Genomic DNA, 138,501 nt, shown 5'->3' with positions numbered 1-138,501 from the left:
TACTGACTGCGCTCGACGCTGCTTAACTGCGGTGATCGGACGAGAACCGGTGTATTCAGCGTGATATGGCCGTTGCTGAGAGTGCTAGTTAATAATTTCAATTTAATTAAACTTCTACTTTATAAAAAGATAACAAAAAGAAGATATGTTTGCTTTTTTCATATCTGGTGGAATTTAAAAGAGGAAACAAAAAGGAAAAAGCCAACGGCACGCAGTGTTCCCAAGTACTGACTGCGCTCGACGCTGCTTAACTTCGGTGATCGGACGAGAACCGGTTTTTTCAGCGTGATATGGCCGTTGCCGAGAGTGCTAGTTAATAATTCGAATTTAAAGTAAGTGAGACAAATTAACCTTCATCTTTTTAAAACAATAACAAAAAGAAAATATGTTTGCTTTTTTCATATCTGTTGGAATTTAAATGAGAAAAAAAAGGAAAAAGCCAACGGCACGCAGTGTTTCCAAGTACTGACTGCGCTCGACGCTGCTTAACTTCGTTGGTCGGACGAGAACCGGTGTTTTCAGCGTGATATGGCCGTTGCCCAGACTGCTAGTTAATAATTTGAGATTAATTAACCTTCATCTTTGTAAAACAATATCAAAAAGAAGATATGTTTGCTTTTTTATATCTGGTGGAATTTAAAAGAGGAAATAAAAGTGAAAAAGCCCACGTCACGCAGTGTTTCCAAGTACTGACTGCGCTCGACGCTGCTTAACTTGGTTGTTCGGAGGAGAACCGGTGTTTTCAGCGTGATATGGCCGTTGCCGAGAGTGCTAGATAATAATTCGAATTTAAATTAAGTGAGACAAATTAACCTTCATCTTTTTAAAACAATAACAAAAAGAAGATATGTATGCTTTTTTCATATCTGGTGGAATTTAAAAGAGGAAACAAAAAGGAAAAAGCCAACCTCACGCAGTGTTCCTAAGTGGACTCCCTCCCAAGTACTAACTGCGCTCGACGCTGCTTAACTTCGGTTATCGGACGAGAACCGGTGTAGTCAGCGTGATATGGCTGTTGCCGAGAGTGCTAGTTAATAATTTGAATCTAATTAACCTTCATCTTTATAAAACAATAACAAAAAGAAGATATGTTTGCTTTTTTCATATCTGGTGGAATTTAAAAGAGGAAACAAAAAGGAAAAATATTAAACTTTTTCGAAGCCATAGTGTAAGTTAATAATTAAATTTTTGTTAAAAGAAGAGAAAACTTATGGCAATTAAATACAAGTATTTTATTAGGTGTAGAATGCCTAATTAAAATACATTAAGATGAGAGCTTTCGGCTCGAGAGCCTTCATCAGTCATACTAAAATCTAAAACGCGTGACACATAACAAGGTAACCTCGGTTTTTAAAAAATCATATCACGCCCTCTTTTGAACAAGATGCCTGTCGTCTATGACTCCCCAATATTTTGCTAATAAAATATTGGGGAGTCATAGACGACAGGCATCTTGTTCAAAAGAGGGCGTGATATGATTTTTTAAAAACCGAGGTTACTTTGTTATGTGTCACGCGTTTTAGATTATAGTATGACTGATGAAGGCTCTCGAGCCGAAAGCTCTCATCTTAATGTATTTTAATTAGGCATTCTACACCTAATAAAATACTTGTATTTAATTGCCATAAGTTTTCTCTTCTTTTAACAAAAATTTAAAAAGGAAAAAGCCAACGGCACGCAGTGTTCCCAAGTACTGACTGCGCTCGACGCAGCTTAACTTCGGTGATCGGACGAGAACCGGTGTTTTCAGCGTGATATCACCGTTGCCGAGAGTGCTAGTCAATAATTCGAATTTAAAGTAAGTGAGACAAATTAACCTTCATCTTTTTAAAACAATAACAAAAAGTAAATATGTTTGCTTTTTTCATATCTATTGGAATTGAAAAGACAACAAAAAAGTGAAAAAGCTAACGGCATGCAGTGTTCCTAAGTGGCCTCCCTCCCAAGTACTGACTGCGCTCGACGCTGCTTATCTTCAGTGATCGGACGAGAACCGGTGTTTTCAGCGTGATATGGCCGTTGCCGAGAGTGCTAGTTAATAATTCGAATTTAAATTAAGTAAGACAAATTAACCTTCATCATTTTAGAACAACAACAAAATGAAAATATATTTGCTTTTTTCATATCTGTTGGAATTTAAATGAGAAAAAAAAGTGAAAAAGCTAACGGTACGCAGTGTTCCTAAGTGGTCTCCCTCCCAAGTACTGACTGCGCTCGACGCTGCTTAACTGCGGTGATCGGACGAGAACCGGTGTAATCAGCGTGATATGGCCGTTGCTGAGAGTGCTAGTTAATAATTTCAATTTAATTAAACTTCTACTTTATAAAAAGATAACAAAAAGAAGATATGTTTGCTTTTTTCATATCTGGTGGAATTTAAAAGAGGAAACAAAAAGGAAAAAGCCAACGGCACGCAGTGTTCCCAAGTACTGACTGCGCTCGACGCTGCTTAACTTCGGTGATCGGACGAGAACCGGTTTTTTCAGCGTGATATGGCCGTTGCCGAGAGTGCTAGTTAATAATTCGAATTTAAAGTAAGTGAGACAAATTAACCTTCATCTTTTTAAAACAATAACAAAAAGAAAATATGTTTGCTTTTTTCATATCTGTTGGAATTTAAATGAGAAAAAAAAAGGAAAAAGCCAACGGCACGCAGTGTTTCCAAGTACTGACTGCGCTCGACGCTGCTTAACTTCGTTGGTCGGACGAGAACCGGTGTTTTCAGCGTGATATGGCCGTTGCCCAGACTGCTAGTTAATAATTTGAGATTAATTAACCTTCATCTTTGTAAAACAATATCAAAAAGAAGATATGTTTGCTTTTTTATATCTGGTGGAATTTAAAAGAGGAAATAAAAGTGAAAAAGCCCACGTCACGCAGTGTTTCCAAGTACTGACTGCGCTCGACGCTGCTTAACTTGGTTGTTCGGAGGAGAACCGGTGTTTTCAGCGTGATATGGCCGTTGCCGAGAGTGCTAGATAATAATTCGAATTTAAATTAAGTGAGACAAATTAACCTTCATCTTTTTAAAACAATAACAAAAAGAAGATATGTATGCTTTTTTCATATCTGGTGGAATTTAAAAGAGGAAACAAAAAGGAAAAAGCCAACCTCACGCAGTGTTCCTAAGTGGACTCCCTCCCAAGTACTAACTGCGCTCGACGCTGCTTAACTTCGGTTATCGGACGAGAACCGGTGTAGTCAGCGTGATATGGCTGTTGCCGAGAGTGCTAGTTAATAATTTGAATCTAATTAACCTTCATCTTTATAAAACAATAACAAAAAGAAGATATGTTTGCTTTTTTCATATCTGGTGGAATTTAAAAGAGGAAACAAAAAGGAAAAATATTAAACTTTTTCGAAGCCATAGTGTAAGTTAATAATTAAATTTTTGTTAAAAGAAGAGAAAACTTATGGCAATTAAATACAAGTATTTTATTAGGTGTAGAATGCCTAATTAAAATACATTAAGATGAGAGCTTTCGGCTCGAGAGCCTTCATCAGTCATACTAAAATCTAAAACGCGTGACACATAACAAGGTAACCTCGGTTTTTAAAAAATCATATCACGCCCTCTTTTGAACAAGATGCCTGTCGTCTATGACTCCCCAATATTTTGCTAATAAAATATTGGGGAGTCATAGACGACAGGCATCTTGTTCAAAAGAGGGCGTGATATGATTTTTTAAAAACCGAGGTTACTTTGTTATGTGTCACGCGTTTTAGATTTTAGTATGACTGATGAAGGCTCTCGAGCCGAAAGCTCTCATCTTAATGTATTTTAATTAGGCATTCTACACCTAATAAAATACTTGTATTTAATTGCCATAAGTTTTCTCTTCTTTTAACAAAAATTTAAAAAGGAAAAAGCCAACGGCACGCAGTGTTCCCAAGTACTGACTGCGCTCGACGCAGCTTAACTTCGGTGATCGGACGAGAACCGGTGTTTTCAGCGTGATATCACCGTTGCCGAGAGTGCTAGTCAATAATTCGAATTTAAAGTAAGTGAGACAAATTAACCTTCATCTTTTTAAAACAATAACAAAAAGTAAATATGTTTGCTTTTTTCATATCTATTGGAATTTAAAAGACAAAAAAAAGTGAAAAAGCTAACGGCAAGCAGTGTTCCTAAGTGGTCTCCCTCCCAAGTACTGACTGCGCTCGACGCTGCTTAACTGCGGTGATCGGACGAGAACCGGTGTATTCAGCGTGATATGGCCGTTGCTGAGAGTGCTAGTTAATAATTTCAATTTAATTAAACTTCTACTTTATAAAAAGATAACAAAAAGAAGATATGTATGCTTTTTTCATATCTGGTGGAATTTAAAAGAGGAAACAAAAAGGAAAAAGCCAACGGCACGCATTGTTCCTAAGTGGTCTCCCTCCCAAGTACTGACTGCGCTCGACGCTGCTTAACTTCAGTTATCGGACGAGAACCGGTGTAGGCAGCGTGATATGGCTGTTGCCGAGAGTGCTAGTTAATAATTTGAATCTAATTAACCTTCACCTTTATAAAACAATAACAAAAAGAAGATATGTTTGCTTTTTTCATATCTGGTGGAATTTAAAAGAGGAAACAAAATGTAACGTAAAAAGTCAGAGTTTTTCCACAATACCTGACGAACATTTAGTTTTTGGGCTTCCGTGGCGCAATGGTTAGCGCGTTCAGCTGTTAACCGAAAGGTTGGTGGTTCGAGCCCACCCGGGAGAGGTGTTGTGGGGTCTCAAATGTAACGTAAAAAGTCAGAGTTTTTCCACAATACCTGACGAAAATTTAATTTTTGGGCTTCCGTGGCGCATTTTTTAGCGCGTTCAGCTGTTAACCGAAAGTCTGGTGGTTCGAGCCCACCCGGGAGAGGTGTTGTGGGGTCTCTGATGTAGCGTGAAAAGTCATAATTTTTCCACAATACCTGACAACCATTTAATTTTTGAGCTTCCGTGGCTCAATGCTTAGAGCGTTCGGCTGTTATCTAATAGGTTGGTGGTTCGAGCCCACCCGGGAGCGGTGTTATGTGTTCTCAAATGTAACGTAAAAAGCCAAAGTTTTTCCAAAATACCTGACGACCATTTATTGTTTGGGCTTCCGTGGCGCAATGGTTAGCGCGTTCGGCTGTTAACCGAAAGGTTGGTGGTTCGAGCCCACCCGGGAGCGGTTATATGGGATCTCAAATGTAACGTAAAAAGTCAGAGTTTTTCCACAATAGCTAACGAACATTTAAATTTTGGGCTTCCGTCGCGCAATGGTTAGCGCGTTCAGCTGTTAACCGAAAGGTTGGTGGTTCGAGCCCACCCGGGAGCGGTGTTGCGAAGTGTCAAATGTAACGTAAAAAGGCAAAGTTTTTCCACAATACCTGACGAACATTTATTTTTTGGGCTTCCGTGGCGCAATGGATAGCGCGTTCGGCTGTTAACCGAAAGGTTGGTGGTTCGAGCCCACACGGGAGCGGTGTTGCGAAGTGTCAAATGTAACGTAAAAAGTCAGAGTTTTTCCACAATACCTGACGAACATTTAATTTTCAGGCTTCCGTGGCGCAATGGTTAGCGCGTTCAGCTGTTAATCGAAAGGTTGGTGGTTCGAACCCACCCGGAAGCGGTGTTGTGGGGTCTCAAATGTAACGTAAAAAGTCAGAGTTTTTCCACAATACCTGACGAACATTTAATTTTTGGGCTTCCGTGGCGCATTTTTTAGCGCGTTCAGCTGTTAACCGAAAGTCTGGTGGTTCGAGCCCACCCGGGAGAGGTGTTGTGGGGTCTCTGATGTAGCGTGAAAAGTCATAATTTTTCCACAATACCTGACAACCATTTATTGTTTGGGCTTCCGTGGCGCAATGGTTAGCGCGTTCAGCTGTTAACCGAAAGGTTGGTGGTTCGAGCCCACCCGGGAGCGGTGTTATTTGATTTCAAATGTAACGTAAAAAGTAAGAGTTTTTCCACAATACCTGACGAACATTAAATTTTTGGGCTTCCGTGGCGCAATGGTTAGCGCGCAGCGCGTTCAGCTGTTAACCGAAAGGTTGGTGGTTCGAGCCCACCCGCGAGAGGTGTTGTGGGGTCTCTGATGTAGCGTGAAAAGTCATAACTTTTCCACAATACCTGACAACCATTTAATTTCTGAGCTACCGTGGCGCAATGGTTAGCGCGTTCGGCTGTTAACCAATAGGTTGGTGGTTCGAGTCCACCCGGGAGCGGTGTTATGGGATCTCAAATGTAACGTAAAAAGTCAGAGTTTTTCCACAATACCTGACGAACACTTAATTTTTGGGCTTCCGTTGCGCAATGGTTAGCGCGTTCAGCTGTTAACCGAAAGGTTGGTGGTTCGAGCCCACCCTGGAGCGGTGTTATGGGATTTCAAATGTAACGTAAAAAGTCAGAGTTTTTCCACAATACCTGACGAACATTAAATTTTTGGGCTTCCGTGGCGCAATGGTTAGCGCGCAGCGCGTTCAGCTGTTAACCGAAAGGTTGGTGGTTCGAGCCCACCCGCGAGAGGTGTTGTGGGGTCTCTGATGTAGCGTGAAAAGTCATAACTTTTCCACAATACCTGACAACCATTTAATTTCTGAGCTACCGTGGCTCAATGGTTAGCGCGTTCGGCTGTTAACCAATAGGTTGGTGGTTCTAGTCCATCCGGGAGCGGTGTTATGGGATCTCAAATGTAACGTAAAAAGTCAGAGTTTTTCCACAATACCTGACGAACATTAAATTTTTGGGCTTCCGTGGCGCAATGGTTAGCGCGTTCGGCTGTTAACCGAAAGGTTGGTGGTTCGAGCCCACCCGGGAGCGGTGTTGTGGGGTCTCAAATGTAACGTAAAAAGTCAGAGTTTTTCCACAATACCTGACGAACATTTAATTTTTAGGCTTCCATGGCGCAATGTTTAGCGCGTTCAGCTGTTAACCGAAAGGTTGGTGGTTCGAGCCCACCCGGAAGCGGTGTTGTGGGGTCTCAAATGTAACGTAAAAAGTCAGAGTTTTTCCACAATACCTGACGAACATTAAATTTTTGGGCTTCCGTGGCGCAATGGTTAGCGCGCAGCGCGTTCAGCTGTTAACCGAAAGGTTGGTGGTTCGAGCCCACCCGCGAGAGGTGTTGTGGGGTCTCTGATGTAGCGTGAAAAGTCATAACTTTTACACAATACCTGACAACCATTTAATTTCTGAGCATCCGTGGCTCAATGGTTAGCGCGTTCGGCTGTTAACCAATAGGTTGGTGGTTCGAGCCCACCCGGGAGCGGTGTTATGGGATCTCAAATGTAACGTAAAAAGTCAGAGTTTTTCCACAATACCTGACGAACATTAAATTGTTGGGCTTCCGTGGCGCAATGGTTAGCGCGTTCGGCTGTTAACCGAAAGGTTGGTGGTTCGAGCCCACCCGGGAGCGGTGTTGTGGGGTCTCAAATGTAACGTAAAAAGTCAGAGTTTTTCCACAATACCTGACGAACATTTAATTTTTAGGCTTCCGTGGCGCAATGGTTAGCGCGTTCAGCTGTTAACCGAAAGGTTGGTGGTTCGAGCCCACCCGGGAGCGGTGTTATGGGATCTCAAATGTAACGTAAAAAGTCAGAGTTTTTCCACAATACCTGACAACCATTCAATTTCTGAGCTTCCGTGGCTCAATGGTTAGCGCGTTCGGCTGTTAACCAATAGGTTGGTGGTTTGAGCCCACCCGGAAGCGGTGTTGTGGGGTCTCAAATGTAACGTAAAAAGTCAGAGTTTTTCCACAATACCTGACGAACATTAATTTTTTGGGCTTCCGTGGCGCAATGGTTAGCGCGCAGCGCGTTCAGCTGTTAACCGAAAGGTTGGTGGTTCGAGCCCACCCGCGAGAGGTGTTGTGGGGTCTCTGATGTAGCGTAAAAAGTCATAACTTTTCCACAATACCTGACAACCATTTAATTTCTGAGCTACCGTGGCTCAATGGTTAGCTCGTTCGGCTGTTAACCAATAGGTTGGTGGTTCGAGTCCACCCGCGAGAGGTGTTGTGGGGTCTCTGATGTAGCGTGAAAAGTCATAACTTTTCCACAATACCTGACAACCATTTAATTTCTGAGCTACCGTGGCTCAATGGTTAGCGCGTTCGGCTGTTAACCAATAGGTTGGTGGTTATAGTCCATCCGGGAGCGGTGTTATGGGATCTCAAATGTAACGTAAAAAGTCAGAGTTTTTCCACAATACCTGACGAACCTTAAATTTTTGGGCTTCCGTGGCGCAATGGTTAGCGCGCAGCGCGTTCAGCTGTTAACCGAAAGGTTGGTGGTTCGAGCCCACCCGCGAGAGGTGTTGTGGGGTCTCTGATGTAGCGTGAAAAGTCATAACTTTTCCACAATACCTGACAACCATTTAATTTCTGAGCTACCGTGGCTCAATGGTTAGCGCGTTCGGCTGTTAACCAATAGGTTGGTGGTTCGAGTCCACCCGGGAGCGGTGTTATGGGATCTCAAATGTAACGTAAAAAGTCAGAGTTTTTCCACAATACCTGACGAACATTAAATTTTTGGGCTTCCGTGGCGCAATGGTTAGCGCGTTCGGCTGTTAACCGAAAGGTTGGTGGTTCGAGTCCACCCGGGAGCGGTGTTGTGGGGTCTCAAATGTAACGTAAAAAGTCAGAGTTTTTCCACAATACCTGACGAACCTTAAATTTTTGGGCTTCCGTGGCGCAATGGTTAGCGCGCAGCGCGTTCAGCTGTTAACCGAAAGGTTGGTGGTTCGAGCCCACCCGCGAGAGGTGTTGTGGGGTCTCTGATGTAGCGTGAAAAGTCATAACTTTTCCACAATACCTGACAACCATTTAATTTCTGAGCTACCGTGGCTCAATGGTTAGCGCGTTCGGCTGTTAACCAATAGGTTGGTGGTTCGAGTCCACCCGGGAGCGGTGTTATGGGATCTCAAATGTAACGTAAAAAGTCAGAGTTTTTCCACAATACCTGACGAACATTAAATTTTTGGGCTTCCGTGGCGCAATGGTTAGCGCGTTCGGCTGTTAACCGAAAGGTTGGTGGTTCGAGTCCACCCGGGAGCGGTGTTGTGGGGTCTCAAATGTAACGTAAAAAGTCAGAGTTTTTCCACAATACCTGACGAACATTTAATTTTTAGGCTTCCATGGCGCAATGTTTAGCGCGTTCAGCTGTTAACCGATAGGTTGGTGGTTCGAGCCCACCCGGAAGCGGTGTTGCGGGGTCTCAAATGTAACGTAAAAAGTCAGAGTTTTTCCACAATACCTGACGAACATTAAATTTTTGGGCTTCCGTGGCTCAATGGTTAGCGCGTTCGGCTGTTAACCAATAGGTTGGTGGTTCGAGCCCACCCGGGAGCGGTGTTGTGGGGTCTCAAATGTAACGTAAAAAGTCAGAGTTTTTCCACAATACCTGACGAACATTTAATTTTTAGGCTTCCGTGGCGCAATGGTTAGCGCGTTCAGCTGTTAACCGAAGGGTTGGTGGTTCGAGCCCACCCGGAAGCGGTGTTGTGGGGTCTCAAATGTAACGTAAAAAGTCAGAGTTTTTCCACAATACCTGACGAACATTTAATTTTCAGGCTTCCGTGGCGCAATGGTTAGCGCGTTCAGCTGTTAACCGAAAGGTTGGTGGTTCGAGCCCACACGGAAGCGGTGTTATGGGATTTCAAATGTAACGTAAAAAGTCAGAGTTTTTCCACAATACCTGACGAACATTTAATTTTCAGGCTTCCGTGGCGCAATGGTTAGCGCGTTCAGCTGTTAACCGAAAGGTTGGTGGTTCGAGCCCACCCGGAAGCGGTGTTGTGGGGTCTCAAATGTAACGTAAAAAGGCAAAGTTTTTCCACAATACCTGACGAACATTTATTTTTTGGGCTTCCGTGGCGCAATGGATAGCGCGTTCGGCTCTTAACCGAAAGGTTGGTGGTTCGAGCCCACACGGGAGCGGTGTTATGGGATCTCAAATGTAACGTAAAAAGTCAGAGTTTTTCCACAATACCTGACGAACATTTAATTTTCAGGCTTCCGTGGCGCAATGGTTAGCGCGTTCAGCTGTTAACCGAAAGGTTGGTGGTTCGAGCCCACCCGGAAGCGGTGTTGTGGAGTCTCAGATGTAGCGTGAAAAGTCATAACTTTTCCACAATACCTGACAACCATTCAATTTCTGAGTTTCCGTGGCTCAATGTTTAGCGCGTTAGGCTGTTAACAAATAGGTTGGTGGTTCGAGCCCACCCGGGAGCGGTGTTATGGGATCTCAAATGTAACGTAAAAAGTCAGAGTTTTTCCACAATACCTGACGAACATTAAATTGTTGGGCTTCCGTGGCGCAATGGTTAGCGCGTTCGGCTGTTAACCGAAAGGTTGGTGGTTCGAGCCCACCCGGGAGCGGTGTTGTTGGGTCTCAAATGTAACGTAAAAAGTCAGAGTTTTTCCACAATACCTGACGAACATTTAATTTTTAGGCTTCCGTGGCGCAATGGTTAGCGCGTTCAGCTGTTAACCGAAAGGTTGGTGGTTCGAGCCCACCCGGGAGAGGTGTTGTGGGGTCTCTGATGTAGCGTGAAAAGTCATAACTTTTCCACAATACCTGACAACCATTTAGTTTCTGAGCTTCCGTGGCTCAATGGTTAGCGCGTTCGGCTGTTAACCAATAGGTTGGTGGTTCGAGCCCTCCCGGGAGTGGTGTTATGGGATCTCAAATGTAACGTAAAAAGTCAGAGTTTTTCCACAATACCTGACAAACATTAAATTGTTGGGCTTCCGTGGCGCAATGGTTAGCGCGTTCGGCTGTTAACCGAAAGGTTGGTGGTTCGAGCCCACCCGGGAGCGGTGTTGTGAAGTCTCGAATGTAACGTAAAAAGGCAAAGTTTTTCCACAATACCTGACGAACATTTACTTTTTGGGCTTCCGTGGCGCAATGGTTAGCGCGTTCGGCTGTTAACTGAAAGGTTGGTGGTTCGAGCCCACCCGGGAGCGGTGTTATGGGATCTCAAATGTAACATAAAATGTCAGAGTTTTTCCACAATACCTAACGAACATTTAATTTCTGGGCTTCCGTGGCGCAATGGTTAGCGCGTTCAGCTGTTAACCGAAAGGTTGGTGGTTCGAGCCCACCCGGAAGTGGTGTTGTGGGGTCTCAAATGTAACGTAAAAAGTCAGAGTTTTTCCACAATACCTGACGAACATTAAATTTTTGGGCTTCCGTGGCGCAATGGTTAGCGCGCAGCGCGTTCAGCTGTTAACCGAAAGGTTGGTGGTTCGAGCCCACCCGCGAGAGGTGTTGTGGGGTCTCTGATGTAGCGTGAAAAGTCATAACTTTTCCACAATACCTGACAACCATTTAATTTCTGAGCATCCGTGGCGCAATGGTTAGCGCGTTCAGCTGTTAACCGAAAGGTTGGTGGTTCGAGCCCACCCGGGAGCGGTGTTGTGGGGTCTCAAATGTAACGTAAAAAGTCAGAGTTTTTCCACAATACCTGACGAACATTTAATTTTCAGGCTTCCGTGGCGCAATGGTTAGCGCGTTCAGCTGTTAACCGAAAGGTTGGTGGTTCGAGCCCACACGGGAGCGGTGTTGTGAGGTCTCAAATGTAACGTAAAAAGTCAGAGTTTTCCCACAATACCTGACGAACATTTAATTTTTAGGCTTCCGTGGCGCAATGGTTAGCGCGTTCAGCTGTTAACCGAAAGGTTGGTGGTTCGAGCCGACCCGGAAGCGGTGTTGTGGGGTCTCAAATGTAACGTAAAAAGTCAGAGTTTTTCCACAATACCTGACGAACATTAAATTTTTGGGCTTCCGTGGCGCAATGGTTAGCGCGCAGCGCGTTCAGCTGTTAACCGAAAGGTTGGTGGTTCGAGCCCACCCGCGAGAGGTGTTGTGGGGTCTCTGATGTAGCGTGAAAAGTCATAACTTTTCCACAATACCTGACAACCATTTAATTTCTGAGCATCCGTGGCTCAATGGTTAGCGCGTTCGGCTGTTAACCAATAGGTTGGTGGTTCGAGCCCACCCGGGAGCGGTGTTGTGGGGTCTCAAATGTAACGTAAAAAGTCAGAGTTTTTCCACAATACCTGACGAACATTTAATTTTTAGGCTTCCGTGGCGCAATGGTTAGCGCGTTCAGCTGTTAACCGAAGGGTTGGTGGTTCGAGCCCACCCGGAAGCGGTGTTGTGGGGTCTCAAATGTAACGTAAAAAGTCAGAGTTTTTCCACAATACCTGACGAACATTTAATTTTCAGGCTTCCGTGGCGCAATGGTTAGCGCGTTCAGCTGTTAACCGAAAGGTTGGTGGTTCGAGCCCACACGGAAGCGGTGTTATGGGATTTCAAATGTAACGTAAAAAGTCAGAGTTTTTCCACAATACCTGACGAACATTTAATTTTCAGGCTTCCGTGGCGCAATGGTTAGCGCGTTCAGCTGTTAACCGAAAGGTTGGTGGTTCGAGCCCACCCGGAAGCGGTGTTGTGGGGTCTCAAATGTAACGTAAAAAGGCAAAGTTTTTCCACAATACCTGACGAACATTTATTTTTTGGGCTTCCGTGGCGCAATGGATAGCGCGTTCGGCTCTTAACCGAAAGGTTGGTGGTTCGAGCCCACACGGGAGCGGTGTTATGGGATCTCAAATGTAACGTAAAAAGTCAGAGTTTTTCCACAATACCTGACGAACATTTAATTTTCAGGCTTCCGTGGCGCAATGGTTAGCGCGTTCAGCTGTTAACCGAAAGGTTGGTGGTTCGAGCCCACCCGGAAGCGGTGTTGTGGAGTCTCAGATGTAGCGTGAAAAGTCATAACTTTTCCACAATACCTGACAACCATTCAATTTCTGAGTTTCCGTGGCTCAATGTTTAGCGCGTTAGGCTGTTAACAAATAGGTTGGTGGTTCGAGCCCACCCGGGAGCGGTGTTATGGGATCTCAAATGTAACGTAAAAAGTCAGAGTTTTTCCACAATACCTGACGAACATTAAATTTTTGGGCTTCCGTGGCGCAATGGTTAGCGCGTTCGGCTGTTAACCGAAAGGTTGGTGGTTCGAGTCCACCCGGGAGCGGTGTTGTGGGGTCTCAAATGTAACGTAAAAAGTCAGAGTTTTTCCACAATACCTGACGAACATTAAATTGTTGGGCTTCCGTGGCGCAATGGTTAGCGCGTTCGGCTGTTAACCGAAAGGTTGGTGGTTCGAGCCCACCCGGGAGCGGTGTTGTTGGGTCTCAAATGTAACGTAAAAAGTCAGAGTTTTTCCACAATACCTGACGAACATTTAATTTTTAGGCTTCCGTGGCGCAATGGTTAGCGCGTTCAGCTGTTAACCGAAAGGTTGGTGGTTCGAGCCCACCCGGGAGAGGTGTTGTGGGGTCTCTGATGTAGCGTGAAAAGTCATTACTTTTCCACAATACCTGACAACCATTTAGTTTCTGAGCTTCCGTGGCTCAATGGTTAGCGCGTTCGGCTGTTAACCAATAGGTTGGTGGTTCGAGCCCTCCCGGGAGTGGTGTTATGGGATCTCAAATGTAACGTAAAAAGTCAGAGTTTTTCCACAATACCTGACAAACATTAAATTGTTGGGCTTCCGTGGCGCAATGGTTAGCGCGTTCGGCTGTTAACCAATAGGTTGGTGGTTCGAGCCAACCCGGGAGCGGTGTTATGGGATCTCAAATGTAACGTAAAAAGTCAGAGTTTTTCCACAATACCTGACGAACATTAAATTGTTGGGCTTCCGTGGCGCAATGGTTAGCGCGTTCGGCTGTTAACCGAAAGGTTGGTGGTTCGAGCCCACCCGGGAGCGGTGTTGTGGGGTCTCAAATGTAACGTAAAAAGTCAGAGTTTTTCCACAATACCTGACGAACATTTAACTTTTAGGCTTCCGTGGCGCAATGGTTAGCGTGTTCAGCTGTTAACCGAAAGGTTGGTGGTTCGAGCCCACCCGGGAGCGGTGTTATGGGATCTCAAATGTAACGTAAAAAGTCAGTTTTTCCACAATACCTGACAACCATTCAATTTCTGAGCTTCCGTGGCTCAATGGTTAGCGCGTTCGGCTGTTAACCAATAGGTTGGTGGTTCGAGCCCACCCGGGAGCGGTGTTGTGAAGTCTCAAATGTAACGTAAAAAGGCAAAGTTTTTCCACAATACCTGACGAACATTTAATTTTCAGGCTTCCGTGGCGCAATGGTTAGCGCGTTCAGCTGTTAACCGAAAGGTTGGTGGTTCGAGCCCACACGGGAGCGGTGTTGTGAGGTCTCAAATGTAACGTAAAAAGTCAGAGTTTTCCCACAATACCTGACGAACATTTAATTTTTAGGCTTCCGTGGCGCAATGGTTAGCGCGTTCAGCTGTTAACCGAAAGGTTGGTGGTTCGAGCCGACCCGGAAGCGGTGTTGTGGGGTCTCAAATGTAACGTAAAAAGTCAGAGTTTTTCCACAATACCTGACGAACATTAAATTTTTGGGCTTCCGTGGCGCAATGGTTAGCGCGCAGCGCGTTCAGCTGTTAACCGAAAGGTTGGTGGTTCGAGCCCACCCGCGAGAGGTGTTGTGGGGTCTCTGATGTAGCGTGAAAAGTCATAACTTTTCCACAATACCTGACAACCATTTAATTTCTGAGCATCCGTGGCTCAATGGTTAGCGCGTTCGGCTGTTAACCAATAGGTTGGTGGTTCGAGCCCACCCGGGAGCGGTGTTGTGGGGTCTCAAATGTAACGTAAAAAGTCAGAGTTTTTCCACAATACCTGACGAACATTTAATTTTTAGGCTTCCGTGGCGCAATGGTTAGCGCGTTCAGCTGTTAACCGAAGGGTTGGTGGTTCGAGCCCACCCGGAAGCGGTGTTGTGGGGTCTCAAATGTAACGTAAAAAGTCAGAGTTTTTCCACAATACCTGACGAACATTTAATTTTCAGGCTTCCGTGGCGCAATGGTTAGCGCGTTCAGCTGTTAACCGAAAGGTTGGTGGTTCGAGCCCACACGGAAGCGGTGTTATGGGATTTCAAATGTAACGTAAAAAGTCAGAGTTTTTCCACAATACCTGACGAACATTTAATTTTCAGGCTTCCGTGGCGCAATGGTTAGCGCGTTCAGCTGTTAACCGAAAGGTTGGTGGTTCGAGCCCACCCGGAAGCGGTGTTGTGGGGTCTCAAATGTAACGTAAAAAGGCAAAGTTTTTCCACAATACCTGACGAACATTTATTTTTTGGGCTTCCGTGGCGCAATGGATAGCGCGTTCGGCTCTTAACCGAAAGGTTGGTGGTTCGAGCCCACACGGGAGCGGTGTTATGGGATCTCAAATGTAACGTAAAAAGTCAGAGTTTTTCCACAATACCTGACGAACATTTAATTTTCAGGCTTCCGTGGCGCAATGGTTAGCGCGTTCAGCTGTTAACCGAAAGGTTGGTGGTTCGAGCCCACCCGGAAGCGGTGTTGTGGAGTCTCAGATGTAGCGTGAAAAGTCATAACTTTTCCACAATACCTGACAACCATTCAATTTCTGAGTTTCCGTGGCTCAATGTTTAGCGCGTTAGGCTGTTAACAAATAGGTTGGTGGTTCGAGCCCACCCGGGAGCGGTGTTATGGGATCTCAAATGTAACGTAAAAAGTCAGAGTTTTTCCACAATACCTGACGAACATTAAATTGTTGGGCTTCCGTGGCGCAATGGTTAGCGCGTTCGGCTGTTAACCGAAAGGTTGGTGGTTCGAGCCCACCCGGGAGCGGTGTTGTTGGGTCTCAAATGTAACGTAAAAAGTCAGAGTTTTTCCACAATACCTGACGAACATTTAATTTTTAGGCTTCCGTGGCGCAATGGTTAGCGCGTTCAGCTGTTAACCGAAAGGTTGGTGGTTCGAGCCCACCCGGGAGAGGTGTTGTGGGGTCTCTGATGTAGCGTGAAAAGTCATAACTTTTCCACAATACCTGACAACCATTTAGTTTCTGAGCTTCCGTGGCTCAATGGTTAGCGCGTTCGGCTGTTAACCAATAGGTTGGTGGTTCGAGCCCTCCCGGGAGTGGTGTTATGGGATCTCAAATGTAACGTAAAAAGTCAGAGTTTTTCCACAATACCTGACAAACATTAAATTGTTGGGCTTCCGTGGCGCAATGGTTAGCGCGTTCGGCTGTTAACCGAAAGGTTGGTGGTTCGAGCCCACCCGGGAGCGGTGTTGTGAAGTCTCGAATGTAACGTAAAAAGGCAAAGTTTTTCCACAATACCTGACGAACATTTACTTTTTGGGCTTCCGTGGCGCAATGGTTAGCGCGTTCGGCTGTTAACTGAAAGGTTGGTGGTTCGAGCCCACCCGGGAGCGGTGTTATGGGATCTCAAATGTAACGTAAAATGTCAGAGTTTTTCCACAATACCTAACGAACATTTAATTTCTGGGCTTCCGTGGCGCAATGGTTAGCGCGTTCAGCTGTTAACCGAAAGGTTGGTGGTTCGAGCCCACCCGGAAGTGGTGTTGTGGGGTCTCAAATGTAACGTAAAAAGTCAGAGTTTTTCCACAATACCTGACGAACATTAAATTTTTGGGCTTCCGTGGCGCAATGGTTAGCGCGCAGCGCGTTCAGCTGTTAACCGAAAGGTTGGTGGTTCGAGCCCACCCGCGAGAGGTGTTGTGGGGTCTCTGATGTAGCGTGAAAAGTCATAACTTTTCCACAATACCTGACAACCATTTAATTTCTGAGCATCCGTGGCGCAATGGTTAGCGCGTTCAGCTGTTAACCGAAAGGTTGGTGGTTCGAGCCCACCCGGGAGCGGTGTTGTGGGGTCTCAAATGTAACGTAAAAAGTCAGAGTTTTTCCACAATACCTGACGAACATTTAATTTTCAGGCTTCCGTGGCGCAATGGTTAGCGCGTTCAGCTGTTAACCGAAAGGTTGGTGGTTCGAGCCCACACGGGAGCGGTGTTGTGAGGTCTCAAATGTAACGTAAAAAGTCAGAGTTTTCCCACAATACCTGACGAACATTTAATTTTTAGGCTTCCGTGGCGCAATGGTTAGCGCGTTCAGCTGTTAACCGAAAGGTTGGTGGTTCGAGCCGACCCGGAAGCGGTGTTGTGGGGTCTCAAATGTAACGTAAAAAGTCAGAGTTTTTCCACAATACCTGACGAACATTAAATTTTTGGGCTTCCGTGGCGCAATGGTTAGCGTGCAGCGCGTTCAGCTGTTAACCGAAAGGTTGGTGGTTCGAGCCCACCCGCGAGAGGTGTTGTGGGGTCTCTGATGTAGCGTGAAAAGTCATAACTTTTCCACAATACCTGACAACCATTTAATTTCTGAGCATCCGTGGCTCAATGGTTAGCGCGTTCGGCTGTTAACCAATAGGTTGGTGGTTCGAGCCCACCCGGGAGCGGTGTTGTGGGGTCTCAAATGTAACGTAAAAAGTCAGAGTTTTTCCACAATACCTGACGAACATTTAATTTTTAGGCTTCCGTGGCGCAATGGTTAGCGCGTTCAGCTGTTAACCGAAGGGTTGGTGGTTCGAGCCCACCCGGAAGCGGTGTTGTGGGGTCTCAAATGTAACGTAAAAAGTCACAGTTTTTCCACAATACCTGACGAACATTTAATTTTCAGGCTTCGTGGCGCAATGGTTAGCGCGTTCAGCTGTTAACCGAAAGGTTGGTGGTTCGAGCCCACACGGAAGCGGTGTTATGGGATTTCAAATGTAACGTAAAAAGTCAGAGTTTTTCCACAATACCTGACGAACATTTAATTTTCAGGCTTCCGTGGCGCAATGGTTAGCGCGTTCAGCTGTTAACCGAAAGGTTGGTGGTTCGAGCCCACCCGGAAGCGGTGTTGTGGGGTCTCAAATGTAACGTAAAAAGGCAAAGTTTTTCCACAATACCTGACGAACATTTATTTTTTGGGCTTCCGTGGCGCAATGGATAGCGCGTTCGGCTCTTAACCGAAAGGTTGGTGGTTCGAGCCCACACGGGAGCGGTGTTATGGGATCTCAAATGTAACGTAAAAAGTCAGAGTTTTTCCACAATACCTGACGAACATTTAATTTTCAGGCTTCCGTGGCGCAATGGTTAGCGCGTTCAGCTGTTAACCGAAAGGTTGGTGGTTCGAGCCCACCCGGAAGCGGTGTTGTGGAGTCTCAGATGTAGCGTGAAAAGTCATAACTTTTCCACAATACCTGACAACCATTCAATTTCTGAGTTTCCGTGGCTCAATGTTTAGCGCGTTAGGCTGTTAACAAATAGGTTGGTGGTTCGAGCCCACCCGGGAGCGGTGTTATGGGATCTCAAATGTAACGTAAAAAGTCAGAGTTTTTCCACAATACCTGACGAACATTAAATTGTTGGGCTTCCGTGGCGCAATGGTTAGCGCGTTCGGCTGTTAACCGAAAGGTTGGTGGTTCGAGCCCACCCGGGAGCGGTGTTGTTGGGTCTCAAATGTAACGTAAAAAGTCAGAGTTTTTCCACAATACCTGACGAACATTTAATTTTTAGGCTTCCGTGGCGCAATGGTTAGCGCGTTCAGCTGTTAACCGAAAGGTTGGTGGTTCGAGCCCACCCGGGAGAGGTGTTGTGGGGTCTCTGATGTAGCGTGAAAAGTCATAACTTTTCCACAATACCTGACAACCATTTAGTTTCTGAGCTTCCGTGGCTCAATGGTTAGCGCGTTCGGCTGTTAACCAATAGGTTGGTGGTTCGAGCCCTCCCGGGAGTGGTGTTATGGGATCTCAAATGTAACGTAAAAAGTCAGAGTTTTTCCACAATACCTGACAAACATTAAATTGTTGGGCTTCCGTGGCGCAATGGTTAGCGCGTTCGGCTGTTAACCGAAAGGTTGGTGGTTCGAGCCCACCCGGGAGCGGTGTTGTGAAGTCTCGAATGTAACGTAAAAAGGCAAAGTTTTTCCACAATACCTGACGAACATTTACTTTTTGGGCTTCCGTGGCGCAATGGTTAGCGCGTTCGGCTGTTAACTGAAAGGTTGGTGGTTCGAGCCCACCCGGGAGCGGTGTTATGGGATCTCAAATGTAACGTAAAATGTCAGAGTTTTTCCACAATACCTAACGAACATTTAATTTCTGGGCTTCCGTGGCGCAATGGTTAGCGCGTTCAGCTGTTAACCGAAAGGTTGGTGGTTCGAGCCCACCCGGAAGTGGTGTTGTGGGGTCTCAAATGTAACGTAAAAAGTCAGAGTTTTTCCACAATACCTGACGAACATTAAATTTTTGGGCTTCCGTGGCGCAATGGTTAGCGCGCAGCGCGTTCAGCTGTTAACCGAAAGGTTGGTGGTTCGAGCCCACCCGCGAGAGGTGTTGTGGGGTCTCTGATGTAGCGTGAAAAGTCATAACTTTTCCACAATACCTGACAACCATTTAATTTCTGAGCATCCGTGGCGCAATGGTTAGCGCGTTCAGCTGTTAACCGAAAGGTTGGTGGTTCGAGCCCACCCGGGAGCGGTGTTGTGGGGTCTCAAATGTAACGTAAAAAGTCAGAGTTTTTCCACAATACCTGACGAACATTTAATTTTCAGGCTTCCGTGGCGCAATGGTTAGCGCGTTCAGCTGTTAACCGAAAGGTTGGTGGTTCGAGCCCACACGGAAGCGGTGTTATGGGATGTCAAATGTAACGTAAAAAGTCAGAGTTTTTCCACAATACCTGACGAACATTTAATTTTCAGGCTTCCGTGGCGCAATGGTTAGCGCGTTCAGCTGTTAACCGAAAGGTTGGTGGTTCGAGCCCACCCGGAAGCGGTGTTGTGGGGTCTCAAATGTAACGTAAAAAGGCAAAGTTTTTCAACAATACCTGACGAACATTTATTTTTTGGGCTTCCGTGGCGCAATGGATAGCGCGTTCGGCTGTTAACCGAAAGGTTGGTGGTTCGAGCCCACACGGGAGCGGTGTTATGGGATCTCAAATGTAACGTAAAAAGTCAGAGTTTTTCCACAATACCTGACGAACATTTAATTTTCAGGCTTCCGTGGCGCAATGGTTAGCGCGTTCAGCTGTTAACCGAAAGGTTGGTGGTTCGAGCCCACCCGCGAGAGGTGTTGTGGGGTCTCTGATGTAGCGTGAAAAGTCATAACTTTTCCACAATACCTGACAACCATTTAATTTCTGAGCTACCGTGGCTCAATGGTTAGCGCGTTCGGCTGTTAACCAATAGGTTGGTGGTTCGAGTCCACCCGGGAGCGGTGTTATGGGATCTCAAATGTAACGTAAAAAGTCAGAGTTTTTCCACAATACCTGACGAACATTAAATTTTTGGGCTTCCGTGGCGCAATGGTTAGCGCGTTCGGCTGTTAACCGAAAGGTTGGTGGTTCGAGCCCACCCGGGAGCGGTGTTGTGGGGTCTCAAATGTAACGTAAAAAGTCAGAGTTTTTCCACAATACCTGACGAACATTTAATTTTTAGGCTTCCATGGCGCAATGTTTAGCGCGTTCAGCTGATAACCGAAAGGTTGGTGGTTCGAGCCCACCCGGAAGCGGTGTTGTGGGGTCTCAAATGTAACGTAAAAAGTCATAGTTTTTCCACAATACCTGACGAACATTAAATTTTTGGGCTTCCGTGGCGCAATGGTTAGCGCGCAGCGCGTTCAGCTGTTAACCGAAAGGTTGGTGGTTCGAGCCCACCCGCGAGAGGTGTTGTGGGGTCTCTGATGTAGCGTGAAAAGTCATAACTTTTCCACAATACCTGACAACCATTTAATTTCTGAGCTACCGTGGCTCAATGGTTAGCGCGTTCGGCTGTTAACCAATAGGTTGGTGGTTCGAGTCCACCCGGGAGCGGTGTTATGGGATCTCAAATGTAACGTAAAAAGTCAGAGTTTTTCCACAATACCTGACGAACATTAAATTTTTGGGCTTCCGTGGCGCAATGGTTAGCGCGTTCGGCTGTTAACTGAAAGGTTGGTGGTTCGAGCCCACCCGGGAGCGGTGTTATGGGATCTCAAATGTAACGTAAAATGTCAGAGTTTTTCCACAATACCTAACGAACATTTAATTTCTGGGCTTCCGTGGCGCAATGGTTAGCGCGTTCAGCTGTTAACCGAAAGGTTGGTGGTTCGAGCCCACCCGGAAGTGGTGTTGTGGGGTCTCAAATGTAACGTAAAAAGTCAGAGTTTTTCCACAATACCTGACGAACATTAAATTTTTGGGCTTCCGTGGCGCAATGGTTAGCGCGCAGCGCGTTCAGCTGTTAACCGAAAGGTTGGTGGTTCGAGCCCACCCGCGAGAGGTGTTGTGGGGTCTCTGATGTAGCGTGAAAAGTCATAACTTTTCCACAATACCTGACAACCATTTAATTTTCAGGCTTCCGTGGCGCAATGGTTAGCGCGTTCAGCTGTTAACCGAAAGGTTGGTGGTTCGAGCCCACACGGAAGCGGTGTTATGGGATGTCAAATGTAACGTAAAAAGTCAGAGTTTTTCCACAATACCTGACGAACATTTAATTTTCAGGCTTCCGTGGCGCAATGGTTAGCGCGTTCAGCTGTTAACCGAAAGGTTGGTGGTTCGAGCCCACCCGGAAGCGGTGTTGTGGGGTCTCAAATGTAACGTAAAAAGGCAAAGTTTTTCAACAATACCTGACGAACATTTATTTTTTGGGCTTCCGTGGCGCAATGGATAGCGCGTTCGGCTGTTAACCGAAAGGTTGGTGGTTCGAGCCCACACGGGAGCGGTGTTATGGGATCTCAAATGTAACGTAAAAAGTCAGAGTTTTTCCACAATACCTGACGAACATTTAATTTTCAGGCTTCCGTGGCGCAATGGTTAGCGCGTTCAGCTGTTAACCGAAAGGTTGGTGGTTCGAGCCCACCCGCGAGAGGTGTTGTGGGGTCTCTGATGTAGCGTGAAAAGTCATAACTTTTCCACAATACCTGACAACCATTTAATTTCTGAGCTACCGTGGCTCAATGGTTAGCGCGTTCGGCTGTTAACCAATAGGTTGGTGGTTCGAGTCCACCCGGGAGCGGTGTTATGGGATCTCAAATGTAACGTAAAAAGTCAGAGTTTTTCCACAATACCTGACGAACATTAAATTTTTGGGCTTCCGTGGCGCAATGGTTAGCACGTTCGGCTGTTAACCGAAAGGTTGGTGGTTCGAGCCCACCCGGGAGCGGTGTTGTGGGGTCTCAAATGTAACGTAAAAAGTCAGAGTTTTTCCACAATACCTGACGAACATTTAATTTTTAGGCTTCCATGGCGCAATGTTTAGCGCGTTCAGCTGATAACCGAAAGGTTGGTGGTTCGAGCCCACCCGGAAGCGGTGTTGTGGGGTCTCAAATGTAACGTAAAAAGTCATAGTTTTTCCACAATACCTGACGAACATTAAATTTTTGGGCTTCCGTGGCGCAATGGTTAGCGCGCAGCGCGTTCAGCTGTTAACCGAAAGGTTGGTGGTTCGAGCCCACCCGCGAGAGGTGTTGTGGGGTCTCTGATGTAGCGTGAAAAGTCATAACTTTTCCACAATACCTGACAACCATTTAATTTCTGAGCTACCGTGGCTCAATGGTTAGCGCGTTCGGCTGTTAACCAATAGGTTGGTGGTTCGAGTCCACCCGGGAGCGGTGTTATGGGATCTCAAATGTAACGTAAAAAGTCAGAGTTTTTCCACAATACCTGACGAACATTAAATTTTTGGGCTTCCGTGGCGCAATGGTTAGCGCGTTCGGCTGTTAACCGAAAGGTTGGTGGTTCGAGCCCACCCGGGAGCGGTGTTGTGGGGTCTCAAATGTAACGTAAAAAGTCAGAGTTTTTCCACAATTTTTAGGCTTCCATGGCGCAATGTTTAGCGCGTTCAGCTGATAACCGAAAGGTTGGTGGTTCGAGCCCACCCGGAAGCGGTGTTGTGGGGTCTCAAATGTAACGTAAAAAGTCATAGTTTTTCCACAATACCTGACGAACATTAAATTTTTGGGCTTCCGTGGCGCAGGTATTGTGGAAAAACTCTGACTTTTTACGTTACATTTGAGACCCCACAACACCGCTCCCGGGTGGATTCGAACCACCAACCTGTCGGTTAACAGCCGAACGCGCTAACCATTGCGCCACGGAAGCCCAACAATTTAATGTTTGTCAGGTATTGTGGAAAAACTCTGACTTTTTACGTTCCATTTGAGATCCCATAACACCGCTCCCGGGTGGGCTCGAACCACCAACCTATTGGTTAACAGCCGAACGCGCTAACCATTGAGCCACGGAAGCTCAGAAAGTAAATGGTTGTCAGGTATTGTGGAAAATTTATGACTTTTCACGCTACATCAGAGACCCCACAACACCTCTCCCGGGTGGGCTCGAACCACCAACCTATTGGTTATCAGCCGAACGCGTTAACCATTGAGCCACGGAAGCTCATAAATTGACTGGTTGTCAGGTATTTTGGAAAAACTCTTGACTTTTTACGTTACATTTGAGATCTCATAACACCGCTTCCGGGTGGGCTCGAACCACCAACCTTTCGGTTAACAGCTGAACGCGCTAACTATTGCGCCACGGAAGCCCAAAATTTAAATGTTCGTTAGCTATTGTGGAAAAACTCTGACTTTTTACGTTACATTTTAGAGCCCATAACACCGCTCCCGGGTGGGCTCGAACCACCAACCTTTCGGTTAACAGCCGAACGCGCTAACCATTGCGCCACGGAAGCCCAAACAATAAATGGTCGTCAGGTATTTTGGAAAAACTTTGGCTTTTTACGTTACATTTGAAAACCCATAACACCGCTCCCGGGTGGGCTTGAACCACCAACCTATTAGATAACAGCCGAACGCTCTAAGCATTGAGTCACGGAAGCTCAGAAATTAAATGGTTGTCAGGTATTGTGGAAAAGTTATGACTTTTCACGCTACATTTGAGATCCCATAACACCGCTTCCGGGTGGGCTCGAACCACCAACCTTTCGGTTAACAGCTGAACGCGCTAACCATTGCGCCACGGAAGCCCAAAAATTAAATGTTCGTTAGGTATTGTGGAAAAACTGACATTTTACGTTACATTTGAGATCCCATAACACCGCTCCCGGGTGGGCTCGAACCACCAACCTTTCAGTTAACAGCCGAACGCGCTAACCATTGCGCCACGGAAGCCCAAAAAGTAAATGTTCGTCAGGTATTGTGGAAAAACTTTGCCTTTTTACGTTACATTCGGGACTTCACAACACCGCTCCCGGGTGGGCTCGAACCACCAACCTTTCGGTTAACAGCTGAACGCGCTAACCATTGCGCCACGGATGCTCAGAAATTAAATGGTTGTCAGGTATTGTGGAAAAGTTATGACTTTTCACGCTACATCAGAGACCCCACAACACCTCTCGCGGGTGGGCTCGAACCACCAACCTTTCGGTTAACAGCTGAACGCGCTGCGCGCTAACCATTGCGCCACGGAAGCCCAAAAATTTAATGTTCGTCAGGTATTGTGGAAAAACTCTGACTTTTTACGTTACATTTGAGACCCCACAACACCGCTCCCGGGTGGGCTCGAACCACCAACCTTTCGGTTAACAGCCGAACGCGCTAACCATTGCGCCACGGAAGCCCAAAAAGAAAATGTTCGTCAGGTATTGTGGAAAAACTCTGACTTTTTACGTTACATTTGAGATCCCATAACACCGCTCCTGGGTGGGCTCGAACCACCAACCTATTGGTTAACAGCCGAACGCGCTAACCATTGAGCCACGGAAGCTCAGAAAGTAAATGGTTGTCAGGTATTGTGGAAAATTTATGACTTTTCACGCTACATCAGAGACCCCACAACACCTCTCCCGGGTGGGCTCGAACCACCAACCTTTCGGTTAACAGCTGAACGCGCTAAAAAATATGCCACGGAAGCCCAAAAATTAAATGTTCGTCAGGTATTGTGGAAAAACTCTGACTTTTTACGTTACATTTGAGACCCCACAACACCGCTTCCGGGTGGGCTCGAACCACCAACCCTTCGGTTAACAGCTGAACGCGCTAACCATTGCGCCACGGAAGCCTAAAAATTAAATGTTCGTCAGGTATTGTGGAAAAACTCTGAATTTTTACGTTACATTTGAGACCCCACAACACCGCTCCCGGGTGGGCTCGAACCACCAACCTTTCGGTTAACAGCCGAACGCGCTAACCATTGCGCCACGGAAGCCCAGCAATTTAATGTTCGTCAGGTATTGTGGAAAAACTCTGACTTTTTACGTTACATTTGAGACCCCACAACACCGCTTCCGGGTGGGCTCGAACCACCAACCTTTCGGTTAACAGCTGAACGCGCTAACCATTGCGCCATGGAAGCCTATAAATTAAATGTTCGTCAGGTATTGTGGAAAAACTCTGACTTTTTACGTTACATTTGAGACCCCACAACACCGCTCCCGGGTGGGCTCGAACCACCAACCTATTGGTTATCAGCCGAACGCGTTAACCATTGAGCCACGGAAGCTCAGAAATTGACTGGTTGTCAGGTATTTTGGAAAAACTCTGACTTTTTACGTTACATTTGAGATCTCATAACACCGCTTCCGGGTGGGCTCGAACCACCAACCTTTCGGTTAACAGCTGAACGCGCTAACTATTGCGCCACGGAAGCCCAAAATTTAAATGTTCGTTAGCTATTGTGGAAAAACTCTGACTTTTTACGTTACATTTGAGAGCCCATAACACCGCTCCCGGGTGGGCTCGAACCACCAACCTTTCGGTTAACAGCCGAAAGCGCTAACCATTGCGCCACGGAAGCCCAAACAATAAATGGTCGTCAGGTATTTTGGAAAAACTTTGGCTTTTTACGTTACATTTGAAAACCCATAACACCGCTCCCGGGTGGGCTCGAACCACCAACCTATTGGTTATCAGCCGAACGCGTTAACCATTGAGCCACGGAAGCTCAGAAATTGACTGGTTGTCAGGTATTTTGGAAAAACTCTGACTTTTTACGTTACATTTGAGATCTCATAACACCGCTTCGGGGTGGGCTCGAACCACCAACCTTTCGGTTAACAGCTGAACGCGCTAACTATTGCGCCACGGAAGCCCAAAATTTCAATGTTCGTTAGCTATTGTGGAAAAACTCTGACTTTTTACGTTACATTTGAGAGCCCATAACACCGCTACCGGGTGGGCTCGAACCACCAACCTTTCGGTTAACAGCCGAACGCGCTAACCATTGCGCCACGGAAGCCCAAACAATAAATGGTCGTCAGGTATTTTGGAAAAACTTTGGCTTTTTACGTTACATTTGAAAACCCATAACACCGCTCCCGGGTGGGCTTGAACCACCAACCTATTAGATAACAGCCGAACGCTCTAAGCATTGAGTCACGGAAGCTCAGAAATTAAATGGTTGTCAGGTATTGTGGAAAAGTTATGACTTTTCACGCTACATTTGAGATCCCATAACACCGCTTCCGGGTGGGCTCGAACCACCAACCTTTCGGTTAACAGCTGAACGCGCTAACCATTGCGCCACGGAAGCCCAAAAATTAAATGTTCGTTAGGTATTGTGGAAAAACTCTGACATTTTACGTTACATTTGAGATCCCATAACACCGCTCCCGGGTGGGCTCGAACCACCAACCTTTCAGTTAACAGCCGAACGCGCTAACCATTGCGCCACGGAAGCCCAAAAAGTAAATGTTCGTCAGGTATTGTGGAAAAACTTTGCCTTTTTACTTTACATTCGGGACTTCACAACACCGCTCCCGGGTGGGCTCGAACCACCAACCTTTCGGTTAACAGCCGAACGCGCTAACCATTGCGCCACGGAAGCCCAAACAATTTAATGTTTGTCAGGTATTGTGGAAAAACTCTGACTTTTTACGTTACATTTGAGATCCCATAACACCGCTCCCGGGTGGGCTCGAACCAACAACCTACTGGTTAACAGCCGAACGCGCTAACCATTGAGCCACGGAAGCTCAGAAATTAAATGGTTGTCAGGTATTGTGGAAAAGTTATGACTTTTCACGCTACATCAGAGACCCCACAACACCTCTACCGGGTGGGCTCGAACCACCAACCTTTCGGTTAACAGCTGAACGCGCTAAAAAATATGCCACGGAAGCCCAAAAATTAAATGTTCGTCAGGAATTGTGGAAAAACTCTGACTTTTTACGTTACATTTGAGACCCCAAAACACCGCTTCCGGGTGGGCTCGAACCACCAACCTTTCGGTTAACAGTGAACGCGCTAACCATTGCGCCACGGATGCTCAGAAATTAAATGGTTGTCAGGTATTGTGGAAAAGTTATGACTTTTCACGCTACATCAGAGACCCCACAACACCTCTCGCGGGTGGGCTCGAACCACCAACCTTTCGGTTAACAGCTGAACGCGCTAACCATTGCGCCATGGAAGCCTATAAATTAAATGTTCGTCAGGTATTGTGGAAAAACTCTGACTTTTTACGTTACATTTGAGACCCCACAACACCGCTCCCGGGTGGGCTCGAACCACCAACCTATTGGTTATCAGCCGAACGCGTTAACCATTGAGCCACGGAAGCTCAGAAATTGACTGGTTGTCAGGTATTTTGGAAAAACTCTGACTTTTTACGTTACATTTGAGATCTCATAACACCGCTTCCGGGTGGCTCGAACCACCAACCTTTCGGTTAACAGCTGAACGCGCTAACTATTGCGCCACGGAAGCCCAAAATTTAAATGTTCGTTAGCTATTGTGGAAAAACTCTGACTTTTTACGTTTCATTTGAGATCCCATAACACCGCTCCCGTGTGGGCTCGAACCACCAACCTTTCAGTTAACAGCCGAACGCGCTATCCATTGCGCCACGGAAGCCCAAAAAATAAATGTTCGTCAGGTATTGTGGAAAAACTTTGCCTTTTTACGTTACATTTGAGACTTCACAACACCGCTCCCGGGTGGGCTCGAACCACCGACCTTTCGGTTAACAGCCGAACGCACTAACCATTGCGCCACGGAAGCCCAAAAATTAAATGTTCGTCAGGTATTGTGGAAAAACTTTGCCTTTTTACGATACATTTGAGACTTCACAACACCGCTCCCGGGTGGGCTCGAACCACCGACCTTTCGGTTAACAGCCGAACGCACTAACCATTGCGCCACGGAAGCCCAAATATTAAATATTCGTCAGGTATTGTGGAAAAACTCTGACTTTTTACGTTACATTTGAGATCCCATAACACTGCTCCCGGGTGGGCTCGAACCACCACTCTATTGGTTAACAGCCGAGCGCGCTAACCATTGAGCCACGGAAGCTCAGAAATTAAATGGTTGTCAGGTATTGTGGAAAAGTTATGACTTTTCACGCTACATCTGAGACCCCACAACACCTCTCCCGGGTGGGCTCGAACCACCAACCTTTCGGTTAACAGCTGAACGCGCTAAAAAATGCGCCACGGAAGCCCAAAAATTAAATGTTCGTCAGGTACTGTGGAAAAACTCTGACTTTTTACGTTACATTTGAGACCCCACAACACCTCTCCCGGGTGGGCTCGAACCACCAACCTTTCGGTTAACAGCTGAACGCGCTAACCATTGCGCCACGGAAGCCCAAAAATTAAATGTTCGTCAGGTATTGTGGAAAAACTCTGACTTTTTACGTTACATTTGAGATCCCATAACACCGCTCCCGGGTGGGCTCGAACCACCAACCTTTCGTTTAACAGCCGAACGCGCTAAAAATTGCGCCACGGAAGCCCAAAAATTAAATGTTCGTCAGGTATTGTGGAAAAACTCTGACTTTTTACGTTACATTTGAGACCCCACAACACCTCTCCCGGGTGGGCTCGAACCACAAACCTTTCGGTTAACAGCTGAACGCGCTAACCATTGCGCCACGGAACCCAAATATTAAATATACGTCAGGTATTGTGGAAAAACTCTGACTTTTTACGTTACATTTGAGATCCCATAACTCCGCTCCAGGGTGGGCTCGAACCACCAACCTATTGGATAACAGCCGAACGCGCTAACCATTGAGCCACGGAAGCTCAGAAATTGAATGGTTGTCAGGTATTGTGGAAAAACTCTGACTTTTTACGTTACATTTGAGATCCCATAACACCGCTCCCGTGTGGGCTCGAACCACCAACCTTTCGGTTAAAAGCCGAACGCGCAATCCATTGCGCCACGGAAGCCCAAAAATAAATGTTCGTTAGGTATTGTGGAAAAACTCTGACTTTTTACGTTACATTCGAGATCCCATAACACCGCTCCCGTGTGGGCTCGAACCACCAACCTTTCGGTTAACAGCCGAACGCGCTATCCATTGCGCCACGGAAGCCCAAAAAATAAGTGTTCGTCAGGTATTGTGGAAAAACTTTGCCTTTTTACGTTACATTTGAGACTTCACAACACCGCTCCCGGGTGGGCTCGAACCACCAACCTAGTGGTTATCAGCCGAACGCGCTAACAATTGAGCCACGGAAGCTCAGAAATTAAATGGTTGTCAGGTATTGTTTAAAAGTTATGACTTTTCACGCTACATCTGAGACCCCACAACACCTCTCCCGGGTGGGCTCGAACCACCAACCTTTCGGTTAACAGCTGAACGCGCTAAAAAATGCGCCACGGAAGCCCAAAAATTAAATGTTCGTCAGGTATTGTGGAAAAACTCTGACTTTTTACGTTACATTTGAGACCCCACAACACCTCTCCCGGGTGGGCTCGAACCACCAACCTTTCGGTTAACAGCTGAACGCGCTAACCATTGCGCCACGGAAGCCCAAAAATTAAATGTTCGTCAGGTATTGTGGAAAAACTCTGACTTTTTACGTTACATTTGAGATCCGATAACACCGCTCCCGGGTGGGCTCGAACCACCAACCTTTCGTTTAACAGCCGAACGCGCTAACCATTGCGCCACGGAAGCCCAAAAATTAAATGTTCGTCAGGTATTGTGGAAAAACTCTGACTTTTTACGTTACATTTGAGACCACACAACACCTCTCCCGGGTGGGCTCGAACCACAAACCTTTCGGTTAACAGCTGAACGCGCTAACCATTGCGCCACGGAACCCAAATATTAAATATTCGTCAGGTATTGTGGAAAAACTCTGACTTTTTACGTTACATTTGAGATCCCATAACTCCGCTCCAGGGTGGGCTCGAACCACCAACCTATTGGATAACAGCCGAACGCGCTAACCATTGAGCCACGGACGCTCAGAAATTGAATGGTTGTCAGGTATTGTGGAAAAACTCTGACTTTTTACGTTACATTTGAGATCCCATAACACCGCTCCCGTGTGGGCTCGAACCACCAACCTTTCGGTTAAAAGCCGAACGCGCAATCCATTGCGCCACGGAAGCCCAAAAAATAAATGTTCGTTAGGTATTGTGGAAAAACTCTGACTTTTTACGTTACATTCGAGATCCCATAACACCGCTCCCGTGTGGGCTCGAACCACCAACCTTTCGGTTAACAGCCGAACGCGCTATCCATTGCGCCACGGAAGCCCAAAAAATAAGTGTTCGTCAGGTATTGTGGAAAAACTTTGCCTTTTTACGTTACATTTGAGACTTCACAACACCGCTCCCGGGTGGGCTCGAACCACCAACCTAGTGGTTAACAGCCGAACGCGCTAACAATTGAGCCACGGAAGCTCAGAAATTAAATGGTTGTCAGGTATTGTTTAAAAGTTATGACTTTTCACGCTACATCTGAGACCCCACAACACCTCTCCCGGGTGGGCTCGAACCACCAACCTTTCGGTTAACAGCTGAACGCGCTAAAAAATGCGCCACGGAAGCCCAAAAATTAAATGTTCGTCAGGTATTGTGGAAAAACTCTGACTTTTTACGTTACATTTGAGACCCCACAACACCTCTCCCGGGTGGGCTCGAACCACCAACCTTTCGGTTAACAGCTGAACGCGCTAACCATTGCGCCACGGAAGCCCAAAAATTAAATGTTCGTCAGGTATTGTGGAAAAACTCTGACTTTTTACGTTACATTTGAGATCCGATAACACCGCTCCCGGGTGGGCTCGAACCACCAACCTTTCGTTTAACAGCCGAACGCGCTAACCATTGCGCCACGGAAGCCCAAAAATTAAATGTTCGTCAGGTATTGTGGAAAAACTCTGACTTTTTACGTTACATTTGAGACCACACAACACCTCTCCCGGGTGGGCTCGAACCACAAACCTTTCGGTTAACAGCTGAACGCGCTAACCATTGCGCCACGGAACCCAAATATTAAATATTCGTCAGGTATTGTGGAAAAACTCTGACTTTTTACGTTACATTTGAGATCCCATAACTCTGCTCCAGGGTGGGCTCGAACCACCAACCTTTTGGATAACAGCCGAACGCGCTAACCATTGAGCCACGGAAGCTCAGAAATTGAATGGTTGTCAGGTATTGTGGAAAAACTCTGACTTTTTACGTTACATTTGAGATCCCATAACACCGCTCCCGTGTGGGCTCGAACCACCAACCTTTCGGTTAAAAGCCGAACGCGCAATCCATTTGCGCCACGGAAGCCCAAAAAATAAGTGTTCGTCAGGTATTGTGGAAAAACTTTGCCTTTTTACGTTACATTTGAGACTTCACAACACCGCTCCCGGGTGGGCTCGAACCACCAACCTAGTGGTTAACAGCCGAACGCGCTAACAATTGAGCCACGGAAGCTCAGAAATTAAATGGTTGTCAGGTATTGTTTAAAAGTTATGACTTTTCACGCTACATCTGAGACCCCACAACACCTCTCCCGGGTGGGCTCGAACCACCAACCTTTCGGTTAACAGCTGAACGCGCTAAAAATGCGCCACGGAAGCCCAAAAATTAAATGTTCGTCAGGTATTGTGGAAAAACTCTGACTTTTTACGTTACATTTGAGACCCCACAACACCTCTCCCGGGTGGGCTCGAACCACCAACCTTTCGGTTAACAGCTGAACGCGCTAACCATTGCGCCACGGAAGCCCAAAAATTAAATGTTCGTCAGGTATTGTGGAAAAACTCTGACTTTTTACGTTACATTTGAGATCCGATAACACCGCTCCCGGGTGGGCTCGAACCACCAACCTTTCGTTTAACAGCCGAACGCGCTAACCATTGCGCCACGGAAGCCCAAAAATTAAATGTTCGTCAGGTATTGTGGAAAAACTCTGACTTTTTACGTTACATTTGAGACCACACAACACCTCTCCCGGGTGGGCTCGAACCACAAACCTTTCGGTTAACAGCTGAACGCGCTAACCATTGCGCCACGGAACCCAAATATTAAATATTCGTCAGGTATTGTGGAAAAACTCTGACTTTTTACGTTACATTTGAGATCCCATAACTCCGCTCCAGGGTGGGCTCGAACCACCAACCTATTGGATAACAGCCGAACGCGCTAACCATTGAGCCACGGAAGCTCAGAAATTGAATGGTTGTCAGGTATTGTGGAAAAACTCTGACTTTTTACGTTACATTTGAGATCCCATAACACCGCTCCCGTGTGGGCTCGAACCACCAACCTTTCGGTTAAAAGCCGAACGCGCAATCCATTGCGCCACGGAAGCCCAAAAAATAAATGTTCGTTAGGTATTGTGGAAAAACTCTGACTTTTTACGTTACATTCGAGATCCCATAACACCGCTCCCGTGTGGGCTCGAACCACCAACCTTTCGGTTAACAGCCGAACGCGCTATCCATTGCGCCACGGAAGCCCAAAAAATAAGTGTTCGTCAGGTATTGTGGAAAAACTTTGCCTTTTTACGTTACATTTGAGACTTCACAACACCGCTCCCGGGTGGGCTCGAACCACCAACCTAGTGGTTAACAGCCGAACGCGCTAACAATTGAGCCACGGAAGCTCAGAAATTAAATGGTTGTCAGGTATTGTTTAAAAGTTATGACTTTTCACGCTACATCTGAGACCCCACAACACCTCTCCCGGGTGGGCTCGAACCACCAACCTTTCGGTTAACAGCTGAACGCGCTAAAAAATGCGCCACGGAAGCCCAAAAATTAAATGTTCGTCAGGTATTGTGGAAAAACTCTGACTTTTTACGTTACATTTGAGACCCCACAACACCTCTCCCGGGTGGGCTCGAACCACCAACCTTTCGGTTAACAGCTGAACGCGCTAACCATTGCGCCACGGAAGCCCAAAAATTAAATGTTCGTCAGGTATTGTGGAAAAACTCTGACTTTTTACGTTACATTTGAGATCCGATAACACCGCTCCCGGGTGGGCTCGAACCACCAACCTTTCGTTTAACAGCCGAACGCGCTAACCATTGCGCCACGGAAGCCCAAAAATTAAATGTTCGTCAGGTATTGTGGAAAAACTCTGACTTTTTACGTTACATTTGAGACCACACAACACCTCTCCCGGGTGGGCTCGAACCACAAACCTTTCGGTTAACAGCTGAACGCGCTAACCATTGCGCCACGGAACCCAAATATTAAATATTCGTCAGGTATTGTGGAAAAACTCTGACTTTTTACGTTACATTTGAGATCCCATAACTCCGCTCCAGGGTGGGCTCGAACCACCAACCTATTGGATAACAGCCGAACGCGCTAACCATTGAGCCACGGAAGCTCAGAAATTGAATGGTTGTCAGGTATTGTGGAAAAACTCTGACTTTTTACGTTACATTTGAGATCCCATAACACCGCTCCCGTGTGGGCTCGAACCACCAACCTTTCGGTTAAAAGCCGAACGCGCAATCCATTGCGCCACGGAAGCCCAAAAAATAAATGTTCGTTAGGTATTGTGGAAAAACTCTGACTTTTTACGTTACATTCGAGATCCCATAACACCGCTCCCGTGTGGGCTCGAACCACCAACCTTTCGGTTAACAGCCGAACGCGCTATCCATTGCGCCACGGAAGCCCAAAAAATAAGTGTTCGTCAGGTATTGTGGAAAAACTTTGCCTTTTTACGTTACATTTGAGACTTCACAACACCGCTCCCGGGTGGGCTCGAACCACCAACCTAGTGGTTAACAGCCGAACGCGCTAACCATTGAGCCACGGAATCTCAGAAATTAATTGGTTGTCAGGTATTGTGGAAAAACTTTGCCTTTTTACGTTACATTTGAGACTTCACAACACCGCTCCCGGGTGGGCTCGAACCACCAACCTAGTGGTTAACAGCCGAACGCGCTAACCATTGAGCCACGGAAGCTCAGAAATTAAATGGTTGTCAGGTATTGTTTAAAAGTTATGACTTTTCACGCTACATCTGAGACCCCACAACACCTCTCCCGGGTGGGCTCGAACCACCAACCTTTCGGTTAACAGCTGAACGCGCTAAAAAATGCGCCACGGAAGCCCAAAAATTAAATGTTCGTCAGGTATTGTGGAAAAACTCTGACTTTTTACGTTACATTTGAGACCCCACAACACCTCTCCCGGGTGGGCTCGAACCACCAACCTTTCGGTTAACAGCTGAACGCGCTAACCATTGCGCCACGGAAGCCCAAAAATTAAATGTTCGTCAGGTATTGTGGAAAAACTCTGACTTTTTACGTTACATTTGAGATCCGATAACACCGCTCCCGGGTGGGCTCGAACCACCAACCTTTCGTTTAACAGCCGAACGCGCTAACCATTGCGCCACGGAAGCCCAAAAATTAAATGTTCGTCAGGTATTGTGGAAAAACTCTGACTTTTTACGTTACATTTGAGACCACACAACACCTCTCCCGGGTGGGCTCGAACCACAAACCTTTCGGTTAACAGCTGAACGCGCTAACCATTGCGCCACGGAACCCAAATATTAAATATTCGTCAGGTATTGTGGAAAAACTCTGACTTTTTACGTTACATTTGATATCCCATAACTCCGCTCCAGGGTGGGCTCGAACCACCAACCTATTGGATAACAGCCGAACGCGCTAACCATTGAGCCACGGAAGCTCAGAAATTGAATGGTTGTCAGGTATTGTGGAAAAACTCTGACTTTTTACGTTACATTTGAGATCCCATAACACCGCTCCCGTGTGGGCTCGAACCACCAACCTTTCGGTTAAAAGCCGAACGCGCAATCCATTGCGCCACGGAAGCCCAAAAAATATATGTTCGTTAGGTATTGTGGAAAAACTCTGACTTTTTACGTTACATTCGAGATCCCATAACACCGCTCCCGTGTGGGCTCGAACCACCAACCTTTCGGTTAACAGCCGAACGCGCTATCCATTGCGCCACGGAAGCCCAAAAAATAAGTGTTCGTCAGGTATTGTGGAAAAACTTTGCCTTTTTACGTTACATTTGAGACTTCACAACACCGCTCCCGGGTGGGCTCGAACCACCAACCTAGTGGTTAACAGCCGAACGCGCTAACCATTGAGCCACGGAATCTCAGAAATTAATTGGTTGTCAGGTATTGTGGAAAAACTTTGCCTTTTTACGTTACATTTGAGACTTCACAACACCGCTCCCGGGTGGGCTCGAACCACCAACCTAGTGGTTAACAGCCGAACGCGCTAACCATTGAGCCACGGAAGCTCAGAAATTAAATGGTTGTCAGGTATTGTTTAAAAGTTATGACTTTTCACGCTACATCTGAGACCCCACAACACCTCTCCCGGGTGGGCTCGAACCACCAACCTTTCGGTTAACAGCTGAACGCGCTAAAAAATGCGCCACGGAAGCCCAAAAATTAAATGTTCGTCAGGTATTGTGGAAAAACTCTGACTTTTTACGTTACATTTGAGACCCCACAACACCTCTCCCGGGTGGGCTCGAACCACCAACCTTTCGGTTAACAGCTGAACGCGCTAACCATTGCGCCACGGAAGCCCAAAAATTAAATGTTCGTCAGGTATTGTGGAAAAACTCTGACTTTTTACGTTACATTTGAGATCCGATAACACCGCTCCCGGGTGGGCTCGAACCACCAACCTTTCGTTTAACAGCCGAACGCGCTAACCATTGCGCCACGGAAGCCCAAAAATTAAATGTTCGTCAGGTATTGTGGAAAAACTCTGACTTTTTACGTTACATTTGAGACCACACAACACCTCTCCCGGGTGGGCTCGAACCACAAACCTTTCGGTTAACAGCTGAACGCGCTAACCATTGCGCCACGGAAGCCCAAATATTAAATGTTCGACAGGTATTGTGGAAAAACTCTGACTTTTTACGTTACATTTGAGATCCCATAACACCGCTCCAGGGTGGGCTCGAACCACCAACCTATTGGATAACAGCCGAACGCGCTAACCATTGAGCCACGGAAGCTCAGAAATTGAATGGTTGTCAGGTATTGTGGAAAAACTCTGACTTTTTACGTTACATTTGAGATCCCAAAACACCGCTCCCGTGTGGGCTCGAACCACCAACCTTTCGGTTAACAGCCGAACGCGCAATCCATTGCGCCACGGAAGCCCAAAAAATAAATGTTCGTTAGGTATTGTGGAAAAACTCTGACTTTTTACGTTACATTTGAGATCCCATAACACCGCTCCCGTGTGGGCTCGAACCACCAACCTTTCGGTTAACAGCCGAACGCGCAATCCATTGCGCTACGGAAGCCCAAAAAATAAATGTTCGTTAGGTATTGTGGAAAAACTCTGACTTTTTACGTTACATTTGAGATCCCATAACACCGCTCCCGTGTGGGCTCGAACCACCAACCTTTCAGTTAACAGCCGAACGCGCTATCCATTGCGCCACGGAAGCCCAAAAATTAAATGTTCGTCAGGTATTGTGGAAAAACTTTGCCTTTTTACGATACATTTGAGACTTCACAACACCGCTCCCGGGTGGGCTCGAACCACCGACCTTTCGGTTAACAGCCGAACGCACTAACCATTGCGCCACGGAAGCCCAAAAATTAAATGTTCGTCAGGTATTGTGGAAAAACTATGACTTTTTACGTTACATTTGAGATCCCATAACACCGCTACCGGGTGGGCTCGAACCACCACTCTATTGGTTAACAGCCGAGCGCGCTAACCATTGAGCCACGGAAGCTCAGAAATTAAATGGTTGTCAGGTATTGTGGAAAAGTTATGACTTTTCACGCTACATCTGAGACCCCACAACACCTCTCCCGGGTGGGCTCGAACCACCAACCTTTCGGTTAACAGCTGAACGCGCTAAAAAATGCGCCACGGAAGCCCAAAAATTAAATGTTCGTCAGGTATTGTGGAAAAACTCTGACTTTTACGTTACATTTGAGACCCCACAACACCTCTCCCGGGTGGGCTCGAACCACCAGCCTTTCGGTTAACAGCTGAACGCGCTAACCATTGCGCCACGGAAGCCCAAAAATTAAATGTTCGTCAGGTATTGTGGAAAAACTCTGACTTTTTACGTTACATTTGAGATCCCATAACACCGCTCCCGGGTGGGCTTGAACCACCAACCTTTCGCTTAACAGCCGAACGCGCTAACCATTGCGCCACGGAAGCCCAAAAATTAAATGTTCGTCAGGTATTGTGGAAAAACTCTGACTTTTTACGTTACATTTGAGACCCCACAACACCTCTCCCGGGTGGGCTCGAACCACAAACCTTTCGGTTAACAGCTGAACGCGCTAACCATTGCGCCACGGAAGCCCAAATATTAAATGTTCGTCAGGTATTGTGGAAAAACTCTGACTTTTTACGTTACATTTGAGATCCCATAACACCGCTCCCGGGTGGGCTCGAACCACCAACCTATTGGTTAACAGCCGAACGCGCTAACCATTGAGCCACGGAAGCTCAGAAATTGAATGGTTGTCAGGTATTGTGGAAAAGTTTTGACTTTTCACGCTACATCTGAGATCCCACAACACCTCTCGCGGGTGGGCTCGAACCACCAACCTTTCGGTTAACAGCTGAACGCGCTAACCATTGCGCCACGGAAGCCCAAAAATTAAATGTTCGTTAGGTATTGTGGAAAAACTCTGACTTTTTACGTTACATTTGAGATCCCATAACACCGCTCCCGTGTGGGCTCGAACCACCAACCTTTCGGTTAACAGCCGAACGCGCAATCCATTGCGCCACGGAAACCCAAAAATTAAATGTTCGTCAGGTATTGTGGAAAAACTCTGACTTTTTACGTTACATTTGAGACTTCACAACACCGCTCCCGGGTGGGCTCGAACCACCAACCTATTGGTTAACAGCCGAGCGCGCTAACCATTGAGCCACGGAAGCTCAGAAATTAAATAGTTGTCAGGTATTGTGGAAATGTTATGACTTTTCACGCTACATATGAGACCCCACAACACCTCTCCCGGGTGGGCTCGAACCACCAACCTTTCGGTTAACAGCTAAACGCGCTAAAAAATGCGCCACGGAAGCCCAAAAATTAAATGTTCGTCAGGTATTGTGGAAAAACTCTGACTTTTTACGTTATATTTGAGATCCCATAACACCGCTCCCGGGTGGGCTCGAACCACCAACCTTTCGGTTAACAGCTGAACGCGCTAACCATTGCGCCACGGAAGCCCAAAAATTAAATGTTCGTCAGGTATTGTGGAAAAACTTTGCCTTTTTACGTTACATTTGAGACTTCACAACACCGCTCCCGGGTGGGCTCGAACCACCAACCTAGTGGTTAACAGCCGAACGCGCTAACCATTGAGCCACGGAAGCTCAGAAATTGAATGGTTGTCAGGTATTGTAGAAAAACTCGGACTTTTTACGTTACATTTGAGATCCCATAACACCGCTCCCGGGTGGGCTCGAACCACCAACCTTTCGGTTAACAGCTGAACGCGCTAACCATTGCGCCACGGAAGCCAAAAATTAAATGTTCGTCAGGTATTGTGGAAAAACTCTGACTTTTTACGTTACATTTGACATCCCATAACACCGCTCCCGGGTGGGCTCGAACCACCAACCTTTCGTTTAACAGCCGAACGCGCTAACCATTGCGCCACGGAAGCCTAAGAAATAAATGTTCGTCAGGTATTGTGGAAAAACTTTGCCTTTTTACGTTACATTTGAGACTTCACAACACCGCTCCCGGGTGGGCTCGAACCACCGACCTTTCGGTTAACAGCCGAACGCACTAACCATTGCGCCACGGAAGCCCAAAAATTAAATGTTCGTCAGGTATTGTGGAAAAACTTTGCCTTTTGACGATACATTTGAGACTTCACAACACCGCTCCCGGGTGGGCTCGAACCACCGACCTTTCGGTTAACAGCCGAACGCACTAACCATTGCGCCACGGAAGCCCAAAAATTAAATGTTCGTCAGGTATTGTGGAAAAACTCTGACTTTTTACGTTACATTTGAGATCCCATAACACCGCTACCGGGTGGGCTCGAACCACCACTCTATTGGTTAACAGCCGAGCGCGCTAACCATTGAGCCACGGAAGCTCAGAAATTAAATGGTTGTCAGGTATTGTGGAAAAGTTATGACTTTTCACGCTACATCTGAGACCCCACAACACCTCTCCCGGGTGGGCTCGAACCACCAACCTTTCGGTTAACAGCTGAACGCGCTAAAAAATGCGCCACGGAAGCCCAAAAATTAAATGTTCGTCAGGTATTGTGGAAAAACTCTGACTTTTACGTTACATTTGAGACCCCACAACACCTCTCCCGGGTAGGCTCGAACCACCAACCTTTCGGTAAACAGCTGAACGCGCTAATCATTGCGCCACGGAAGCCCAAAAATTAAATGTTTGTCAGGTATTGTGGAAAAACTCTGACTTTTTACGTTACATTTGAGATCCCATAACACCGCTCCCGGGTGGGCTTGAACCACCAACCTTTCGCTTAACAGCCGAACGCGCTAACCATTGCGCCACGGAAGCCCAAAAATTAAATGTTCGTCAGGTGTTGTGGAAAAACTCTGACTTTTTACGTTACATTTGAGACCCCACAACACCTCTCCCGGGTGGGCTCGAACCACAAACCTTTCGGTTAACAGCTGAACGCGCTAACCATTGCGCCACGGAAGCCCAAATATTAAATGTTCGTCAGGTATTGTGGAAAAACTCTGACTTTTTACGTTACATTTGAGATCCCATAACATCGCTCCCGGGTGGGCTCGAACCACCAACCTATTGGTTAACAGCCGAACGCGCTAACCATTGAGCCACGGAAGCTCAGAAATTGAATGGTTGTCAGGTATTGTGGAAAAGTTATGACTTTTCACGCTACATCTGAGATCCCACAACACCTCTCGCGGGTGGGCTCGAACCACCAACCTTTCGGTTAACAGCTGAACGCGCTAACCATTGCGCCACGGAAGCCCAAAAATTAAATGTTCGTTAGGTATTGTGGAAAAACTCTGACTTTTTACGTTACATTTGAGATCCCATAACACCGCTCCCGTGTGGGCTCGAACTACCAACCTTTCGGTTAACAGCCGAACGCGCAATCCATTGCGCCACGGAAACCCAAAAATTAAATGTTCGTCAGGTATTGTCGAAAAACTTTGCCTTTTTACGTTACATTTGAGACTTCACAACACCGCTCCCGGGTGGGCTCGAACCACCAACCTATTGGTTAACAGCCGAACGCGCTAACCATTGAGCCACGGAAGCTCAGAAATTGAATGGTTGTCAGGTATTGTAGAAAAACTCTGACTTTTTACGTTACATTTGAGATCCCATAACACCGCTCCCGAGTGGGCTCGAACCACCAACCTTTCGGTTAACAGCTGAACGCGCTAACCATTGCGCCACGGAAGCCCAAAAATTAAATGTTCGTCAGGTATTGTGGAAAAACTTTGCCTTTTTACGTTACATTTGAGACTTCACAACACCGCTTCCGGGTGGGCTCGAACCACCAACCTAGTGGTTAACAGCCGAACGCGCTAACCATTGAGCCACGGAAGCTCAGAAATTGAATGGTTGTCAGGTATTGTAGAAAAACTCGGACTTTTTACGTTACATTTGAGATCCCATAACACCGCTTGTTGAATCCGGCGATCCAAAACAAGCCTGGTCATTTATACTTAAATAATAATTGAATTAATGGTTTTCCCCACTGGGGTTTTCCCAGGACCTTTTTTCCCATAAGCAGAAGTTATGGGTTTTTATGGTCCGAATTTAGCTTAGTTAGGTTAAGTTAAGGTTTACTTATAGTGAATACTTATGTTTGATATGTTTTATATGTAAAGACTTTTAAAGAATAACATTGTACTCTAAACCAAAATAAGAACTGTCGTAGAGCACGGCTTGTAATTGCTAAGAAATACTGTACTGTAAAGGCTATAGTAATGCATTTGAAAGGTTCGACGGATGGTTTTTGTTACTAGTGTGTTAAAAGGCCCTCTGGCTCTGTAAAGTCATAAAACTTAGGAGTGACGAATTTTGGGGAGCGCTCGCTTGGTAACAACAATAAGGGTAAAAACTTGAACTTTGTGTTAAAAACTAGCAGAAGCAAAGCATGAGTAGAACGTATTGGACTCTTGATGGAGAAAGAGCGTTTGTTACCATCGGACAATATAGATCGCAAACCGACTCTGCCGAGAGAGGTTGTAAGAAAAAGACTTAGAAACTTTAGATAAACGGACGTGTTTTGAAGGAAAATTAATGTAAAGATCTGTTGATTTAAGTATGACTTTGATAAGACAATACAGTAATTAAAGAAATTATTGATGATTGCATTTGGAGCTTCTTCGTTATTAAAATAAAGACACACAAATAAGTTGGGGATTTAGATCGGTGTTTCAGTCCGCCGATGTGATATCAGGAATTATCACAAACTCTTATGTTGGGATGGAAGTCGCAACATAAAATGGTGCCGAAACCCGGGACTAATTACGTGCTCGGGACTAGTTACGTGCTCGGGAAAAATTACGTTAATTGGACAATTATGTGAAAATTGGACTTGGTTCGAGAACTTCGAAAATTGTGGTCCCAAGTCAACTCCACGTTGGATGCTTTTTTGCCGCTACCTGACCGAAAGGGAACGTGAACGTGCCGCAAGAAGTCCAGCGGCGGGGAGCTTGGAGCGGGATGAAGGAGTCCCAGCCCAAAGACATCAGAGTCTACAGAAGCTAAAGGAGTGGTCCTTCTCAAGGTTCGAAGGAACTATATGCAGTTTGGAAGCAAGCAACAAACAACCGTTAGACTTCAGGTTGATAAAATTGATTCGCACTTCGCAATGAAGTTGGGTTCGTAGAAAAATACTTATTAAGAGAAAACAAAGGTTTGACACTAAGTTGTCGTAAGATAAAAAGGTGCTCTGGGTTTTTGAGCTAAGATAAAAAGTGCTCTGGGTTTTTGAGCTAAGATAAAAAGTGCTCTGGTTGAGCTTGGTTAAAAAAGTGCTCTGGTTGAGCTTGGTTAAAAAAGTGCTCTGGTTGAGCTTGGTTAAAAAAGTGCTCTGGTTGAGCTTGGTTAAAAAAGTGCTCTGGTTGAGCTTGGTTAAAAAAGTGCTCTGGTTGAGCTTGGTTAAAAAAGTGCTCTGGTTGAGCTTGGTTAAAAAAGTGCTCTGGTTGAGCTTGGTTAAAAAAGTGCTCTGGTTGAGCTTGGTTAAAAAAGTGCTCTGGTTGAGTTTGGTTAAAAAAGTGCTCTGGTTGAGCTTGGTTTAAGTAGTGCTCTGGTTGAGCTTGGTATAAGGGTTTATTACCGATAGGTCGGTCTTGGCTTGTTGTGAAAGAGAGTGTGTATGATGGTGTGGCCACGGTAAAAAATTAGATGCCCCAGAATGGGCGAATTTAGTATCGTTCCAGAAAGAGCGACAAAAAGTAAATACCCTAGCCGGGTATCCCCTCCCACGTCCCAGAACGGGCGTTAAACAAAGTCCATGAAAGGACATAAACAAAGTCCATGAAAGGACATAGACAAAGTCCATGAAAGGACATAAAAAAAAGCTCTTAATTGAGCACGAACCTTTTCCTAAATGGATAAAAGGGTTAGCCAAGATAAAAGAGTTGCACATGGGCATTCTTAAGACCTGATCGGGGCGTACCTAAGAAAAAGGCGACGCTTATTAGTTGGCGATTTCGATAGACTTAGTAGTGCATTCACGACACGAGCGGCGCTGTGAGATTTATTTCGAACGGCGTCGACGAGTGATTAACAGGTGTACAGACCGAAGTTTGGATACTCCCTTGTGGTGGTCCCTTCGCGAGTCCCTGGCTGACTTTGTCCAATCGTTATTGCCGTTAAGTAGGTTGTTTGGTAAAAGGTAAATTACTATTTGTAAAAGGTAATGTTGGTATTTGTAAAAAGTGTAAAAGATATATTTGTGTTGGTTAAAAAGTAACACTTATAAGGTGATTCCATAACATGAGTATTTGGTGAAAAATGGTTAAGTAAATTTGGTACAATAACATTGATACTGGTAAAAGTCGTTGCACTTTAAGTGCTACTAAAATGGTGGTTTAAAGGGAATATTATAAGTTAGTGTCCCTGGTGTGAAGGGATGAACGACGTGGATGGTGGCATTCCTACTTTCTCTTTGGTGCCTCTTTTTTCATGGCGCTTCCTTTTCCCACTTCCTTGACCACCTGACATGGCTCGTTGTAGTAGTTTATTGGGAAATATGCATAAAGGTTCATATAAAGAGTTGTATCTCCCTGAGAAAGGAGAAGAGTTGTATCTCCCTGAGAAAGGAGAAGAGTTTATCTCCCTGAGAAAGGAGAAGAGTTGTATCTCCCTGAGAAAGGAGAAGAGTTGTATCTCCCTGAGAAAGGAGAAGAGTTGTATCTCCCTGAGAAAGGAGAAGAGTTGTATCTCCCTGAGAAAGGAGAAGAGTTTATCTCCCTGAGAAAGGAGAAGAGTTGTATCTCCCTGAGAAAGGAGAAGAGTTGTATCTCCCTGAGAAAGGAGAAGAGTTGTATCTCCCTGAGAAAGGAGAAGAGTTTATCTCCCTGAGAAAGGAGAAGAGTTGTATCTCCCTGAGAAAGGAGAAGAGTTGTATCTCCCTGAGAAAGGAGAAGAGTTGTATCTCCCTGAGAAAGGAGAAGAGTTGTATCTCCCTGAGAAAGGAGAAGAGTTTATCTCCCTGAGAAAGGAGAAGAGTTTATCTCCCTGAGAAAGGAGAAGAGTTTATCTCCCTGAGAAAGGAGAAAATTCAATGGTTTAAATAGAGTTCAAATTAAGGGTTATTTGATTCGATTTAAGAGGTATTTCATTTATTTCATTGCAAAGTAAAAATTTGGTTATAAGTATAACTTGTTCAAATAAGTAAAAGGTTGATACGTTCTGAGACAAAGGTTGATGATTAGTTGGTCTTATGAACGAAACACTGTAAAAAAGTATTAATTTTTGGAAAGATATTTAAGAGTTCTTGCAGTAATGCAGTAGTCAGCTCATAACATTCTTGAGTAAAAGAAAAAGGTGCATCGCCGCCTCAAACAAAGGGGAAGAACACTGCTCGCAGAAGCAACGTTTCAAATTCTACCTCTGGTACTGCAAGTGCTACCACCTGAGAAAACTGCTCAAGGACTAAAATTTGCATGATGTATAAACTGTAGTTTGAATATGTTAATTATGTTGAAAACTGTATAAATAGCTTGGAGTTCTGAATTTTGTAAGAAAAATAACTTTAACTGCTTTAAAAATAATCTTTGATCAAAGGGATCGGTTCCCTTGAAAAATAAAGTGATAAAACTAGTTAGCTTGGATAGGACAGTTGAAAGATTCAGCTGGGTATAATGACTTGCACGTGCACTGTTTAAAAGTTAAAAGTAAAGCAAAATAAAAGAAAAAATAAGAGGGCAATCTTATATTGTCAAAAGACTAAAATAACACAATAAGTTTCTCTTTACACATCCATGCTAAAAATATTTATGGTTGAACTTTGTAACTTAAGGGTAGCGACCGGAGAGTGGGATACTTAGTTCTCCTAACTAAAAACTCCTGCTAAATTTGAGGATAGGCACTATCCCCCAGAACAATAAAATGTTTGTCCCCACGCTTCCGAGAGGCTTTGCCCCAGCATAGGGTGAAGGTTGGTTTCTTCTCATTGTAAAAGAAGGGGAACCAATCTTTGAACAGATGTAGAATAACCTATAAAAGCTGTTTCGCCAAACAAAATAAGTAGAATTACTTTAAATTCAGTAAAATAAATCAAGTAAAATAAATCAATTAAAATTAAATGAATTAAACTAAAATGTAAATTTAAATGTAGTCTCTTCAAGAAATTTAAAATAAGTTAAGAAATAAGTAAATTAAAATAGTAAAGTTGAGTTATTTAAATAGAAAAACATGAGAAATTCAAATGAAGGCGTGTTGAGTCAATTAAAACTAAGTTGTTGGATCGCTTAATTGTAGGAAATACAGAGATGTATTTCGGCGGGGAGTGTTGAATCCGGCGATCCAAAACAAGCCTGGTCATTTATACTTAAATAATAATTGAATTAATGGTTTTCCCCACTGGGGTTTTCCCAGGACCTTTTTTCCCATAAGCAGAAGTTATGGGTTTTTATGGTCCGAATTTAGCTTAGTTAGGTTAAGTTAAGGTTTACTTATAGTGAATACTTATGTTTGATATGTTTTATATGTAAAGACTTTTAAAGAATAACATTGTACTCTAAACCAAAATAAGAACTGTCGTAGAGCACGGCTTGTAATTGCTAAGAAATACTGTACTGTAAAGGCTATAGTAATGCATTTGAAAGGTTCGACGGATGGTTTTTGTTACTAGTGTGTTAAAAGGCCCTCTGGCTCTGTAAAGTCATAAAACTTAGGAGTGACGAATTTTGGGGAGCGCTCGCTTGGTAACAACAATAAGGGTAAAAACTTGAACTTTGTGTTAAAAACTAGCAGAAGCAAAGCATGAGTAGAACGTATTGGACTCTTGATGGAGAAAGAGCGTTTGTTACCATCGGACAATATAGATCGCAAACCGACTCTGCCGAGAGAGGTTGTAAGAAAAAGACTTAGAAACTTTAGATAAACGGACGTGTTTTGAAGGAAAATTAATGTAAAGATCTGTTGATTTAAGTATGACTTTGATAAGACAATACAGTAATTAAAGAAATTATTGATGATTGCATTTGGAGCTTCTTCGTTATTAAAATAAAGACACACAAATAAGTTGGGGATTTAGATCGGTGTTTCAGTCCGCCGATGTGATATCAGGAATTATCACAAACTCTTATGTTGGGATGGAAGTCGCAACACCGCTCCCGGGTGGGCTCGAACCACCAACCTTTCGGTTAACAGCTGAACGCGCTAACCATTGCGCCACGGAAGCCAAAAATTAAATGTTCGTCAGGTATTGTGGAAAAACTCTGACTTTTTACGTTACATTTGACATCCCATAACACCGCTCCCGGGTGGGCTCGAACCACCAACCTTTCGGTTAACAGCTGAACGCGCTAACCATTGCGCCACGGAAGCCCAAAAATTAAATATTCGTCAGGTATTGTGGAAAAACTCTGACTTTTTACGTTACATTTGAGATCCCATAACACCGCTCCCGGGTGGGCTTGAACCACCAACCTTTCGTTTAACAGCCGAACGCGCTAACCACTGAGCCACGGAAGCTCAGAAATTAAATGGTTGTCAGGTATTGTGGAAAAGTTATGACTTTTCACGCTACATCTGAGACCCCACAACACCTCTCGCGGGTGGGCTCGAACCACCAACCTTTCGGTTAACAGCTGAACGCGCTAACCATTGCGCCACGGAAGCCCAAAAATTAAATGTTCGTTAGGTATTGTGGAAAAACTCTGACTTTTTACGTTACATTTGAGATCCCATAACACCGCTCCCGTGTGGGCTCGAACCACCAACCTTTCGGTTAACAGCCGAACGCGCAATCCATTGCGCCACGGAAGCCCAAAAAATAAATGTTCGTCAGGTATTGTGGAAAAACTTTGCCTTTTTACGTTACATTTGAGACTTCACAACACCGCTCCCGGGTGGGCTCGAACCACCAACCTATTGGTTAACAGCCGAACGCGCTAACCATTGAGCCACGGAAGCTCAGAAATTGAATGAGTGTCAGGTATTGTAGAAAAACTCGGACTTTTTACGTTACATTTGAGATCCCATAACACCGCTCCCGGGTGGGCTCGAACCACCAACCTTTCGGTTAACAGCTGAACGCGCTAACCATTGCGCCACGGAAGCCCAAAAATTAAATGTTCGTCAGGTATTGTAAAAACTCTGACTTTTTACGTTACATTTGACATCCCATAACACCGCTCCCGGGTGGGCTTGAACCACCAACCTTTCGTTTAACAGCCGAACACGCGCTAACCATTGCGCCACGGAAGCCCAAAAAATAAATGTTCGTCAGGTATTGTGGAAAAACTTTTCCTTTTTACGTTACATTTGAGACTTCACAACACCGCTCCCGGGTGGGCTCGAACCACCAACCTTTCGGTTAACAGCCGAACGCGCTATCCATTGCGCCACGGAAGCCCAAAAAATAAATGTTCGTCAGGTATTGTGTAAAAACTTTGCCTTTTTACGTTACATTTGAGACTTCACAACACCGCTCCCGGGTGGGCTCGAACCACCAACCTATTGGTTAACAGCCGAACGCGCTAACCATTGAGCCACGGAAGCTCAGAAATTGAATGGTTGTCAGGTATTGTGGAAAAACTTTGCCTTTTTGCGTTACATTTGAGACTACACAACACCGCTCCCGGGTGGGCTCGAACCACCAACCTTTCAGTTAACAGCTGAACGCGCTAACCAATGCGCCACGGAAGCCCAAAAATTAAATGTTCGTCAGGTATTGTGGAAAAACTCTGACTTTTTCCGTTACATTTGACATCCCATAACACCGCTCCCGGGTGGGCTCGAACCACCAACCTTTCGTTTAACAGCCGAACACGCGCTAACCAATGCGCCACGGAAGCCCAAAAATTAAATGTTCGTCAGGTATTGTGGAAAAACTCTGACTTTTTCCGTTACATTTGACATCCCATAACACCGCTCCCGGGTGGGCTCGAACCACCAACCTTTCGTTTAACAGCCGAACACGCGCTAACCATTGCGCCACGGAAGCCCAAAAAATAAATGTTCGTCAGGTATTGTGGAAAAACTTTGCCTTTTTACGTTACATTTGAGACTTCACAACACCGCTCCCGGGTGGGCTCGAACCACCAACCTTTCGGTTAACAGCCGAACGCGCTATCCATTGCGCCACGGAAGCCTAAAAAATAAATGTTCGTTAGGTATTGTGTAAAAACTTTGCCTTTTTACGTTACATTTGAGACTTCACAACACCGCTCCCGGGTGGGCTCGAACCACCAACCTATTGGTTAACAGCCGAACGCGCTAACCATTGAGCCACGGAAGCTCAGAAATTGAATGGTTGTCAGGTATTGTGGAAAAACTTTGCCTTTTTACGTTACATTTGAGACTTCACAACACCGCTCCCGGGTGGGCTCGAACCACCGACCTTTCGGTTAACAGCCGAACGCGCTAACCATTGCGCCACGGAAGCCCAAAAATTAAATGTTCGTCAGGTATTGTGGAAAAACTCTGACTTTTTACGTTACATTTGACATCCCATAACACCGCTCCCGGGTGGGCTCGAACCACCAACCTTTCGTTTAACAGCCGAACACGCGCTAACCATTGCGCCACGGAAGCCCAAAAAATAAATGTTCGTCAGGTATTGTGGAAAAACTATGCCTTTTTACGTTACATTTGAGACTTCACAACACCGCTCCCGGGTGGGCTCGAACCACCGACCTTTCGGTTAACAGCCGAACGCACTAACCATTGCGCCACGGAAGCCCAAAAATTAAATGTTCGTCAGGTATTGTGGAAAAACTCTGACTTTTTACGTTACATTTGAGATCCCATAACACCGCTACCGGGTGGGCTCGAACCACCAATCTATTGGTTAACAGCCGAGCGCGCTAACCATTGAGCCACGGAAGCTCAGAAATTAAATAGTTGTCAGGTATTGTGGAAATGTTATGACTTTTCACGCTACATATGAGACCCCACAACACCTCTCCCGGGTGGGCTCGAACCACCAACCTTTCGGTTAACAGCTAAACGCGCTAAAAAATGCGCCACGGAAGCCCAAAAATTAAATGTTCGTCAGGTATTGTGGAAAAACTCTGACGTTTTACGTTACATTTAAGACCCCACAACACCTCTCCCGGGTGGGCTCGAACCACCAACCTTTCGGTTAACAGCTGAACGCGCTAACCATTGCGCCACGGAAGCCCAAAAATTAAATGTTCGTCAGGTATTGTGGAAAAACTCTGACTTTTTACGTTACATTTGACATCCCATAACACCGCTCCCGGGTGGGCTCGAACCACCAACCTTTCGTTTAACAGCCGAACACGCGCTAACCATTGCGCCACGGAAGCCCAAAAAATAAATGTTCGTCAGGTATTGTGGAAAAACTATGCCTTTTTACGTTACATTTGAGACTTCACAACACCGCTCCCGGGTGGGCTCGAACCACCGACCTTTCGGTTAACAGCCGAACGCACTAACCATTGCGCCACGGAAGCCCAAAAATTAAATGTTCGTCAGGTATTGTGGAAAAACTCTGACTTTTTACGTTACATTTGAGATCCCATAACACCGCTACCGGGTGGGCTCGAACCACCAATCTATTGGTTAACAGCCGAGCGCGCTAACCATTGAGCCACGGAAGCTCAGAAATTAAATAGTTGTCAGGTATTGTGGAAAAGTTATGACTTTTCACGCTACATATGAGACCCCACAACACCTCTCCCGGGTGGGCTCGAACCACCAACCTTTCGGTTAACAGCTAAACGCGCTAAAAAATGCGCCACGGAAGCCCAAAAATTAAATGTTCGTCAGGTATTGTGGAAAAACTCTGACTTTTTACGTTACATTTAAGACCCCACAACACCTCTCCCGGGTGGGCTCGAACCACCAACCTTTCGATTAACAGCTGAACGCGCTAACCATTGCGCCACGGAAGCCCAAAAATTAAATGTTCGTCAGGTATTGTGGAAAAACTCTGACTTTTTACGTTACATTTGAGATCCCATAACACCGCTACCGGGTGGGCTCGAACCACCAACCTATTGGTTAACAGCCGAACGCGCTAATCATTGAGCCACGGAAGCTCAGAAATTAAATGGTTGTCAGGTATTGTGGAAAAGTTATGACTTTTCACGCTACATCTGAGACCCCATAACACCGCTTCCGGGTGGGCTCGAACCACCAATCTATTGGTTAACAGCCGAGCGCGCTAACCATTGAGCCACGGAAGCCCAAAAATTAAATGTTCGTCAGGTATTGTGGAAAAACTCTGACTTTTTACGTTACATTTGAGATCCCATAACACCGCTCCCGGGTGGGCTTGAACCACCAACCTATTGGATAACAGCCGAACGCGCTAACCATTGAGCCACGGAAGCTCAGAAATTGAATGGTTGTCAGGTATTGTGGAAAAACTCTGATTTTTACGTTACATTTGAGATCCCATAACACCGCTCCCGGGTGGGCTCGAACCACCAACCTATTGGATAACAGCCGAACGCGCTAACCATTGGGCCACGGAAGCTCAGAAATTGAATGGTTGTCAGGTATTGTGGAAAAACTCTGACTTTTTACGTTACACTTGAGATCCCATAACACCGCTTCCGGGTGGGCTCGAACCACCAATCTATTGGTTAACAGCCGAGCGCGCTAACCATTGAGCCACGGAAGCTCAGAAATTAAATGGTTGTCAGGTATTGTGGAAACGTTATGACTTTTCACGCTACATATGAGACCCCACAACACCTCTCCCGGGTGGGCTCGAACCACCAACCTTTCGGTTAACAGTTAAACGCGCTAAAAAATGCGCCACGGAAGCTTAAAAATTAAATGTTCGTCAGGTATTGTGGAAAAACTCTGACTTTTTACGTTACATTTGAGACCCCACAACACCTCTCCCGGGTGGGCTCGAACCACCAACCTTTCGGTTAACAGTTGAACGCGCTAACCATTGCGCCACGGAAGCCCAAAAATTAAATGTTCGTCAGGTATTGTGGAAAAACTCTGACTTTTTTCGTTACATTTGAGACAACACAACACCTCTCCCGGGTGGGCTCGAACCACCAACCTTTCGGTTAACAGCTGAACGCGCAAACCATTGCGCCACGGAAGCCCAAAAATTAAATGTTCGTCAGGTATTGTGGAAAAACTCTGACTTTTTACGTTACATTTGAGATCCCATAACACCGCTCCCGGGTGGGCTCGAACCACCAACCTATTGGATAACAGCCGAACGCGCTAACCATTGAGCCACGGAAGCTCAGAAATTGAATGGTTGTCAGGTATTGTGGAAAAACTCTGACTTTCACGTTACACTTGAGACCCCACAACACCTCTCGCGGGTGGGCTCGAACCACCAACCTTTCGGTTAACAGCTGAACGCGCTAAAAAATGCGCCACGGAAGCCCAAAAATTAAATGTTCGTCAGGTATTGTGGAAAAACTCTGACTTTTCACGTTACATTTGAGACCCCACAACACCTCTCCCGGGTGGGCTCGAACCACCAACCTTTCGGTTAACAGCTGAACGCGCTAACCATTGCGCCACGGAAGCCCAAAAATTAAATGTTCGTCAGGTATTGTGGAAAAGATCTGACTTTTTACGTTACATTTGAGATCCCATAACACCGCTCCCGGGTGGGCTCGAACCACCAACCTATTGGACAACAGCCGAACGCGCTAACCATTGAGCCACGGAAGCTCAGAAATTGAATGGTTGTCAGGTATTGTGGAAAAACTCTGACTTTTTACGTTACACTTGAGATCCCATAACACCGCTTCCGGGTGGGCTCGAACCACCAATCTATTGGTTAACAGCCGAGCGCGCTAACCATTGAGCCACAGAAGCTCAGAAATTAAATGGTTGTCAGGTATTGTGGAAAAGTTATGACTTTTCACGCTACATCTGAGACCCCACAACACCTCTCCCGGGTGGGCTCGAACCACCAACCTTTCGGTTAACAGCTAAACGCGCTAAAAAATGCGCCACGGAAGCTTAAAAATTAAATGTTCGTCAGGTATTGTGGAAAAACTCTGACTTTTTACGTTTCATTTGAGACCCCACAACACCTCTCCCGGGTGGGCTCGAACCACCAACCTTTCGGTTAACAGCTGAACGCGCTAACCATTGCGCCACGGACGCCCAAAAATTAAATGTTCGTCAGGTATTGTGGAAAAACTCTGACTTTTTTCGTTACATTTGAGACAACACAACACCTCTCCCGGGTGGGCTCGAACCACCAACCTTTCGGTTAACAGCTGAACGCGCAAACCATTGCGCCACGGAAGCCCAAAAATTAAATGTTCGTCAGGTATTGTGGAAAAACTCTGACTTTTTACGTTACATTTGAGATCCCATAACACCGCTCCCGGGTGGGCTCGAACCACCAACCTATTGGATAACAGCCGAACGCGCTAACCATTGAGCCACGGAAGCTCAGAAATTGAATGGTTGTCAGGTATTGTGGAAAAACTCTGACTTTTCACGTTACACTTGAGACCCCACAACACCTCTCGCGGGTGGGCTCGAACCACCAACCTTTCGGTTAACAGCTGAACGCGCTAAAAAATGCGCCACGGAAGCCCAAAAATTAAATGTTCGTCAGGTATTGTGGAAAAACTCTGACTTTTCACGTTACATTTGAGACCCCACAACACCTCTCCCGGGTGGGCTCGAACCACCAACCTTTCGGTTAACAGCTGAACGCGCTAACCATTGCGCCACGGAATCCCAAAAATTAAACGTTCGTCAGGTATTGTGGAAAAACTCTGACTTTTTACGTTACATTTGAGATCCCATAACACCGCTACCGGGTGGGCTCGAACCACCAACCTATTGGTTAACAGCCGAACGCGCTAACCATTGAGCCACGGAAGCTCAGAAATTAAATGGTTGTCAGGTATTGTGGAAAAGTTATGACTTTTCACGCTACATCTGAGACCCCACAACACCTCTCGCGGGTGGGCTCGAACCACCAACCTTTCGGTTAACAGCTGAACGCGCTAAAAAATGCGCCACGGAAGCCCAAAAATTAAATGTTCGTCAGGTATTGTGGAAAAACTCTGACTTTTTACGTTACATTTGAGACCCCACAACACCTCTCCCGGGTGGGCTCGAACCACCAACCTTTCGGTTAACAGCTGAACGCGCAAACCATTGCGCCACGGAAGCCCAAAAATTAAATGTTCGTCAGGTATTGTGGAAAAACTCTGACTTTTTACGTTACATTTGAGATCCCATAACACCGCTCCCGGGTGGGCTCGAACCACCAACCTATTGGATAACAGCCGAACGCGCTAACCATTGAGCCACGGAAGCTCAGAAATTGAATGGTTGTCAGGTATTGTGGAAAAACTCTGACTTTTCACGTTACACTTGAGACCCCACAACACCTCTCGCGGGTGGGCTCGAACCACCAACCTTTCGGTTAACAGCTGAACGCGCTAAAAAATGCGCCACGGAAGCCCAAAAATTAAATGTTCGTCAGGTATTGTGGAAAAACTCTGACTTTTCACGTTACATTTGAGACCCCACAACACCTCTCCCGGGTGGGCTCGAACCACCAACCTTTCGGTTAACAGCTGAACGCGCTAACCATTGCGCCACGGAAGCCCAAAAATTAAACGTTCGTCAGGTATTGTGGAAAAACTCTGACTTTTTACGTTACATTTGAGATCCCATAACACCGCTCCCGGGTGGGCTCGAACCACCAACCTATTGGATAACCGCCGAACGCGCTAACCATTGAGCCACGGAAGCTCAGAAATTGAATGGTTGTCAGGTATTGTGGAAAAACTCTGACTTTTTACGTTACACTTGAGACCCCACAACACCTCTCGCGGGTGGGCTCGAACCACCAACCTTTCGGTTAACAGCTGAACGCGCTAAAAAATGCGCCACGGAAGCCCAAAAATTAAATGTTTGTCAGGTATTGTGGAAAAACTCTGACTTTTCACGTTACATTTGAGACCCCACAACACCTCTCCCGGGTGGGCTCGAACCACCAACCTTTCGGTTAACAGCTGAACGCGCTAACCATTGCGCCACGGAAGCCCAAAAATTAAACGTTCGTCAGGTATTGTGGAAAAACTCTGACTTTTTACGTTACATTTGAGATCCCATAACACCGCTCCCGGGTGGGCTCGAACCACCAACCTATTGGATAACAGCCGAACGCGCTAACCATTGAGCCACGGAAGCTCAGAAATTGAATGGCTGTCAGGTATTGTGGAAAAACTCTGACTTTTTACGTTACATTTGAGATCCCATAACACCGCTCCCGGGTGGGCTCGAACCACCAACCTATTGGATAACAGCCGAACGCGCTAACCATTGAGCCACGGAAGCTCAGAAATTGAATGGTTGTCAGGTATTGTGGAAAAACTCTGACTTTTTACGTTACACTTGAGACCCCACAACACCTCTCGCGGGTGGGCTCGAACCACCAACCTTTCGGTTAACAGCTGAACGCGCTAAAAAATGCGCCACGGAAGCCCAAAAATTAAATGTTCGTCAGGTATTGTGGAAAAACTCTGACTTTTCACGTTACATTTGAGACCCCACAACACCTCTCCCGGGTGGGCTCGAACCACCAACCTTTCGGTTAACAGCTGAACGCGCTAACCATTGCGCCACGGAAGCCCAAAAATTAAACGTTCGTCAGGTATTGTGGAAAAACTCTGACTTTTTACGTTACATTTGAGATCCCATAACACCGCTGCCGGGTGGGCTCGAACCACCAACCTATTGGATAACAGCCGAACGCGCTAACCATTGAGCCACGGAAGCTCAGAAATTGAATGGTTGTCAGGTATTGTGGAAAAACTCTGACTTTTTACGTTACACTTGAGATCCCATAACACCGCTACCGGGTGGGCTCGAACCACCAACCTATTGGTTAACAGCCGAACGCGCTAACCATTGAGCCACGGAAGCTCAGAAATTAAATGGTTGTCAGGTATTGTGGAAAAGTTATGACTTTTCACGCTACATCTGAGACCCCACAACACCTCTCGCGGGTGGGCTCGAACCACCAACCTTTCGGTTAACAGCTGAACGCGCTAAAAAATGCGCCACGGAAGCCCAAAAATTAAATGTTCGTCAGGTATTGTGGAAAAACTCTGACTTTTTACGTTACATTTGAGATCCCATAACACCGCTCCCGGGTGGGCTCGAACCACCAACCTATTGGATAACAGCCGAACGCGCTAACCATTGAGCCACGGAAGCTCAGAAATTGAATGGTTGTCAGGTATTGTGGAAAAACTCTGACTTTTTACGTTACACTTGAGATCCCATAACACCGCTTCCGGGTGGGCTCGAACAATCAACCTTTCGGTTAACAGCTGAATGCGCTAACCATTGCGCCACGGAAGCCCAAAAATTGAATGTTCGTTAGGTATTGTGGAAAAACTCTGACTTTTTACGTTTACCCAATTAGGAACGTTGTTGTGAAGTTTTATAAGTAACGTAAAAAGTCAAAGCTTTTCCACAATACCTGACGACCATTTAATTTCTGAACTTCCGTGGCTCAATGGTTAGCGCTTTCGGCTGTTAAACGAAAGGTTGGTGCTTGGAGCCCACCCGGGAGCGGTGTTGTGGGGTCTCAGATGTCTCGTAAAAAGTCAGAGTTTTTCCACAATACCTGACGAACATTTAATTTATGGGCTTCCGTTGGGCAATGGTTAGCGCGTTCGGCTGTTAACAGAAAGGTTGGTGGTTCGAGCCCACCCGGGAGCGGTGTTGAGAAATCTCAAATGTAACGTAAAAAGCCAAAGTTTTTCCACAATACCTGACGACTATTTAATTTCCGTGCTTCTGTGGCGCATTTTTTAGCGCGTTCGGCTGTTATCCGAAAGGTTGGTGGCTCAAGCCCACCCGGGAACGTTGGTGTTAGTTTTATAAGTAACGTAAAATGTCAAAGTTTTTCCACAATACCTGACGACCATTTATTTTTTGGGCTTCCTTGGCGCAATGGTTAGCGCATTCAGCTGTTAACCGAAAGGTTTGTGGTTCGAGCCCACCCGGGAGAGGTGTTGTGGGGTCTCAGAAGTAGCGTGAAAAGTCATAACTTTTCCACAATACCTGACAACCATTTAATTTCTGAGCTTCCGTGGCAAATGGTTAGCGTGATCGGCTGTTAACCAATAGGTTGGTGGTTCGAGCCCACCCGGGAACGGTGTTGTGAAGTCTCAAATGTAACGTAAAAAGAAAGGTTTTTCCATAATACCTGACGACCATTTATTTTTTGGGCTTCCGTGGCGCAATGGTTAGCGCATTAAGCTGTTAACCGAAAGGTTGGTGGTTCGAGCCCACCCGGGAGAGGTGTTGTGGGGTCTCAGATGTAGCGTGAAAAGTCATAACGTTTCCACAATACCTGACAAACATTTAATTTCTGAGCTTCCGTGGCTCAATGGTTAGCGCGTTCGGCTGTTAACCAATAGGTTGGTGGTTCGAGCCCACCCGGGAGCGGTGTTATGGGATCTCAAATGTAACGTAAAAAGTCAGAGTTTTGCCACAATACCTGACGAACATTTAATTTTTGGGCTTCCGTGGCGCAATGGTTAGCGCGTTCGGCTGTTAACTAATAGGTTGGTGGTTCGAGCCCACTCTAGAGCGGTGTTATGGGATCTCAAATGTAACGTAAAAACCCAAAGTTTTTTTACAATACCTGACGACCATTTAATTTTTTTGCTTCCGTGGCGCAATGGTTAGCGCGTTAAGCTGTTAACCGAAAGGCTGTTGGTTCGAGCCCACCCGGGAGCGGTGTTGTGAGGTATCAGATGTATCGTAAAAAGTCAGAGTTTTTCCACAATACCTGACGAACATTTAATTTATGGGCTTCCGTTGGGCAATGGTTAGCGCGTTCGGCTGTTAACAGAAAGGTTGGTGGTTCGAGCCCACCCGGGAGCGGTGTTGAGAAATCTCAAATGTAACGTAAAAAGCCAAAGTTTTTCCACAATACCTGACGACTATTTAATTTCCGTGCTTCTGTGGCGCATTTTTTAGCGCTTTCGGCTGTTAACCGAAAGGATGGTGGTTCGAGCCCACCCGGGAGAGGTGTTGTGGGGTCTCTGATGTAGCGTGAAAAGTCATAACTTTTCCACAATACCTGACAACCATTTAATTTCTGAGCTTCCGTGGCTCAATGCTTAGCGCGTTCGGCTGTTATCTAATAGGTTGGTGGTTCGAGCCCACCCGGGAGCGGTGTTATGGGATCTCAAATGTAACGTAAAAAGTCACAGTTTTCCACAATAAATGACAACCATTCAATTTCTGAGCTTCCGTGGCAAATGGTTAGCGCGTTCGGCTGTTAACCAATAGGTTGGTGGTTCGAGCCCACCCGGGAGCGGTGTTGTGAAGCCTCAAATGTAACGTAAAAAGAAAGGTTTTTCCATAATACTTGACGACCATTTATTTTTTGGGCTTCCGTGGCGCAATGGTTAGCGCATTAAGCTGATAACCGAAAGGTTGGTGGTTCGAGCCCACCCGGGAGAGGTGTTGTGGGGTCTCAGATGTAGCGTGAAAAGTCATAACGTTTCCACAATACCTGACAAACATTTAATTTCTGAGCTTCCGTGGCTCAATGGTTAGCGCGTTCGGCTGTTAACCAATAGGTTGGTGGTTCGAGCCCACCCGGGAGCGGTGTTATGGGATCTCAAATGTAACGTAAAAAGTCAGAGTTTTGCCACAATACCTGACGAACATTTAATTTTTGGGCTTCCGTGGCGCAATGGATAGCGCGTTCGGCTGTTAACTAATAGGTTGGTGGTTCGAGCCCACCCTAGAGCGGTGTTATGGGATCTCAAATGTAACGTAAAAACCCAAAGTTTTTTTACAATACCTGACGACCATTTAATTTTTTTGCTTCCGTGGCGCAATGGTTAGCGCGTTAAGCTGTTAACCGAAAGGTTGTTGGTTCGAGCCCACCCGGGAGCGGTGTTGTGAGGTATCAGATGTATCGTAAAAAGTCAGAGTTTTTCCACAATACCTGACGAACATTCAATTTATGGGCTTCCGTTGGGCAATGGTTAGCGCGTTCGGCTGTTAACAGAAAGGTTGGTGGTTCGAGCCCACCCGGGAGCGGTGTTGAGAAATCTCAAATGTAACGTAAAAAGCCAAAGTTTTTCCACAATACCTGACGACTATTTAATTTCCGTGCTTCTGTGGCGCATTTTTTAGCGCTTTCGGCTGTTAACCGAAAGGATGGTGGTTGAGCCCACCCGGGAGAGGTGTTGTGGGGTCTCTGATGTAGCGTGAAAAGTCATAACTTTTCCACAATACCTGACAACCATTTAATTTCTGAGCTTCCGTGGCTCAATGCTTAGCGCGTTCGGCTGTTATCTAATAGGTTGGTGGTTCGAGCCCACCCGGGAGCGGTGTTATGGGATCTCAAATGTAACGTAAAAAGTCACAGTTTTTCCACAATAAATGACAACCATTCAATTTCTGAGCTTCCGTGGCAAATGGTTAGCGCGTTCGGCTGTTAACCAATAGGTTGGTGGTTCGAGCCCACCCTAGAGCGGTGTTATGGGATCTCAAATGTAACGTAAAAACCCAAAGTTTTTTTACAATACCTGACGACCATTTAATTTTTTTGCTTCCGTGGCGCAATGGTTAGCGCGTTAAGCTGTTAACCGAAAGGTTGTTGGTTCAAGCCCACCCGGGAGCGGTGTTTTGAGGTATCAGATGTATCGTAAAAAGTCAGAGTTTTTCCACAATACCTGACGAACATTTAATTTATGGGCTTCCGTTGGGCAATGGTTAGCGCGTTCGGCTGTTAACAGAAAGGTTGGTGGTTCGAGCCCACCCGGGAGCGGTGTTGAGAAATCTCAAATGTAACGTAAAAAGCCAAAGTTTTTCCACAATACCTGACGACTATTTAATTTCCGTGCTTCTGTGGCGCATTTTTTAGCGCTTTCGGCTGTTAACCGAAAGGATGGTGGTTCGAGCCCACCCGGGAGAGGTGTTGTGGGGTCTCTGATGTAGCGTGAAAAGTCATAACTTTTCCACAATACCTGACAACCATTTAATTTCTGAGCTTCCGTGGCTCAATGCTTAGCGCGTTCGGCTGTTATCTAATAGGTTGGTGGTTCGAGCCCACCCGGGAGCGGTGTTATGGGATCTCAAATGTAACGTAAAAAGTCACAGTTTTTCCACAATAAATGACAACCATTCAATTTCTGAGCTTCCGTGGCAAATGGTTAGCGCGTTCGGCTGTTAACCAATAGGTTGGTGGTTCGAGCCCACCCGGGAGCGGTGTTGTGAAGCCTCAAATGTAACGTAAAAAGAAAGGTTTTTCCATAATACTTGACGACCATTTATTTTTTGGGCTTCCGTGGCGCAATGGTTAGCGCATTAAGCTGATAACCGAAAGGTTGGTGGTTCGAGCCCACCCGGGAGAGGTGTTGTGGGGTCTCAGATGTAGCGTGAAAAGTCATAACGTTTCCACAATACCTGACAAACATGTAATTTCTGAGCTTCCGTGGCTCAGTGGTTAGCGCGTTCGGCTGTTAACCAATAGGTTGGTGGTTCGAGCCCACCCGGGAGCGGTGTTATGGGATCTCAAATGTAACGTAGAAAGTCAGAGTTTTGCCACAATACCTGACGAACATTTAATTTTTGGGCTTCCGTGGCGCAATGGTTAGCGCGTTCGGCTGTTAACTAATAGGTTGGTGGTTCGAGCCCACCCTAGAGCGGTGTTATGGGATCTCAAATGTAACGTAAAAACCCAAAGTTTTTTTACAATACCTGACGACCATTTAATTTTTTTGCTTCCGTGGCGCAATGGTTAGCGCGTTAAGCTGTTAACCGAAAGGTTGTTGGTTCGAGCCCACCCGGGAGCGGTGTTGTGAGGTATCAGATGTATCGTAAAAACCCAAAGTTTTTCCACAATACCTGACGAACCTTTAATTTTTGGGCTTCCGTGGGGCAAAGGTTAGCGCGTTCAGCTGTTAACCGAAAGGATGGTGGTTCGAGCCCACCCGGGAGAGGTGTTGTGGGGTCTCTGATGTAGCGTGAAAAGTCATAACTTTTCCACAATACCTGACAACCATTTAAAATCTGAGCTTCCGTGGCTCAATGCTTAGCGCGTTCGGCTGTTATCTAATAGGTTGGTGGTTGGAGCCTACCCGGGAGCGGTGTTATGGGTTCTCAAATGTAACGTAAAAAGCCAAAGTTTTTCCAAAATATCTGACGACCATTTATTGTTTGGGCTTCCGTGGCACAATGGTTAGCGCGTGCGGCTGTTAACCGAAAGGTTGGTGGTTCGAGCCCACCCGGGAGCGGTGTTATGGGATCTCAAATGTAACGTAAAAAGTCACAGTTTTTCCACAATACCTGACAACCATTCAATTTCTGAGCTTCCGTGGCTCAATGCTTAGCGCGTTCGGCTGTTATCTAATAGGTTGGTGGTTCGAGCCCACCCGGGAGCGGTGTTATGGGATCTCAAATGTAACGTAAAAAGTCACAGTTTTTCCACAATAAATGACAACCATTCAATTTCTGAGCTTCCGTGGCAAATGGTTAGCGCGTTCGGCTGTTAACCAATAGGTTGGTGGTTCGAGCCCACCCGGGAGCGGTGTTGTGAAGCCTCAAATGTAACGTAAAAAGAAAGGTTTTTCCATAATACTTGACGACCATTTATTTTTTGGGCTTCCGTGGCGCAATGGTTAGCGCATTAAGCTGTTAACCGAAAGGTTGGTGGTTCGAGCCCACCCGGGAGAGGTGTTGTGGGGTCTCAGATGTAGCGTGAAAAGTCATAACGTTTCCACAATACCTGACAAACATTTAATTTCTGAGCTTCCGTGGCTCAATGGTTAGCGCGTTCGGCTGTTAACCAATAGGTTGGTGGTTCGAGCCCACCCGGGAGCGGTGTTATGGGATCTCAAATGTAACGTAAAAAGTCAGAGTTTTGCCACAATACCTGACGAACATTTAATTTTTGGGCTTCCGTGGCGCAATGGTTAGCGCGTTCGGCTGTTAACTAATAGGTTGGTGGTTCGAGCCCACCCTAGAGCGGTGTTATGGGATCTCAAATGTAACGTAAAAACCCAAAGTTTTTCCACAATACCTGACGAACCTTTAATTTTTGGGCTTCCGTGGGGCAAAGGTTAGCGCGTTCAGCTGTTAACCGAAAGGATGGTGGTTCGAGCCCACCCGGGAGAGGTGTTGTGGTATCTCTGATGTAGCGTGAAAAGTCATAACTTTTCCACAATACCTGACAACCATTTAATTTCTGAGCTTCCGTGGCTCAATGCTTAGCGCGTTCGGCTGTTATCTAATAGGTTGGTGGTTGGAGCCTACCCGGGAGCGGTGTTATGGGTTCTCAAATGTAACGTAAAAAGCCAAAGTTTTTCCAAAATATCTGACGACCATTTATTGTTTGGGCTTCCGTGGCACAATGGTTAGCGCGTGCGGCTGTTAACCGAAAGGTTGGTGGTTCGAGCCCACCCGGGAGCGGTGTTATGGGATCTCAAATGTAACGTAAAAAGTCACAGTTTTTCCACAATACCTGACAACCATTCAATTTCTGAGCTTCCGTGGCTCAATGGTTAGCGCGTTCGGCTGTTAACCAATAGGTCTGTGGTTCGAGCCCACCCGGGAGAGGTGTTGTGGGGTCTCAGAAGTAGCGTGAAAAGTCATAACTTTTCCACAAAACCTGACAACCATTTAATTTCTGAGCTTCCGTGGCAAATGGTTAGCGCGTTCGGCTGTTAACCAATAGGTTGGTGGTTCGAGCCCACCCGGGAGCGGTGTTGTGAAGTCTCAAATGTAACGAAAAAAGAAAGGTTTTTCCATAATACCTGACGACCATTTATTTTTTGGGATTCCGTGGCGCAATGGTTAGCGCATTAAGCTGTTAACCGAAAGGTTGGTGGTTCGAGCCCACCCGGGAGAGGTGTTGTGGGGTCTCAGATGTAGCGTGAAAAGTCATAACGTTTCCACAATACCTGACAAACATTTAATTTCTGAGCTTCCGTGGCTCAATGGTTAGCGCGTTCGGCTGCTAACCAATAGGTTGGTGGTTCAAGCCCACCCGGGAGCGGTGTTATGGGATCTCAAATGTAACGTAAAAAGTCAGAGTTTTGCCACAATACCTGACGAACATTTAATTTTTGGGCTTCCGTGGCGCAATGGTTAGCGCGTTCGGCTGTTTACTAATAGGTTGGTGGTTCGAGCCCACCCTAGAGCGGTGTTATGGGATCTCAAATGTAACGTAAAAACCAAAAGTTTTTCCACAATACCTGACGAACCTTTAATTTTTGGGCTTCCGTGGGGCAAAGGTTAGCGCGTTCAGCTGTTAACCGAAAGGATGGTGGTTCGAGCCCACCCGGGAGAGGTGTTGTGGGGTCTCTGATGTAGCGTGAAAAGTCATAACTTTTCCACAATACCTGACAACCATTTAATTTCTGAGCTTCCGTGGCTCAATGCTTAGCGCGTTCGGCTGTTATCTAATAGGTTGGTGGTTCGAGCCTACCCGGGAGCAGTGTTATGGGTTCTCAAATGTAACGTAAAAAGCCAAAGTTTTTCCAAAATATTTGACGACCATTTATTGTTTGGGCTTCCGTGGCGCAATGGTTAGTGCGTGCGGCTGTTAACCGAAAGGTTGGTGGTTCGAGCCCACCCGGGAGCGGTGTTATGGGATCTCAAATGTAACGTAAAAAGTCAGAGTTTTTCCACAATACCTGACAACCATTCAGTTTCTGAGCTTCCGTGGCTCAATGGTTAGCGCGTTCGGCTGTAAACCAATAGGTTGGTGGTTCGAGCCCACCCGGGAGCGGTGTTGTGGGGTCTCAAATGTAACGTAAAAAGTCAGAGTTTTTCCACAATACCTGACGAACATTTAATTTTTAGGCTTCCGTGGCTCAATGGTTAGCGCGTTCGGCTGTTAACCAATAGGTTGGTGGTTCGAGCCCACCCGGGAGAGGTGTTGTGGGGTCTCAGAAGTAGCGTGAAAAGTCATAACTTTTCCACAATACCTGACAACCATTTAATTTCTGAGCTTCCGTGGCAAATGGTTAGCGCGTTCGGCTGTTAACCAATAGGTTGGTGGTTCGAGCCCACACGGGAGCGGTGTTGTGAAGTCTGAAATGTAACGTAAAAAGAAAGGTTTTTCCATAATACCTGACGACCATTTATTTTTTGGGATTCCGTGGCGCAATGGTTAGCGCATTAAGCTGTTAACCGAAAGGTTGGTGGTTCGAGCCCACCCGGGAGAGGTGTTGTGGGGTCTCAGATGTAGCGTGAAAAGTCATATCGTTTCCCCATAACACCGCTACCGGGTGGGCTCGAACCACCAACCTATTGGCAGGAGCAGATGACAAAGGAGTCTCGGACGCTAGCTTCCATAATGTAGAGGGCAATGGGATCCGCGAACGTCACGGTTATTAACCAAAATAATTACGCCAGTGCCACCTCTCGTAGGAAATAGGAGCTTTATTTTCCAACCAATAGCGTGGCTGCAAAGTCTCGAAAGGAGATCTGGGAAATCGCGTCTGGAGCCTCTCTTTAAAAATACGTATAGTCTGCTTATAATTAGCCTAGGCTTAACGAGTATTAGAGTTATAAAATGGATTTCAACGGCTTTTTAATCTTTTTTAGACTAAAATTGATAATGAAAAGCGCAGCGAGTAACGTTTGTACACTATTAAAAAACTAAAATGTGTTTCAGTGCCAATTTTTTCTAAATTTATTCTTGAATTAAATGATAGCTACAAGAGGTTGGGAAAAGAAATCACTCACGATCTTTTAAAACCCAAAAAGTTAGAGACAGTGATTTCGTTTCCAACCTCAATTAATTCAAAAGAAATACGGAATATTTTGGCCCTAAAACACATTTATTACATTGTGTTTCGGCATCTTTTAAAACCTTTATTTTATCTTTCGAAAACCCGAGCCCTATCATTCCAGTGGGCACAAATTGTTACTTAAGCCTTGGCTTACATGGGTTTCTCTGCTAGTTTGGCCTTAATTTGGCTATTTAGTAGGTTTAAAGTCACAAAATGTAGTCTTATCTTTTATCTTAATACCAACGGTTACAGATGTTTGAATAAAGTAATTATATTGTGTATATTTATGTCGCGATCGGATAAGGCGAACCTCAGTAGCCACTGTTAGTCCGTTATTACAAAAAAAAATTCCCAGCAGACTTTGGTGCCAGATATAATCCACCAAAAGCATCGTCTGCTATAATGTCTGATAGCGCCTCTATGGCAAACGATACCGCTACAGCTGTGACGTACGCGGGTGCCATTGCCCTCTATTAGCGTTTTCCTTTGGGTCCTCGCGGAGCGCTCCCAAGGAGCAATAAAAATGGTAGTAGTAGTTTCCAGCTTTGTTAAAGACTGTTTTTGAAGAATAGGATCTCCTAGTGTTATTCCTCCATGGGAGCGCTCCGCGAGGACCCAAAGAAAAACGCTATATATTGTGGAAGCTAGCGTCCGAGACTCCTTTGTCATCTGCTCCTGCTATTGGTTAACAGCCGAACGCGCTAACCATTGAGCCACGGAAGCTGAGAAATTAAATGGTTGTCAGGTATTGTGGAAAAGTTATGACTTTTCACGCTACATCTGAGACCCCACAACACCTCTCGCGGGTGGGCTCGAACCACCAACCTTTCGGTTAACAGCTGAACGCGCTAAAAAATGCGCCACGGAAGCCCAAAAATTAAATGTTCGTCAGGTATTGTGGAAAAACTCTGACTTTTTACGTTACATTTGAGACCCACAACACCTCTCCCGGGTGGGCTCGAACCACCAACCTTTCGGTTAACAGCTGAACGCGCAAACCATTGCGCCACGGAAGCCCAAAAATTAAATGTTCGTCAGGTATTGTGGAAAAACTCTGACTTTTTACGTTACATTTGAGATCCCATAACACCGCTCCCGGGTGGGCTCGAACCACCAACCTATTGGATAACAGCCGAACGCGCTAACCATTGAGCCACGGAAGCTCAGAAATTGAATGGTTGTCAGGTATTGTGGAAAAACTCTGACTTTTCACGTTACACTTGAGACCCCACAACACCTCTCCCGGGTGGGCTCGAACCACCAACCTTTCGGTTAACAGCTGAACGCGCTAACCATTGCGCCACGGAAGCCCAAAAATTAAACGTTCGTCAGGTATTGTGGAAAAACTCTGACTTTTTACGTTACATTTGAGATCCCATAACACCGCTCCCGGGTGGGCTCGAACCACCAACCTATTGGATAACCGCCGAACGCGCTAACCATTGAGCCACGGAAGCTCAGAAATTGAATGGTTGTCAGGTATTGTGGAAAAACTCTGACTTTTTACGTTACACTTGAGCCCACCCGGGAGAGGTGTTGTGGGGTCTCTGATGTAGCGTGAAAAGTCATAACTTTTCCACAATACCTGACAACCATTTAATTTCTGAGCTTCCGTGGCAAATGGTTAGCGCGTTCGGCTGTTATCTAATAGGTTGGTGGTTCGAGCCCACCCGGGAGCGGTGTTATGGGATCTCAAATGTAACGTAAAAAGTCACAGTTTTTCCACAATAAATGACAACCATTCAATTTCTGAGCTTCCGTGGCAAATGGTTAGCGCGTTCGGCTGTTAACCAATAGGTTGGTGGTTCGAGCCCACCCGGGAGCGGTGTTGTGAAGCCTCAAATGTAACGTAAAAAGAAAGGTTTTTCCATAATACTTGACGACCATTTATTTTTTGGGCTTCCGTGGCGCAATGGTTAGCGCATTAAGCTGTAAACCGAAAGGTTGGTGGTTCGAGCCCACCCGGGAGAGGTGTTGTGGGGTCTCAGATGTAGCGTGAAAAGTCAAAACGTTTCCACAATACCTGACAAACATTTAATTTCTGAGCTTCCGTGGCTCAATGGTTAGCGCGTTCGGCTGTTAACCAATAGGTTGGTGGTTCGAGCCCACCCGGGAGCGGTGTTATGGGATCTCAAATGTAACGTAAAAAGTCAGAGTTTTGCCACAATACCTGACGAACATTTAATTTTTGGGCTTCCGTGGCGCAATGGTTAGCGCGTTCGGCTGTTAACTAATAGGTTGGTGGTTCGAGCCCACCCTAGAGCGGTGTTATGGGATCTCAAATGTAACGTAAAAACCCAAAGTTTTTCCACAATACCTGACGAACCTTTAATTTTTGGGCTTCCGTGGGGCAAAGGTTAGCGCGTTCAGCTGTTAACCGAATGGATGGTGGTTCGAGCCCACCCGGGAGAGGTGTTGTGGGGTCTCTGATGTAGCGTGAAAAGTCATAACTTTTTCACAATACCTGACAACCATTTAATTTCTGAGCTTCCGTGGCTCAATGCTTAGCGCGTTCGGCTGTTATCTAATAAGTTGGTGGTTGGAGCCTACCCGGGAGCGGTGTTATGGGTTCTCAAATGTAACGTAAAAAGCCAAAGTTTTTCCAAAATATCTGACGACCATTTATTGTTTGGGCTTCCGTGGCACAATGGTTAGCGCGTGCGGCTGTTAACCGAAAGGTTGGTGGTTCGAGCCCACCCGGGAGCGGTGTTATGGGATCTCAAATGTAACGTAAAAAGTCACAGTTTTTCCACAATACCTGACAACCATTCAATTTCTGAGCTTCCGTGGCTCAATGCTTAGCGCGTTCGGCTGTTATCTAATAGGTTGGTGGTTCGAGCCCACCCGGGAGCGGTGTTATGGGATCTCAAATGTAACGTAAAAAGTCACAGTTTTTCCACAATAAATGACAACCATTCAATTTCTGAGCTTCCGTGGCAAATGGTTAGCTCGTTCGGCTGTTAACCAATAGGTTGGTGGTTCGAGCCCACCCGGGAGCGGTGTTGTGAAGCCTCAAATGTAACGTAAAAAGAAAGGTTTTTCCATAATACTTGACGACCATTTATTTTTTGGGCTTCCGTGGCGCAATGGTTAGCGCATTAAGCTGTTAACCGAAAGGTTGGTGGTTCGAGCCCACCCGGGAGAGGTGTTGTGGGGTCTCAGATGTAGCGTGAAAAGTCATAACGTTTCCACAATACCTGACAAACATTTAATTTCTGAGCTTCCGTGGCTCAATGGTTAGCGCGTTCGGCTGTTAACCAATAGGTTGGTGGTTCGAGCCCACCCGGGAGCGGTGTTATGGGATCTCAAATGTAACGTAAAAAGTCAGAGTTTTGCCACAATACCTGACGAACATTTAATTTTTGGGCTTCCGTGGGGCAAAGGTTAGCGCGTTCAGCTGTTAACCGAAAGGATGGTGGTTCGAGCCCACCCGGGAGAGGTGTTGTGGGGTCTCTGATGTAGCGTGAAAAGTCATAACTTTTCCACAATACCTGACAACCATTTAATTTCTGAGCTTCCGTGGCTCAATGCTTAGCGCGTTCGGCTGTTATCTAATAGGTTGGTGGTTGGAGCCTACCCGGGAGCGGTGTTATGGGTTCTCAAATGTAACGTAAAAAGCCAAAGTTTTTCCAAAATATCTGACGACCATTTATTGTTTGGGCTTCCTTGGCACAATGGTTAGCGCGTGCGGCTGTTAACCAAAAGGTTGGTGGTTCGAGCCCACCCGGGAGCGGTGTTATGGGATCTCAAATGTAACGTAAAAAGTCACAGTTTTTCCACAATACCTGACAACCATTCAATTTCTGAGCTTCCGTGGCTCAATGGTTAGCGCGTTCGGCTGTTAACCAATAGGTCTGTGGTTCGAGCCCACCCGGGAGAGGTGTTGTGGGGTCTCAGAAGTAGCGTGAAAAGTCATAACTTTTCCACAATACCTGACAACCATTTAATTTCTGAGCTTCCGTGGCAAATGGTTAGCGCGTTCGGCTGTTAACCAATAGGTTGGTGGTTCGAGCCCACACGGGAGCGGTGTTGTGAAGTCTCAAATGTAACGAAAAAAGAAAGGTTTTTCCATAATACCTGACGACCATTTATTTTTTGGGATTCCGTGGCGCAATGGTTAGCGCATTAAGCTGCTAACCGAAAATTGGTGGTTCGAGCCCACCCGGGAGAGGTGTTGTGGGGTCTCAGATGTAGCGTGAAAAGTCATAACGTTTCCACAATACCTGACAAACATTTAATTTCTGAGCTTCCTTGGCTCAATGGTTAGCGCGTTCGGCTGCTAACCAATAGGTTGGTGGTTCAAGCCCACCCGGGAGCGGTGTTATGGGATCTCAAATGTAACGTAAAAAGTCAGAGTTTTGCCACAATACCTGACGAACATTTAATTTTTGGGCTTCCGTGGCGCAATGGTTAGCGCGTTCGGCTGTTAACTAATAGGTTGGTGGTTCGAGCCCACCCTAGAGCGGTGTTATGGGATCTCAAATGTAACGTAAAAACCCAAAGTTTTTCCACAATACCTGACGAACCTTTAATTTTTGGGCTTCCGTGGGGCAAAGGTTAGCGCGTTCAGCTGTTAACCGAATGGATGGTGGTTCGAGCCCACCCGGGAGAGGTGTTGTGGGGTCTCTGATGTAGCGTGAAAAGTCATAACTTTTTCACAATACCTGACAACCATTTAATTTCTGAGCTTCCGTGGCTCAATGCTTAGCGCGTTCGGCTGTTATCTAATAAGTTGGTGGTTGGAGCCTACCCGGGAGCGGTGTTATGGGTTCTCAAATGTAACGTAAAAAGCCAAAGTTTTTCCAAAATATCTGACGACCATTTATTGTTTGGGCTTCCGTGGCACAATGGTTAGCGCGTGCGGCTGTTAACCGAAAGGTTGGTGGTTCGAGCCCACCCGGGAGCGGTGTTATGGGATCTCAAATGTAACGTAAAAAGTCACAGTTTTTCCACAATACCTGACAACCATTCAATTTCTGAGCTTCCGTGGCTCAATGCTTAGCGCGTTCGGCTGTTATCTAATAGGTTGGTGGTTCGAGCCCACCCGGGAGCGGTGTTATGGGATCTCAAATGTAACGTAAAAAGTCACAGTTTTTCCACAATAAATGACAACCATTCAATTTCTGAGCTTCCGTGGCAAATGGTTAGCTCGTTCGGCTGTTAACCAATAGGTTGGTGGTTCGAGCCCACCCGGGAGCGGTGTTGTGAAGCCTCAAATGTAACGTAAAAAGAAAGGTTTTTCCATAATACTTGACGACCATTTATTTTTTGGGCTTCCGTGGCGCAATGGTTAGCGCATTAAGCTGTTAACCGAAAGGTTGGTGGTTCGAGCCCACCCGGGAGAGGTGTTGTGGGGTCTCAGATGTAGCGTGAAAAGTCATAACGTTTCCACAATACCTGACAAACATTTAATTTCTGAGCTTCCGTGGCTCAATGGTTAGCGCGTTCGGCTGTTAACCAATAGGTTGGTGGTTCGAGCCCACCCGGGAGCGGTGTTATGGGATCTCAAATGTAACGTAAAAAGTCAGAGTTTTGCCACAATACCTGACGAACATTTAATTTTTGGGCTTCCGTGGGGCAAAGGTTAGCGCGTTCAGCTGTTAACCGAAAGGATGGTGGTTCGAGCCCACCCGGGAGAGGTGTTGTGGGGTCTCTGATGTAGCGTGAAAAGTCATAACTTTTCCACAATACCTGACAACCATTTAATTTCTGAGCTTCCGTGGCTCAATGCTTAGCGCGTTCGGCTGTTATCTAATAGGTTGGTGGTTGGAGCCTACCCGGGAGCGGTGTTATGGGTTCTCAAATGTAACGTAAAAAGCCAAAGTTTTTCCAAAATATCTGACGACCATTTATTGTTTGGGCTTCCTTGGCACAATGGTTAGCGCGTGCGGCTGTTAACCAAAAGGTTGGTGGTTCGAGCCCACCCGGGAGCGGTGTTATGGGATCTCAAATGTAACGTAAAAAGTCACAGTTTTTCCACAATACCTGACAACCATTCAATTTCTGAGCTTCCGTGGCTCAATGGTTAGCGCGTTCGGCTGTTAACCAATAGGTCTGTGGTTCGAGCCCACCCGGGAGAGGTGTTGTGGGGTCTCAGAAGTAGCGTGAAAAGTCATAACTTTTCCACAATACCTGACAACCATTTAATTTCTGAGCTTCCGTGGCAAATGGTTAGCGCGTTCGGCTGTTAACCAATAGGTTGGTGGTTCGAGCCCACACGGGAGCGGTGTTGTGAAGTCTCAAATGTAACGAAAAAAGAAAGGTTTTTCCATAATACCTGACGACCATTTATTTTTTGGGATTCCGTGGCGCAATGGTTAGCGCATTAAGCTGCTAACCGAAAATTGGTGGTTCGAGCCCACCCGGGAGAGGTGTTGTGGGGTCTCAGATGTAGCGTGAAAAGTCATAACGTTTCCACAATACCTGACAAACATTTAATTTCTGAGCTTCCTTGGCTCAATGGTTAGCGCGTTCGGCTGCTAACCAATAGGTTGGTGGTTCAAGCCCACCCGGGAGCGGTGTTATGGGATCTCAAATGTAACGTAAAAAGTCAGAGTTTTGCCACAATACCTGACGAACATTTAATTTTTGGGCTTCCGTGGCGCAATGGTTAGCGCGTTCGGCTGTTTACTAATAGGTTGGTGGTTCGAGCCCACCCTAGAGCGGTGTTATGGGATCTCAAATGTAACGTAAAAAGTCAGAGTTTTTCCACAATACCTGACGAACATTTAATTTTTAGGCTTCCGTGGCTAAATGGTTAGCGCGTTCGGCTGTTAACCAATAGGTTGGTGGTTCGAGCCCACCCGGGAGAGGTGTTGTGGGGTCTCAGAAGTAGCGTGAAAAGTCATAACTTTTCCACAATACCTGACAACCATTTAATTTTTGAGCTTCCGTGGCAAATGGTTAGCGCGTTCGGCTGTTAACCAATAGGTTGGTGGTTCGAGCCCACACGGGAGCGGTGTTGTGAAGTCTCAAATGTAACGTAAAAAGAAAGGTTTTTCCATAATACCTGACGACCATTTATTTTTTGGGATTCCGTGGCGCAATGGTTAGCGCATTAAGCTGTTAACCGAAAGGTTGGTGGTTCGAGCCCACCCGGGAGAGGTGTTGTGGGGTCTCAGATGTAGCGTGAAAAGTCATAACGTTTCCACAATACCTGACAAACATTTAATTTCTGAGCTTCCGTGGCTCAATGGTTAGCGCGTTCGGCTGTTAACCAATAGGTTGGTGGTTCGAGCCCACCCGGGAGCGGTGTTATGGGATCTCAAATGTAACGTAAAAAGTCAGAGTTTTGCCACAGTACCTGACGAACATTTAATTTTTGGGCTTCCCTGGCGCAATGGTTAGCGAGTTCGGCTGTTAACTAATACGTTGGTGTTTCGAGCCCACCCTAGAGCGGTGTTATGGGATCTCAAATGTAACGTAAAAACCAAAAGTTTTTCCACAATACCTGACGAACATTTAATTTTTAGGCTTCCGTGGCTAAATGGTTAGCGCGTTCGGCTGTTAACCAATAGGTTGGTGGTTCGAGCCCACCCGGGAGAGGTGTTGTGGGGTCTCAGAAGTAGCGTGAAAAGTCATAACTTTTCCACAATACCTGACAACCATTTAATTTTTGAGCTTCCGTGGCAAATGGTTAGCGCGTTCGGCTGTTAACCAATAGGTTGGTGGTTCGAGCCCACACGGGAGCGGTGTTGTGAAGTCTCAAATGTAACGTAAAAAGAAAGGTTTTTCCATAATACCTGACGACCATTTATTTTTTGGGATTCCGTGGCGCAATGGTTAGCGCATTAAGCTGTTAACCGAAAGGTTGGTGGTTCGAGCCCACCCGGGAGAGGTGTTGTGGGGTCTCAGATGTAGCGTGAAAAGTCATAACGTTTCCACAATACCTGACAAACATTTAATTTCTGAGCTTCCGTGGCTCAATGGTTAGCGCGTTCGGCTGTTAACCAATAGGTTGGTGGTTCGAGCCCACCCGGGAGCGGTGTTATGGGATCTCAAATGTAACGTAAAAAGTCAGAGTTTTGCCACAGTACCTGACGAACATTTAATTTTTGGGCTTCCCTGGCGCAATGGTTAGCGAGTTCGGCTGTTAACTAATACGTTGGTGTTTCGAGCCCACCCTAGAGCGGTGTTATGGGATCTCAAATGTAACGTAAAAACCAAAAGTTTTTCCACAATACCCGAAGAACCTTTAATTTTTGGGCTTCCGTGGGGCAAAGGTTAGCGCGTTCAGCTGTTAACCGAAAGGATGGTGGTTCGAGCCCACCCGGGAGAGGTGTTGTGGGGTCTCTGATGTAGCGTGAAAAGTCATAACTTTTCAACAATACCTGACAACCATTTAATTTCTGAGCTTCCGTGGCTCAATGCTTAGCGCGTTCGGCTGTCATCTAATAGGTTGGTGGTTCGAGCCTACCCGGGAGCGGTGTTATGGGTTCTCAATTGTAACGTAAAAAGCCAAAGTTTTTCCAAATTATTTGACGACCATTTATTGTTTGGGCTTACGTGGCGCAATGGTTAGCGCGTGCGGCTGATAACCGAAAGGTTGGTGGTTCGAGCCCACCCGGGAGCGGTGTTATGGGATCTCAAATGTAACGTAAAAAGTCAGAGTTTTTCCACAATACCTGACAACCATTCAATTTCTGAGCTTCCGTGGCTCAATGGTTAGCGCGTTCGGCTGTTAACCAATAGGTTGGTGGTTCGAGCCCACCCGGGAGCGGTGTTGTGGGGTCTCAAATGTAACGTAAAAAGTCAGAGTTTTTCCACAATACCTGACGAACATTTAATTTTTAGGCTTCCGTGGTGCAATGGTTAGCGCGTTCGGCTGTTAACCGAAAGGTTGGTGGTTCGAGCCCACACGGGAGCGGTGTTATGGGATCTCAAATGTAACGTAAAAAGTCAGAGTTTTTCCACAATACCTGACGAACATTTAATTTTTAGGCTTCCGTGGCGCAATGGTTAGCGCGTTCAGCTGTTAACCGAAAGGTTGGTGGTTCGAGCCCACCCGGGAGAGGTGTTGTGGGGTCTCAGATGTAGCGTGAAAAGTCATAACGTTTCCACAATACCTGACAAACATTTAATTTCTGAGCTTCCGTGGCTCAATGCTTAGCGCGTTCGGCTGTCATCTAATAGGTTGGTGGTTCGAGCCTACCCGGGAGCGGTGTTATGGGTTCTCAAATGTAACGTAAAAAGCCAAAGTTTTTCCAAAATACCTGACGACCATTTATTGTTTGGGCTTCCGTGGCAAATGGTTAGCTCGTTCGGCTGTTAACCAATAGGTTGGTGGTTCGAGCCCACCCGGGAGCGGTGTTTTGAAGTCTCAAATGTAACGTTAAAAGAAAGGTTTTTCCATAATACCTGACGAACATTTAATATTTAGGCTTCCGTGGCTCAATGGTCAGCGCGTTCGGCTGTTAACCAATAGGTTGGTGGTTCGAGCCCACCCGGGAGCGGTGTTGTGGGGTCTCAAATGTAACGTAAAAAGTCAGAGTTTTTCCACAATACCTGACGAACATTTAATTTTTAGGCTTCCGTGGCCCAATGGTTAGCGCGTTCAGCTGTTAACCGAAAGGTTGGTGGTTCGAGCCCACCCGGAAGCGGTGTTGTGGGGTCTCAAATGTAACGTAAAAAGTCAGAGTTTTTCCACAATACCTGACGAACATTTAATTTTTGGGCTTCCGTGGCCCAATGGTTAGCGCGTTCAGCTGTTAACCGAAAGGTTGGTGGTTCGAGCCCACCCGGAAGCGGTGTTGTGGGGTCTCAAATGTAACGTAAAAAGTCAGAGTTTTTCCACAATACCTGACGAACATTTAATTTTTGGGCTTCCGTGGCGCAATGGTTAGCGCGCAGCGCGATCAGCTGTTAACCGAAAGGTTGGGGGTTCGAGCCCACCCGGGAGAGGTGTTGTGGGGTATCTGATGTAGCGTGAAAAGTCATAACGTTTCCACAATACCTGACAACCATTTAATTTCTGAGCTTCCGTGGCAAATGGTTAGCGCGTTCGGCTGTTAACCAATAGGTTGGTGGTTTGAGCCCACCCGGGAGCGGTGTTGTGAAGTCTCAAATGTAACGTAAAAAGAAAGGTTTTTCCATACTCCCTGACGACCATTTATTTTTTGGGCTTCCGTGGCGCAATGGTTAGCGCATTAAGCTGTTAACCGAAAGGTTGGTGGTTCGAGCCCACCCGGGAGAGGTGTTGTGGGGTCTAAGATGTAGCGTGAAAAGTCATAACGTTTCCACAATACCTGACAAATATTTAATTTCTGAGCTTCCGTGGCTCAATGGTTAGCGCGTTCGGCTGTTAACCAATAGGTTGGTGGTTCGAGCCCACCCGGGAGCGGTGTTATGGGAGCCCAAATGTAACGTAAAAAGTCAGATTTTTGCCACAATACCTGACGAACATTTAATTTTTGGGCTTCCGTGGGGCAAAGGTTAGCGCGTTCAGCTGTTAACCGAAAGGATGGTGGTTCGAGCCCACCCGGGAGAGGTGTTGTGGGGTCTCTGATGTAGCGTGAAAAGTCATAACTTTTCCACAATACCTGACAACCATTTAATTTCTGAGCTTCCGTGGCTCAATGCTTAGCGCGTTCGGCTGTTAACCAATAGGTTGGTGATTCGAGCCCACCCGGGAGCGGTGTTATGGGATCTCAAATGTAACGTAAAAAGTCAGAGTTTTTCCACAATACCTGACGAACATTTAATTTTTGGGCTTCCGTGGCGCAATGGCTAGCGCGTTCAGCTGTTAACCGAAAGGTTGGTGGTTCGAGCCCACCCGGGAGCGGTGTTATGGGATCTCAAATGTAACGTAGAAAGTCAGAGTTTTTCCACAATACCTGACGAACATTTAATTTTTGGGCTTCCGTGGCGCTATGGTTAGCGCGCAGCGCGTTCAGCTGTTAACCGAAAAGTTGGTGGTTCGAGCCCACCCGGGAGAGGTGTTGTGGGGTCTCTGATGTAGCGTGAAAAGTCATAACTTTTCCACAATACCTGACAACCATTTAATTGCTGAGCTTCCGTGGCTCAATGGTTAGCTCGTTCGGCTGTTAACCAATAGGTTGGTGGTTCAAGCCCACCCGGAAGCGGTGTTATGGGATCTCAAATGTAACGTAAAAAGTCAGAGTTTTTCCACAATACCTGACGAACATTTAATTTTTGGGCTTCCGTGGCGCAATGGTTAGCGCGTTCAGCTGTTAACCGAAAGGTTGGTGGTTCGAGCCCACCCGGGAGAGGTGTTGTGGGGTCTCAGATGTAGCGTGAAAAGTCATAACTTTTCCACAATACCTGACAACCATTCAGTTTCTGAGCTTCCGCGGCTCAATGGTTAGCGCGTTAGGCTGTTAACCAATAGGTTGGTGGTTCGAGCACACCCGAAAGCGGTGTTATGGGATCTCAAATGTAACGTAGAAAGTCAGAGTTTTTCCACAATACCTGACGAACATTTAATTTTTGGGCTTCCGTGGCGCTATGGTTAGCGCGCAGCGCGTTCAGCTGTTAACCGAAAAGTTGGTGGTTCGAGCCCACCCGGGAGAGGTGTTGTGGGGTCTCTGATGTAGCGTGAAAAGTCATAACTTTTCCACAATACCTGACAACCATTTAATTGCTGAGCTTCCGTGGCTCAATGGTTAGCTCGTTCGGCTGTTAACCAATAGGTTGGTGGTTCAAGCCCACCCGGAAGCGGTGTTATGGGATCTCAAATGTAACGTAAAAAGTCAGAGTTTTTCCACAATACCTGACGAACATTTAATTTTTGGGCTTCCGTGGCGCAATGGTTAGCGCGTTCAGCTGTTAACCGAAAGGTTGGTGGTTCGAGCCCACCCGGGAGAGGTGTTGTGGGGTCTCAGATGTAGCGTGAAAAGTCATAACTTTTCCACAATACCTGACAACCATTCAGTTTCTGAGCTTCCGCGGCTCAATGGTTAGCGCGTTAGGCTGTTAACCAATAGGTTGGTGGTTCGAGCACACCCGAAAGCGGTGTTATGGGATCTCAAATGTAACGTAGAAAGTCAGAGTTTTTCCACAATACCTGACGAACATTTAATTTTTGGGCTTCCGTGGCGCTATGGTTAGCGCGCAGCGCGTTCAGCTGTTAACCGAAAAGTTGGTGGTTCGAGCCCACCCGGGAGAGGTGTTGTGGGGTCTCTGATGTAGCGTGAAAAGTCATAACTTTTCCACAATACCTGCCAACCATTTAATTTCTGAGCTTCCGTGGCTCAATGGTTAGCGCGTTCGGCTGTTAACCAATAGGTTGGTGGTTCGAGCCCACCCGGGAGAGGTGTTGTGGGGTCTCAGATGTAGCGTGAAAAGTCATAACTTTTCCACAATACCTGACAACCATTCAGTTTCTGAGCTTCCGTGGCTCAATGGTTAGCGCGTTCAGCTGTTAACCGAAAGGTTGATGGTTCGAGCCCACCCGGAAGCGGTGTTATGGGATCTCAAATGTAACGTAAAAAGTCAGAGTTTTTCCACAATACCTGACGAACATTTAATTTTTGGGCTTCCGTGGCGCAATGGTTAGCGCGTTCAGCTGTTAACCGAAAAGTTGGTGGTTCGAGCCCACCCGGGAGAGGTGTTGTGGGGTCTCTGATGTAGCGTGAAAAGTCATAACTTTTCCACAATACCTGCCAACCATTTAATTTCTGAGCTTCCGTGGCTCAATGGTTAGCGCGTTCGGCTGTTAACCAATAGGTTGGTGGTTCGAGCCCACCCGGGAGAGGTGTTGTGGGGTCTCAGATGTAGCGTGAAAAGTCATAACTTTTCCACAATACCTGACAACCATTCAGTTTCTGAGCTTCCGTGGCTCAATGGTTAGCGCGTTCAGCTGTTAACCGAAAGGTTGATGGTTCGAGCCCACCCGGAAGCGGTGTTATGGGATCTCAAATGTAACGTAAAAAGTCAGAGTTTTTCCACAATACCTGACGAACATTTAATTTTTGGGCTTCCGTGGCGCAATGGTTAGCGCGTTCAGCTGTTAACCGAAAGGTTGGTGGTTCGAGCCCACCCGGGAGAGGTGTTGTGGGGTCTCAGATGTAGCGTGAAAAGTCATAACTTTTCCACAATACCTGACAACCATTCAGTTTCTGAGCTTCCGCGGCTCAATGGTTAGCGCGTTAGGCTGTTAACCAATAGGTTGGTGGTTCGAGCACACCCGAAAGCGGTGTTATGGGATCTCAAATGTAACGTAAAAAGTCAGAGTTTTTCCACAATACCTGACGAACATTTAATTTTTGGGCTTCCGTGGCGCAATGGTTAGCGCGTTCAGCTGTTAACCGAAAGGTTGGTGGTTCGAGCCCACCCGGGAGCGGTGTTGTGGGATCTCAAATGTAACGTAAAAAGTCAGAGTTTTTCCACAATACCTGACGAACATTTAATTTTTGGGCTTCCGTGGCATATTTTTTAGCGCGTTCAGCTGTTAACCAATAGGTTGGTGGTTCGAGCCCACTCGGGAGAGGTGTTGTGGGGTCTCAGATGTAGCGTGAAAAGTCATAACTTTTCAACAATACCTGACAACCATTGAATTTCTGAGCTTCCGTGGCTCAATGGTTGGCGCTTTAGGCTGTTAACCAATAGGTTGGTGATTCGAGCCCACCCGGGAGCGGTGTTATGGGATCTCAAATGTAACGTAAAAAGTCAGAGTTTTTCCACAATACCTGACGAACATTTAATTTTTGGGCTTCCGTGGCGCAATGGTTAGCGCGTTCAGCTGTTAACCGAAAGGTTGGTGGTTCGAGCCCACCCGGGAGCGGTGTTATGGGATCTCAAATGTAACGTAGAAAGTCAGAGTTTTTCCACAATACCTGACGAACATTTAATTTTTGGGCTTCCGTGGCGCAATGGTTAGCGCGCAGCGCGTTCAGCTGTTAACCGAAAAGTTGGTGGTTCGAGCCCACCCGGGAGAGGTGTTGTGGGGTCTCTGATGTAGCGTGAAAAGTCATAACTTTTCCACAATACCTGACAACCATTTAATTGCTGAACTTCCGTGGCTCAATGGTTAGCGCGTTCGGCTGTTAACCAAAAGGTTGGTGGTTCAAGCCCACCCGGGAGCGGTATTATGGGATCTCAAATGTAACGTAAAAAGTCAGAGTTTTTCCACAATACCTGACGAACATTTAATTTTTGGGCTTCCGTGGCGCAATGGTTAGCGCGTTCAGCTGTTAACCGAAAGGTTGGTGGCTCGAGCCCACCCGGGAGAGGTGTTGTGGGGTCTCAGATGTAGCGTGAAAAGTCATAACTTTTCCACAATACCTGACAACCATTCAGTTTCTGAGCTTCCGTGGCTCAATGGTTAGCGCGTTCAGCTGCTAACCGAAAGGTTGGTGGTTGGAGCCCACCCGGAAGCGGTGTTATGGGATCTCAAATGTAACGTAAAAAGTCAGAGTTTTTCCACAATACCTGACGAACATTTAATTTTTGGGCTTCCGTGGCGCAATGGTTAGCGCGTTCAGCTGTTAACCGAAAGGTTGGTGGTTCGAGCCCACCCGGGAGAGGTGTTGTGGGGTCTCAGATGTAGCGTGAAAAGTCATAACTTTTCCACAATACCTGACAACCATTCAGTTTCTGAGCTTCCGCGGCTCAATGGTTAGCGCGTTAGGCTGTTAACCAATAGGTTGGTGGTTCGAGCCCACCCGGGAGCGGTGTTGTGAAGTCGCAAATGTAACGTAAAAAGGCAAAGTTTTTCCACAATACCTGACGAACATTTAATTTTTGGGCTTCCGTGGCTCAATGGTTAGCGCGTTCAGCTGTTAACCGAAAGGTTGATGGTTCGAGCCCACCCGGAAGCGGTGTTATGGGATCTCAAATGTAACGTAAAAAGTCAGAGTTTTTCCACAATACCTGACGAACATTTAATTTTTGGGCTTCCGTGGCGCAATGGTTAGCGCGTTCAGCTGTTAACCGAAAAGTTGGTGGTTCGAGCCCACCCGGGAGAGGTGTTGTGGGGTCTCTGATGTAGCGTGAAAAGTCATAACTTTTCCACAATACCTGCCAACCATTTAATTTCTGAGCTTCCGTGGCTCAATGGTTAGCGCGTTCGGCTGTTAACCAATAGGTTGGTGGTTCGAGCCCACCCGGGAGAGGTGTTGTGGGGTCTCAGATGTAGCGTGAAAAGTCATAACTTTTCCACAATACCTGACAACCATTCAGTTTCTGAGCTTCCGTGGCTCAATGGTTAGCGCGTTCAGCTGTTAACCGAAAGGTTGATGGTTCGAGCCCACCCGGAAGCGGTGTTATGGGATCTCAAATGTAACGTAAAAAGTCAGAGTTTTTCCACAATACCTGACGAACATTTAATTTTTGGGCTTCCGTGGCGCAATGGTTAGCGCGTTCAGCTGTTAACCGAAAAGTTGGTGGTTCGAGCCCACCCGGGAGAGGTGTTGTGGGGTCTCTGATGTAGCGTGAAAAGTCATAACTTTTCCACAATACCTGCCAACCATTTAATTTCTGAGCTTCCGTGGCTCAATGGTTAGCGCGTTCGGCTGTTAACCAATAGGTTGGTGGTTCGAGCCCACCCGGGAGAGGTGTTGTGGGGTCTCAGATGTAGCGTGAAAAGTCATAACTTTTCCACAATACCTGACAACCATTCAGTTTCTGAGCTTCCGTGGCTCAATGGTTAGCGCGTTCAGCTGTTAACCGAAAGGTTGATGGTTCGAGCCCACCCGGAAGCGGTGTTATGGGATCTCAAATGTAACGTAAAAAGTCAGAGTTTTTCCACAATACCTGACGAACATTTAATTTTTGGGCTTCCGTGGCGCAATGGTTAGCGCGTTCAGCTGTTAACCGAAAGGTTGGTGGTTCGAGCCCACCCGGGAGAGGTGTTGTGGGGTCTCAGATGTAGCGTGAAAAGTCATAACTTTTCCACAATACCTGACAACCATTCAGTTTCTGAGCTTCCGCGGCTCAATGGTTAGCGCGTTAGGCTGTTAACCAATAGGTTGGTGGTTCGAGCACACCCGAAAGCGGTGTTATGGGATCTCAAATGTAACGTAAAAAGTCAGAGTTTTTCCACAATACCTGACGAACATTTAATTTTTGGGCTTCCGTGGCGCAATGGTTAGCGCGTTCAGCTGTTAACCGAAAGGTTGGTGGTTCGAGCCCACCCGGGAGCGGTGTTGTGGGATCTCAAATGTAACGTAAAAAGTCAGAGTTTTTCCACAATACCTGACGAACATTTAATTTTTGGGCTTCCGTGGCATATTTTTTAGCGCGTTCAGCTGTTAACCAATAGGTTGGTGGTTCGAGCCCACTCGGGAGAGGTGTTGTGGGGTCTCAGATGTAGCGTGAAAAGTCATAACTTTTCAACAATACCTGACAACCATTGAATTTCTGAGCTTCCGTGGCTCAATGGTTGGCGCTTTAGGCTGTTAACCAATAGGTTGGTGATTCGAGCCCACCCGGGAGCGGTGTTATGGGATCTCAAATGTAACGTAAAAAGTCAGAGTTTTTCCACAATACCTGACGAACATTTAATTTTTGGGCTTCCGTGGCGCAATGGTTAGCGCGTTCAGCTGTTAACCGAAAGGTTGGTGGTTCGAGTCCACCCGGGGGCGGTGTTATGGGATCTCAAATGTAACGTAGAAAGTCAGAGTTTTTCCACAATACCTGACGAACATTTAATTTTTGGGCTTCCGTGGCGCAATGGTTAGTGCGCAGCGCGTTCAGCTGTTAACCGAAAAGTTGGTGGTTCGAGCCCACCCGGGAGAGGTGTTGTGGGGTCTCTGATGTAGCGTGAAAAGTCATAACTTTTCCACAATACCTGACAACCATTTAATTGCTGAACTTCCGTGGCTCAATGGTTAGCGCGTTCGGCTGTTAACCAAAAGGTTGGTGGTTCAAGCCCACCCGGGAGCGGTATTATGGGATCTCAAATGTAACGTAAAAAGTCAGAGTTTTTCCACAATACCTGACGAACATTTAATTTTTGGGCTTCCGTGGCGCAATGGTTAGCGCGTTCAGCTGTTAACCGAAAGGTTGGTGGCTCGAGCCCACCCGGGAGAGGTGTTGTGGGGTCTCAGATGTAGCGTGAAAAGTCATAACTTTTCCACAATACCTGACAACCATTCAGTTTCTGAGCTTCCGTGGCTCAATGGTTAGCGCGTTCAGCTGCTAACCGAAAGGTTGGTGGTTGGAGCCCACCCGGAAGCGGTGTTATGGGATCTCAAATGTAACGTAAAAAGTCAGAGTTTTTCCACAATACCTGACGAACATTTAATTTTTGGGCTTCCGTGGCGCAATGGTTAGCGCGTTCAGCTGTTAACCGAAAGGTTGGTGGTTCGAGCCCACCCGGGAGAGGTGTTGTGGGGTCTCAGATGTAGCGTGAAAAGTCATAACTTTTCCACAATACCTGACAACCATTCAGTTTCTGAGCTTCCGCGGCTCAATGGTTAGCGCGTTAGGCTGTTAACCAATAGGTTGGTGGTTCGAGCCCACCCGGGAGCGGTGTTGTGAAGTCGCAAATGTAACGTAAAAAGGCAAAGTTTTTCCACAATACCTGACGAACATTTAATTTTTGGGCTTCCGTGGCTCAATGGTTAGCGCGTTCAGCTGTTAACCGAAAGGTTGATGGTTCGAGCCCACCCGGAAGCGGTGTTATGGGATCTCAAATGTAACGTAAAAAGTCAGAGTTTTTCCACAATACCTGACGAACATTTAATTTTTGGGCTTCCGTGGCGCAATGGTTAGCGCGTTCAGCTGTTAACCGAAAAGTTGGTGGTTCGAGCCCACCCGGGAGAGGTGTTGTGGGGTCTCTGATGTAGCGTGAAAAGTCATAACTTTTCCACAATACCTGCCAACCATTTAATTTCTGAGCTTCCGTGGCTCAATGGTTAGCGCGTTCGGCTGTTAACCAATAGGTTGGTGGTTCGAGCCCACCCGGGAGAGGTGTTGTGGGGTCTCAGATGTAGCGTGAAAAGTCATAACTTTTCCACAATACCTGACAACCATTCAGTTTCTGAGCTTCCGTGGCTCAATGGTTAGCGCGTTCAGCTGTTAACCGAAAGGTTGATGGTTCGAGCCCACCCGGAAGCGGTGTTATGGGATCTCAAATGTAACGTAAAAAGTCAGAGTTTTTCCACAATACCTGACGAACATTTAATTTTTGGGCTTCCGTGGCGCAATGGTTAGCGCGTTCAGCTGTTAACCGAAAGGTTGGTGGTTCGAGCCCACCCGGGAGAGGTGTTGTGGGGTCTCAGATGTAGCGTGAAAAGTCATAACTTTTCCACAATACCTGACAACCATTCAGTTTCTGAGCTTCCGCGGCTCAATGGTTAGCGCGTTAGGCTGTTAACCAATAGGTTGGTGGTTCGAGCACACCCGAAAGCGGTGTTATGGGATCTCAAATGTAACGTAAAAAGTCAGAGTTTTTCCACAATACCTGACGAACATTTAATTTTTGGGCTTCCGTGGCGCAATGGTTAGCGCGTTCAGCTGTTAACCGAAAGGTTGGTGGTTCGAGCCCACCCGGGAGCGGTGTTGTGGGATCTCAAATGTAACGTAAAAAGTCAGAGTTTTTCCACAATACCTGACGAACATTTAATTTTTGGGCTTCCGTGGCATATTTTTTAGCGCGTTCAGCTGTTAACCAATAGGTTGGTGGTTCGAGCCCACTCGGGAGAGGTGTTGTGGGGTCTCAGATGTAGCGTGAAAAGTCATAACTTTTCAACAATACCTGACAACCATTGAATTTCTGAGCTTCCGTGGCTCAATGGTTGGCGCTTTAGGCTGTTAACCAATAGGTTGGTGATTCGAGCCCACCCGGGAGCGGTGTTATGGGATCTCAAATGTAACGTAAAAAGTCAGAGTTTTTCCACAATACCTGACGAACATTTAATTTTTGGGCTTCCGTGGCGCAATGGTTAGCGCGTTCAGCTGTTAACCGAAAGGTTGGTGGTTCGAGCCCACCCGGGAGCGGTGTTATGGGATCTCAAATGTAACGTAGAAAGTCAGAGTTTTTCCACAATACCTGACGAACATTTAATTTTTGGGCTTCCGTGGCGCAATGGTTAGCGCGCAGCGCGTTCAGCTGTTAACCGAAAAGTTGGTGGTTCGAGCCCACCCGGGAGAGGTGTTGTGGGGTCTCTGATGTAGCGTGAAAAGTCATAACTTTTCCACAATACCTGACAACCATTTAATTGCTGAGCTTCCGTGGCTCAATGGTTAGCGCGTTCGGCTGTTAACCAAAAGATTGGTGGTTCAAGCCCACCCGGGAGCGGTGTTATGGGATCTCAAATGTAACGTAAAAAGTCAGAGTTTTTCCACAATACCTGACGAACATTTAATTTTTGGGCTTCCGTGGCGCAATGGTTAGCGCGTTCAGCTGTTAACCGAAAGGTTGGTGGCTCGAGCCCACCCGGGAGAGGTGTTGTTGGGTCTCAGATGTAGCGTGAAAAGTCATAACTTTTCCACAATACCTGACAACCATTCAGTTTCTGAGCTTCCGTGGCTCAATGGTTAGCGCGTTCAGCTGCTAACCGAAAGGTTGGTGGTTGGAGCCCACCCGGAAGCGGTGTTATGGGATCTCAAATGTAACGTAAAAAGTCAGAGTTTTTCCACAATACCTGACGAACATTTAATTTTTGGGCTTCCGTGGCGCAATGGTTAGCGCGTTCAGCTGTTAACCGAAAGGTTGGTGGTTCGAGCCCACCCGGGAGAGGTGTTGTGGGGTCTCAGATGTAGCGTGAAAAGTCATAACTTTTCCACAATACCTGACAACCTTTCAATTTCTGAGCTTCCTTGGCTCAATGGTTAGCGCGTTCGGCTGTTAACCAATAGGTTGGTGGTTCGAGCCCACCCGGGAGCGGTGTTGTGAAGTCTCAAATGTAACGTAAAAAGGCAAAGTTTTTCCACAAAACCTGACGAACATTATTTTTTGGGCTTCCGTGGCGCAATGGTTAGCGCGTTCGGCTGTTAACCGAAAGGTTGGTGGTTCGAGCCCACCCGGGAGCGGTGTTATGGGGTCTCAAATGTAACGTAAAAAGTCAGAGTTTTCCACAATACCTGACGACCATTTAATTTTTGGGCTTCCGTGGCGCAATGGTTAGCGCGTTCGGCTGTTAACCAAAATGTTGGTGGTTCGAGCCCACCCGGGAGCGGTGTTATGGGATCTCAAATGTAAGGTAAATAGTCAGAGTTTTTCCACAATAGCTGAAGACCATTTCATTTCTGAGCTTCTTTGGCTCCATGGTTAGCGCGTTCGGATGTTAACCAATAGGTTGGTGGTTCGAGCCCACGCGAGAGAGGTGCTGTGGGATCTCAAATGTAACGTAAAAAGCCAAAGTTTTTCCACAATACCTGACAACCAATTAATTTCTGAGATTCCGTGGCTCAATGGTTAGCGCGTTCGGCTGTTAACCGAAAGGTTGGTGGTTCAAGCCCACCCGGGAGCGGTGTTGTGAAGTCTCAAATGTAACGTAAAAATCCAAAGCTTTTCCTCAATACCTGACGACCATTTATTTTTTGGGCTTCCGTTGCGCAATGGTTAGCCCTTCGGCTGTTAACCGAAAGGTTGGTGGTTCGAGCCCACCCGGGAGAGGTGTTGTGGGGTCTCAGATGTAGCGTGAAAAGTCATAACTTTTCCACAATACCTGACAACCTTTCAATTTCTGAGCTTCCGTGGGTCAATGGTTAGCGCGTTCGGCTGTTAACCAATAGGTTGGTGGTTCGAGCCCACCCGGGAGCGGTGTTGTGAAGTCTCAAATGTAACGTAAAAAGGCAAAGTTTTTCCACAATACCTGACGAACATTTTTTTTGGGCTTCCGTGGCGCAATGGTTAGCGCGTTCGGCTGTTAACCGAAAGGTTGGTGGTTCGAGCCCAGCCGGGAGCGATGTTATGGGATCTCAAATGTAACGTAAAAAGTCAGAGTTTTTCCACAATACCTGACGAACATTTAATTTTTGGGCTGCCGTGGCGCAATGGTTAGCGCGTTCGGCTGTTAACCAAAATGTTGGTGGTTCGAGCCCACCCGGGAGCGGTGTTATGGGATCTCAAATGTAAGGTAAATAGTCAGAGTTTTTCCACAATAGCTGAAGACCATTTCATTTCTGAGCTTCTTTGGCTCCATGGTTAGCGCGTTCGGATGTTAACCAATAGGTTGGTGGTTCGAGCCCACGCGAGAGAGGTGCTGTGGGATCTCAAATGTAACGTAAAAAGCCAAAGTTTTTCCACAATACCTGACAACCAATTAATTTCTGAGATTCCGTGGCTCAATGGTTAGCGCGTTCGGCTGTTAACCGAAAGGTTGGTGGTTCAAGCCCACCCGGGAGCGGTGTTGTGAAGTCTCAAATGTAACGTAAAAATCCAAAGCTTTTCCTCAATACCTGACGACCATTTATTTTTTGGGCTTCCGTTGCGCAATGGTTAGCCCTTCGGCTGTTAACCGAAAGGTTGGTGGTTCGAGCCCACCCGGGAGAGGTGTTGTGGGGTCTCAGATGTAGCGTGAAAAGTCATAACTTTTCCACAATACCTGACAACCTTTCAATTTCTGAGCTTCCGTGGGTCAATGGTTAGCGCGTTCGGCTGTTAACCAATAGGTTGGTGGTTCGAGCCCACCCGGGAGCGGTGTTGTGAAGTCTCAAATGTAACGTAAAAAGGCAAAGTTTTTCCACAATACCTGACGAACATTTTTTTTGGGCTTCCGTGGCGCAATGGTTAGCGCGTTCGGCTGTTAACCGAAAGGTTGGTGGTTCGAGCCCAGCCGGGAGCGATGTTATGGGATCTCAAATGTAACGTAAAAAGTCAGAGTTTTTCCACAATACCTGACGAACATTTAATTTTTGGGCTGCCGTGGCGCAATGGTTAGCGCGTTCGGCTGTTAACCGAAAGGTTGGTGGTTCGAGCCCAGCCGGGAGCGGTGTTATGGGATCTCAAATGTAACGTAAAAAGTCAGAGTTTTTCCACAATACCTGACGAACATTTAATTTTTGGGCTTCCGTGGCGCAATGGTTAGCGCGTTCGGCTGTTAACCGAAAGGTTGGTGGTTCGAGCCCACCCGGGAGAGGTGTTGTGGGGTCTCAAATGTAACGTAAAAAGTCAGAGTTTTTCCACAATACCTGACGAACATTTAATTTTTGGGCTTCCGTGGCGCATTTTTTAGCGCGTTCAGCTGTTAACCGAAAGGTTGGTGGTTCGATCCCACCCGGGAGAGGTGTTTTGGGATCTCAAATGTAACGTAAAAAGTCAGAGTTTTTCCACAATACCTGACGACCATTTAATTTTTGGGCTTCCGTGGCGCAATGGTTAGCGCGTTCGGCTGTTAACCAAAATGTTGGTGGTTCGAGCCCACCCGGGAGCGGTGTTGTGAAGTCGCAAATGTAACGTAAAAAGGCAAAGTTTTTCCACAATACCTGACGAACATTTAATTTTTGGGCTTCCGTGGCGCAATGGTTAGCGCGTTCGGCTGTTAACCGAAAGGTTGGTGGTTGGAGCCCACCCGGGAGAGGTGTTGTGGGGTCTCAGATGTAGCGTGAAAAGTCATAACTTTTCCACAATACCTGACAACCTTTCAATTTCTGAGCTTCCTTGGCTCAATGGTTAGCGCGTTCGGCTGTTAACCAATAGGTTGGTGGTTCGAGCCCACCCGGGAGCGGTGTTGTGAAGTCTCAAATGTAACGTAAAAAGGCAAAGTTTTTCCACAATACCTGACGAACATTTTTTTTTGGGCTTCCGTGGCGCAATGGTTAGCGCGTTCGGCTGTTAACCGAAAGGTTGGTGGTTCGAGCCCAGCCGGGAGCGGTGTTATGGGATCTCAAATGTAACGTAAAAAGTCAGAGTTTTTCCACAATACCTGACGAACATTTAATTTTTGGGCTTCCGAGGCACAATGGTTAGCGCGTTCGGCTGTTAACCGAAAGGTTGGTGGTTCGAGCCCACCCGGGAGAGGTGTTGTGGGGTCTCAAATGTAACGTAAAAAGTCAGAGTTTTTCCACAATACCTGACGAACACTTAATTTTTGGGCTTCCGTTGCGCAATGGTTAGCGCGTTCAGCTTTTAACCGAAAGGTTGGTGGTTCGAGCCCACCCGGAAGCGGTGTTATGGGTTCTTAAATTTAACGTAAAAAGTCAGAGTTTTTCCACAATACCTGACGAACATTTAATGTTTGGGCTTCCGTGGCGCATTTTTTAGCGCGTTCAGCTGTTAACCGAAAGGTTGGTGGTTCGATCCCACCCGAGAGAGGTGTTTTGGGATCTCAAATGTAACGTAAAAAGTCATAGTTTTTCCACAATACCTGACGAACATTTAATTTTTGGGCTTCCGTGGCGCATTTTTTAGCGCGTTCAGCTGTTAACCGAAAGGTTGTTGGTTCGAGCCCACCCAGGAGAGGTGTTGTGGGGTCTCAGATGTAGCGTGAAAAGTCATAACTTTTCCACAATACCTGACAACCATTCAATTTCTGAGCTTCCGTGGCTCAATGGCTATCGCGTTCGGCTGTTAACCAATAGGTTGGTGGTTCGAGCCCACACGGGAGCGGTGTTGTGGGATCTCAAATGTAACGTAAAAAGCCAAAGTTTTTCCACAATACCTGACAACCATTTAATTTCTGAGATTCCGTGGCTCAATGGTTAGCGCGTTCGGCTGTTAACCGAAAGGTTGGTGGTTCAAGCCCACCCGGGAGCGGTGTTATGGGATCTCAAATGTAACGTAAAAAGTCAGAGTTTTTCCACAATACCTGTTGACCATTTTTTTTTGGGCTTCCGTAGCGCAATGGTTAGCGCGTTCGGCTGTTAACCGAAAGGTTGGTGGTTCGAGCCCACCCGGGAGAGGTGTTGTGGAGTCTCAGATGTAACGTAAAAAGTCAAAACTTTTCCACAATACGTGACAACCATTTAATATCTGAGCTCCCGTGGCTCAATGGTTATCGCGTTCGGCTGTTAACCAATAGGTTGGTGGTTCGAGCCCACCCGGGAGCGGTGTTGTGGGATCTCAAATGTAACGTAAAAAGCCAAAGTTTTTCCACAATACCTGACAACCATTTAATTTCTGAGATTCCGTGGCTCAATGGTTAGCGCGTTCGGCTGTTAACCGAATGGTTGGTATTTCAAGCCCACCCGGGAGCGGTGTTGTGAAGTCTCAAATGTAACGTAAAAAGCCAAAGCTTTTCCACAATACCTGACGACCATTTATTTTTTGGGCTTCCGTAACGCAATGGTTAGCGCGTTCGGCTGTTAACCGAAAGGTTGGTGGTTCGAGCCCACCCGGGAGCGGTGTTGTGAAGTCTCAAATGTAACGTAAAAAGCCAAACATTTTCCACAATACCTGACAACCATTTAATTTCTGAGATTCCGTGGCTCAATGGTTAGCGCGTTCGGCTGTTAACCGAAAGGTTGGTGGTTCGAGCCCACCCGGAAGAGGTGTTGTGGAGTCTCAGATGTAGCGTAAAAAGTCAAAACTTTTCCACAATACGTGACAACCATTTAATTTCTGAGATTCCGTGGCTCAATGGTTAGCGCGTTCGGCTGTTAACCGAAAGGTTGGTATTTCAAGCCCACCCGGGAGCGGTGTTGTGAAGTCTCAAATGTAACGTAAAAAGCCAAAGCTTTTCCACAATACCTGACGACCATTTATTTTTTGGGCTTCCGTAACGCAATGGTTAGCGCGTTCGGCTGTTAACCGAAAGGTTGGTGGTTCGAGCCCACCCGGGAGCGGTGTTGTGAAGTCGCAAATGTAACGTAAAAAGGCAAAGTTTTTCCACAATACCTGACGAACATTTAATTTTTGGGCTTCCGTGGCTCAATGGTTAGCGCGTTCAGCTGTTAACCGAAAGGTTGATGGTTCGAGCCCACCCGGAAGCGGTGTTATGGGATCTCAAATGTAACGTAAAAAGTCAGAGTTTTTCCACAATACCTGACGAACATTTAATTTTTGGGCTTCCGTGGCGCAATGGTTAGCGCGTTCAGCTGTTAACCGAAAAGTTGGTGGTTCGAGCCCACCCGGGAGAGGTGTTGTGGGGTCTCTGATGTAGCGTGAAAAGTCATAACTTTTCCACAATACCTGCCAACCATTTAATTTCTGAGCTTTTGTGGCTCAATGGTTAGCGCGTTCGGCTGTTAACCAATAGGTTGGTGGTTCGAGCCCACCCGGGAGAGGTGTTGTGGGGTCTCAGATGTAGCGTGAAAAGTCATAACTTTTCCACAATACCTGACAACCATTCAGTTTCTGAGCTTCCGTGGCTCAATGGTTAGCGCGTTCAGCTGTTAACCGAAAGGTTGATGGTTCGAGCCCACCCGGAAGCGGTGTTATGGGATCTCAAATGTAACGTAAAAAGTCAGAGTTTTTCCACAATACCTGACGAATATTTAATTTTTGGGCTTCCTTGGCGCAATGGTTAGCGCGTTCAGCTGTTAACCGAAAGGTTGGTGGTTCGAGCCCACCCGGGAGAGGTGTTGTGGGGTCTCAGATGTAGCGTGAAAAGTCATAACTTTTCCACAATACCTGACAACCATTCAGTTTCTGAGCTTCCGCGGCTCAATGGTTAGCGCGTTAGGCTGTTAACCAATAGGTTGGTGGTTCGAGCACACCCGAAAGCGGTGTTATGGGATCTCAAATGTAACGTAAAAAGTCAGAGTTTTTCCACAATACCTGACGAACATTTAATTTTTGGGCTTCCGTGGCGCAATGGTTAGCGCGTTCAGCTGTTAACCGAAAGGTTGGTGGTTCGAGCCCACCCGGGAGCGGTGTTGTGGGATCTCAAATGTAACGTAAAAAGTCAGAGTTTTTCCACAATACCTGACGAACATTTAATTTTTGGGCTTCCGTGGCATATTTTTTAGCGCGTTCAGCTGTTAACCAATAGGTTGGTGGTTCGAGCCCACTCGGGAGAGGTGTTGTGGGGTCTCAGATGTAGCGTGAAAAGTCATAACTTTTCAACAATACCTGACAACCATTGAATTTGTGAGCTTCCGTGGCTCAATGGTTGGCGCTTTAGGCTGTTAACCAATAGGTTGGTGATTCGAGCCCACCCGGGAGCGGTGTTATGGGATCTCAAATGTAACGTAAAAAGTCAGAGTTTTTCCACAATACCTGACGAACATTTAATTTTTGGGCTTCCGTGGCGCAATGGTTAGCGCGTTCAGCTGTTAACCGAAAGGTTGGTGGTTCGAGCCCACCCGGGAGCGGTGTTATGGGATCTCAAATGTAACGTAGAAAGTCAGAGTTTTTCCACAATACCTGACGAACATTTAATTTTTGGGCTTCCGTGGCGCAATGGTTAGCGCGCAGCGCGTTCAGCTGTTAACCGAAAAGTTGGTGGTTCGAGCCCACCCGGGAGAGGTGTTGTGGGGTCTCTGATGTAGCGTGAAAAGTCATAACTTTTCCACAATACCTGACAACCATTTAATTGCTGAGCTTCCGTGGCTCAATGGTTAGCGCGTTCGGCTGTTAACCAAAAGGTTGGTGGTTCAAGCCCACCCGGGAGCGGTGTTATGGGATCTCAAATGTAACGTAAAAAGTCAGAGTTTTTCCACAATACCTGACGAACATTTAATTTTTGGGCTTCCGTGGCGCAATGGTTAGCGCGTTCAGCTGTTAACCGAAAGGTTGGTGGCTCGAGCCCACCCGGGAGAGGTGTTGTGGGGTCTCAGATGTAGCGTGAAAAGTCATAACTTTTCCACAATACCTGACAACCATTCAGTTTCTGAGCTTCCGTGGCTCAATGGTTAGCGCGTTCAGCTGCTAACCGAAAGGTTGGTGGTTGGAGCCCACCCGGAAGCGGTGTTATGGGATCTCAAATGTAACGTAAAAAGTCAGAGTTTTTCCACAATACCTGACGAACATTTAATTTTTGGGCTTCCGTGGCGCAATGGTTAGCGCGTTCAGCTGTTAACCGAAAGGTTGGTGGTTCGAGCCCACCCGGGAGAGGTGTTGTGGGGTCTCAGATGTAGCGTGAAAAGTCATAACTTTTCCACAATACCTGACAACCTTTCAATTTCTGAGCTTCCTTGGCTCAATGGTTAGCGCGTTCGGCTGTTAACCAATAGGTTGGTGGTTCGAGCCCACCCGGGAGCGGTGTTGTGAAGTCTCAAATGTAACGTAAAAAGGCAAAGTTTTTCCACAATACCTGACGAACATTATTTTTTGGGCTTCCGTGGCGCAATGGTTAGCGCGTTCGGCTGTTAACCGAAAGGTTGGTGGTTCGAGCCCACCCGGGAGCGGTGTTATGGGGTCTCAAATGTAACGTAAAAAGTCAGAGTTTTCCACAATACCTGACGACCATTTAATTTTTGGGCTTCCGTGGCGCAATGGTTAGCGCGTTCGGCTGTTAACCAAAATGTTGGTGGTTCGAGCCCACCCGGGAGCGGTGTTATGGGATCTCAAATGTAAGGTAAATAGTCAGAGTTTTTCCACAATAGCTGAAGACCATTTCATTTCTGAGCTTCTTTGGCTCCATGGTTAGCGCGTTCGGATGTTAACCAATAGGTTGGTGGTTCGAGCCCACGCGAGAGAGGTGCTGTGGGATCTCAAATGTAACGTAAAAAGCCAAAGTTTTTCCACAATACCTGACAACCAATTAATTTCTGAGATTCCGTGGCTCAATGGTTAGCGCGTTCGGCTGTTAACCGAAAGGTTGGTGGTTCAAGCCCACCCGGGAGCGGTGTTGTGAAGTCTCAAATGTAACGTAAAAATCCAAAGCTTTTCCTCAATACCTGACGACCATTTATTTTTTGGGCTTCCGTTGCGCAATGGTTAGCCCTTCGGCTGTTAACCGAAAGGTTGGTGGTTCGAGCCCACCCGGGAGAGGTGTTGTGGGGTCTCAGATGTAGCGTGAAAAGTCATAACTTTTCCACAATACCTGACAACCTTTCAATTTCTGAGCTTCCGTGGGTCAATGGTTAGCGCGTTCGGCTGTTAACCAATAGGTTGGTGGTTCGAGCCCACCCGGGAGCGGTGTTGTGAAGTCTCAAATGTAACGTAAAAAGGCAAAGTTTTTCCACAATACCTGACGAACATTTTTTTTGGGCTTCCGTGGCGCAATGGTTAGCGCGTTCGGCTGTTAACCGAAAGGTTGGTGGTTCGAGCCCAGCCGGGAGCGATGTTATGGGATCTCAAATGTAACGTAAAAAGTCAGAGTTTTTCCACAATACCTGACGAACATTTAATTTTTGGGCTGCCGTGGCGCAATGGTTAGCGCGTTCGGCTGTTAACCGAAAGGTTGGTGGTTCGAGCCCAGCCGGGAGCGGTGTTATGGGATCTCAAATGTAACGTAAAAAGTCAGAGTTTTTCCACAATACCTGACGAACATTTAATTTTTGGGCTTCCGTGGCGCAATGGTTAGCGCGTTCGGCTGTTAACCGAAAGGTTGGTGGTTCGAGCCCACCCGGGAGAGGTGTTGTGGGGTCTCAAATGCAACGTAAAAAGTCAGAGTTTTTCCACAATACCTGACGAACACTTAATTTTTGGGCTTCCGTGGCGCATTTTTTAGCGCGTTCAGCTGTTAACCGAAAGGTTGTTGGTTCGAGCCCACCCAGGAGAGGTGTTGTGGGGTCTCAGATGTAACGTAAAAAGTCAGAGTTTTTCCACAATACCTGACGACCATTTAATTTTTGGGCTTCCGTGGCGCAATGGTTAGCGCGTTCGGCTGTTAACCAAAATGTTGGTGGTTCGAGCCCACCCGGGAGAGGTGTTGTGGGGTCTCAGATGTAGCGTGAAAAGTCATAACTTTTCCACAATAGCTGACAACCATTCAATTTCTGAGCTTCCGTGGCTCAATGGTTAGCGCGTTCGGCTGTTAACCGAAAGGTTGGTGGTTCGAGCCCACCCGGAAGAGGTGTTGTGGAGTCTCAGATGTAGCGTAAAAAGTCAAAACTTTTCCACAATACGTGACAACCATTTAATTTCTGAGCTCCCGTGGCTCAATGGTTATCGCGTTCGGCTGTTAACCAATAGGTTGGTGGTTCGAGCCCACACGGGAGCGGTGTTATGGGATCTCAAATGAAACGTAAAAAGTCAGAGTTTTTCCACAATAGCTGAAGACTATTTCATTTCTGAGCTTCTTTGGCTCCATGGTTAGCGCGTTCGGATGTTAACCGAAAGGTTGGTGGTTCGAGCCCACCCGGGAGTGGTGTTGTGGAGTCTCAAATGTAACTTAAAAAGCCAAAGTTTTTCCACAATACCTGACGACCATTTATTTTTTGGGCTTCCGTAGCGCAATGGTTAGCGCGTTCGGCTGTTAACCCAAAGGTTGGTGGTTCGAGCCCACCCGGGAGCGGTGTTGTGAAGTCTCAAATGTAACGTAAAAAGCCAAAGTTTTTCCACAATACGTGACAACCATTTAATTTCTGAGCTCCCATGGCTCAATGGTTATCGCGTTCGGCTGTTAACCAATAGGTTGGTGGTTCGAGCCCACCCGGGAGTGGTGTTGTGAGATCTCAAATGTAACGTAAAAAGCCAAAGTTTTCCCACAATACCTGACAACCATTTAATTTCTGAGCTTCCGTGGCTCAATGGTTAGAGCGTTCGGCTGTTAACCAATAGCTTGGTGGTTCGAGCCCACCCGGGAGCGGTGTAGTGGGATCTCAAATGTAACGTAAAAAGCCAAAGTTTTTCCACAATACCTGACGACCATTTAATTTTTGGGCTTCCGTGGCGCAATGGTTAGCGCGTTCGGCTGTTAACCAAAATGTTGGTGGTTCGAGCCCACCCGGGAGAGGTGTTGTGGGGTCTCAGATGTAGCGTGAAAAGTCATAACTTTTCCACAATAGCTGACAACCATTCAATTTCTGAGCTTCCGTGGCTCAATGGTTAGCGCGTTCGCCTGTTAACCAATAGGTTGGTGGTTCGAGCCCACCCGGGAGCGGTGTTGTGAAGTCGCAAATGTAACGTAAAAAGGCAAAGTTTTTCCACAATACCTGACGAACATTTAATTTTTTGGGCTTCCGTAGCGCAATGGTTAGCGCGTTCGGCTGTTAACCCAAAGGTTGGTGGTTCGAGCCCACCCGGGAGCGGTGTTGTGAAGTCTCAGATGTAACGTAAAAAGCCAAAGTTTTTCCACAATACGTGACAACCATTTAATTTCTGAGCTCCCATGGCTCAATGGTTATCGCGTTCGGCTGTTAACCAATAGGTTGGTGGTTCGAGCCCACCCGGGAGTGGTGTTGTGAGATCTCAAATGTAACGTAAAAAGCCAAAGTTTTCCCACAATACCTGACAACCATTTAATTTCTGAGCTTCCGTGGCTCAATGGTTAAAGCGTTCGGCTGTTAACCAATAGCTTGGTGGTTCGAGCCCACCCGGGAGCGGTGTAGTGGGATCTCAAATGTAACGTAAAAAGCCAAAGTTTTTCCACAATACCTGACGACCATTTAATTTTTGGGCTTCCGTGGCGCAATGGTTAGCGCGTTCGGCTGTTAACCAAAATGTTGGTGGTTCGAGCCCACCCGGGAGAGGTGTTGTGGGGTCTCAGATGTAGCGTGAAAAGTCATAACTTTTCCACAATAGCTGACAACCATTCAATTTCTGAGCTTCCGTGGCTCAATGGTTAGCGCGTTCGCCTGTTAACCAATAGGTTGGTGGTTCGAGCCCACCCGGGAGCGGTGTTGTGAAGTCGCAAATGTAACGTAAAAAGGCAAAGTTTTTCCACAATACCTGACGAACATTTAATTTTTGGGCTTCCGTGGCGCAATGGTTAGCGCGTTCGGCTGTTAACCGAAAGGTTGGTGGTTGGAGCCCACCCGGGAGAGGTGTTGTGGGGTCTCAGATGTAGCGTGAAAAGTCATAACTTTTCCACAATACCTGACAACCTTTCAATTTCTGAGCTTCCTTGGCTCAATGGTTAGCGCGTTCGGCTGTTAACCAATAGGTTGGTGGTTCGAGCCCACCCGGGAGCGGTGTTGTGAAGTCTCAAATGTAACGTAAAAAGGCAAAGTTTTTCCACAATACCTGACGAACATTTTTTTTTGGGCTTCCGTGGCGCAATGGTTAGCGCGTTCGGCTGTTAACCGAAAGGTTGGTGGTTCGAGCCCAGCCGGGAGCGGTGTTATGGGATCTCAAATGTAACGTAAAAAGTCAGAGTTTTTCCACAATACCTGACGAACATTTAATTTTTGGGCTTCCGTTGCGCAATGGTTAGCGCGTTCAGCTTTTAACCGAAAGGTTGGTGGTTCGAGCCCACCCGGAAGCGGTGTTATGGGTTCTTAAATTTAACGTAAAAAGTCAGAGTTTTTCCACAATACCTGACGAACATTTAATATTTGGGCTTCCGTGGCGCATTTTTTAGCGCGTTCAGCTGTTAACCGAAAGGTTGGTGGTTCGATCCCACCCGGGAGAGGTGTTTTGGGATCTCAAATGTAACGTAAAAAGTCATAGTTTTTCCACAATACCTGACGAACATTTAATTTTTGGGCTTCCGTGGCGCATTTTTTAGCGCGTTCAGCTGTTAACCGAAAGGTTGTTGGTTCGAGCCCACCCAGGAGAGGTGTTGTGGGGTCTCAGATGTAGCGTGAAAAGTCATAACTTTTCCACAATACCTGACAACCATTCAATTTCTGAGCTTCCGTGGCTCAATGGCTATCGCGTTCGGCTGTTAACCAATAGGTTGGTGGTTCGAGCCCACACGGGAGCGGTGTTGTGGGATCTCAAATGTAACGTAAAAAGCCAAAGTTTTTCCACAATACCTGACAACCATTTAATTTCTGAGATTCCGTGGCTCAATGGTTAGCGCGTTCGGCTGTTAACCGAAAGGTTGGTATTTCAAGCCCACCCGGGAGCGGTGTTGTGAAGTCTCAAATGTAACGTAAAAAGCCAAAGCTTTTCCACAATACCTGACGACCATTTATTTTTTGGGCTTCCGTAACGCAATGGTTAGCGCGTTCGGCTGTTAACCGAAAGGTTGGTGGTTCGAGCCCACCCGGGAGCGGTGTTGTGAAGTCTCAAATGTAACGTAAAAAGCCAAACATTTTCCACAATACGTGACAACCATTTAATTTCTGAGCTCCCGTGGCTCAATGGTTATCGCGTTCGGCTGTTAACCAATAGGTTGGTGGTTCGAGCCCACCCGGGAGCGGTGTTGTGGGATCTCAAATGTAACGTAAAAAGCCAAAGTTTTTCCACAATACCTGACAACCATTTAATTTCTGAGATTCCGTGGCTCAATGGTTAGCGCGTTCGGCTGTTAACCGAAAGGTTGGTGGTTCGAGCCCACCCGGAAGAGGTGTTGTGGAGTCTCAGATGTAGCGTAAAAAGTCAAAACTTTTCCACAATACGTGACAACCATTTAATTTCTGAGCTCCCGTGGCTCAATGGTTATCGCGTTCGGCTGTTAACCAATAGGTTGGTGGTTCGAGCCCACACGGGAGCGGTGTTGTGGGATCTCAAATGTAACGTAAAAAGCCAAAGTTTTTCCACAATACCTGACAACCATTTAATTTCTGAGATTCCGTGGCTCAATGGTTAGCGCGTTCGGCTGTTAACCGAAAGGTTGGTATTTCAAGCCCACCCGGGAGCGGTGTTGTGAAGTCTCAAATGTAACGTAAAAAGCCAAAGCTTTTCCACAATACCTGACGATCATTTATTTTTTGGGCTTCCGTAACGCAATGGTTAGCGCGTTCGGCTGTTAACCGAAAGGTTGGTGGTTCGAGCCCACCCGGGAGCGGTGTTGTGAAGTCTCAAATGTAACGTAAAAAGCCAAACATTTTCCACAATACGTGACAACCATTTAATTTCTGAGCTCCCGTGGCTCAATGGTTATCGCGTTCGGCTGTTAACCAATAGGTTGGTGGTTCGAGCCCACCCGGGAGCGGTGTTGTGGGATCTCAAATGTAACGTAAAAAGCCAAAGTTTTTCCACAATACCTGACAACCATTTAATTTCTGAGATTCCGTGGCTCAATGGTTAGCGCGTTCGGCTGTTAGCCGAAAGGTTGGTGGTTCGAGCCCACCCGGAAGAGGTGTTGTGGAGTCTCAGATGTAGCGTAAAAAGTCAAAACTTTTCCACAATACGTGACAACCATTTAATTTCTGAGCTCCCGTGGCTCAATGGTTATCGCGTTCGGCTGTTAACCAATAGGTTGGTGGTTCGAGCCCACACGGGAGCGGTGTTATGGGATCTCAAATGAAACGTAAAAAGTCAGAGTTTTTCCACAATAGCTGAAGACTATTTCATTTCTGAGCTTCTTTGGCTCCATGGTTAGCGCGTTCGGATGTTAACCGAAAGGTTGGTGGTTCGAGCCCACCCGGGAGTGGTGTTGTGGAGTCTCAAATGTAACTTAAAAAGCCAAAGTTTTTCCACAATACCTGACGACCATTTATTTTTTGGGCTTCCGTAGCGCAATGGTTAGCGCGTTCGGCTGTTAACCCAAAGGTTGGTGGTTCGAGCCCACCCGGGAGCGGTGTTGTGAAGTCTCAAATGTAACGTAAAAAGCCAAAGTTTTTCCACAATACGTGACAACCATTTAATTTCTGAGCTCCCATGGCTCAATGGTTATCGCGTTCGGCTGTTAACCAATAGGTTGGTGGTTCGAGCCCACTCGGGAGTGGTGTTGTGAGATCTCAAATGTAACGTAAAAAGCCAAAGTTTTCCCACAATACCTGACAACCATTTAATTTCTGAGCTTCCGTGGCTCAATGGTTAGAGCGTTCGGCTGTTAACCAATAGCTTGGTGGTTCGAGCCGACCCGGGAGCGGTGTAGTGGGATCTCAAATGTAACGTAAAAAGCCAAAGTTTTTCCACAATACCTGACGAACATTTTATTTTTGGGCTTCCGTGGCGCTATGGTTAGCGCGTTCAGCTGTTAACCGAAAGGTTGGTGGTTCGAGCCCACCCGGGAGAGGTGTTGTGGGGTCTCAGATGTAGCGTGAAAAGTCAAAACTTTTCCACAAAAAGGTTGGTGGTTCGAGCCCACCCGGGAGAGGTGTTGTGGAGTCTCAGATGTAGCGTGAAAAGTCATAACTTTTCCACAATACCTGGCAACCATTTAATTTCTGAGCTTCCGTGGCTCAATGGTTAGAGCGTTCGGCTGTTAACCAATAGGTTGGTTGTTCGAGCCCATCCGGGAGCGGTGTTGTGGGATCTCAAATGTAACGTAAAAAGCCAAAGTTTTTCCACAATACCTGACGACCATTTAATTTTTGGGCTTCCGTGGCGCAATGGTTAGCGCGTTCGGCTGTTAACCAAAATGTTGGTGGTTCGAGCCCACCCGGGAGCGGTGTTATGGGATCTCAAATGTAAGGTAAAAGTCAGAGTTTTTCCACAATAGCTGAAGACCATTTCATTTCTGAGCTTCTTTGGCTCCATGGTTAGCGCGTTCGGATGTTAACCAAAAGGTTGGTGGTTGGAGCCCACCCAGGAGAAGTGTTGTGGGGTCTCAGATGTAGCGTGAAAAGTCATAATTTTTCCTCAATACCTGACAACCATTTATTTTTTGGGCTTCCGTAGCGCAATGGTTAGCGCGTTCGGCTGTTAACCGAAAGGTTGGTGGTTCGAGCCCACCCGGGAGAGGTGTTGTGGGGTCTCAGATGTAGCGTGAAAAGTCAAAACTTTTCCACAAAAAGGTTGGTGGTTCGAGCCCACCCGGGAGAGGTGTTGTGGAGTCTCAGATGTAGCGTGAAAAGTCATAACTTTTCCACAATACCTGGCAACCATTTAATTTCTGAGCTTCCGTGGCTCAATGGTTAGAGCGTTCGGCTGTTAACCAATAGGTTGGTTGTTCGAGCCCATCCGGGAGCGGTGTTGTGGGATCTCAAATGTAACGTAAAAAGCCAAAGTTTTTCCACAATACCTGACGACCATTTAATTTTTGGGCTTCCGTGGCGCAATGGTTAGCGCGTTCGGCTGTTAACCAAAATGTTGGTGGTTCGAGCCCACCCGGGAGCGGTGTTATGGGATCTCAAATGTAAGGTAAAAGTCAGAGTTTTTCCACAATACCTGACAACCATTCAATTTCTGAGCTTCCGTGGCTCCATGGTTAGCGCGTTCGGATGTTAACCAAAAGGTTGGTGGTTCGAGCCCACCCAGGAGAAGTGTTGTGGGGTCTCAGATGTAACGTAAAAAGGCAAAGTTTTTCCACAATACCTGACGAACATTTAATTTTTGGGCTTCCGTGGCGCAATGGTTAGCGCGTTCGGCTGTTAACCGAAAGGTTGGTGGTTGGAGCCCACCCGGGAGAGGTGTTGTGGGGTCTCAGATGTAGCGTGAAAAGTCATAACTTTTCCACAATACCTGACAACCTTTCAATTTCTGAGCTTCCGTGGCTCAATGGTTAGCGCGTTCGGCTGTTAACCAATAGGTTGGTGGTTCGAGCCCACCCGGGAGCGGTGTTGTGAAGTCTCAAATGTAACGTAAAAAGGCAAAGTTTTTCCACAATACCTGACGAACATTTTTTTTTGGGCTTCCGTGGCGCAATGGTTAGCGCGTTCGGCTGTTAACCGAAAGGTTGGTGGTTCGAGCCCAGCCGGGAGCGGTGTTATGGGATCTCAAATGTAACGTAAAAAGTCAGAGTTTTTCCACAATACCTGACGAACATTTAATTTTTGGGCTTCCGTGGCACAATGGTTAGCGCGTTCGGCTGTTAACCGAAAGGTTGGTGGTTCGAGCCCACCCGGGAGAGGTGTTGTGGGGTCTCAAATGTAACGTAAAAAGTCAGAGTTTTTCCACAATACCTGACGAACACTTAATTTTTGGGCTTCCGGTGCGCAATGGTTAGCGCGTTCAGCTTTTAACCGAAAGGTTGGTGGTTCGAGCCCACCCGGAAGCGGTGTTATGGGTTCTTAAATTTAACGTAAAAAGTCAGAGTTTTTCCACAATACCTGACGAACATTTAATTTTTGGGCTTCCGTGGCGCATTTTTTAGCGCGTTCAGCTGTTAACCGAAAGGTTGGTGGTTCGATCCCACCCGGAAGCGGTGTTATGGGATCTCAAGTGTAACGTAAAAAGTCAGAGTTTTTCCACAATACCTGAAAACCATTCAATTTCTGAGCTTCCGTGGCTCAATGGTTAGCGCGTTCGGCTGTTATCCAATAGGTTGGTGGTTCGAGCCCACCCGGGAGCGGTGTTATGGGATCTCAAATGTAACGTAAAAAGTCACAGTTTTTCCACAATACCTGACGAACATTTAATTTTTGGGCTTCCGTGGCGCAATGGTTAGCGCGTTCAGCTGAAAACCGAAAGGTTGGTGGCTCGAGCCCACCCGGGAGAGGTGTTGTGGGGTCTCAGATGTAGCGTGAAAACTCATAACTTTTCCACAATACCTGACAACCATTCAGTTTCTGAGCTTCCGTGGCTCAATGGTTAGCGCGTTCAGCTGTTAACCGAAAGGTTGGTGGTTCGAGCCCACCCGGAAGCGGTGTTATGGGATCTCAAATGTAACGTAAAAAGTCAGAGTTTTTCCACAATACCTGACGAACATTTAATTTTTGGGCTTCCGTGGCGCAATAGTTAGCGCGTTCAGCTGTTAACCGAAAGGTTGGTGGTTCGAGCCCACCCGGGAGAGGTGTTGTGGGGTCTCAGATGTAGCGTGAAAAGTCATAACTTTTCCACAATACCTGACAACCATTCAGTTTCTGAGCTTCCGCGGCTCAATGGTTAGCGCGTTAGGCTGTTAACCAATAGGTTGGTGGTTCGAGCACACCCGAAAGCGGTGTTATGGGATCTCAAATGTAACGTAAAAAGTCAGAGTTTTTCCACAATACCTGACGAACATTTAATTTTTGGGCTTCCGTGGCGCAATGGTTAGCGCGCAGCGCGTTCAGCTGTTAACCGAAAAGTTGGTGGTTCGAGCCCACCCGGGAGCGGTGTTGTGAAGTCTCGAATGTAACGTAAAAAGGCAAAGTTTTTCCACAATACCTGACGAACATTATTTTTTGGGCTTCCGTGGCGCAATGGTTAGCGCGTTCGGCTGTTAACCGAAAGGTTGGTGGTTCGAGCCCACCCGGGAGCGGTGTTATGGGGTCTGAAATGTAACGTAAAAAGTCAGAGTTTTCCACAATACCTGACGACCATTTAATTTTTGGGCTTCCGTGGCGCAATGGTTAGCGCGTTCGGCTGTTAACCAAAATGTTGGTGGTTCGAGCCCACCCGGGAGCGGTGTTATGGGATCTCAAATGTAAGGTAAATAGTCAGAGTTTTTCCACAATAGCTGAAGACCATTTCATTTCTGAGCTTCTTTGGCTCCATGGTTAGCGCGTTCGGATGTTAATCAATAGGTTGGTGGTTCGAGCCCACGCGAGAGAGGTGTTGTGGAGTCTCAGATGTAGCGTAATAAGTCAAAACGTTTCCACAATACGTGACAAATATGTAATTTCTGAGCTCCCGTGGCTCAATGGTTATCGCGTTCGGCTGTTAACCAATAGGTTGGTGGTTCGAGCCCACCCGGGAGCGGTGTTGTGGGATCTCAAATGTAAGGTAAAAAGCCAAAGTTTTTCCACAATACCTGACAACCAATTAATTTCTGAGATTCCGTGGCTCAATGGTTAGCGCGTTCGGCTGTTAACCGAAAGGTTGGTGGTTCAAGCCCACCCGGGAGCGGTGTTGTGAAGACTCAAATGTAACGTAAAAATCCAAAGCTTTTCCTCAATACCTGACGACCATTTATTTTTTGGGCTTCCGTTGCGCAATGGTTAGCCCTTCGGCTGTTAACCGAAAGGTTGGTGGTTCGAGCCCACCCGGGAGAGGTGTTGTGGGGTCTCAGATGTAGCGTGAAAAGTCATAACTTTTCCACAATACCTGACAACCTTTCAATTTCTGAGCTTCCGTGGGTCAAGGGTTAGCGCGTTCGGCTGTTAACCAATAGGTTGGTGGTTCGAGCCCACCCGGGAGCGGTGTTGTGAAGTCTCAAATGTAACGTAAAAAGGCAAAGTTTTTCCACAATACCTGACGAACATTTTTTTTGGGCTTCCGTGGCGCAATGGTTAGCGCGTTCGGCTGTTAACCGAAAGGTTGGTGGTTCGAGCCCAGCCGGGAGCGGTGTTATGGGATCTCAAATGTAACGTAAAAAGTCAGAGTTTTTCCACAATACCTGACGAACATTTAATTTTTGGGCTGCCGTGGCGCAATGGTTAGCGCGTTCGGCTGTTAACCGAAAGGTTGGTGGTTCGAGCCCAGCCGGGAGCGGTGTTATGGGATCTCAAATGTAACGTAAAAAGTCAGAGTTTTTCCACAATACCTGACGAACATTTAATTTTTGGGCTTCCGTGGCGCAATGGTTAGCGCGTTCGGCTGTTAACCGAAAGGTTGGTGGTTCGAGCCCACCCGGGAGAGGTGTTGTGGGGTCTCAAATGTAACGTAAAAAGTCAGAGTTTTTCCACAATACCTGACGAACACTTAATTTTTGGGCTTCCGTGGCGCAATGGTTAGCGCGTTCAGCTTTTAACCGAAAGGTTGGTGGTTCGAGCCCACCCGGAAGCGGTGTTATGGGTTCTTAAATTTAACGTAAAAAGTCAGAGTTTTTCCACAATACCTGACGAACATTTAATTTTTGGGCTTCCGTGGCGCATTTTTTAGCGCGTTCAGCTGTTAACCGAAAGGTTGGTGGTTCGATCCCACCCGGGAGAGGTGTTTTGGGATCTCAAATGTAACGTAAAAAGTCTGAGTTTTTCCACAATACCTGACGACCATTTAATTTTTGGGCTTCCGTGGCGCAATGGTTAGCGCGTTCGGCTGTTAACCAAAATGTTGGTGGTTCGAGCCCACCCGGGAGAGGTGTTGTGGGGTCTCAGATGTAGCGTGAAAAGTCATAACTTTTCCACAATAGCTGACAACCATTCAATTTCTGAGCTTCCGTGGCTCAATGGTTAGCGCGTTCGGCTGTTAACCAATAGGTTGGTGGTTCGAGCCCACCCGGGAGCGGTGTTGTGAAGTCTCAAATGTAACGTAAAAAGGCAAAGTTTTTCCACAATACCTGACGAACATTTAATTTTTGGGCTTCCGTGGCGCAATGGTTAGCGCGTTCGGCTGTTAACTGAAAGGTTGGTGGTTGGAGCCCACCCGGGAGAGGTGTTGTGGGGTCTCAGATGTAGCGTGAAAAGTCATAACTTTTCCACAATACCTGACAACCTTTCAATTTCTGAGCTTCCTTGGCTCAATGGTTAGCGCGTTCGGCTGTTAACCAATAGGTTGGTGGTTCGAGCCCACCCGGGAGCGGTGTTGTGAAGTCTCAAATGTAACGTAAAAAGGCAAAGTTTTTCCACAATACCTGACGAACATTTTTTTTTGGGCTTCCGTGGCGCAATGGTTAGCGCGTTCGGCTGTTAACCGAAAGGTTGGTGGTTCGAGCCCACACGGGAGCGGTGTTGTGGGATCTCAAATGTAACGTAAAAAGCGAAAGTTTTTCCACAATACCTAACAACCATTTAATTTCAGAGATTCCGTGGCTCAATGGTTAGCGCGTTCGGCTGTTAACCGAAAGGTTGGTGGTTCAAGCCGACCCGGGAGCGGTGTTATGGGATCTCAAATGTAACGTAAAAAGTCAGAGTTTTTCCACAATACCTGTTGACCATTTTTTTTTGGGCTTCCGTAGCGCAATGGTTAGCGCGTTCGGCTGTTAACCGAAAGGTTGGTGGTTCGAGCCCACCCGGGAGAGGTGTTGTGGAGTCTCAGATGTAACGTAAAAAGTCAAAACTTTTCCACAATACGTGACAACCATTTAATATCTGAGCTCCCGTGGCTCAATGGTTATCGCGTTCGGCTGTTAACCAATAGGTTGGTGGTTCGAGCCCACCCGGGAGCGGTGTTGTGGGATCTCAAATGTAACGTAAAAAGCCAAAGTTTTTCCACAATACCTGACAACCATTTAATTTCTGAGATTCCGTGGCTCAATGGTTAGCGCGTTCGGCTGTTAACCGAAAGGTTGGTATTTCAAGCCCACCCGGGAGCGGTGTTGTGAAGTCTCAAATGTAACGTAAAAAGCCAAAGCTTTTCCACAATACCTGACGACCATTTATTTTTTGGGCTTCCGTAACACAATGGTTAGCGCGTTCGGCTGTTAACCGAAAGGTTGGTGGTTCGAGCCCACCCGGGAGCGGTGTTGTGAAGTCTCAAATGTAACGTAAAAAGCCAAACATTTTCCACAATACGTGACAACCATTTAATTTCTGAGCTCCCGTGGCTCAATGGTTATCGCGTTCGGCTGTTAACCAATAGGTTGGTGGTTCGAGCCCACACGGGAGCGGTGTTATGGGATCTCAAATGAAACGTAAAAACCCAAAGTTTTTCCACAATACCTGACAACCATTTAATTTCTGAGATTCCGTGGCTCAATGGTTAGCGCGTTCGGCTGTTAACCGAAAGGTTGGTGGTTCGAGCCCACCCGGAAGAGGTGTTGTGGAGTCTCAGAAGTAGCGTAAAAAGTCAAAACTTTTCCACATAACGTGACAACCATTTAATTTCTGAGCTCCCGTGGCTCAATGGTTATCGCGTTCGGCTGTTAACCAATAGGTTGGTTGTTCGAGCCCATCCGGGAGCGGTGTTGTGGGATCTCAAATGTAACGTAAAAAGCCAAAGTTTTTCCACAATACCTGACGACCATTCAATTTTTGGGCTTCCGTGGCGCAATGGTTAGCGCGTTCGGCTGTTAACCAAAATGTTGGTGGTTCGAGCCCACCCGGGAGCGGTGTTATGGGATCTCAAATGTAAGGTAAAAGTCAGAGTTTTTCCACAATAGCTGAAGACCATTTCATTTCTGAGCTTCTTTGGCTCCATGGTTAGCGCGTTCGGATGTTAACCAAAAGGTTGGTGGTTGGAGCCCACCCAGCAGAAGTGTTGTGGGGTCTCAGATGTAGCGTGAAAAGTCATAATTTTTCCTCAATACCTGACAACCATTTATTTTTTGGGCTTCCGTAGCGCAATGGTTAGCGCGTTCGGCTGTTAACCGAAAGGTTGGTGGTTCGAGCCCACCCGGGAGCGGTGTTGTGAAGTCTCAAATGTAACGTAAAAAGGCAAAGTTTTTCCACAATACCTGACGAACATTTAATTTTTGGGCTTCCGTGGCGCAATGGTTAGCGCGTTCGGCTGTTAACCGAAAGGTTGGTGGTTGGAGCCCACCCGGGAGAGGTGTTGTGGGGTCTCAGATGTAGCGTGAAAAGTCATAACTTTTCCACAATACCTGACAACCTTTCAATTTCTGAGCTTCCGTGGCTCAATGGTTAGCGCGTTCGGCTGTTAACCAATAGGTTGGTGGTTCGAGCCCACCCGGGAGCGGTGTTGTGAAGTCTCAAATGTAACGTAAAAAGGCAAAGTTTTTCCACAATACCTGACGAACATTTTTTTTTGGGCTTCCGTGGCGCAATGGTTAGCGCGTTCGGCTGTTAACCGAAAGGTTGGTGGTTCGAGCCCAGCCGGGAGCGGTGTTATGGGATCTCAAATGTAACGTAAAAAGTCAGAGTTTTTCCACAATACCTGACAACCATTCAATTTCTGAGCTTCCGTGGCTCAATGGTTAGCGCGTTCGGCTGTTATCCAATAGGTTGGTGGTTCGAGCCCACCCGGGAGCGGTGTTATGGGATGTCAAATGTAACGTAAAAAGTCAGAGTTTTTCCACAATACCTGACGAACATTTATTTTTTGGGCTTCCGTGGCGCAATGGATAGCGCGTTCGGCTGTTAACTGAAAGGTTGGTGGTTCGAGCGCACACGGGAGCGGTGTTATGGGATCTCAAATGTAACGTAAAAAGTCAGAGTTTTTCCACAATACCTAACGAACATTTATTTTTTGGGCTTCCGTAGCGCAATGGATTGCGCGTTCGGCTGTTAACCGAAAGGTTGGTGGTTCGAGCCCACACGGGAGTGGTGTTATGGGATCTCAAATGTAACGTAAAAAGTCAGAGTTTTTCCACAATACCTAACGAACATTTATTTTTTGGGCTTCCGTAGCGCAATGGATTGCGCGTTCGGCTGTTAACCGAAAGGTTGGTGGTTCGAGCCCACACGGGAGTGGTGTTATGGGATCTCAAATGTAACGTAAAAAGTCAGAGTTTTTCCACAATACCTAACGAACATTTATTTTTTGGGCTTCCGTGGCGCAATGGATTGCGCGTTCGGCTGTTAACCGAAAGGTTGGTGGTTCGAGCCCACACGGGAGCGGTGTTTTGGGATCTCAAATGTAACGTAAAAAGTCAGAGTTTTTCCACAATACCTGACGAACATTTAATTTTTGGGCTTCCGTTGCGCATTTTTTAGCGCGTTCAGCTGTTAACCGAAAGGTTGGTGGTTCGAGCCCACCCGGGAGAGGTGTTGTGTGGTCTCAAATGTAACGTAAAAAGTCAGAGTTTTTCCACAATACCTGACGAATATTTAATTTTTGGGCTTCCGTGGCGCAATGGTTAGCGCGTTCGGCTGTTAAACGAAAGGTTGGTGGTTCGAGCCCACCCGGGAGCGGTGTTATGGGATCTCAAATGTAACGTAAAAAGTCAGATTTTTCCACAATACCTAACGAACATTTATTTTTTGGGCTTCCGTAGCGCAATGGATTGCGCGTTCGGCTGTTAACCGAAAGGTTGGTGGTTCGAGCCCACACGGGAGCGGTGTTATGGGATCTCAAATGTAACGTAAAAAGTCAGAGTTTTTCCACAATACCTAACGAACATTTATTTTTTGGGCTTCCGTGGCGCAATGGATTGCGCGTTCGGCTGTTATCCAATAGGTTGGTGGTTCGAGCCCACCCTGGAGCGGTGTTATGGGATCTCAAATGTAACTTAAAAAGTCAGAGTTTTTCCACAATACCTGTCGAACATTTAATATTTGGGCTTCCGTGGCGCAATGGTTAGCGCGTTCAGCTGTTAACCGAAAGGTTTGTGGTTCGAGCCCACCCGGGAGAGGTGTTGTGTGGTCTCAAATGTAACGTAAAAAGTCAGAGTTTTTCCACAATACCTGACGAACATTTAATTTTTGGGCTTCCGTGGCGCAATGGTTAGCGCGTTCGGCTGTTAACGAAAGGTTGGTGGTTCGAGCCCACCCGGGAGCGGTGTTATGGGATCTCAAATGTAACGTAAAAAGTCAGAGTTTTTCCACAATACCTAACGAACATTTATTTTTTGGGCTTCCGTGGCGCAATGGTTAGCGCGTTCGGCTGTTAACGAAAGGTTGGTGGTTCGAGCCCACCCGGGAGCGGTGTTATGGGATCTCAAATGTAACGTAAAAAGTCAGAGTTTTTCCACAATACCTAACGAACATTTATTTTTTGGGCTTCCGTGGCGCAATGGATTGCGCGTTCGGCTGTTAACCGAAAGGTTGGTGGTTCGAGCCCACACGGGAGCGGTGTTTTGGGATCTCAAATGTAACGTAAAAAGTCAGAGTTTTTCCACAATACCTGACAACCATTCAATTTCTGAGCTTCCGTGGCTCAATGGTTAGCGCGTTCGGCTGTTATCCAATAGGTTGGTGGTTCGAGCCCACCCTGGAGCGGTGTTATGGGATCTCAAATGTAACGTAAAAAGTCAGAGTTTTTCCACAATACCTGTCGAACATTTAATATTTGGGCTTCCGTGGCGCAATGGTTAGCGCGTTCAGCTGTTAACCGAAAGGTTTGTGGTTCGAGCCCACCCGGGAGAGGTGTTGTGTGGTCTCAAATGTAACGTAAAAAGTCAGAGTTTTTCCACAATACCTGACGAACATTTAATTTTTGGGCTTCCGTGGCGCAATGGTTAGCGCGTTCGGCTGTTAAACGAAAGGTTGGTGGTTCGAGCCCACCCGGGAGCGGTGTTATGGGATCTCAAATGTAACGTAAAAAGTCAGAGTTTTTCCACAATACCTGACGAACATTTAATTTTTGGGCTTCCGTGGCGCAATGGTTAGCGCGTTCAGCTGTTAACCGAAAGGTTGGTGGTTCGAGCCCACCCGGGAGAGGTGTTGTGGGGTCTCAAATGTAACGTAAAAAGTCAGAGTTTTTCCACAATACCTGACGAACATTTAATTTTTGGGCTTCCGTGGCGCATTTTTTAGCGCGTTCAGCTGTTAACCGAAAGGTTGGTGGTTCGAGCCCACCCGGGAGAGGTGTTGTGGGGTCTCAGATGTAGCGTGAAAAGTCATAACTTTTAAACAATACCTGACAACCATTTAATTTCTGAGCTTCCGTGGCTCAATGGTTAGCGCGCTCGGCTGTTAACCAATAGAGTGGTGGTTCGAGCCCACCCGGTAGCGGTGTTATGGGATCTCAAATGTAACGTAAAAAGTCAGAGTTTTTCCACAATACCTGACGAACATTTAATTTTTGGGCTTCCGTGGCGCAATGGTTAGTGCGTTCGGCTGTTAACCGAAAGGTCGGTGGTTCGAGCCCACCCGGGAGCGGTGTTGTGAAGTCTCAAATGTAACGTAAAAAGGCAAAGTTTTTCCACAATACCTGACGAACATTTATTTCTTAGGCTTCCGTGGCGCAATGGTTAGCGCGTTCGGCTGTTAAACGAAAGGTTGGTGGTTCGAGCCCACCCGGGAGCGGTGTTATGGGATGTCAAATGTAACGTAAAAAGTCAGAGTTTTTCCACAATACCTGACGAACATTTATTTTTTGGGCTTCCGTGGCGCAATGGATAGCGCGTTCGGCTGTTAACTGAAAGGTTGGTGGTTCGAGCCCACACGGGAGCGGTGTTATGGGAACTCAAATGCAACGTAAAAAGTCAGAGTTTTTCCACAATACCTAACGAACATTTATTTTTTGGGCTTCCGTAGCGCAATGGATTGCGCGTTCGGCTGTTAACCGAAAGGTTGGTGGTTCGAGCCCACACGGGAGTGGTGTTATGGGATCTCAAATGTAACGTAAAAAGTCAGAGTTTTTCCACAATACCTAACGAACATTTATTTTTTGGGCTTCCGTGGCGCAATGGATTGCGCGTTCGGCTGTTAACCGAAAGGTTGGTGGTTCGAGCCCACACGGGAGCGGTGTTTTGGGATCTCAAATGTAACGTAAAAAGTCAGAGTTTTTCCACAATACCTGACGAACATTTAATTTTTGGGCTTCCGTGGCGCAATGGTTAGCGCGTTCAGCTGTTAACCGAAAGGTTGGTGGTTCGAGCCCACCCGGGAGAGGTGTTGTGGGGTCTCAAATGTAACGTAAAAAGTCAGAGTTTTTCCACAATACCTGACGAACATTTAATTTTTGGGCTTCCGTGGCGCATTTTTTAGCGCGTTCAGCTGTTAACCGAAAGGTTGGTGGTTCGAGCCCACCCGGGAGAGGTGTTGTGGGGTCTCAGATGTAGCGTGAAAAGTCATAACTTTTAAACAATACCTGACAACCATTTAATTTCTGAGCTTCCGTGGCTCAATGGTTAGCGCGCTCGGCTGTTAACCAATAGAGTGGTGGTTCGAGCCCACCCGGTAGCGGTGTTATGGGATCTCAAATGTAACGTAAAAAGTCAGAGTTTTTCCACAATACCTGACGAACATTTAATTTTTGGGCTTCCGTGGCGCAATGGTTAGTGCGTTCGGCTGTTAACCGAAAGGTCGGTGGTTCGAGCCCACCCGGGAGCGGTGTTGTGAAGTCTCAAATGTAACGTAAAAAGGCAAAGTTTTTCCACAATACCTGACGAACATTTATTTCTTAGGCTTCCGTGGCGCAATGGTTAGCGCGTTCGGCTGTTAAACGAAAGGTTGGTGGTTCGAGCCCACCCGGGAGCGGTGTTATGGGATGTCAAATGTAACGTAAAAAGTCAGAGTTTTTCCACAATACCTGACGAACATTTATTTTTTGGGCTTCCGTGGCGCAATGGATAGCGCGTTCGGCTGTTAACTGAAAGGTTGGTGGTTCGAGCCCACACGGGAGCGGTGTTATGGGATCTCAAATGTAACGTAAAAAGTCAGAGTTTTTCCACAATACCTAACGAACATTTATTTTTTGGGCTTCCGTAGCGCAATGGATTGCGCGTTCGGCTGTTAACCGAAAGGTTGGTGGTTCGAGCCCACACGGGAGTGGTGTTATGGGATCTCAAATGTAACGTAAAAAGTCAGAGTTTTTCCACAATACCTAACGAACATTTATTTTTTGGGCTTCCGTGGCGCAATGGATTGCGCGTTCGGCTGTTAACCGAAAGGTTGGTGGTTCGAGCCCACACGGGAGCGGTGTTTTGGGATCTCAAATGTAACGTAAAAAGTCAGAGTTTTTCCACAATACCTGACGAACATTTAATTTTTGGGCTTCCGTGGCGCAATGGTTAGCGCGTTCAGCTGTTAACCGAAAGGTTGGTGGTTCGAGCCCACCCGGGAGAGGTGTTGTGGGGTCTCAAATGTAACGTAAAAAGTCAGAGTTTTTCCACAATACCTGACGAACATTTAATTTTTGGGCTTCCGTGGCGCATTTTTTAGCGCGTTCAGCTGTTAACCGAAAGGTTGGTGGTTCGAGCCCACCCGGGAGAGGTGTTGTGGGGTCTCAGATGTAGCGTGAAAAGTCATAACTTTTAAACAATACCTGACAACCATTTAATTTCTGAGCTTCCGTGGCTCAATGGTTAGCGCGCTCGGCTGTTAACCAATAGAGTGGTGGTTCGAGCCCACCCGGTAGCGGTGTTATGGGATCTCAAATGTAACGTAAAAAGTCAGAGTTTTTCCACAATACCTGACGAACATTTAATTTTTGGGCTTCCGTGGCGCAATGGTTAGTGCGTTCGGCTGTTAACCGAAAGGTCGGTGGTTCGAGCCCACCCGGGAGCGGTGTTGTGAAGTCTCAAATGTATCGTAAAAAGGCAAAGTTTTTCCACAATACCTGACGAACATTTAATTTTTGGGCTTCCGTGGCGCAATGGTTAGTGCGTTCGGCTGTTAACCGAAAGGTCGGTGGTTCGAGCCCACCCGGGAGCGGTGTTGTGAAGTCTCAAATGTAACGTAAAAAGGCAAAGTTTTTCCACAATACCTGACGAACATTTATTTCTTAGGCTTCCGTGGCGCAATGGTTAGCGCGTTCGGCTGTTAAACGAAAGGTTGGTGGTTCGAGCCCACCCGGGAGCGGTGTTATGGGATGTCAAATGTAACGTAAAAAGTCAGAGTTTTTCCACAATACCTGACGAACATTTATTTTTTGGGCTTCCGTGGCGCAATGGATAGCGCGTTCGGCTGTTAACTGAAAGGTTGGTGGTTCGAGCCCACACGGGAGCGGTGTTATGGGATCTCAAATGTAACGTAAAAAGTCAGAGTTTTTCCACAATACCTAACGAACATTTATTTTTTGGGCTTCCGTAGCGCAATGGATTGCGCGTTCGGCTGTTAACCGAAAGGTTGGTGGTTCGAGCCCACACGGGAGTGGTGTTATGGGATCTCAAATGTAACGTAAAAAGTCAGAGTTTTTCCACAATACCTAACGAACATTTATTTTTTGGGCTTCCGTGGCGCAATGGATTGCGCGTTCGGCTGTTAACCGAAAGGTTGGTGGTTCGAGCCCACACGGGAGCGGTGTTTTGGGATCTCAAATGTAACGTAAAAAGTCAGAGTTTTTCCACAATACCTGACAACCATTCAATTTCTGAGCTTCCGTGGCTCAATGGTTAGCGAGTTCGGCTGTTATCCAATAGGTTGGTGGTTCGAGCCCACCCTGGAGCGGTGTTATGGGATCTCAAATGAAACGTAAAAAGTCAGAGTTTTTCCACAATACCTGTCGAACATTTAATATTTGGGCTTCAGTGGCGCAATGGTTAGCGCGTTCAGCTGTTAACCGAAAGGTTTGTGGTTCGAGCCCACCCGGGAGAGGTGTTGTGTGGTCTCAAATGTAACGTAAAAAGTCAGAGTTTTTCCACAATACCTGACGAACATTTAATTTTTGGGCTTCCGTGGCGCAATGGTTAGCGCGTTCGGCTGTTAAACGAAAGGTTGGTGGTTCGAGCCCACCCGGGAGCGGTGTTATGGGATCTCAAATGTAACGTAAAAAGTCAGAGTTTTTCCACAATACCTGACGAACATTTAATTTTTGGGCTTCCGTGGCGCAATGGTTAGCGCGTTCAGCTGTTAACCGAAAGGTTGGTGGTTCGAGCCCACCCGGGAGAGGTGTTGTGGGGTCTCAGATGTAGCGTGAAAAGTCATAACTTTTAAACAATACCTGACAACCATTTAATTTCTGAGCTTCCGTGGCTCAATGGTTAGCGCGCTCGGCTGTTAACCAATAGAGTGGTGGTTCGAGCCCACCCGGTAGCGGTGTTATGGGATCTCAAATGTAACGTAAAAAGTCAGAGTTTTTCCACAATACCTGACGAACATTTAATTTTTGGGCTTCCGTGGCGCAATAGTTAGTGCGTTCGGCTGTTAACCGAAAGGTCGGTGGTTCGAGCCCACCCGGGAGCGGTGTTGTGAAGTCTCAAATGTATCGTAAAAAGGCAAAGTTTTTCCACAATACCTGACGAACATTTAATTTTTGGGCTTCCGTGGCACAATGGTTAGCGCGTTCGGCTGTTAAACGAAAGGTTGGTGGTTCGAGCCCACCCGGGAGCGGTGTTATGGGATCTCAAATGTAACGTAAAAAGTCAGAGTTTTTCCACAATACCTGACGAACATTTAATTTTTGGGCTTCCGTGGCGCAATGGTTAGCGCGTTCAGCTGTTAACCGAAAGGTTGGTGGTTCGAGCCAACCCGGGAGAGGTGTTGTGGGGTCTCAAATGTAACGTAAAAAGTCAGAGTTTTTCCACAATACCTGACGAACATTTAATTTTTGGGCTTCCGTGGCGCATTTTTTAGCGCGTTCAGCTGTTAACCGAAAGGTTGGTGGTTCGAGCCCACCCGGGAGAGGTGTTGTGGGGTCTCAGATGTAGCGTGTAAAGTCATAACTTTTAAACAATACCTGACAACCATTTAATTTCTGAGCTTCCGTGGATCAATGGTTAGCGCGCTCGGCTGTTAACCAATAGAGTGGTGGTTCGAGCCCACCCGGTAGCGGTGTTATGGGATCTCAAATGTAACGTAAAAAGTCAGAGTTTTTCCACAATACCTGACGAACATTTAATTTTTGGGCTTCCGTGGCGCAATGGTTAGTGCGTTCGGCTGTTAACCGAAAGGTCGGTGGTTCGAGCCCACCCGGGAGCGGTGTTGTGAAGTCTCAAATGTATCGTAAAAAGGCAAAGTTTTTCCACAATACCTGACGAACATTTAATTTTTGGGCTTCCGTGGCGCAATGGTTAGTGCGTTCGGCTGTTAACCGAAAGGTCGGTGGTTCGAGCCCACCCAAGAGCGGTGTTGTGAAGTCTCAAATGTAACGTAAAAAGGCAAAGTTTTTCCACAATACCTGACGAACATTTATTTCTTAGGCTTCCGTGGCGCAATGGTTAGCGCGTTCGGCTGTCAAACGAAAGGTTGGTGGTTCGAGCCCACCCGGGAGCGGTGTTATGGGATGTCAAATGTAACGTAAAAAGTCAGAGTTTTTCCACAATACCTGACGAACATTTATTTTTTGGGCTTCCGTGGCGCAATGGATAGCGCGTTCGGCTGTTAACTGAAAGGTTGGTGGTTCGAGCCCACACGGGAGCGGTGTTATGGGATCTCAAATGTAACGTAAAAAGTCAGAGTTTTTCCACAATACCTAACGAACATTTATTTTTTGGGCTTCCGTAGCGCAATGGATTGCGCGTTCGGCTGTTAACCGAAAGGTTGGTAGTTCGAGCCCACACGGGAGTGGTGTTATGGGATCTCAAATGTAACGTAAAAAGTCAGAGTTTTTCCACAATACCTAACGAACATTTATTTTTTGGGCTTCCGTGGCGCAATGGATTGCGCGTTCGGCTGTTAACCGAAAGGTTGGTGGTTCGAGCCCACACGGGAGCGGTGTTTTGGGATCTCAAATGTAACGTAAAAAGTCAGAGTTTTTCCACAATACCTGACGAACATTTAATTTTTGGGCTTCCGTGGCGCAATGGTTAGTGCGTTCGGCTGCTAACCGAAAGGTCGGTGGTTCGAGCCCACCCGGGAGCGGTGTTGTGAAGTCTCAAATGTATCGTAAAAAGGCAAAGTTTTTCCACAATACCTGACGAACATTTAATTTTTGGGCTTCCGTGGCGCAATGGTTAGTGCGTTCGGCTGTTAACCGAAAGGTCGGTGGTTCGAGCCCACCCGGGAGCGGTGTTGTGAAGTCTCAAATGTAACGTAAAAAGGCAAAGTTTTTCCACAATACCTGACGAACATTTATTTCTTAGGCTTCCGTGGCGCAATGGTTAGCGCGTTCGGCTGTTAAACGAAAGGTTGGTGGTTCGAGCCCACCCGGGAGCGGTGTTATGGGATGTCAAATGTAACGTAAAAAGTCAGAGTTTTTCCACAATACCTGACGAACATTTATTTTTTGGGCTTCCGTGGCGCAATGGATAGCGCGTTCGGCTGTTAACTGAAAGGTTGGTGGTTCGAGCCCACACGGGAGCGGTGTTATGGGATCTCAAATGTAACGTAAAAAGTCAGAGTTTTTCCACAATACCTAACGAACATTTATTTTTTGGGCTTCCGTAGCGCAATGGATTGCGCGTTCGGCTGTTAACCGAAAGGTTGGTAGTTCGAGCCCACACGGGAGTGGTGTTATGGGATCTCAAATGTAACGTAAAAAGTCAGAGTTTTTCCACAATACCTAACGAACATTTATTTTTTGGGCTTCCGTGGCGCAATGGATTGCGCGTTCGGCTGTTAACCGAAAGGTTGGTGGTTCGAGCCCACACGGGAGCGGTGTTTTGGGATCTCAAATGTAACGTAAAAAGTCAGAGTTTTTCCACAATACCTGACGAACATTTAATTTTTGGGCTTCCGTGGCGCAATGGTTAGTGCGTTCGGCTGTTAACCGAAAGGTCGGTGGTTCGAGCCCACCCGGGAGCGGTGTTGTGAAGTCTCAAATGTATCGTAAAAAGGCAAAGTTTTTCCACAATACCTGACGAACATTTAATTTTTGGGCTTCCGTGGCGCAATGGTTAGTGCGTTCGGCTGTTAACCGAAAGGTCGGTGGTTCGAGCCCACCCGGGAGCGGTGTTGTGAAGTCTCAAATGTAACGTAAAAAGGCAAAGTTTTTCCACAATACCTGACGAACATTTATTTCTTAGGCTTCCGTGGCGCAATGGTTAGCGCGTTCGGCTGTTAAACGAAAGGTTGGTGGTTCGAGCCCACCCGGGAGCGGTGTTATGGGATGTCAAATGTAACGTAAAAAGTCAGAGTTTTTCCACAATACCTGACGAACATTTATTTTTTGGGCTTCCGTGGCGCAATGGATAGCGCGTTCGGCTGTTATCCAATAGGTTGGTGGTTCGAGCCCACCCTGGAGCGGTGTTATGGGATCTCAAATGTAACGTAAAAAGTCAGAGTTTTTCCACAATACCTGTCGAACATTTAATATTTGGGCTTCCGTGGCGCAATGGTTAGCGCGTTCAGCTGTTAACCGAAAGGTTTGTGGTTCGAGCCCACCCGGGAGAGGTGTTGTGTGGTCTCAAATGTAACGTAAAAAGTCAGAGTTTTTCCACAATACCTGACGAACATTTAATTTTTGGGCTTCCGTGGCGCAATGGTTAGCGCGTTCGGCTGTTAAACGAAAGATTGGTGGTTCGAGTCCACCCGGGAGCGGTGTTATGGGATCTCAAATGTAACGTAAAAAGTCAGAGTTTTTCCACAATACCTGACGAACATTTAATTTTTGGGCTTCCGTGGCGCAATGGTTAGCGCGTTCAGCTGTTAACCGAAAGGTTGGTGGTTCGAGCCCACCCGGGAGAGGTGTTGTGGGGTCTCAAATGTAACGTAAAAAGTCAGAGTTTTTCCACAATACCTGACGAACATTTAATTTTTGGGCTTCCGTGGCGCATTTTTTAGCGCGTTCAGCTGTTAACCGAAAGGTTGGTGGTTCGAGCCCACCCGGGAGAGGTGTTGTGGGGTCTCAGATGTAGCGTGAAAAGTCATAACTTTTAAACAATACCTGACAACCATTTAATTTCTGAGCTTCCGTGGCTCAATGGTTAGCGCGCTCGGCTGTTAACCAATAGAGTGGTGGTTCGAGCCCACCCGGTAGCGGTGTTATGGGATCTCAAATGTAACGTAAAAAGTCAGAGTTTTTCCACAATACCTGACGAACATTTAATTTTTGGGCTTCCGTGGCGCAATGGTTAGTGCGTTCGGCTGTTAACCGAAAGGTCGGTGGTTCGAGCCCACCCGGGAGCGGTGTTGTGAAGTCTCAAATGTATCGTAAAAAGGCAAAGTTTTTCCACAATACCTGACGAACATTTAATTTTTGGGCTTCCGTGGCACAATGGTTAGCGCGTTCGGCTGTTAAACGAAAGGTTGGTGGTTCGAGCCCACCCGGGAGCGGTGTTATGGGATCTCAAATGTAACGTAAAAAGTCAGAGTTTTTCCACAATACCTGACGAACATTTAATTTTTGGGCTTCCGTGGCGCAATGGTTAGCGCGTTCAGCTGTTAACCGAAAGGTTGGTGGTTCGAGCCCACCCGGGAGAGGTGTTGTGGGGTCTCAAATGTAACGTAAAAAGTCAGAGTTTTTCCACAATACCTGACGAACATTTAATTTTTGGGCTTCCGTGGCGCATTTTTTAGCGCGTTCAGCTGTTAACCGAAAGGTTGGTGGTTCGAGCCCACCCGGGAGAGGTGTTGTGGGGTCTCAGATGTAGCGTGAAAAGTCATAACTTTTAAACAATACCTGACAACCATTTAATTTCTGAGCTTCCGTGGCTCAATGGTTAGCGCGCTCGGCTGTTAACCAATAGAGTGGTGGTTCGAGCCCACCCGGTAGCGGTGTTATGGGATCTCAAATGTAACGTAAAAAGTCAGAGTTTTTCCACAATACCTGACGAACATTTAATTTTTGGGCTTCCGTGGCGCAATGGTTAGTGCGTTCGGCTGTTAACCGAAAGGTCGGTGGTTCGAGCCCACCCGGGAGCGGTGTTGTGAAGTCTCAAATGTATCGTAAAAAGGCAAAGTTTTTCCACAATACCTGACGAACATTTAATTTTTGGGCTTCCGTGGCGCAATGGTTAGTGCGTTCGGCTGTTAACCGAAAGGTCGGTGGTTCGAGCCCACCCAAGAGCGGTGTTGTGAAGTCTCAAATGTAACGTAAAAAGGCAAAGTTTTTCCACAATACCTGACGAACATTTATTTCTTAGGCTTCCGTGGCGCAATGGTTAGCGCGTTCGGCTGTTAAACGAAAGGTTGGTGGTTCGAGCCCACCCGGGAGCGGTGTTATGGGATGTCAAATGTAACGTAAAAAGTCAGAGTTTTTCCACAATACCTGACGAACATTTATTTTTTGGGCTTCCGTGGCGCAATGGATAGCGCGTTCGGCTGTTAACTGAAAGGTTGGTGGTTCGAGCCCACACGGGAGCGGTGTTATGGGATCTCAAATGTAACGTAAAAAGTCAGAGTTTTTCCACAATACCTAACGAACATTTATTTTTTGGGCTTCCGTAGCGCAATGGATTGCGCGTTCGGCTGTTAACCGAAAGGTTGGTAGTTCGAGCCCACACGGGAGTGGTGTTATGGGATCTCAAATGTAACGTAAAAAGTCAGAGTTTTTCCACAATACCTAACGAACATTTATTTTTTGGGCTTCCGTGGCGCAATGGATTGCGCGTTCGGCTGTTAACCGAAAGGTTGGTGGTTCGAGCTCACACGGGAGCGGTGTTTTGGGATCTCAAATGTAACGTAAAAAGTCAGAGTTTTTCCACAATACCTGACAACCATTCAATTTCTGAGCTTCCGTGGCTCAATGGTTAGCGCGTTCGGCTGTTATCCAATAGGTTGGTGGTTCGAGCCCACCCTGGAGCGGTGTTATGGGATCTCAAATGTAACGTAAAAAGTCAGAGTTTTTCCACAATACCTGTCGAACATTTAATATTTGGGCTTCCGTGGCGCAATGGTTAGCGCGTTCAGCTGTTAACCGAAAGGTTTGTGGTTCGAGCCCACCCGGGAGAGGTGTTGTGTGGTCTCAAATGTAACGTAAAAAGTCAGAGTTTTTCCACAATACCTGACGAACATTTAATTTTTGGGCTTCCGTAGCGCAATGGTTAGCGCGTTCGGCTGTTAAACGAAAGGTTGGTGGTTCGAGCCCACCCGGGAGCGGTGTTATGGGATCTCAAATGTAACGTAAAAAGTCAGAGTTTTTCCACAATACCTGACGAACATTTAATTTTTGGGCTTCCGTGGCGCAATGGTTAGCGCGTTCAGCTGTTAACCGAAAGGTTGGTGGTTCGAGCCCACCCGGGAGAGGTGTTGTGGGGTCTCAAATGTAACGTAAAAAGTCAGAGTTTTTCCACAATACCTGACGAACATTTAATTTTTGGGCTTCCGTGGCGCAATGGTTAGTGCGTTCGGCTGTTAACCGAAAGGTCGGTGGTTCGAGCCCACCCGGGAGCGGTGTTGTGAAGTCTCAAATGTAACGTAAAAAGGCAAAGTTTTTCCACAATACCTGACGAACATTTATTTCTTAGGCTTCCGTGGCGCAATGGTTAGCGCGTTCGGCTGTTAAACGAAAGGTTGGTGGTTCGAGCCCACCCGGGAGCGGTGTTATGGGATGTCAAATGTAACGTAAAAAGTCAGAGTTTTTCCACAATATCTGACGAACATTTATTTTTTGGGCTTCCGTGGCGCAATGGATAGCGCGTTCGGCTGTTAACTGAAAGGTTGGTGGTTCGAGCCCACACGGGAGCGGTGTTAAGGGATCTCAAATGTAACGTAAAAAGTCAGAGTTTTTCCACAATACCTAACGAACATTTATTTTTTGGGCTTCCGTAGCGCAATGGATTGCGCGTTCGGCTGTTAACCGAAAGGTTGGTGGTTCGAGCCCACACGGGAGTGGTGTTATGGGATCTCAAATGTAACGTAAAAAGTCAGAGTTTTTCCACAATACCTAACGAACATTTATTTTTTGGGCTTCCGTGGCGCAATGGATTGCGCGTTCGGCTGTTAACCGAAAGGTTGGTGGTTCGAGCCCACACGGGAGCGGTGTTTTGGGATCTCAAATGTAACGTAAAAAGTCAGAGTTTTTCCACAATACCTGACAACCATTCAATTTCTGAGCTTCCGTGGCTCAATGGTTAGCGCGTTCGGCTGTTATCCAATAGGTTGGTGGTTCGAGCCCACCCTGGAGCGGTGTTATGGGATCTCAAATGTAACGTAAAAAGTCAGAGTTTTTCCACAATACCTGTCGAACATTTAATAATTGGGCTTCCGTGGCGCAATGGTTAGCGCGTTCAGCTGTTAACCGAAAGGTTTGTGGTTCGAGCCCACCCGGGAGAGGTGTTGTGTGGTCTCAAATGTAACGTAAAAAGGCAAAGTTTTTCCACAATACCTGACGAACATTTATTTTTTGGGCTTCCGTGGCGCAATGGATAGCGCGTTCGGCTGTTAAAAGAAAGGTTGGTGGTTCGAGCCCACACGGGAGCGGTGTTATGGGATCTCAAATGTAACGTAAAAAGTCAGAGTTTTTCCACAATACCTGACGAATATTTAATATTTGGGTTCCGTGGCGCAATGGTTAGCGCGTTCAGCTGTTAACCGAAAGGTTTGTGGTTCGAGCCCACCGGGAGAGGTGTTGTGGGGTCTCAAATGTTACGTAAAAAGTCAGAGTTTTTCCACAATACCTGACGAACATTTAATTTTTGGGCTTCCGTGGCGCAATTTTTAGCGCGTTCGGCTGTTAAACGAAAGGTTGGTGGTTCGAGCCCACCCGGGAGCGGTGTTATGGGATCTCAAATGTAACGTAAAAAGTCAGAGTTTTTCCACAATACCTGACGAACATTTAATTTTTGGGCTTCCGTGGCGCAATGGTTAGCGCGTTCAGCCGTTAACCGAAAGGTTGGTGGTTCGAGCCCACCCGGGAGAGGTGTTATGGGATGTCAAATGTAACGTAAAAAGTCAGAGTTTTTCCACAATACCTGACGAACATTTAATTTTTGGGCTTCCGTGGCGCAATGGTTAGCGCGTTCAGCTGTTAACCGAAAGGTTGGTGGTTCGAGCCCACCCGGGAGCGGTGTTATGGGATCTCAAATGTAACGTAAAAAGTCAGAATTTTTCTACAATACCTGACAACCATTCAATTTCTGAGCTTCCGTGGCGCAATGGTTAGCGCGTTCAGCTGTTAACCGAAAGGTTGGTGGTTCGAGCCCACCCGGGAGAGGTGTTGTGGGGTCTCAAATGTAACGTAAAAAGTCAGAGTTTTTCCACAATACCTGACGAACATTTAATTTTTGGGCTTCCGTGGCGCATTTTTTAGCGCGTTCAGCTGTTAACCGAAAGGTTGGTGGTTCGAGCCCACCCGGGAGAGGTGTTGTGGGGTCTCAGATGTAGCGTGAAAAGTCATAACTTTTAAACAATACCTGACAACCATTTAATTTCTGAGCTTCCGTGGCTGAACCACCGACCTTTCGGTTAACAGCCGAACGCACTAACCATTGCGCCACGGAAGCCCAAAAATTAAATGTTCGTCAGGTATTGTGGAAAAACTTTGCCTTTTTACGATACATTTGAGACTTCACAACACCGCTCCCGGGTGGGCTCGAACCACCGACCTTTCGGTTAACAGCCGAACGCACTAACCATTGCGCCACGGAAGCCCAAAAATTAAATGTTCGTCAGGTATTGTGGAAAAACTCTGACTTTTTACGTTACATTTGAGACCCCACAACACCTCTCCCGGGTGGGCTCGAACCACCAACCTTTCGGTTAACAGCTGAACGCGCTAACCATTGCGCCACGGAAGCCCAAAAATTAAATGTTCGTCAGGTATTGTGGAAAAACTCTGACTTTTTACGTTACATTTGAGATCCCATAACACCGCTCCCGGGTGGGCTCGAACCACCAACCTTTCGTTTAACAGCCGAACGCGCTAACCATTGCGCCACGGAAGCCCAAAAATTAAATGTTCGTCAGGTATTGTGGAAAAACTCTGACTTTTTACGTTACATTTGAGACCACACAACACCTCTCCCGGGTGGGCTCGAACCACAAACCTTTCGGTTAACAGCTGAACGCGCTAACCATTGCGCCACGGAAGCCCAAATATTAAATGTTCGACAGGTATTGTGGAAAAACTCTGACTTTTTACGTTACATTTGAGATCCCATAACACCGCTCCAGGGTGGGCTCGAACCACCAACCTATTGGATAACAGCCGAACGCGCTAACCATTGAGCCACGGAAGCTCAGAAATTGAATGGTTGTCAGGTATTGTGGAAAAACTCTGACTTTTTACGTTACATTTGAGATCCCAAAACACCGCTCCCGTGTGAGCTCGAACCACCAACCTTTCGGTTAACAGCCGAACGCGCAATCCATTGCGCCACGGAAGCCCAAAAAATAAATGTTCGTTAGGTATTGTGGAAAAACTCTGACTTTTTACGTTACATTTGAGATCCCATAACACCACTCCCGTGTGGGCTCGAACTACCAACCTTTCGGTTAACAGCCGAACGCGCAATCCATTGCGCTACGGAAGCCCAAAAAATAAATGTTCGTTAGGTATTGTGGAAAAACTCTGACTTTTTACGTTACATTTGAGATCCCATAACACCGCTCCCGTGTGGGCTCGAACCACCAACCTTTCAGTTAACAGCCGAACGCGCTATCCATTGCGCCACGGAAGCCCAAAAAATAAATGTTCGTCAGGTATTGTGGAAAAACTCTGACTTTTTACGTTACATTTGACATCCCATAACACCGCTCCCGGGTGGGCTCGAACCACCAACCTTTCGTTTAACAGCCGAACGCGCTAACCATTGCGCCACGGAAGCCTAAGAAATAAATGTTCGTCAGGTATTGTGGAAAAACTTTGCCTTTTTACGTTACATTTGAGACTTCACAACACCGCTCTTGGGTGGGCTCGAACCACCGACCTTTCGGTTAACAGCCGAACGCACTAACCATTGCGCCACGGAAGCCCAAAAATTAAATGTTCGTCAGGTATTGTGGAAAAACTTTGCCTTTTTACGATACATTTGAGACTTCACAACACCGCTCCCGGGTGGGCTCGAACCACCGACCTTTCGGTTAACAGCCGAACGCACTAACCATTGCGCCACGGAAGCCCAAAAATTAAATGTTCGTCAGGTATTGTGGAAAAACTCTGACTTTTTACGTTACATTTGAGATCCCATAACACCGCTACCGGGTGGGCTCGAACCACCACTCTATTGGTTAACAGCCGAGCGCGCTAACCATTGAGCCACGGAAGCTCAGAAATTAAATGGTTGTCAGGTATTGTTTAAAAGTTATGACTTTTCACGCTACATCTGAGACCCCACAACACCTCTCCCGGGTGGGCTCGAACCACCAACCTTTCGGTTAACAGCTGAACGCGCTAAAAAATGCGCCACGGAAGCCCAAAAATTAAATGTTCGTCAGGTATTGTGGAAAAACTCTGACTTTTTACGTTACATTTGAGACCCCACAACACCTCTCCCGGGTGGGCTCGAACCACCAACCTTTCGGTTAACAGCTGAACGCGCTAACCATTGCGCCACGGAAGCCCAAAAATTAAATGTTCGTCAGGTATTGTGGAAAAACTCTGACTTTTTACGTTACATTTGAGATCCCATAACACCGCTCCCGGGTGGGCTCGAACCACCAACCTTTCGTTTAACAGCCGAACGCGCTAACCATTGTGCCACGGAAGCCCAAAAATTAAATGTTCGTCAGGTATTGTGGAAAAACTTTGCCTTTTTACGATACATTTGAGACTTCACAACACCGCTCCCGGGTGGGCTCGAACCACCGACCTTTCGGTTAACAGCCGAACGCACTAACCATTGCGCCACGGAAGCCCAAAAATTAAATGTTCGTCAGGTATTGTGGAAAAACTCTGACTTTTTACGTTACATTTGAGATCCCATAACACCGCTACCGGGTGGGCTCGAACCACCACTCTATTGGTTAACAGCCGAGCGCGCTAACCATTGAGCCACGGAAGCTCAGAAATTAAATGGTTGTCAGGTATTGTTTAAAAGTTATGACTTTTCACGCTACATCTGAGACCCCACAACACCTCTCCCGGGTGGGCTCGAACCACCAACCTTTCGGTTAACAGCTGAACGCGCTAAAAAATGCGCCACGGAAGCCCAAAAATTAAATGTTCGTCAGGTATTGTGGAAAAACTCTGACTTTTTACGTTACATTTGAGACCCCACAACACCTCTCCCGGGTGGGCTCGAACCACCAACCTTTCGGTTAACAGCTGAACGCGCTAACCATTGCGCCACGGAAGCCCAAAAATTAAATGTTCGTCAGGTATTGTGGAAAAACTCTGACTTTTTACGTTACATTTGAGATCCCATAACACCGCTCCCGGGTGGACTCGAACCACCAACCTTTCGTTTAACAGCCGAACGCGCTAACCATTGCGCCACGGAAGCCCAAAAATTAAATGTTCGTCAGGTATTGTGGAAAAACTCTGACTTTTTACGTTACATTTGAGACCACACAACACCTCTCCCGGGTGGGCTCGAACCACAAACCTTTCGGTTAACAGCTGAACGCGCTAACCATTGCGCCACGGAAGCCCAAATATTAAATGTTCGACAGGTATTGTGGAAAAACTCTGACTTTTTACGTTACATTTGAGATCCCATAACACCGCTCCAGGGTGGGCTCGAACCACCAACCTATTGGATAACAGCCGAACGCGCTATCCATTGCGCCACGGAAGCCCAAAAAATAAATGTTCGTCAGGTATTGTGGAAAAACTCTGACTTTTTACGTTACATTTGACATCCCATAACACCGCTCCCGGGTGGGCTCGAACCACCAACCTTTCGTTTAACAGCCGAACGCGCTAACCATTGCGCCACGGAAGCCTAAGAAATAAATGTTCGTCAGGTATTGTGGAAAAACTTTGCCTTTTTACGTTACATTTGAGACTTCACAACACCGCTCCCGGGTGGGCTCGAACCACCGACCTTTCGGTTAACAGCCGAACGCACTAACCATTGCGCCACGGAAGCCCAAAAATTAAATGTTCGTCAGGTATTGTGGAAAAACTTTGCCTTTTTACGATACATTTGAGACTTCACAACACCGCTCCCGGGTGGGCTCGAACCACCGACCTTTCGGTTAACAGCCGAACGCACTAACCATTGCGCCACGGAAGCCCAAAAATTAAATGTTCGTCAGGTATTGTGGAAAAACTCTGACTTTTTACGTTACATTTGAGATCCCAAAACACCGCTCCCGTGTGGGCTCGAACCACCAACCTTTCGGTTAACAGCCGAACGCGCAATCCATTGCGCCACGGAAGCCCAAAATATAAATGTTCGTTAGGTATTGTGGAAAAACTCTGACTTTTTACGTTACATTTGAGATCCCATAACACCACTCCCGTGTGGGCTCGAACTACCAACCTTTCGGTTAACAGCCGAACGCGCAATCCATTGCGCTACGGAAGCCCAAAAAATAAATGTTCGTTAGGTATTGTGGAAAAACTCTGACTTTTTACGTTACATTTGACATCCCATAACACCGCTCCCGGGTGGGCTCGAACCACCAACCTTTCGTTTAACAGCCGAACGCGCTAACCATTGCGCCACGGAAGCCTAAGAAATAAATGTTCGTCAGGTATTGTGGAAAAACTTTGCCTTTTTACGTTACATTTGAGACTTCACAACACCGCTCCCGGGTGGGCTCGAACCACCGACCTTTCGGTTAACAGCCGAACGCACTAACCATTGCGCCACGGAAGCCCAAAAATTAAATGTTCGTCAGGTATTGTGGAAAAACTTTGCCTTTTTACGATACATTTGAGACTTCACAACACCGCTCCCGGGTGGGCTCGAACCACCGACCTTTCGGTTAACAGCCGAACGCACTAACCATTGCGCCACGGAAGCCCAAAAATTAAATGTTCGTCAGGTATTGTGGAAAAACTCTGACTTTTTACGTTACATTTGAGATCCCAAAACACCGCTCCCGTGTGGGCTCGAACCACCAACCTTTCGGTTAACAGCCGAACGCGCAATCCATTGCGCCACGGAAGCCCAAAAAATAAATGTTCGTTAGGTATTGTGGAAAAACTCTGACTTTTTACGTTACATTTGAGATCCCATAACACCACTCCCGTGTGGGCTCGAACTACCAACCTTTCGGTTAACAGCCGAACGCGCAATCCATTGCGCTACGGAAGCCCAAAAAATAAATGTTCGTTAGGTATTGTGGAAAAACTCTGACTTTTTACGTTACATTTGAGATCCCATAACACCGCTCCCGTGTGGGCTCGAACCACCAACCTTTCAGTTAACAGCCGAACGCGCTATCCATTGCGCCACGGAAGCCCAAAAAATAAATGTTCGTCAGGTATTGTGGAAAAACTCTGACTTTTTACGTTACATTTGACATCCCATAACACCGCTCCCGGGTGGGCTCGAACCACCAACCTTTCGTTTAACAGCCGAACGCGCTAACCATTGCGCCACGGAAGCCTAAGAAATAAATGTTCGTCAGGTATTGTGGAAAAACTTTGCCTTTTTACGTTACATTTGAGACTTCACAACACCGCTCTTGGGTGGGCTCGAACCACCGACCTTTCGGTTAACAGCCGAACGCACTAACCATTGCGCCACGGAAGCCCAAAAATTAAATGTTCGTCAGGTATTGTGGAAAAACTTTGCCTTTTTACGATACATTTGAGACTTCACAACACCGCTCCCGGGTGGGCTCGAACCACCGACCTTTCGGTTAACAGCCGAACGCACTAACCATTGCGCCACGGAAGCCCAAAAATTAAATGTTCGTCAGGTATTGTGGAAAAACTCTGACTTTTTACGTTACATTTGAGATCCCATAACACCGCTACCGGGTGGGCTCGAACCACCACTCTATTGGTTAACAGCCGAGCGCGCTAACCATTGATCCACGGAAGCTCAGAAATTAAATGGTTGTCAGGTATTGTTTAAAAGTTATGACTTTTCACGCTACATCTGAGACCCCACAACACCTCTCCCGGGTGGGCTCGAACCACCAACCTTTCGGTTAACAGCTGAACGCGCTAAAAAATGCGCCACGGAAGCCCAAAAATTAAATGTTCGTCAGGTATTGTGGAAAAACTCTGACTTTTTACGTTACATTTGAGACCCCACAACACCTCTCCCGGGTGGGCTCGAACCACCAACCTTTCGGTTAACAGCTGAACGCGCTAACCATTGCGCCACGGAAGCCCAAAAATTAAATGTTCGTCAGGTATTGTGGAAAAACTCTGACTTTTTACGTTACATTTGAGATCCCATAACACCGCTCCCGGGTGGGCTCGAACCACCAACCTTTCGTTTAACAGCCGAACGCGCTAACCATTGTGCCACGGAAGCCCAAAAATTAAATGTTCGTCAGGTATTGTGGAAAAACTTTGCCTTTTTACGATACATTTGAGACTTCACAACACCGCTCCCGGGTGGGCTCGAACCACCGACCTTTCGGTTAACAGCCGAACGCACTAACCATTGCGCCACGGAAGCCCAAAAATTAAATGTTCGTCAGGTATTGTGGAAAAACTCTGACTTTTTACGTTACATTTGAGATCCCATAACACCGCTACCGGGTGGGCTCGAACCACCACTCTATTGGTTAACAGCCGAGCGCGCTAACCATTGATCCACGGAAGCTCAGAAATTAAATGGTTGTCAGGTATTGTTTAAAAGTTATGACTTTTCACGCTACATCTGAGACCCCACAACACCTCTCCCGGGTGGGCTCGAACCACCAACCTTTCGGTTAACAGCTGAACGCGCTAAAAAATGCGCCACGGAAGCCCAAAAATTAAATGTTCGTCAGGTATTGTGGAAAAACTCTGACTTTTTACGTTACATTTGAGACCCCACAACACCTCTCCCGGGTGGGCTCGAACCACCAACCTTTCGGTTAACAGCTGAACGCGCTAACCATTGCGCCACGGAAGCCCAAAAATTAAATGTTCGTCAGGTATTGTGGAAAAACTCTGACTTTTTACGTTACATTTGAGATCCCATAACACCGCTCCCGGGTGGGCTCGAACCACCAACCTTTCGTTTAACAGCCGAACGCGCTAACCATTGTGCCACGGAAGCCCAAAAATTAAATGTTCGTCAGGTATTGTGGAAAAACTTTGCCTTTTTACGATACATTTGAGACTTCACAACACCGCTCCCGGGTGGGCTCGAACCACCGACCTTTCGGTTAACAGCCGAACGCACTAACTATTGCGCCACGGAAGCCCAAAAATTAAATGTTCGTCAGGTATTGTGGAAAAACTCTGACTTTTTACGTTACATTTGAGATCCCATAACACCGCTACCGGGTGGGCTCGAACCACCACTCTATTGGTTAACAGCCGAGCGCGCTAACCATTGAGCCACGGAAGCTCAGAAATTAAATGGTTGTCAGGTATTGTTTAAAAGTTATGACTTTTCACGCTACATCTGAGACCCCACAACACCTCTCCCGGGTGGGCTCGAACCACCAACCTTTCGGTTAACAGCTGAACGCGCTAAAAAATGCGCCACGGAAGCCCAAAAATTAAATGTTCGTCAGGTATTGTGGAAAAACTCTGACTTTTTACGTTACATTTGAGACCCCACAACACCTCTCCCGGGTTGGCTCGAACCACCAACCTTTCGGTTAACAGCTGAACGCGCTAACCATTGCGCCACGGAAGCCCAAAAATTAAATGTTCGTCAGGTATTGTGGAAAAACTCTGACTTTTTACGTTACATTTGAGATCCCATAACACCGCTCCCGGGTGGGCTCGAACCACCAACCTTTCGTTTAACAGCCGAACGCGCTAACCATTGTGCCACGGAAGCCCAAAAATTAAATGTTCGTCAGGTATTGTGGAAAAACTTTGCCTTTTTACGATACATTTGAGACTTCACAACACCGCTCCCGGGTGGGCTCGAACCACCGACCTTTCGGTTAACAGCCGAACGCACTAACTATTGCGCCACGGAAGCCCAAAAATTAAATGTTCGTCAGGTATTGTGGAAAAACTCTGACTTTTTACGTTACATTTGAGATCCCATAACACCGCTACCGGGTGGGCTCGAACCACCACTCTATTGGTTAACAGCCGAGCGCGCTAACCATTGAGCCACGGAAGCTCAGAAATTAAATGGTTGTCAGGTATTGTTTAAAAGTTATGACTTTTCACGCTACATCTGAGACCCCACAACACCTCTCCCGGGTGGGCTCGAACCACCAACCTTTCGGTTAACAGCTGAACGCGCTAACCATTGCGCCACGGAAGCCCAAAAATTAAATGTTCGTCAGGTATTGTGGAAAAACTCTGACTTTTTACGTTACATTTGAGATCCCATAACACCGCTCCCGGGTGGGCTCGAACCACCAACCTTTCGTTTAACAGCCGAACGCGCTAACCATTGCGCCACGGAAGCCCAAAAATTAAATGTTCGTCAGGTATTGTGGAAAAACTCTGACTTTTTACGTTACATTTGAGACCACACAACACCTCTCCCGGGTGGGCTCGAACCACAAACCTTTCGGTTAACAGCTGAACGCGCTAACCATTGCGCCACTGAAGCCCAAATATTAAATGTTCGACAGGTATTGTGGAAAAACTCTGACTTTTTACGTTTCATTTGAGATCCCATAACACCGCTCCAGGGTGGGCTCGAACCACCAACCTATTGGATAACAGCCGAACTCGCTAACCATTGAGCCACGGAAGCTCAGAAATTGAATGGTTGTCAGGTATTGTGGAAAAACTCTGACTTTTTACGTTACATTTGAGATCCCAAAACACCGCTCCCGTGTGGGCTCGAACCACCAACCTTTCGGTTAACAGCCGAACGCGCAATCCATTGCGCCACGGAAGCCCAAAAAATAAATGTTCGTTAGGTATTGTGGAAAAACTCTGACTTTTTACGTTACATTTGAGATCCCATAACACCACTCCCGTGTGGGCTCGAACCACCAACCTTTCGGTTAACAGCCGAACGCGCAATCCATTGCGCTACGGAAGCCCAAAAAATAAATGTTCGTTAGGTATTGTGGAAAAACTCTGACTTTTTACGTTACATTTGAGATCCCATAACACCGCTCCCGTGTGGGCTCGAACCACCAACCTTTCAGTTAACAGCCGAACGCGCTATCCATTGCGCCACGGAAGCCCAAAAAATAAATGTTCGTCAGGTATTGTGGAAAAACTCTGACTTTTTACGTTACATTTGACATCCCATAACACCGCTCCCGGGTGGGCTCGAACCACCAACCTTTCGTTTAACAGCCGAACGCGCTAACCATTGCGCCACGGAAGCCTAAGAAATAAATGTTCGTCAGGTATTGTGGAAAAACTTTGCCTTTTTACGTTACATTTGAGACTTCACAACACCGCTCCCGGGTGGGCTCGAACCACCGACCTTTCGGTTAACAGCCGAACGCACTAACCATTGCGCCACGGAAGCACAAAAATTAAATGTTCGTCAGGTATTGTGGAAAAACTTTGCCTTTTTACGATACATTTGAGACTTCACAACACCGCTCCCGGGTGGGCTCGAACCACCGACCTTTCGGTTAACAGCCGAACGCACTAACCATTGCGCCACGGAAGCCCAAAAATTAAATGTTCGTCAGGTATTGTGGAAAAACTCTGACTTTTTACGTTACATTTGAGATCCCATAACACCGCTACCGGGTGGGCTCGAACCACCACTCTATTGGTTAACAGCCGAGCGCGCTAACCATTGAGCCACGGAAGCTCAGAAATTAAATGGTTGTCAGGTATTGTTTAAAAGTTATGACTTTTCACGCTACATCTGAGACCCCACAACACCTCTCCCGGGTGGGCTCGAACCACCAACCTTTCGGTTAACAGCTGAACGCGCTAAAAAATGCGCCACGGAAGCCCAAAAATTAAATGTTCGTCAGGTATTGTGGAAAAACTCTGACTTTTTACGTTACATTTGAGACCCCACAACACCTCTCCCGGGTGGGCTCGAACCACCAACCTTTCGGTTAACAGCTGAACGCGCTAACCATTGCGCCACGGAAGCCCAAAAATTAAATGTTCGTCAGGTATTGTGGAAAAACTCTGACTTTTTACGTTACATTTGAGATCCCAAAACACCGCTCCCGTGTGGGCTCGAACCACCAACCTTTCGGTTAACAGCCGAACGCGCAATCCATTGCGCCACGGAAGCCCAAAAAATAAATGTTCGTTAGGTATTGTGGAAAAACTCTGACTTTTTACGTTACATTTGAGATCCCATAACACCACTCCCGTGTGGGCTCGAACCACCAACCTTTCGGTTAACAGCCGAACGCGCAATCCATTGCGCTACGGAAGCCCAAAAAATAAATGTTCGTTAGGTATTGTGGAAAAACTCTGACTTTTTACGTTACATTTGAGATCCCATAACACCGCTCCCGTGTGGGCTCGAACCACCAACCTTTCAGTTAACAGCCGAACGCGCTATCCATTGCGCCACGGAAGCCCAAAAAATAAATGTTCGTCAGGTATTGTGGAAAAACTCTGACTTTTTACGTTACATTTGACATCCCATAACACCGCTCCCGGGTGGGCTCGAACCACCAACCTTTCGTTTAACAGCCGAACGCGCTAACCATTGCGCCACGGAAGCCTAAGAAATAAATGTTCGTCAGGTATTGTGGAAAAACTTTGCCTTTTTACGTTACATTTGAGACTTCACAACACCGCTCCCGGGTGGGCTCGAACCACCGACCTTTCGGTTAACAGCCGAACGCACTAACCATTGCGCCACGGAAGCCCAAAAATTAAATGTTCGTCAGGTATTGTGGAAAAACTCTGACTTTTTACGTTACATTTGAGATCCCATAACACCGCTACCGGGTGGGCTCGAACCACCACTCTATTGGTTAACAGCCGAGCGCGCTAACCATTGAGCCACGGAAGCTCAGAAATTAAATGGTTGTCAGGTATTGTTTAAAAGTTATGACTTTTCACGCTACATCTGAGACCCCACAACACCTCTCCCGGGTGGGCTCGAACCACCAACCTTTCGGTTAACAGCTGAACGCGCTAAAAAATGCGCCACGGAAGCCCAAAAATTAAATGTTCGTCAGGTATTGTGGAAAAACTCTGACTTTTTACGTTACATTTGAGACCCCACAACACCTCTCCCGGGTGGGCTCGAACCACCAACCTTTCGGTTAACAGCTGAACGCGCTAACCATTGCGCCACGGAAGCCCAAAAATTAAATGTTCGTCAGGTATTGTGGAAAAACTCTGACTTTTTACGTTACATTTGAGATCCCAAAACACCGCTCCCGTGTGGGCTCGAACCACCAACCTTTCGGTTAACAGCCGAACGCGCAATCCATTGCGCCACGGAAGCCCAAAAAATAAATGTTCGTTAGGTATTGTGGAAAAACTCTGACTTTTTACGTTACATTTGAGATCCCATAACACCACTCCCGTGTGGGCTCGAACCACCAACCTTTCGGTTAACAGCCGAACGCGCAATCCATTGCGCTACGGAAGCCCAAAAAATAAATGTTCGTTAGGTATTGTGGAAAAACTCTGACTTTTTACGTTGCATTTGAGTTCCCATAACACCGCTCCCGTGTGGGCTCGAACCACCAACCTTTCAGTTAACAGCCGAACGCGCTATCCATTGCGCCACGGAAGCCCAAAAAATAAATGTTCGTCAGGTATTGTGGAAAAACTCTGACTTTTTACGTTACATTTGACATCCCATAACACCGCTCCCGGGTGGGCTCGAACCACCAACCTTTCGTTTAACAGCCGAACGCGCTAACCATTGCGCCACGGAAGCCTAAGAAATAAATGTTCGTCAGGTATTGTGGAAAAACTTTGCCTTTTTACGTTACATTTGAGACTTCACAACACCGCTCCCGGGTGGGCTCGAACCACCGACCTTTCGGTTAACAGCCGAACGCACTAACCATTGCGCCACGGAAGCCCAAAAATTAAATGTTCGTCAGGTATTGTGGAAAAACTCTGACTTTTTACGTTACATTTGAGATCCCATAACACCGCTACCGGGTGGGCTCGAACCACCACTCTATTGGTTAACAGCCGAGCGCGCTAACCATTGAGCCACGGAAGCTCAGAAATTAAATGGTTGTCAGGTATTGTTTAAAAGTTATGACTTTTCACGCTACATCTGAGACCCCACAACACCTCTCCCGGGTGGGCTCGAACCACCAACCTTTCGGTTAACAGCTGAACGCGCTAAAAAATGCGCCACGGAAGCCCAAAAATTAAATGTTCGTCAGGTATTGTGGAAAAACTCTGACTTTTTACGTTACATTTGAGACCCCACAACACCTCTCCCGGGTGGGCTCGAACCACCAACCTTTCGGTTAACAGCTGAACGCGCTAACCATTGCGCCACGGAAGCCCAAAAATTAAATGTTCGTCAGGTATTGTGGAAAAACTCTGACTTTTTACGTTACATTTGAGATCCCATAACACCGCTCCCGGGTGGGCTCGAACCACCAACCTTTCGTTTAACAGCCGAACGCGCTAACCATTGCGCCACGGAAGCCCAAAAATTAAATGTTCGTCAGGTATTGTGGAAAAACTCTGACTTTTTACGTTACATTTGAGACCACACAACACCTCTCCCGGGTGGGCTCGAACCACAAACCTTTCGGTTAACAGCTGAACGCGCTAACCATTGCGCCACGGAAGCCCAAATATTAAATGTTCGACAGGTATTGTGGAAAAACTCTGACTTTTTACGTTACATTTGAGATCCCATAACACCGCTCCAGGGTGGGCTCGAACCACCAACCTATTGGATAACAGCCGAACGCGCTAACCATTGAGCCACGGAAGCTCAGAAATTGAATGGTTGTCAGGTATTGTGGAAAAACTCTGACTTTTTACGTTACATTTGAGATCCCAAAACACCGCTCCCGTGTGGGCTCGAACCACCAACCTTTCGGTTAACAGCCGAACGCGCAATCCATTGCGCCACGGAAGCCCAAAAAATAAATGTTCGTTAGGTATTGTGGAAAAACTCTGACTTTTTACGTTACATTTGAGATCCCATAACACCGCTCCCGGGTGGGCTCGAACCACCAACCTTTCGTTAACAGCCGAACGCGCTAACCATTGCGCCACGGAAGCCCAAAAAATAAATGTTCGTTAGGTATTGTGGAAAAACTCTGACTTTTTACGTTACATTTGAGATCCCATAACACCGCTCCCGGGTGGGCTCGAACCACCAACCTTTCGTTAACAGCCGAACGCGCTAACCATTGCGCCACGGAAGCCCAAAAATTAAATGTTCGTCAGGTATTGTGGAAAAACTCTGACTTTTTACGTTACATTTGAGACCACACAACACCTCTCCCGGGTGGGCTCGAACCACAAACCTTTCGGTTAACAGCTGAACGCGCTAACCATTGCGCCACGGAAGCCCAAATATTAAATGTTCGACAGGTATTGTGGAAAAACTCTGACTTTTTAAGTTACATTTGAGATCCCATAACACCGCTCCAGGGTGGGCTCGAACCACCAACCTATTGGATAACAGCCGAACGCGCAATCCATTGCGCCACGGAAGCCCAAAAAATAAATGTTCGTTAGGTATTGTGGAAAAACTCTGACTTTTTACGTTACATTTGAGATCCCATAACACCGCTCCCGTGTGGGCTCGAACCACCAACCTTTCGGTTAACAGCCGAACGCGCAATCCATTGCGCTACGGAAGCCCAAAAAATAAATGTTCGTTAGGTATTGTGGAAAAATCTGACTTTTTACGTTACATTTGAGATCCCATAACACCGCTCCCGGGTGGGCTCGAACCACCAACCTTTCGTTTAACAGCCGAACGCGCTAACCATTGCGCCACGGAAGCCCAAAAATTAAATATTCGTCAGGTATTGTGGAAAAACTCTGACTTTTTACGTTACATTTGAGACCACACAACACCTCTCCCGGGTGGGCTCGAACCACCAACCTTTCGGTTAACAGCTGAACGCGCTAAAAAATGCGCAACGGAAGCCCAAAAATTAAATGTTCGTCAGGTATTGTGGAAAAACTCTGACTTTTTACGTTACATTTGAGATCCCAAAACACCGCTCCCGTGTGGGCTCGAACCACCAACCTTTCGGTTAACAGCCGAACGCGCAATCCATTGCGCCACGGAAGCCCAAAAAATAAATGTTCGTTAGGTATTGTGGAAAAACTCTGACTTTTTACGTTACATTTGAGATCCCATAACACCACTCCCGTGTGGGCTCGAACCACCAACCTTTCGGTTAACAGCCGAACGCGCAATCCATTGCGCTACGGAAGCCCAAAAAATAAATGTTCGTTAGGTATTGTGGAAAAACTCTGACTTTTTACGTTACATTTGAGATCCCATAACACCACTCCCGTGTGGGCTCGAACCACCAACCTTTCGGTTAACAGCCGAACGCGCAATCCATTGCGCTACGGAAGCCCAAAAAATAAATGTTCGTTAGGTATTGTGGAAAAACTCTGACTTTTTACGTTACATTTGAGATCCCATAACACCGCTCCCGTGTGGGCTCGAACCACCAACCTTTCAGTTAACAGCCGAACGCGCTATCCATTGCGCCACGGAAGCCCAAAAAATAAATGTTCGTCAGGTATTGTGGAAAAACTCTGACTTTTTACGTTACATTTGACATCCCATAACACCGCTCCCGGGTGGGCTCGAACCACCAACCTATTGGATAACAGCCGAACGCGCTAACCATTGAGCCACGGAAGCTCAGAAATTGAATGGTTGTCAGGTATTGTGGAAAAACTCTGACTTTTTACGTTACATTTGAGACCACACAACACCTCTCCCGGGTGGGCTCGAACCACCAACCTTTCGGTTAACAGCTGAACGCGCTAAAAAATGCGCAACGGAAGCCCAAAAATTAAATGTTCGTCAGGTATTGTGGAAAAACTCTGACTTTTTACGTTACATTTGAGATCCCAAAACACCGCTCCCGTGTGGGCTCGAACCACCAACCTTTCGGTTAACAGCCGAACGCGCAATCCATTGCGCCACGGAAGCCCAAAAAATAAATGTTCGTTAGGTATTGTGGAAAAACTCTGACTATTTACGTTACATTTGAGATCCCATAACACCACTCCCGTGTGGGCTCGAACCACCAACCTTTCGGTTAACAGCCGAACGCGCAATCCATTGCGCTACGGAAGCCCAAAAAATAAATGTTCGTTAGGTATTGTGGAAAAACTCTGACTTTTTACGTTACATTTGAGATCCCATAACACCACTCCCGTGTGGGCTCGAACCACCAACCTTTCGGTTAACAGCCGAACGCGCAATCCATTGCGCTACGGAAGCCCAAAAAATAAATGTTCGTTAGGTATTGTGGAAAAACTCTGACTTTTTACGTTACATTTGAGATCCCATAACACCGCTCCCGTGTGGGCTCGAACCACCAACCTTTCAGTTAACAGCCGAACGCGCTATCCATTGCGCCACGGAAGCCCAAAAAATAAATGTTCGTCAGGTATTGTGGAAAAACTCTGACTTTTTACGTTACATTTGACATCCCATAACACCGCTCCCGGGTGGGCTCGAACCACCAACCTTTCGTTTAACAGCCGAACGCGCTAACCATTGCGCCACGGAAGCCTAAGAAATAAATGTTCGTCAGGTATTGTGGAAAAACTTTGCCTTTTTACGTTACATTTGAGACTTCACAACACCGCTCCCGGGTGGGCTCGAACCACCGACCTTTCGGTTAACAGCCGAACGCACTAACCATTGCGCCACGGAAGCCCAAAAATTAAATGTTCGTCAGGTATTGTGGAAAAACTTTGCCTTTTTACGATACATTTGAGACTTCACAACACCGCTCCCGGGTGGGCTCGAACCACCGACCTTTCGGTTAACAGCCGAACGCACTAACCATTGCGCCACGGAAGCCCAAAAATTAAATGTTCGTCAGGTATTGTGGAAAAACTCTGACTTTTTACGTTACATTTGAGATCCCATAACACCGCTACCGGGTGGGCTCGAACCACCACTCTATTGGTTAACAGCCGAGCGCGCTAACCATTGAGCCACGGAAGCTCAGAAATTAAATGGTTGTCAGGTATTGTTTAAAAGTTATGACTTTTCACGCTACATCTGAGACCCCACAACACCTCTCCCGGGTGGGCTCGAACCACCAACCTTTCGGTTAACAGCTGAACGCGCTAAAAAATGCGCCACGGAAGCCCAAAAATTAAATGTTCGTCAGGTATTGTGGAAAAACTCTGACTTTTTACGTTACATTTGAGACCCCACAACACCTCTCCCGGGTGGGCTCGAACCACCAACCTTTCGGTTAACAGCTGAACGCGCTAACCATTGCGCCACGGAAGCCCAAAAATTAAATGTTCGTCAGGTATTGTGGAAAAACTCTGACTTTTTACGTTACATTTGAGATCCCATAACACCGCTCCTGGGTGGGCTCGAACCACCAACCTTTCGTTTAACAGCCGAACGCGCTAACCATTGCGCCACGGAAGCCCAAAAATTAAATGTTCGTCAGGTATTGTGGAAAAACTCTGACTTTTTACGTTACATTTGAGACCACACAACACCTCTCCCGGGTGGGCTCGAACCACAAACCTTTCGGTTAACAGCTGAACGCGCTAACCATTGCGCCACGGAAGCCCAAATATTAAATGTTCGACAGGTATTGTGGAAAAACTCTGACTTTTTACGTTACATTTGAGATCCCATAACACCGCTCCAGGGTGGGCTCGAACCACCAACCTATTGGATAACAGCCGAACGCGCTAACCATTGAGCCACGGAAGCTCAGAAATTGAATGGTTGTCAGGTATTGTGGAAAAACTCTGACTTTTTACGTTACATTTGAGATCCCAAAACACCGCTCCCGTGTGGGCTCGAACCACCAACCTTTCGGTTAACAGCCGAACGCGCAATCCATTGCGCCACGGAAGCCCAAAAAAATAAATGTTCGTTAGGTATTGTGGAAAAACTCTGACTTTTTACGTTACATTTGAGATCCCATAACACCGCTCCCGTGTGGGCTCGAACCACCAACCTTTCGGTTAACAGCCGAACGCGCAATCCATTGCGCTACGGAAGCCCAAAAAATAAATGTTCGTTAGGTATTGTGGAAAAACTCTGACTTTTTACGTTACATTTGAGATCCCATAACACCGCTACCGGGTGGGCTCGAACCACCACTCTATTGGTGAACAGCCGAGCGCGCTAACCATTGAGCCACGGAAGCTCAGAAATTAAATGGTTGTCAGGTATTGTTTAAAAGTTATGACTTTTCACGCTACATCTGAGACCCCACAACACCTCTCCCGGGTGGGCTCGTACCACCAACCTTTCGGTTAACAGCTGAACGCGCTAAAAAATGCGCCACGGAAGCCCAAAAATTAAATGTTCGTCAGGTATTGTGGAAAAACTCTGACTTTTTACGTTACATTTGAGACCCCACAACACCTCTCCCGGGTGGGCTCGAACCACCAACCTTTCGGTTAACAGCTGAACGCGCTAACCATTGCGCCACGGAAGCCCAAAAAGTAAATGTTCGTCAGGTATTGTGGAAAAACTCTGACTTTTTACGTTACATTTGAGATCCCATAACACCGCTCCCGGGTGGGCTCGAACCACCAACCTTTCGTTTAACAGCCGAACGCGCTAACCATTGCGCCACGGAAGCCTAAGAAATAAATGTTCGTCAGGTATTGTGGAAAAACTCTGACTTTTTACGTTACATTTGACATCCCATAACACCGCTCCCGGGTGGGCTCGAACCACCAACCTTTCGTTTAACAGACGAACGCGCTAACCATTGCGCCACGGAAGCCTAAGAAATAAATGTTCGTCAGGTATTGTGGAAAAACTTTGCCTTTTTACGTTACATTTGAGACTTCACAACACCGCTCCCGGGTGGGCTCGAACCACCGACCTTTCGGTTAACAGCCGAACGCACTAACCATTGCGCCACGGAAGCCCAAAAATTAAATGTTCGTCAGGTATTGTGGAAAAACTTTGCCTTTTTACGATACATTTGAGACTTCACAACACCGCTCCCGGGTGGGCTCGAACCACCGACCTTTCGGTTAACAGCCGAACGCACTAACCATTGCGCCACGGAAGCCCAAAAATTAAATGTTCGTCAGGTATTGTGGAAAAACTATGACTTTTTACGTTACATTTGAGATCCCATAACACCGCTCCCGGGTGGGCTCGAACCACCAACCTTTCGTTTAACAGACGAACGCGCTAACCATTGCGCCACGGAAGCCTAAGAAATAAATGTTCGTCAGGTATTGTGGAAAAACTTTGCCTTTTTACGTTACATTTGAGACTTCACAACACCGCTCCCGGGTGGGCTCGAACCACCGACCTTTCGGTTAACAGCCGAACGCACTAACCATTTTGCCACGGAAGCCCAAAAAATAAATGTTCGTCAGGTATTGTGGAAAAACTTTGCCTTTTTACGTTACATTTGAGACTTCACAACACCGCTCCCGGGTGGGCTCGAACCACCAACCTAGTGGTTAACAGCCGAACGCGCTAACCATTGAGCCACGGAAGCTCAGAAATTGAATGGTTGTCAGGTATTGTAGAAAAACTCTGACTTTTTACGTTACATTTGAGATCCCATAACACCGCTCCCGGGTGGGCTCGAACCACCAACCTTTCGGTTAACAGCTGAACGCGCTAACCATTGCGCCACGGAAGCCAAAAATTAAATGTTCGTCAGGTATTGTGGAAAAACTCTGACTTTTTACGTTATATTTGACATCCCATAACACCGCTCCCGGGTGGGCTCGAACCACCAACCTTTCGTTTAACAGCCGAACGCGCTAACCATTGCGCCAAGGAAGCCCAAAAATTAAATGTTCGTCAGGTATTGTGGAAAAACTTTGCCTTTTTACGATACATTTGAGACTTCACAACACCGCTCCCGGGTGGGCTCGAACCACCGACCTTTCGGTTAACAGCCGAACGCACTAACCATTGCGCCACGGAAGCCCAAAAATTAAATGTTCGTCAGGTATTGTGGAAAAACTCTGACTTTTTACGTTACATTTGAGATCCCATAACACCGCTACCGGGTGGGCTCGAACCACCACTCTATTGGTTAACAGCCGAGCGCGCTAACCATTGAGCCACGGAAGCTCAGAAATTAAATGGTTGTCAGGTATTGTGGAAAAGTTATGACTTTTCACGCTACATCTGAGACCCCACAACACCTCTCCCGGGTGGGCTCGAACCACCAACCTTTCGGTTAACAGCTGAACGCGCTAAAAAATGCGCCACGGAAGCCCAAAAATTAAATGTTCGTCAGG

The 138,501-nt window shown here is 46.7% G+C and overlaps 27 non-coding genes and 13 pseudogenes across 27 annotated transcripts; 23 read left to right on the top strand and 17 right to left on the bottom strand.

Annotated features, from left to right (window-relative positions):
* LOC149590845 (5S ribosomal RNA) overlaps positions 1–76 on the bottom strand; it is a 118-nt pseudogene extending 42 nt beyond the window's left edge.
* Positions 77–199: 123 nt separating this feature from the next.
* On the bottom strand, positions 200–302 carry LOC149590844 (5S ribosomal RNA; annotated as a pseudogene).
* Positions 303–437: 135 nt separating this feature from the next.
* On the bottom strand, positions 438–540 carry LOC149590843 (5S ribosomal RNA; annotated as a pseudogene).
* Positions 541–901: 361 nt separating this feature from the next.
* LOC149590842 (5S ribosomal RNA) lies at positions 902–1,020 on the bottom strand (annotated as a pseudogene).
* Positions 1,021–1,665: 645 nt separating this feature from the next.
* On the bottom strand, positions 1,666–1,768 carry LOC149590841 (5S ribosomal RNA; annotated as a pseudogene).
* Positions 1,769–1,905: 137 nt separating this feature from the next.
* Positions 1,906–2,024, bottom strand: LOC149590840 (5S ribosomal RNA; annotated as a pseudogene).
* Positions 2,025–2,160: 136 nt separating this feature from the next.
* Positions 2,161–2,278, bottom strand: LOC149590839 (5S ribosomal RNA; annotated as a pseudogene).
* Positions 2,279–2,401: 123 nt separating this feature from the next.
* Positions 2,402–2,504, bottom strand: LOC149590838 (5S ribosomal RNA; annotated as a pseudogene).
* Positions 2,505–2,640: 136 nt separating this feature from the next.
* On the bottom strand, positions 2,641–2,743 carry LOC149590837 (5S ribosomal RNA; annotated as a pseudogene).
* A 361-nt stretch (positions 2,744–3,104) lies between these two features.
* LOC149590836 (5S ribosomal RNA) lies at positions 3,105–3,223 on the bottom strand (annotated as a pseudogene).
* A 645-nt stretch (positions 3,224–3,868) lies between these two features.
* LOC149590835 (5S ribosomal RNA) lies at positions 3,869–3,971 on the bottom strand (annotated as a pseudogene).
* A 136-nt stretch (positions 3,972–4,107) lies between these two features.
* LOC149590834 (5S ribosomal RNA) lies at positions 4,108–4,225 on the bottom strand (annotated as a pseudogene).
* Positions 4,226–4,348: 123 nt separating this feature from the next.
* LOC149590833 (5S ribosomal RNA) lies at positions 4,349–4,467 on the bottom strand (annotated as a pseudogene).
* Positions 4,468–8,495: 4,028 nt separating this feature from the next.
* TRNAN-GUU (transfer RNA asparagine (anticodon GUU)) lies at positions 8,496–8,568 on the top strand. Its single transcript has one exon. It is a non-coding gene; the product is annotated as a tRNA-Asn (tRNA).
* A 375-nt stretch (positions 8,569–8,943) lies between these two features.
* TRNAN-GUU (transfer RNA asparagine (anticodon GUU)) lies at positions 8,944–9,016 on the top strand. The gene has a single exon. It is a non-coding gene; the product is annotated as a tRNA-Asn (tRNA).
* Positions 9,017–9,825: 809 nt separating this feature from the next.
* On the top strand, positions 9,826–9,898 carry TRNAK-CUU (transfer RNA lysine (anticodon CUU)). Its single transcript has one exon. It is a non-coding gene; the product is annotated as a tRNA-Lys (tRNA).
* A 2,587-nt stretch (positions 9,899–12,485) lies between these two features.
* TRNAK-CUU (transfer RNA lysine (anticodon CUU)) lies at positions 12,486–12,558 on the top strand. Its single transcript has one exon. It is a non-coding gene; the product is annotated as a tRNA-Lys (tRNA).
* A 368-nt stretch (positions 12,559–12,926) lies between these two features.
* On the top strand, positions 12,927–12,999 carry TRNAN-GUU (transfer RNA asparagine (anticodon GUU)). Its single transcript has one exon. It is a non-coding gene; the product is annotated as a tRNA-Asn (tRNA).
* Positions 13,000–15,136: 2,137 nt separating this feature from the next.
* TRNAK-CUU (transfer RNA lysine (anticodon CUU)) lies at positions 15,137–15,209 on the top strand. Its single transcript has one exon. It is a non-coding gene; the product is annotated as a tRNA-Lys (tRNA).
* A 2,586-nt stretch (positions 15,210–17,795) lies between these two features.
* On the top strand, positions 17,796–17,868 carry TRNAK-CUU (transfer RNA lysine (anticodon CUU)). The gene has a single exon. It is a non-coding gene; the product is annotated as a tRNA-Lys (tRNA).
* A 2,433-nt stretch (positions 17,869–20,301) lies between these two features.
* Positions 20,302–20,374, top strand: TRNAI-GAU (transfer RNA isoleucine (anticodon GAU)). Its single transcript has one exon. It is a non-coding gene; the product is annotated as a tRNA-Ile (tRNA).
* Positions 20,375–22,079: 1,705 nt separating this feature from the next.
* Positions 22,080–22,152, top strand: TRNAI-GAU (transfer RNA isoleucine (anticodon GAU)). The gene has a single exon. It is a non-coding gene; the product is annotated as a tRNA-Ile (tRNA).
* A 504-nt stretch (positions 22,153–22,656) lies between these two features.
* TRNAI-GAU (transfer RNA isoleucine (anticodon GAU)) lies at positions 22,657–22,729 on the top strand. Its single transcript has one exon. It is a non-coding gene; the product is annotated as a tRNA-Ile (tRNA).
* Positions 22,730–25,228: 2,499 nt separating this feature from the next.
* Positions 25,229–25,301, bottom strand: TRNAI-GAU (transfer RNA isoleucine (anticodon GAU)). The gene has a single exon. It is a non-coding gene; the product is annotated as a tRNA-Ile (tRNA).
* A 368-nt stretch (positions 25,302–25,669) lies between these two features.
* TRNAI-GAU (transfer RNA isoleucine (anticodon GAU)) lies at positions 25,670–25,742 on the bottom strand. Its single transcript has one exon. It is a non-coding gene; the product is annotated as a tRNA-Ile (tRNA).
* Positions 25,743–27,286: 1,544 nt separating this feature from the next.
* TRNAI-GAU (transfer RNA isoleucine (anticodon GAU)) lies at positions 27,287–27,359 on the bottom strand. Its single transcript has one exon. It is a non-coding gene; the product is annotated as a tRNA-Ile (tRNA).
* A 20,671-nt stretch (positions 27,360–48,030) lies between these two features.
* TRNAN-GUU (transfer RNA asparagine (anticodon GUU)) lies at positions 48,031–48,103 on the bottom strand. The gene has a single exon. It is a non-coding gene; the product is annotated as a tRNA-Asn (tRNA).
* Positions 48,104–57,062: 8,959 nt separating this feature from the next.
* Positions 57,063–57,135, top strand: TRNAI-GAU (transfer RNA isoleucine (anticodon GAU)). Its single transcript has one exon. It is a non-coding gene; the product is annotated as a tRNA-Ile (tRNA).
* Positions 57,136–58,969: 1,834 nt separating this feature from the next.
* Positions 58,970–59,042, top strand: TRNAI-GAU (transfer RNA isoleucine (anticodon GAU)). The gene has a single exon. It is a non-coding gene; the product is annotated as a tRNA-Ile (tRNA).
* Positions 59,043–61,611: 2,569 nt separating this feature from the next.
* On the top strand, positions 61,612–61,684 carry TRNAS-GCU (transfer RNA serine (anticodon GCU)). The gene has a single exon. It is a non-coding gene; the product is annotated as a tRNA-Ser (tRNA).
* A 662-nt stretch (positions 61,685–62,346) lies between these two features.
* Positions 62,347–62,419, top strand: TRNAY-GUA (transfer RNA tyrosine (anticodon GUA)). Its single transcript has one exon. It is a non-coding gene; the product is annotated as a tRNA-Tyr (tRNA).
* Positions 62,420–65,326: 2,907 nt separating this feature from the next.
* On the top strand, positions 65,327–65,399 carry TRNAY-GUA (transfer RNA tyrosine (anticodon GUA)). Its single transcript has one exon. It is a non-coding gene; the product is annotated as a tRNA-Tyr (tRNA).
* A 6,528-nt stretch (positions 65,400–71,927) lies between these two features.
* On the top strand, positions 71,928–72,000 carry TRNAI-GAU (transfer RNA isoleucine (anticodon GAU)). Its single transcript has one exon. It is a non-coding gene; the product is annotated as a tRNA-Ile (tRNA).
* A 5,691-nt stretch (positions 72,001–77,691) lies between these two features.
* TRNAS-GCU (transfer RNA serine (anticodon GCU)) lies at positions 77,692–77,764 on the top strand. The gene has a single exon. It is a non-coding gene; the product is annotated as a tRNA-Ser (tRNA).
* A 2,727-nt stretch (positions 77,765–80,491) lies between these two features.
* Positions 80,492–80,564, top strand: TRNAS-GCU (transfer RNA serine (anticodon GCU)). The gene has a single exon. It is a non-coding gene; the product is annotated as a tRNA-Ser (tRNA).
* Positions 80,565–82,850: 2,286 nt separating this feature from the next.
* Positions 82,851–82,923, top strand: TRNAS-GCU (transfer RNA serine (anticodon GCU)). Its single transcript has one exon. It is a non-coding gene; the product is annotated as a tRNA-Ser (tRNA).
* Positions 82,924–90,050: 7,127 nt separating this feature from the next.
* On the top strand, positions 90,051–90,123 carry TRNAS-GCU (transfer RNA serine (anticodon GCU)). The gene has a single exon. It is a non-coding gene; the product is annotated as a tRNA-Ser (tRNA).
* An 11,549-nt stretch (positions 90,124–101,672) lies between these two features.
* TRNAK-UUU (transfer RNA lysine (anticodon UUU)) lies at positions 101,673–101,745 on the top strand. Its single transcript has one exon. It is a non-coding gene; the product is annotated as a tRNA-Lys (tRNA).
* A 10,798-nt stretch (positions 101,746–112,543) lies between these two features.
* Positions 112,544–112,616, top strand: TRNAD-GUC (transfer RNA aspartic acid (anticodon GUC)). Its single transcript has one exon. It is a non-coding gene; the product is annotated as a tRNA-Asp (tRNA).
* A 515-nt stretch (positions 112,617–113,131) lies between these two features.
* TRNAS-GCU (transfer RNA serine (anticodon GCU)) lies at positions 113,132–113,204 on the top strand. The gene has a single exon. It is a non-coding gene; the product is annotated as a tRNA-Ser (tRNA).
* The last annotated feature ends 25,297 nt before the right edge of the window (positions 113,205–138,501 follow it).

This window comes from Phalangium opilio, unplaced genomic scaffold, assembly GCF_054372755.1.
Source record: "Phalangium opilio isolate 3A_F unplaced genomic scaffold, DU_Popi_V2 ptg000505l_1, whole genome shotgun sequence".
NCBI classification, from domain to species: Eukaryota; Metazoa; Arthropoda; class Arachnida; order Opiliones; family Phalangiidae; genus Phalangium; species Phalangium opilio.
Note: the sequence above shows the minus strand (reverse complement) of the source record. Positions and strands in the feature narration are given on the sequence as shown.